Below are 121896 nucleotides of genomic sequence, written 5' to 3'. Positions count from 1 at the left end.
CTGACTAGTTGTCTTTGGCATTTAATTCTGATTGTCATATGAATTAATCACAGCTCTAACACACACTGATACTGAATGTGTGCTGACGCTAGAGGACGTGTCTCCTCAGCGCGGCAGGCAGGCAGGCGGGCGGGCGGGCCGTGGGGCGAGGGGAGGACGCCTGTACTTAGAGGGCTTCTGTGCTGCTGCATGTCAGTTTCTTCATGAAACAAAAACAAACCACCGTAAGAAAACTGAGTTTTTTAATATATTTTTTTTTCTCAGTGGCAGAATCACATAGCTGTTTTGATATGGATTTCTGGTAGGTCTAAAATACTGCTTTTTTTGGAGCTGTAAAAATCCCATTACACAAACACACAGAACAGACACAATAAACAGAATCACATGAATTCATCAGATGGTTATTCTAAACGTATTCTTTGCCTTGTTTTCTTATAAGTTTGAAGGATCAAATTGGAATTTTTACTCTCAGCAAATGACTCTGATCTGGGAGGATAAAACCTAGGAAAAGGTAAAGTCAGTATCTGGGTTCACTGGCAATGCCATGTCCACACGTTTGTGGAAGCGTGCATGTTGACAGGTGTTCTGTATTAGATGAAATGTTTATAATTTCCCCAAACTGAAGAAAATCTTCATATTTTAAAAATACTTCATATTTAAAACCATTGTTCTTCAATGTTCTCTTCCCTTGAGGCATAGGTTGCTTCAAGAATGGGGTCAAAAGCTTTAAGTGAACAATTTGTTATTCATCTGAAATATCCAGACAGAAAATTGGCAAATTGGGTATATGGTTTAAAAAATGAAATTTTACACTATCTATAAAACTGAATTGAAACATGCACAGAATTTCCTTTTTTACTGCCAAACTGTCAAGTGGTCAAAACCTTAAACTGCTTTTCAATCTGAAAGACTAAGAGCTTTAGGGAAAAAGCCACTCCCAACATAACAAAGTATTATTGTAACAGAAGCAAAAAGCAGGTTAACAGAGGGCATTAAAGAAAAAAAAAAACCAAGAACATTTAAAACAGTAATCACCCGTTAAAACTAGAGTTATATTCCAATCTTAAAAGAAAGTATAGCAACCTGAGGGGATGACAACATTCAAAACTACAGTTCCAACAGATGCGATTTTATGATGTTAACATCATTTACAAAGCACTGTGAATGAACACGCTCAGTGGTGTACTCCAGTGAATTCAAAACCATACATGATCCTGTGAAGAGTATTTCACTGAGGACAGTCCTAAGGTGTCTTAAATCTATACTAAAGGTTTGGATAGAGAAAGCAGGTATACATTTTGTTTCTTATAAAGAGATTCACAATACAACATGTGCACTCACAATTATACTAGTCACAGTTTTTAATTTTACAGAATAAAGTTTACAGCATGTAAACTTATAATATATTGATCTTCTTTAAAACCATTTTTAAAGAAGGGCCAATCTGTCATTTTTTAGAAATCAAAAACCAGCAGAAAAATGTAACTGATAAATGCAGTCTTTAAAATATTTTATGGCTAATTATATGCTAATTTTCAAAATACAACAGAATTTTTGGTCCATGAGGCCCTTAAAAAACCAAAAGGTAGGTAAGGATTCCCATTTATCAGTACAAAGTTCATGAAAAAATTCCAATATTTATTAAAACATCTTTTTACAGAATGCTTTTTTTGGATGGTTAAACACAAGAAATTATCTCTACTAAATAATGGGTGTGACCAGGCAGAAAACATAAGTGAATTGAGATGCTTTTAATATGTGACTATCTGAGAAATCTTCTTAAGGTCATCAATAGTGGATTTTCTTTGAATGCGAACTGAAATGTAAGTATGATTTCTTAATGTATATCAGTATTTGCTGCTTAATATGCCTGTTTTTCTCCCTGTAGGGTAGGAATCAGCAAACTATGGCCCCTGGGCCAAATCTGGCCTGCAGCCCCTTTCTGTGAGAGTTTTACTGACATACAGCCACACCCATTCATGTCTGTATTTTCTGTGGCTGCTTCTTTCACTTTAAGGGATGAGGGGAATGGTTTACAGAGACCATATGATTCTCAAAGCCTGGATTATTTACTATCCTATCCTTTACAGAAAGAGTTCTCAGCCCTTGCCCTGCAGGGTTTCCCAGACCAACATAAAGTAATGCATTTACCTCTCTACTGTTATTGACATTCTGCTTTCTCGGTGTATAACAAGGAAGCTCAGCATACTAGCTGAATTTCTGTGCTTAACATATTTGGAACACAACTGATCTCTCCGGCCATAATCTGTTTGATTTTAGGTCACTCAGAAATTCTCCAGGAGCTGGGTGATAATAAAATGCATGAGCCACATCTAAAAGAATGGCCAGGAAACTGTACATCCTATTTATCTTGAATAAGGAAGCCGAGTAGCAACAAGAATAATGAAAAGCAAATATCCCTTAGGGTAATTGCCATTAAGTCAGGGGAAAAACAGCTCGAAAGTTTTCAAAACACACACAGACATATCCAGAGCCATCCATCCTCCCATCTATTACAACAACTACAACATAAAGTATATTTGTTTTATAAATATATTACTGTCTATATACATATAGACACATCCATAAAAGACATGTTAAATAATTATCTGTATAAGCAATACTACTTTAAGTTTTTTGTGTGTTTTAAAATTACACATTCTATTAAATTATTAAAATAATTCTTTAAAAATATCAGGAATAAAGCCAGTAAAGAGTTGCTTTCCATTCAAATGGTTCTAAATCTTATCATTGGTCATCCAGACTCCAGACTTGGTCGTCCACAACTCAAAGAAACAGTTCAATTAAGTAAAAGTTAGCCATCAAAAGCGTAACATTTTTCCATTTTTAATACTTCTTGACAAATGTGTATGCGTGTATGTATATATATATATATAACACTCTTTTTAGTTATATTACATATTCTCATAAATGAATTTTCATAAAAACACAAAGTTCAAGTTTCTACCAGTATCAAATATTTTATACTGGTGTGCATTTCTTTCAAATGTTTAGGTCAATGACACACTCTATCAGGATACAGGGATCATATAAAGAGACTGAAAACTTAGGTATCGCATGCAAGAAAGGAGGAAATACTAAGGGCCAGAATTTGGCCAGTTGAGTACAACTCCCTCTGTACTAAGACACAGAGACAACAAACCGGCTAGTTACTGTGTAAAGTCCAGTCAACTGTCAATTACTCAGGGCAGAATGTTCCAGTCTGAATCCCTCTTCTTCTGTCAGCCGACCACCCCTGGCAGTTTCACTACTTACTAACACACCTCTCTCCGGTTATTTGTTAGTGAGTCTGAAGATATGATTAAAGTGAAAGCTTTGGCTAAAATGAAGTTCTGAGATGAGCTCTGAATTTAATTTAATGATGGATCCTTTTACTTATTGCTTTAGATAATTAAGAAATTGCTGTATCTAAAGTCAGCCAAATTGCTGTATCTCATTCTTAAGCTCCGAAAGCAACATCAGTGCTTCCAAAAAAGGGAGAGGAGTACAGATTGCCTCGACATAAGAAAACTGCTACTTCTTAACTTGCAGTCAATTACACTGAAGGATTTCAGTGTGGCTGCTCAGAGCTATTCACGTCAGGATATGCAGCGGCAAGCTCCACTGTTTTGCCATAGTCTAAAATCCAGGAAGCAATGACAGATGGTTAGCTACAGACATTAGGAGGTCAAATTAAAGGGTGTTCTACACATTTCACCTAAGAGCTCATTTAAAGAAAAGTAATAAAGTTTGGCAAAATCTTCAAACAATTCAAATGCAAAAACTTAAGAAAATGGAAGAAAACCTACATGTATAATTTAAAAATGATTTCATACTTAAAAAAAAAAAAAGGCAAGCTTAGAAGAAGACTGAAATGAAAGGTACTCCACGTTTGTAACCCTACTTTTGGCACTGGGTTAGCGTCTACATTAAACTTGTTTACAGAGAGTGACCGAGAAAATCAGGAGAACGATTTCACAAGTGAGCAGGTCGCTCAGAGGACGCTGCAGCAGGCGTGTGCGGCAGCGCCCATATCCTTTGCAGGCGCAGCGAGGGGCACCTCACCTCGCAGGCGGCAGCAGCGACTTGAACCCCACTTTCCTGAATTAGGTTTGCTGAACACGGTTCAGATTATTGGATATGTCAATATGCACAATGCCTTTTAGAAGCATTTACTGTAACCCAAATCCTACTTCATGCGACACACAGTGTCACACGAGTAGTGAAAATGTTGTACTAGTCAAAGGTGCTTGGACGTTATTTTCAGGCAGCATTTTACCTTTATTTTAAGTTCACGCTAGATAAGTTTTAGGAGAAAGAAAATGCCAATAAATTCATTTTATATATTTTAATATATAAAACTATAAGACAGACACTTTTATTTACCTAAATTGTTACTTTTATTTTCTACCCTATTCTAGACTTCAATTTTACTTTAAAAATTTGTATTTAAATAAGGGATAAAATGTTGCCCAAAAGTCTAATCAGAGTTACACATTTGTGTTTTAACTAGATCTACAAATCAAAATAGTTCTTATAGTTAAAAAGATACAATTTGTATCAACAGTAAAAGGTACTTTCTGGTTTTTCAGGGCTTTACTTCAAACTGTAGCACGTAGAATAATCAGGATAACCATGGCATCTAGGCAGACTCCAGAAACAGCTCAGAATGAGTCTGTTAAACTAAGCAAAATTCGAAAACTGGAGGCAACAGTGAAGTCCTCATGTCAGTCACACAACTATCTGCCACGGATTGCAACATCTCTCTCCTAACCAACAACAGAAACGAATCCACACTCAGCAAAACCCATGACTTTGAAACCAGAAATATCCCTTACTAATACAAGAACAGACTTCAGTCTGTATCTAAACTACACTATTTGTGGCAAGAATCTGGCCTTAATAATATGACAGGCCCCCCCAAAAAATTACCTTCAGGAAAATGGAAAATATACAGTATCTTACAAAACTTTTAAGTTACCATTTACAGCTCCTCCATCACCATTTCTATAGTGCAGTATCAACAAATGTTGCATATCCTCAACACATAAAACCACCTCAGGCCAGCCTTGATAAATAGCAGGACAGCTAAAGAGTATGTTAAATATAAAAGTTGCATTGAGAATAATTAGATTCATTAAAAACAGGCAAGTACTGCAAAAGGGTTATTTTATCCAGTATTGTTGTGCCCCCAAACAAAAAGACAAACAAACACATTAAAAAATACAGGTTAATGGAAGTCTAGGAATTCAATTCCATTTCTACTGTCTAGAAGCACATCATAGCTGGATAACAAAGCTCTATACTGTAACAGTTAACGGCTTTTGCCTTTTTTATATAAAAAAATGGAAACAATTTTTTCCATTGATTGCATCTGCTTTCCTTTAAGTCAACCATATTAAATTAACTAATTACTTAACACAAAAAATCCAAACGAAAATAAAACAATGAAAAGTGCCATATTGTAAATCATTCTAATACATACTGTTACCCATTTCAACATAAACTTGTAACTTACATTTTGTTTAAAATATAAAGTCAGTGCTGTAGTATATCTTTGTTTCTATAAATAATGATTATAGCACAAAGAAGCCCACTTTCCCCAAATAAAAATAACTTAAAAAGCTGTAAAAGATTCCAATTAAGCTTGGCTTGAAAAAATAGTTTGCTAGGTCTAGTCAAATGTTCAACATTCTGAAGGTATTGTTAATTGCTTGCAGTTGATAGACAAACACCAAGTTAATAAAACATGAAACAAAGATAAAAAGTGCTGCATATAAACCCCTGATGCACCAAAGATTAATATCAAAGATCACAGATACATCTAATAAACTGGAAAAATTTCCAGCCAAGGATATATAGCTTTAAAAAGGAAATGTTTAAAAAAAAAAAAAAAGGTTTGAATGTAAAGCAATCCCGTGATACTTCCACTATGTGGGGCTATACATACAGATTCCATGATACAGTATTTCACATAAATGGATACTATATAACCTCCTTGCTGAGAAGGAGATTACATGTGCTATTGTAGCAAACCTCCCTCAGCGTTTAAGCTGAACAAAAAAAAACTACTAAACACCACAAAGATGCATCATCTTTCAATAGCCCAGCTGTGATTTCTCCACTAGAATGGCTGCAGCCAGCTGCTGGGCGTCTGTCATGTGAGGGTTCCTCTTCATGACAAGTCTCACCAGGTCGGGCGGGAAGATGTTGCACAGGTTGACGAAGATCTTTTCTCGGCTGTCCTGGTACCTGGGGGGGTCCGGCGGCGGCGCGCCGCAGTACGGGACGCGCCAGGTGGGCTCGGGCTGCTCGGGGAGGCTCTGGAAGGTGAACTGCTCGTAGCACGGCTGCGTGGGGTTATCGGGCAGGGAGTATGTCTGCCGGTAGCCGTACGCATCCAGCCCGTAGCCCTGCCGGTCCCAGCCGCCCAGGCCTTCCTGGCGGGCGTGGGGCTTCCGCGGCCTGGACGGAGAGCCGTCGTAGAGCCGCGAGTCGGAGATGCTGTCTATCCTTGTGGCCACCAGGGAGCGCCCGAGGTGCGGCGCCTTGGCGTGCGCCGAGCCGGGCGGGGACGGGTAGTCGCCGGGACAGCTGGACCGCGCGCCCACGGCCGGGTGCTGCAGGCGCACGGCCAGGTGCGGGAGCGGAGGCTTGTGATGGTACTTTGGTTCTTCGTGACTGTAACTCTGCACTCTGGTTAAGGGGTCGTGGAAACTCTGCAGGAAGGGCTGGGAGTTAAGGCGGCCGTGAGGGTGCATGTGCGGACACTTGAGGTTCTCTTCCAGCTGCGGGTCGGGGGAGCTGACGTAGGGGCGGTCGTTGTACCCCACGTACGAGTCACTGCTCCCGCAGCTCAGGCTCCCTTCGCTGCTGCAGTCAGAGGCGACAGAGCTGATCCTGTAATCTGTGTCTAAGGAGAAACGCCTTTCAGGGCTCCGTGGGCCTGAGATGCTCAGATTTGAATATGCATTCAACATGGAGTAATATCCAATGTCGACGGGCGAGTCACATTTTGGATACTGTTCATAAGGCATTGGCGTTCCATGATTTTTGGTTGCCATCATCATCGGAGGATATTGCCCCTGTGGTCTTTGATCCTGAGGTGGGAAGTGAACTCCAGATGGTAGGCCATTGCTTAAAGATGTAGTGCTTTGGGGTTTGGCGGTAGAAGTAGCCGGTATACTAACTAAGGAAGGTACAGACCTGGTTTCCAGTTTGTTTTTGGTGGGAAGCTTTTCCTCTAGGTCCTGGTAGACTTGAGTCCTTATGCTTGGGTCTGATTGCCTCTTTGGAGCACCTCGCTTGACATCAGAAGTGCTGTCGGCCTTAGTGCTGCAGGGGACGCTGTTGCTTTTCACCAGTCCTCCTTCATTCGCAGTTTTGACTGCTGTGTTTCTGGACATGGCACGCAGCTCATCAGCCACTGACCGCTGAGGCTGACTGCCCCTTTCCGGATGATAATATTTGCACTTGTGTCCATAGGTACACTTCTTTCCTATGAAGAGTAAAATCAATTAGGCAAAGGAACATTCCGCCAGATCCTGAACACTCACTGTGGCACTTTTAAGAAAGAAGCAAGTGCAGGAATGGGAGCTGTGCTCAAGACCACTCTGCTCCCTGCTTCTGAGAAATGCCACCTTTCAGTCTTCCCACGTCAGTGCGATCAAGAGCAATAAGAAAGTCAGCTGACTGAGTAATAATTCCTTCCATGTCCTCAACTCCTACCCGCCTCTCCTCTTCCAGTACAACTCTGCAGTCAGGTAGGACATTCTGTTCTGCAGAGCAAAATGTGCTGCTGTGATGTGATAAAGCCACTCTAATCTAACGTGCAGCTAGATGGAAGAACTCCAAGTTTTTATCTACCTGAAAACTAACTTCATGTAGAATTAATCTGAGTTTTTAGAACAGTGCTTTAATTCAGGGAAAATGCATATACACTGAACCCAACTAGGTAAAAAGAATTATTATTTTTTAAGTTTAATTACTTTCAAAAGAACCGCATACTATATGCCATCCAAAATTTTAAATGTTTATTTTAATAACAAACGTTTAATATTGTGCTCTAAAGTGAAAAAAAATGAAAGTGTAGTCACTCAGTTTGTCCGACTCTTTGTGACCCCATAGACTGTAGCCCACTAGGCTCCTTTGTCCATGGCATTCTCCAGGCAAGAATACTGGAGTGGGTGGCCATTCCTTTCTCTGGGAGATCTTCCTGATCCAGGGATTGAACCCGGGTCTCCTGCATTGCAGGCAGATACTTTACCATTTGCGCTATGAAAGGCATTTATTAGATACGATAAAGAAAGTTACCATACGGACAAGGCTGCTTTTTGTGTTCAGGAACAATAGGTTTCTTCCTTAGAAAATTATCCAGGCTTGGGCCATGTCTGCCAAGAGGGTCATCTGGAGGCATGAACCTGTCATGGACATAATACAAAATTATATCTAAAGTAAAAGTTGACAATTTAGTTCTAAAGACAGAGTGTAAAGAATATTCACCCTAAGGTATTTATTTTGAGATTTTAATCCAAGTATTTTGATTCAACATTTATAGGATAAAAAAAATCAGTACAAAAAGTTTTCTTAATGAAAACAAAATTAAAATGTTTCAAGCTGAACTTGCATTTGTTTTAATTCAAACAAGTTTTGGGCCTAGCATGTTCTAATTAAGTCTTCCTTTTCTCATGGGATTTTGTAAGGACTTAAGAAAACGATCACAATGGCATTTTAGGACAGGCTTTAAGAACATTAATCTTGTGAAGCAATATGAGGCAGGTGGGAGTCAGGAGAAGCAGCTGAAGGACAGAAGGGAGAGGTAGGAGAGAGTATTGCGGAGACTGAAACGACCCAGACCCCTAGCATGCATCAGATGCCCTGCACACATTGCTGCATCTCATCCCAGCAATAATCCCTTGACGAATTAGTTCCATTTCACAGGTGAGTACACTTTTCTAACTTAGGCTTACTTGAACTAAGTATTTTTATCTCAGTTCACATGTTATGACCAGGATTCAATTTTTCCAACTCCACATCATTCTCTTCCCACTATAACAAGGTTACTTCTTAGCTGAGATAGAAAAGATCTTAAGGAAATAAACTTATTATTTTAGATTGACTGTCCAATGGAAGCAAGAATTCATGGCATGAATATTGTTAAGAGGTTATGACTGAGGAGTTCTATTACTAGTTATGTTACTGAACATGAACTAAACCACGTTTACCTGTAAAATGTGAATAATGTGTCAGCTCCTAAGGGAGTGTAAACATGCCTGAGTAATACCATTGAGCAACTATGATGTTTACTATTATTATACGCACAATATGGTAATATTAAAAGGTTAAAAATTGAAGACAAACTCACTCAATCCCACAGTCTTAATTATTTTCCATTATGTGTTGCATTTTAGTTATTTTTCTCTATGCACACAGCACTTTACAAGCACAAATGCAATTTTATACTTTGCTTTTTAACAAATATTTTCCCATGTTTCTGAATAGCTGAATAATATTCCACTAGGAGATGTACCGCAATGTAACTGATTTCTGTATTGTACCTTTAGCTGTCTTTGAATTTTTGCAATTATAAATGCACAGAACTGAACATTTTTGATCTTCCTTTTTCCCTCATTATATATTCCAAGAAATGAGACTACTGCTTTGAGAGGGTATTTTTAAGACTTCTGCTAAACCATACCCAAATTTATCAGTTTCATTATGTCTTTAATAGCATTGTAAAGTGAAGTGAAGAGGCTCAGTCATGTCCAACTCTTTGTGACCCTATGGACTGTAGCCTACCAGGCTCCTTCGTCCATGAGATTTTCCAGGCAAGAATACTGGAGTGGGTTGCCATTTCCTTCTCCAGTGATAATGGCATAAGGCATATACAAAAATATGTTTTTTAATTTTGTGAACTAAATGAGTGAAAAATATACTCTTTGTAGATTTAATTTTCAGTTTTGATTATCAACAGGTGAGCTTTTCCCACATATTGGTAAATACAGTTAACCTGACATCTTTGTGCATGTCACATGTCCATTATCAATTTAATCATGAATAGTCTTACATTGCTACAATATTTAAAAAAAATCATATATTTAAATAAGCTCTCAATGCTCTAAAGTAGATTTTGAAAGGCAGTGTTCTGGTGGTCAGTGTGTTCCGCATTTGCATCCTCCGAAGGTGGCCAGCCTCCGCATGTCAGTCACTCAGGGCAGCGTGCATCTCACACAGGGCCTCCTGAGGCAGGACTCTGCCATTTTCTGACTCCCACTGAGGATGAGTGGGGACATCAATGGTTGGAAGAAACTGTCTTGTGTCTGGTCAGTGGCCAAAAGACAAGTCTGTAGCCTGCTGCCAGAGATACTCAGATTTGCAGGGAAGCAGAGTTACTGTAAGTGGTTTTACTTACTTGTCATTGACAAATGAGTACATTAATAATCGCTCATCTATGAATTTTTTCCATTCTGGTTTCTCATTTGCCAAATCCCTGTAGTTATCATTGGACACAATTATACCATCCGACTCAAAGGCCAGTTTCACGATGAACCTGTCATCATAGCACACCACTCGCCTCCCCTGCACTCGCCGCGAAGGTGTGAACACCAGGATTTTTTCCTTCTCTAATTTACGTAGGATTTCTTGATCTGCAAGAATAATCAGAGTAGGATTTTTAGTAATAAATACATACAAAACACATCTCACAACTTTCATACAAAGTCAGTTTTTATAACATGAATGGGATGCATGCACCCATTTAATTAGGGATTATGATTTATAGTTTGTAGATGCAGCAAATTTGTAGCTCCCAGTAAGTTTTCCTTCGGGATTTTCAATTAAAAAAAGGTTTAAAAAAACCAAAACAAGCCAAAAAAAGTGAGCCTGAAAAACATGAAAAGTTTAAAACTTAAAGAAAAGCATAAAACTGAGACATGACTGAGCAAAGTCTGATTTTCATCACATAAAGCTTTTCTTTGATAGCTGGAGCCACCAGCTCTACACAGTGAACTAGCTTCTCACACCTCCCTAGCACGACACTGTCCTAACAAAGCAGCTGTGGTGGCTTTACGTCTGAGCAACAGATTCTTTCCCCCATGTTTTTATTGTGGTGCTGTTTTTCTAACTAGTGGATGTGATGATGGTGGCGGAGTTTGAGAAGTAAAGACGTCGAGGTAGCAAAGGGAAGGGTCTTCAGATGCAAAAGTTTCAAAGAGCAAGGAGGCAGTGAAGTCACAAGTGCTGTCCTGGACGAGGCCGTTCTGTGCTCTGTGTCTTTCCTGTTGAGACAGGTACTAACAAAGACCAGCCGTCTGGTGGGGCTGGACTGAGTAAGAAATTAGAAGCGATTACGTGGGGAAAACAGCCATTGATTAAAAATGGACAGGCAGGGGAATGCTCATTTTTTTTGGTTAGCACATTCTTTCAGCACTTTCTAACTCTACTGACTGGTTAGTGTTTTGGGTTTTTGTGTTTTTGTTTTTTTAAAGGTAGCAGAGCTCATATTTTGATTAATGATAAAACTGTCTCCTCACCATGCCTTCTTCCTACTTTAGCTCTTTCAATCCCGGACTTCCTACCATGGTAAGTGCTAGCACAAAGTGCTGGGTATGAGCTGACAGATATCATAATATTTTTTTAAAAAGGCTCACTTCTCCTCAGTGCTTACTAACTGGAGTTAGTGATTTCTGAAAGATTTCTCTTCTCAGTGGATAATCACTACATGCCTACTCTGTGGTATGTGCTGCACTAAGTGTCAATGACGTCCAAAATGAAGCACATTCCCTCCTCAAGGAGGCCTCTGTTACTGGGTTGGGCAAGCATGTAGACTGCGCAAGCCGGGTTTGTAATTGCCACAATGGAAGTATGAGCAGAGTACAGGGGACGGAGAGGTGACATGGGTCAACTTGGCATGTAGATTTCATGATGTCCCAGACAAAATGAGTTCAGGACCAGAACTTTGGTTTAGAAAAGTGGCAGAGAAGTAGAAGTATGAGTGTTCAGAGTTCGGAACTCATGATACATCTCAGGTTCTGCCACTCTCTCTGTCCAGCAACTGTAGTCTTACTGAGCCTGCTTCTTTATGTTCTCAAACGCTGTTTATAGGCTGTGAGGAATCAATGAGTTAGCAGGTGTGAAAGCACCTCGCACAGTGTTTAGCAAGCTCTCACTAAACACTGTGTCCTTCAACTAATCAGTTCAGTTCAGTTCAGTCGCTCAGTAGTATCCGACTCTGCGACCCCATGAATTGCAGCACTCCAGGCCTCCCAGTCCATCACCAACTCTTGGAGTTTACTCAGACTCATGTCTATTGAGTCAGTGATGTCATCCAGCCATCTCATCCTCTGTCGTCCCCTTCTCCTCCTGCCCCCAATCCCTCCCAGCATCAGAGTCTTTTCCAATGAGTCAACTCTTCGCATGAGGTGGCCAAAGTACTGGAGTTTCAGCTTTAGCCTCATTCCTTCCAAAGAACACCCAGGACTGATCTTCAGAATGGACTGGTTGGATTTCCTTGCAGTCCAAGGGACTCTCAAGAGTCTTCTCCAACACCACAGTTCAAAAGCATCAATTCTTCGGCGCTCAGCTTTCTTCATAGTCCAACTCGCACATCCATACATGACCACTGGAAAAACCATAGCCTTGACTACATGGACCTTTGTTGGTAAAGTAATGTCTTTGCTTTTGAATATGCTGTCTAGGTTGGTCATAACTTTCCTTCCAAGGAGTAAGCGTCTTTTAATTTCATGGCTGCAATCACCATCTGCAGTGATTTTGGGCACTGTTTCCACTGTTTCCCCATCTATTTGCCTGAAGTGATGGGACCGGATGCCATGATCTTAGTTTTCTGAATGTTGAGCTTTAAACCAACTTTTTCACTCTCCTGTTTCACTTTCATTAAGAGGCTCTTTAGTTGTTCTTCACTTTCTGCCGGAGGGGTGGTGTCATCTGACTATCTGAAGTTATTGATGTTTCTCCCGGCAATCTTGATTCTAGCTTGTGCTTCTTCCAGCCCAGAGTTTCTCATAATGTACTCTGCATATAAGTTAAATAAGCAGGGTGACAATATACAGCTTTGATGTACTCCTTTTCCTATTTGGAACCAGTCTGTTGTTCCATGTCCAGTTCTAACTGTTGCTTCCTGACCTGCACATAGGTTTCTCAAGAGGCAGGTCAGGTGGTCTGTATTCCCATCTCTTTCAGAATTTTCCAGTTTCTTGTGATCCACACAGTCAAAGGCTTTGGCATAGTCAATAAAGCAGAAATAGATGTTTTTCTGGAACTCTCTTGCTTTTTTGATGATCCAGCAGATGTTGGCAATTTGATCTCTGGTTCTTTTGCTTTCTAAATATTCAGCTTGAACATCTGGAAGTTCAGGGTTCACGTATTACTGAAGCCTGGCTGGAGAATTTTAAGCATTACTAGTGTGTGAGATGAGTGCAACTGTGCAATAGTTTGAGCATTCTTTGGCATTGCCTTTCTTTGGGACTAGAATGAAAATTGACCTTTTCCAGTCCTGTGGCCACTACCGAGTTTTCCAAATTTGCTGGCATATTGAGTGCAGCACCTTCACAGCATCATCTTTTAGGATTTGAAATAGCTCAACTGGAATTCTATCACCTCCTCTAGCTTTGTTCATAGTTATGCTTCCCAAGGCCCTCTTGACTTCACATTCCCGGATGTCTGGCTCTAGGTGAGTGATCATACCATCGTGATGATCTGGGTCGTGAAGATCTTTTTTGTACAGTTCTTCTGTGTATTCCTGCCACCTCTTCTTAATATCTTCTGCTTCTGTTAGGTCCCTCCATTTCTGCCCTTTATTGAGTCCATCTTTACATGAAATGTTCCCTTGATATCTCTAATTTTCTTGAGAGATCTCTAGTCTTTCCATTCTGTTCTTTTCCTCTATTTCTTAGCACTAATCACTGAGGAAGGCTTTCTTATCTCTCCTTGCTGTTCTTTGGAACTCTGCATTCAGGTGGGTGTATCTTTCTTTTTCTCCTTTGCTTTTTGCTTCTCTTCTTTTCACAGCTATTTGTAAGGCCTCCTCAGACAGCCATTTTGCTTTTCTGCATTTCTTTTTCTTGCGGATGGTCTTGCTCCCTGTCTCCTATACAACGTCATGAATCTCCATCCATAGTTCATCAGGTAGTCTTGTCTATCAGATCTAGTCCTTAATAGATGCATGTAATTTTTGATCTCTTTTGAAAATCATAGAAAACCAAAACAAGATAAAAAGCCCAGTCTCAGCCACAGGATTTGCCATATTATAGTTATTGTGTGTGCCCTCTACAAATATTTTGAGATGCCCCTTGACGTCTCATTTATCAGTGTACCCATCATCAGGACTCAGATAAGAATACTCAATAAATGACTGTGAAAGGAATATGGAAGCTAGTTAAAGATGTGTATTCTGAGGTCTTCCAGTTTATTCACTGTCCAGTTTATGCACTGTTCATGCATAATCCATGGCCCTTTATCTGTGGGACTGTTTACTCATGTACGATATGCCTGGATCCTGGAAGTGACTGGAAGAGTAAGATGGTAGCCTAAAAGTCATCACCATCTTGCTTAATTTGAATTTCTTTACCAGCTAAGATTAAAAGGACACTAATTAGGAAGATAATTAGTGATAATTAATTAGGATAAATAGTCCTAACTTAAATAAATATGAATTCAGTCTAGCTGGTAAATTAATTGAATCTCTAGTTCCTAGCACAGTACTTGATAACAGTCTTGTGCTCATTTGTTTAATATTTGTTCAATCAGTGGAAGCCCAGCTAAAGAGCAAGCTTCAATCTATATCTGAAAACTTTACAATATTTCTTGCTGTTGTTTCAGCCAGTAAGTCCTGTCCAGTTCTTTGTGACCACAGGGACTGCAGCATGCCAGGCTTCCCTCTCCTTCACTTCCTCCCAGAATTTGCTCAAAATCATGTCCATTGAGTCAGTGATACCATTCAACTATCTCATCCTTTGTCTCCCGCCCCCCCACCCCACTTCTCCCACTGCCCTCAATCTTTCCCACCATCAGGGTCTTTTCCAATGAGTTGGCTCTTTGCAACAGGGGGCCAAAGTATTGGAGCTGCAGCATCAGTCATTCCAATGCATAATCAGGGTTGATTTCCTTTAGGATTGACTAATTTGATCTCCTTTCTGTCTAAGGGACTCTCAGTCGTCTTCTCTAGCACCACAATTTGAAAGCATCAATTTTCAGCGCTCAGCCTTCTTTATGGTCTAACTTTCACATCTGTACATGACTACTGGAAAAACTATAGCTTTGACTATATGGACCTTTGTTGGCAAAGTGATGTCTCTGCTTTTTAATATGCTGTCCAGGTTTGTCATAGCTTTTCTTCCAAGGAGCAAGCATCTTTTAATGTCATGGCTGCAGTTACCATCTGCAGTGATTTTGGAGCCCAAGAAAATAAAGTCTGTCACTGTTTCCACTTTTTCCCCATCTTTTTGCCATGAAGTGATAGGACTGGATGCCATGATCTTCGTTTTTTGAATACTGAGTTTTAAGCCAGCTTTTTCACTCTCCTCTTTCACCTTCATCAAGAGGCTCTTCAGTTCCTCTTTGCTTTCTGCCATTAGAGTGGTATCATGTGCACATCTGAAGTTGTTGATATTTCCCCTAGAAATCTTTATTCCAACTTGTGAGTCATCCAACCTGGCATGAATATTTCTTATCAAGTTTCTTATTTTGGTATAGTGAAAAAAGACTGGACTATTCAACTTACCAGTTATTACCTTGTTGACAGTTTTAGTCAAGAGAATTATTACCTGGAGGAGAAAACACCTAACAGCCTCTGACAATAGTGGTACACATTTCACAAAGTAAACTGCATACTGATGAGTTTCAGAGAACTGATGTGCTAGTATCTTAAAGATTAAACTCAGCCACATCTCACACTGAGCATTACCATTTTCCTTTCTTTTGGATCTCATATTCCTTTCACATGCAAGAAGCTTTCATTTACATGTTTAAATATTGCTTTTTCTTTTTCAGTTTATCTTCCCCCTGATTATTAATGCATTATAGTTTCCTGTCAAAAATTGGGAAAGAAAAAGTACTAAGAAGCAGGGAGAAAATAAGACTTCATAAGACATGACCCAGAGGCAATTACTGTTAATATTTTGGTATATTTCCTTCTAACCATTTTCTATATATTTTTTCCTTCTATATGTGTGTATTATGTATGTACATATATGTGCACACACCCATAAAATAACAAAACCTGCCTTAAATTAAAAGAGCATTCCCTGAGATCATTAAAAATTCTGCCTAAATATTCTAATACTACATATTCTATCATATAGATATATTTTTATTTACTAAGCCATTTTTCTAATTAAGGTATGGTTTATTTCCTTTTTTTTTCTATTATATGTAATATTGCACTGGATGTCTTTGTGGTCAAAAATTCCCCCCTGTACCTTTGTTTATTTTCTGGGGCATTATTCCTAGAAGGGGGACTAGTAGATTCAAGTATTAACGTTTTAAGACCAAACTTTTCCAGAAAGGTTGTAACATCTATGTTTCCATAGCAGTGTACAAGTAACTCCCTCCAGGCACTGAGTATTATCAAGTTTTTAATCTCTGCTAATTTGATGGGTTAAAAAAAAACGTCATTTAAATTTGCATTTCTTTATTTACTAATGAGGTTGAACATTTTTCCCCCTCTTATTTGGCATTTGCATTCTTCCAAATATACTGTTTTTAATCAATGTGTACTGTTTTTATCAATGTGTAAGAGTTCTTTTTATGTTATGGATGTGGATTCTTTATTTGTTGTATTTTTCTTGCTTATTTTCAAGAAAATTTCCTGAAATACAGAAGTTTGACCCAATTAAATCTCTCTTTCCCATCATAATTTCTTCTAAAACTTTTAAATTTAGGAAGGTCTTACCCAGCCATTCAAAGACTATTTATAATCTCTGATGGAGATTTTTGACAATTAATTCTTCAACCATCTGCAATTTATTGTTATATGGTTTAAGATAAGGATCTGAATATGCATATTTTTTCCAGAGAGTTATCCAGTGTCTTGGTACTGCTGACTGAATTATCCCCAACCTTCCCACTTTACAGTTTACATAGGCTAGGGTCTGATTCCATGACTCTGGGCTCCATCATAACTTGTCTTCAGGTTCTTATTCTAATTTAATAATTATAGAGAAAAATAAAGTCTTAAACTTCCCTTGGAGTACGTGGTGGGTGGTCACTCCATTGGTTTCTTATTTGAACAGTGCAGCTTCCTTCACACGGGTTCCTCAGTTTTGTTAATGTTAGGTGTAGAAAGGGGCAGGAGGGGTTGATGAACCACTGACCTGAGCAAAATGTTGAGTAGCAATAATTAACAGTTACAGGGGACACCTCTGCCTGAAACTCATACATTTAAAAATTATAAGATAATGCAAAACATGGATATTTTATTGGGATTGAATCATTTCCTCTACTTGACACCAGACAGCATGACCCTAGGGGTTTTTTTGCTCTGTAGTCACGGCTGTTATTCAGTCGCTAAGTTGTGACCCCGTGGACTGCAGCATGCCGGACTTCCCTATCCTTCACTATTTCCTGGAGTTCAAACTCGTGTCCATTGAGTCGGTGATGCCATCCAACCATCTCATCCTCTGTTGTCTCCGTCTCTTCCGGCCTTCAATCTTTCCCAGCATCAGGGTCTTTTGATTATTGCCTAGTTTCATACAGCAGATGAGAAAACTGGAGCCCAGAAGGGTCAGTGTGCTGCTCAAAGTGCCAGGAATTTGAATCTAGGCCTCCTGACTCCTAACATGTCTCTAAAGGTCAGAATTTTTACAAAATTTGAAATAAAAAGTTGCAAAGTAAGAAAAAAAATGGCTTAACTAGCAAGAATTACTGTTTAGTTAACATAACCAGATAGTTTTTAAACTAGAAAATAATGTCCCACCAGGGACTGAGTAAACTGTGGCAGACACATGGATTATCCACTGAGACGCTGGCTCAGGTGTGCGCGGAAGTTCACGGGCTCACCTGTAATAAGCGCATCGGGCCGGGACTGCTCTTTCCTCCAAGCAGGAACAAAGACGGTGACATCCTTGTGGCCTCTTTCCAAAAACCAATCCACTGCTAATTTTATTCCTCGGCAGGAAAAGACTTCTTTGTTTCCATGGCTGAAATGTTATTTTAGAACACTTAAAACACAACGAAACCTAAATTTGACTTCATTAATTCAAATTTGTAAACAGACATGATAACATAATTAAAACAGTTAAAAGAAATTCAAGTTTAAGATGGAGTTTTATGGCTCAGAGAAACAATGAAAAAACTAAGGAATGGAAAATTGTAAGGAACAAAAAGAAAATTAGGATAATTGTGTGGAGAATAAAGAAAAGTGAGTTTTCAAATGAGAAGTTGTAAAGGTAAACTAGTTAGAAAGAGAAGGCTCTTTTTGATAGGAGAGGGAAAGCTGGGCCTGAGCACAGTGAGAATAATTTCAGTCAATGTAAAAAAAGAAATCACATAGAAAAAAAAAATCTGTAAAAACAGTGGAAACAGAATACTTAATAAGAGTTTCTAAAAACTTTTCCTTCTCAAGAGTTCTAATGCATATATTTCAATCCAATGATTAAGCAATGCACAAAATTTATTAGGTGACTAACGTAAAACACATTCACACCTGCACTCAAATGAAAAATCCAATGCTTAATCTCATACAAGAAACACTTTCTATGTCCTTCAGTGAAAAGACACCTGGTTTCTTTTTAACAATATTGTGTTGGACAAGGATTAATGACAAAAGGGCATTCAAAATTGGATTAGCAGTTTTAGTATCTAAAAGAAAATGCCCAACTAACAGTGTGGTCATTCAATAAATATTTATCTTAGCACTGGGCTCTGCTTGTGCACTTTAACCTAATAATTCAAAGTAAGACTATTCTAATGTTTTAAAAGAAACAGTCTCCTGCTTTCACTGAAATAATTACATTCTTATTATAGTTTCAGCCCTGAAGGCTCCATTCTTATCTAAGGGGCAGAAATTCTTTAATTCTTGGGCTAAGGAGGGCTGAATGGAATAAGGTAAGTAAATGCTCTGTTAACCTTTAACACAAATCAAACATTAGGTATATAAATATATTGTTCTGGTGGTTCTCTGGGAAGCACTAAAACTGTCTAAATACGGTTAATCATATTTGAAGGACAAAACAGAAATAGACTAACTTGCTTTGTAGGTGCTGGAGGCTATAATGCAAACCACAGGAACTCTTTGTGTTCCATAGACCTGTCCTAATGGTTTGGACCAGATTAGAGGTGAAATCAGATGCACTGAAAGTTTCAGAGGAAGGGATAAAGGAAGGAGTCTGAAGTACATTTGCTAGGAAAAAGGGATACCTGATGGCTTCTACAAAAACGCCCCAGCAAATGGTACAGAGTGATGTTAAATTTCCTAGAAAATACTGAAATGTAAGCAGTCTTCTGAAAACTATAAAAAATGATGGCATTTTCTTGTGAGGATCTACATACTAATTATTCCTCAATACAAACTCAACTTGCTGAGAGCCAAGGATAAATACACTTTGCATTAATGCTTTGAGATTTGAGTGTATTGTGCTTTGCTAGTCACTGTGACATTTGGTGTGCTGAGACTTGAGCGTTTCACTGCCTCTGGCTCTAAAGAGAGGACCATAAGCATTTTGTGTCAGGTGACTTCAGCTGGTAAAGGCAACCATCAGTTGCACTGTAGAAAGATTCCCTCTTGTAAGTAAATAACTTTCATAAAATGTGTATAAATAGCAAACCACTTACAAACACAGAACATAGATTTTATAGATTCTAACCCAGGTATTATACTGTATGCAACACTTACCACAAAGATTGTACCCATTATCCGCTCCCTCCCCTGCGCCCACAGCCCTGCCTCCTATCCTGCAAACCCTCACAGGGGGAGCCAAGCAAGAGGATGAGTTCCATTGCCACACTATGAACTGCAATAGGACGGATCCATTGTTGCTGGATCTTGCTTCTAATGATCCAATGCTGTAAAGAGCAATATTGCATAGGAACCTGGAATGTCAGGTCCATGAATCAAGGCAAATTGGAAGTGGTCAAAGAGGAGATGACAAGGGTGAACGTCGACATTCTAGGAATCAGAGAACTAAAATGGACTGGAATGGGTGAATTTAACTCAGATGACCATTATATCTTCTACTGCGGGCAGGAATCCCTCAGAAAAAATAGAGTAGCCATCATGGTCAACAAGAGTCCGAAATGCAGTACTTGGATACAATCTCTAAAACGACAGAATGATCTCTGTTCATCTCCAAGGCAAACCATTCAATATCACAGTTATCCAAGTCTATGCCCCAACCAGTAATGCTGAGGAAACTGAAGTTGAACAGTTTTATGAAGACCTACAAGACCTTTTAGAACTAACACCCAAAAAGATGTCCTTTTCATTATAGGAGACTGGAATGCAAAAGTAGGAAGTCAAGAAACACCTGGAGTAACAGGAAAATTTGGCCTTGGAATGCAGAATGAAGCAGGGCAAAGACTAATAGAGATTTGCCAAGAAAATGCACTGGTCATAGCAAACACCCTCTTCCAACAACTCAAGAGAAGACTCTACACATGGACATCACCAGATGGTCAACACCGAAATCAGATTGATTATATTCTTTGCAGCCAAAGAGGGAGAAGCTCTATACAGTCAACAAAAACAAGACCGGGAGCTGACTGTGGCTCAGATCATGAACTCCTTATTACCAAATTCAGACTTAAATTGAAGGAAGTAGGGAAAACCGCTAGACCATTCAGGTATGACCTAAATCAAATCCCTTATGGTTATACAGTGGAAGTGAGAAATAGATTTAAGGGCCTAGATCTGATAGATAGAGTGCCTGATGAACTATGGAATGAGGTTCGTGACATTGTACAGGAGACAGCGATCAAGACCATCCCCATGGAAAAGAAATGCAAAAAAGCAAAATGGCTGTCTGGGGAGGCCTTACAAATAGCTGTGAAAAGAAGAGAGGTGAAAAGCAAAGGAGAAAAGGAAAGATATAAGCATCTGAACGTAGAGTTCCAAAGAATAGCAGGAAGAGATAAGAAAGCCTTCTTCAGCGATCAATGCAAAGAAATAGAGGGAAAGAACAGAATGGGAAAGACTAGAGATCTCTTCCAGAAAATTAGAGATACCAAGGAAACATTTCATGCAAACATGGGCTCGATAAAGGACACAAATGGTATAGACCTAACAGAAGCAGAAGATATTAAGAAGAGGTGGCAAGAATACACGGAAGAACTGTACAAAAAAGATCTTCACGACCAAGATAATCATGATGATGAGATCACTAATCTAGAGCCAGACATCTTGGAAAGTGAAGTCAAGTGGGCCTTAGAAAGCATCACTATGAACAAAGCTAGTGGAGGTGATGGAATTCCAGTTGAGCTGTTTCAAATCCTGAAAGATGATACTGTGAAAGTGCTGCACTCAATATGCCAGCAAATTTGGAAAACTCAACAGGGGCCACAGGACTGGAAAAGGTCAGTTTTCATTCCAATCCCAAAGAAAGGCAATGCCAAAGAATGCTCAAACTACTGCACAATTGCACTCATCTCACACGCTAGTAAAGTAATGCTCAAAATTCTCCAAGCCAGGCTTCAGCAATACGTGAACTGTGAACTCCCTGATATTCAAGCTGGTTTTAGAAAAGGCAGAGGAACCAGAGATCAAATTGCCAAAATCCACTGGATCATGGAAAAGCAAGAGTTCCAGAAAAACATCTATTTCTGTTTTATTGACTATGCCAAAGCCTTTGACTGTGTGGATCACAAGAAACTATGGAAAATTCTGAAAGAGATGGGAATACCAAACCACCTAACCTGCCTCTTGAGAAACCTGTATGCAGGTCAGGAAGCAACAGTTAGAACTGGACATGGAACAACAGACTGGTTCCAAATAGGAAAAGGAGTACGTCAAGGCTATATATTGTCTCCCTGCTTATTTAACTTCTATGCAGAGTACATCATGAGAAACGCTGGACTGGAAGAAACACAAGCTGGAATCAAGATTGCCGGGAGAAATATCAATAACCTCAGATGTGCAGATGACACCACCCTTATGGCAGAAAGTGAAGAGGAGTTATAAAGCCTCTTGATGAAAGTGAAAGAGGAGAGCGAAAATGTTGGTTTAAAGCTCAACATTCAGAAAACAAAGATCATGGCATCCAGTCCCATCACTTCATGGGAAATAGATGGGAAACAGTAGAAACAGTGTCAGACTGTATTTTTTGGGGCTCCTAAATCACTGCAGATGGTGACTGCAGCCAGGAAATTAAAAGACGCTTACTCCTTGGAAGAAAAGTTATGACCAACCTAGATAGTATATTCAAAAGCAGAGACATTACTTTGCCGACTAAGGTCCATCTAGTCAAGGCTATGGTTTTTCCTATGGTCATGTGTGGATGTGAGAGTTGGACTGTGAAGAAGGCTGAGCACCGAAGAATTGATGCTTTTGAACTGTGGTGTTGGAGAAGACTCTTGAGAGTCCCTTGGACTGCAAGGAGATCCAACCAGTCCATTCTGAAGGAGATCAACCCTGGGATTTCTTTGGAAGGAATGATGCTAAAGCTGAAACTCCAGTACTTTGGCCACCTCATGCAAAGAGCTGACTCATTGGAAAAGACTGTGATGCTGGGAGGGATTGGGGGCAGGAGGAGAAGGGGACGACAGAGGATGAAATGGCTGGATGGCATCACAGACTCGATGGACGTGTGTCTGTGTGAACTCCGGGAGATGGTGATGGACAGGGAGGCCTGGCGTGCTGCGGTTCATGGGGTCCAAAGTCGGACACGACTGAGCGACTGAACTGACACTGTTGCTGGACCCACTTCTCTCCCTGATTTTGTTATTTGATAACAAACAGCTCCCTAACATTTGTTTAAGAAACTAGTTGCAGCTAAACACATCCTTAACTGCTATGTTATTCACACCATAAACCAACAGGAAACTGGCAAAACTCTATTAATATCAGAAAAAATATATTTAAGGCAAAACATTACTAGGAATAAAAAGGTTACTACATAAGAGTAAAAAAGGAGCAATTCACAAGGAAGCTGTAATAATTGTGAACTCAGTCTCCATACGAGTAATGAAAAAGATCATGGGATGACGTGAAGAAATAAATTCACAGTCATACTACGAGACAGGTAAAGCAGAATACATTTAGTAAGAATCCAGACAAGTGAATAACTAATTACAAGCTTGACCTACTAGACAAATGCAAAACCTTGCACAGAGTTAAAGAGAAAATCTTTTCAAGAACACACGAAGAGTTATAAAAGTGGCTGTGGACTAGGCCACAGAATAGATTTCAACAGACATCATGTATCTATCATACAATGTTCTTTGACAATGTTATTAAAGATTAATATTGCTATATACCATAAACCAATTTAAAATTTTAATTTAAAAAATGACCCTATTTGTAACAGTAACAAAAACCAAACAAATATAAAGAAGATATTATAAGAGCTTTATAGAGAAAATGAAAATTGAAAACCTGTATTAAAGAGCATAAGAGAAGACCTAGATGAAAGGAACACTATCCCATTTTCATGGATGGTAAGACTCAATGTATGAAGATAGTAATTCTCAAATTAATGTTAGTACACTGGAATCCCAATATCAAAGGGTTTTTTTGTGAAACTTGAGAAGTTGATCCTGAAGTTCATTTGAAAAAACAAGAGGCCAAGGATAGTTAAGTAATCCTGAAGAACGAAAAAGGAGGAACTTCCCTACTAGCTATCAGTATTTTTGCATAAAACTACAGAAACCCAATCAGTGTTATATTAGCAATGATTAAAAAACAGAAAATCAACAACAGAAAAGTGAACCTAAGATCGATCTCTCTCTCACACACATATATCAGTTCAGCTCAGTGCAGTCGCTCACTCGTGTCCGACTCTTTGTGACCCCATGAATCGCAGCACGCCAGGCCTCCCTGTCCATCACCAACTCCCGGAGTTCACTCAGACTCATGTCCATCGAGTCGGTGATGCCATCCAGCCATCTCATCCTCGGTCGTCCCCTTCTCCTCCTGCCCCCAATCCCTCGCAGCGTCACAGTCTTTTCCAATGAGTCAGCTCTCCGCATCAGGTGGCAAAAATATTGGAGTTTCAGTTATACATGTGACATTACAGATAGATGAAGAAAAATATGGATCATTTAACACATGGTACTAGGGCAATCAATTATTTGTGTGGAAAAAATAAAATTATAATTTTACCTAATACCACACATAAAAATAAATTGTATATTGATCAAAAATTTAAATATGAAAATACTATAAAACTTTTAGAAGAAATTACAGGAGACATTCATATCAAGATAGAGAAATTCTTTTTACTACCAAGGAAAAGAATGATACATTTGAGCACATAAAACTTCTTTGTGAAAAGGATTCCATAAACAAAATTAAAATGCCACAGTCTGGGAGAAGGTATTTGCATAGGACTGATAAAAACACTAGTACTCAGAATACATAAAGTACTCCTGTACATTGAGAAGGGTAATCCTCCCCTATTATTTTTTTAAGGCAATAGATATAAACAGTGAATTCACAAGAGAGGAAACCCAAATGACCAACAAACAAATGAAAAAAGCTCAACAGTGAAGAAATGCAAATTAAAGCCAAAGTGAGACACCACTTCACACCCATCATATGGGAAGAAATAAAGTCTGCAAACACCAGATGTTGCCACGGATGTGTGACAGAAGTAACTCATACATTACAGGTGGGAGTACAAATTGGTATGCCTATTCAGGAGGGCAATTTGGGAATACGTTATTATCAAGTTGAAAGCCATGTTTTCTCTCAAACACAGTAATTGTAACATCCAGTCGTACCTTGAAATCGGATTGAAAGCACTCAGCAGTTGGCCAGCCTGAGATCTCACATGGGAGCAGGCTAACGTCTTCTTTCTCTTTTATGGTTGGGGTGGGGAAACGGACAGGCACCCGGGGACATGTAGGGTTGGTCCTGGGTATCCAATATTTCCCCAGCCAGTCCTTTCCTGAACAGGCCAAAGAAATGAATGCTAACTAGGAAACCCCTGGAATGGCTGCTGTTGTCTTGGAAGTCCCTGCCAGCTGCCAAGGCCCAGAACCAGCCCTAGTAACAGGAAAATGAGCAGCTACTGGGTGATTCCAAACTGCAGATGAGACTTCCACAGACTGGGAGAGGCTGGGGGAGACTGAACTGGACCTAACTTCATGAGGTGTGTTGAAGGATGTGCTGGTTATAATATAAGGAGCAGCTGAAGGAGGCTCTGATAAAGAATTGTAAAAACAGAGGGATCTTGATTTAAAAAATTATGAAAAACAGGATGTCAGAGTGGACACAGTGTAGCTACCAGTACAAATTAACTGTTGAGTGTTGGGTGTTTACTAAAAAAGTAGGATGACGTTTACAAACTGTAGTTTTGCTACTGCTAAGTCGCTTCAGTTGTGTCCGACTCTGTGAGACCCCATAGACAGCAGCCCACCAGGCCCCGCGGTCCCTGGGATCTTCCAGGCAAGAATACTGGAGTGGGTTGCCATTTCCTTCTCCAATGCATGAAAGTGAAAAGTGAAAGGGAAGTCGCTCAGTCATGCTCGACTCTTAGCGACCCCATGGACTGCAGCCCACCAGGCTCCTCCGTCCATGGGATTTTCCAGGCAAGAGTACTGGAGTGGGGTGCTATCACCTTCTCCAGTAGTTATAATGCCATATAAATAGAGAAGAAAATTCATTACGGTTCTGTAGTCACTTACAGGCTATATGTGTATGCATTTGGGGTTTTTTACTTAGTAGTAAAAATAGCTAATTCTATATTTATGAACTGGCATGATCCTATGGGCCTCCGTTTGTTATTTCAACAATTTGGCAACAGGATGGTATACCGCAAGAGAGTCCTGTTGGTGACTCAGAAGATTTGTGGCCACTTTTGATTAGGAAAGAGACCCTGGATGTTTGCTACAAAGTATCCTTTCGACTACTTTGCTCAGTGGGATTGGTTTCCCAGGGAAAATGCCAAAGTCATTGCTAATTCTAAGTTCCTGGTGAGCAAAATGGGTAATACAGCTTGAAGGTTGTGTGTGATTAAACCTGGCCTTTAATGCAGAAAAATATAAGGAGCCTGCCAGTAGGTCTCTTTCTTAAAGGGCTTATTTTACTCTGTCACGTTTGGAATAGGCATGTTTATAAAATCTTGCTTTGCAGTGGCCAGAGGAAGGCTCATTTGAAGCAGACAAATTAGTATATTTATACCGAATTTTAGAAAAACCCTACTTAAAATAGAAGGATTATTAGTGTCTCTGGATCTCAGGAAATAAATGAAAAATGAACTGGACAGCCAGTAAGAATGAATTTAAAAACGGAAAGAAGAGATTATGAAATGGAAAGCACCTATCTCTTTCTCCAGGTTCTCAACCCTTCTCTGCGGCTGCTCCCTTCCACCCACCCTCAGTCTTCCTTGCTCATCTGAGACCTGGGAGGAGGAGATGATGGCTTCCTGGACAGATGGTTCCCAAGGGCTTTAGGATTTGGGGATAACTTACTTGAATATTCTGGTATGGATTCCACCTCCAAGACTCCCCCTACATTCAACATGCAAAACTTAGCTAGGGAGGCAGAAATGATCAAGAGAATGTAACAAGGAGTCTGAGAATGTGGATAAGAAACTGTCCTAGAATTAAGGCATCAGGTTGGCAAATGGTTGCCCTGAAAACTTGGAAGGAAGGGGAAACAAAAGGAGTCAGGCTGCAAAACAGCAGCATGAGCCTGAAACTACAGGGCTATACGCGCCAACTTTTGTCTCTAAATGCTGTTCATCTGTTGGGAAGAGATCTCCTGGATAAACACAAGGCTATCACATTCTGTACTCCAAGTAGAAGATTTTTGAAAAGCCTGGGAGATGGTTAGTATGTGCTTATTGATACTGAGAGTAAATATGTGCTAGGGGTGTGCCAGCCAGGCTATGGGCCCAAATTTTGAATGAGAGGTTTTCTAGTACATGGGCAACTAATATTCCACATGGAAAACGAACTGCTCATTTATTAGTCATTGCAACTTCCCCAGCAGATTTCTGTAATTCATTATAGAGCTTATTCCAGACAATAAGATAAAATTAATTTGTAGACCAGGCTGTGAAAAGTGCTGCTACGAAGGACTGGGACTTGGCTAATTGAAGCCTCATTGCGTGTATCCAGGGACTCCCACTCAGAGTGTCAGACGTATGTAGCTACTAGTGAACTAGAAACTGGAAACCATGGGGAGCTGAAATGAACACAAATTATCCTGACAAACATATTCTTTATATGATTTCCACTATCATAACTTTTCATTATTTTGTAGGTTCACTTTATCTCATATCTAATGGGATTATCTTTAAGTTATTCACATATACTACGGTAACAAATCTGAAAGGCCCATCAATTCTACTTTTCCGTCTTCAACAGAAGGGCAATTTCATAAACACTCAAACTAATATGGTATTTGTTATATCATAAAAATATCATATATACTTTCCACTAGAGAACTGAAGTACACTTGCTTATTATGTGCCATTAAATTAGTCACCTGTGATGGTTAATAGATAAAGATATATTTTGTGACACAGAGAAAAATTCAGGGAACCACACATTTTAATGTAGCTTGCCTCAATACAGGACCTAGAAGAGAGGGGAAATGGGTGAACCATTCCATCTGGTGTATTTAGGAAACATGGTCTCCTGTATTACACTGATAAGTTATATATACACATATCATTACTAGGTTAACCACAGGATAAGGAAGGGTAATTTTAGAATTATAACTGTTATCTTCCCATGGCAGACATGAGGAGCAATCGAAAAACATGGAGAAACCTAACAAGGGAATGAAACCGACTATTAGCAGGGACAGCTTCTTTATAATTCTTTTCATGGCATTAAAAAAGAAAAATAAGCAACCTTTTTCCAATTATCTGTTATTTCTTCAAATTTGATTTTGCTTTAGTTTGAGTACTTGGTTTGAATTAACTTACTACTTATAAGCTTCCCAGGTGGCGCTAGTGGTAAAGAATCTGCCTGCCAATGCAGGAGATGGTAAGAAACATGGTTTACATCTCTGGGTTGGGAAGATCCCCTGGAGGAGGAAATGGCAACCCACTCCAGTATTCTTGCCAGGAGAATCCCATGGATAGAGGAGCATAGCTGGCTACAGTCCATAGGGCTGCAAAGAGTCAGACATGACTCAGCGTCTAAGCACACACACAAAACTTGTTCCTTATAATGCTTGTAAAGAATCTTGGAAATCATAGGTGGTTTTTATTTTCTTATTTTCTAAAATTTATGTAATAAGTGTATCCCTTATACACTTGCATATGATCAAAGGACTTTTTTGTAAAAGTCACTGTTTTGAGCACATTTCTTTGACAAATACTGATGGTTTTGTAATGATTTATTTTCTTAGATTCCTTCTGCACTACAGTTCTTAGGATCCTTCTGGAAATAGTGTGACTATTGCATTTTGCAGCATCAACGATAGTAAATGGTCTTAAATTCTTAACAACAAATGGATTTCTCTAAAGAGACCAAAATGGTGACTTATCAGTTTTTCTTATGCCCCCTAAAAAGTGGCTCTGCTTCAGCAGATACTTGCCGGTTTTTTATTTATCCATGACTTCTCACCCTACCCCACTCCCAGATACCTCCTAACATCAGCTGTCCTGTTTCATCACTTCTCCGGCGTTCAGTGTGCAGTGAGCAAGTTTTGTGTCAGAAATCCCTTGTCATAACAAATAGATTTAACAAACTCAGCTTACGTAAAGCTACCTGTGTTCTCTTCATATATCTGTAAAAAGATGTCCCTAATTGATTATGTAGTGTAAGAATAGTTGAAGATAGACCAGAAAGACTATCTGTGAATTAATTATCCTGCCTATGTAGAAGAACAGTGATCACTGAAGAAAACTAATTAGTTGTTATTAGCCAGTTTAACTTATTCAAAGCCTCTGTTATTTTATTGCGTACTAAACTAGTGAATTAGTTGGAGAAGGCAATGGCACCCCGCTCCAGTACTCTTGCCTGGAAAATCCCATGGACGGAGGAGCCTGGTAGGCTGCAGTCCATGGGGTTGCGAAGAGTCGGACACAACTGAGCGACTTCACTTCACTTTATGATCAAAGGAAACCCATTCTTAAAAGGTTTTCCTTAACTCATCTAAAATCTAACTGTAAAAATCATACCTAGAAGGGCATGTTTAGTACTACTGCTAATAGTAAATTGAAAGTATTAGAGAAGAAAGTGCTAGTCGCTCAGTCGTGTCTGACTTTGCGATCCCATGGACTGTAGCACACCAGGCTCCTCTGTCCATGGGATTTTCCATACAAGAACAATGGAGTGGGTTGCCATTTCCTCCTCCAGGGGATCTTCCTGACCCAGGGATTGAACCTGGGTCCCCTGAATTGCAAGCAGATTCTTTACCATCTGAGCCACCAGGAAAGCAATAGTAAATTAGGACTACTAATTACCAGGATAGTATTAGTACTCCTAATACTATGACTAACTAGCATTACTATTAAATAGAGATGGCTTTTCACGAATAGCTCAACTCAGTGAAAATAGCAAAGTTTGGAATTAGACATGAATTTAAGTATTTTCTTTAGTACATTTCTGTGTGACCTTGGCAAGTTACTTATTCGGAACCTCACTTTTCTCATATTTAAAATGGAGGTAATCCCACCTACATTACAGGATTGTGAGAACTGAAGAAGTGAAGTGAAGTGACTCAGTCATGTCCGACTCTTTACAACCCCATGGACTGTAGCCTACCAGGCTCCTCCCTCCATGGGATTCTCCAGGCAAGAGTACTAGAGTGGGTTGCCATTTCCTTCGCCAGGGGATCTTCCTGATCCAGGGATCGAACCTGGGTCTCCCACATTCCAGGCAGATGCTTTAACCTCTGAGCCACCAGGGAAGCTCGTGAAAGCTAAACAAGGTAACATCCACAGAGCACTGCCTGCACACAGAAGGTTTCAACAAATACTAGTTTTTCCCTTTCTCATATCCTTTTGGTCCTAATTTTTAGAAAATGGTAAAAAAGCCTGCTTTGGAATGAAAATGAAACCAGTAAATTTGTACTAGCTTTAATCTCACTGCTGAAAGTAAATTGTGATTTTTTTTTTTAGATCAATGTGTTTGATATGTGGAGATCACTAAGTGAGTCACGTAGTCGTGTCCGACTCTTTGCAACCCCATGGACTACATAGTCCATGGAATTCTCCAGGCCAGAATACTGGAGTGGGTAGCCTTTCCCTTCTCCAGGGGATCTTCCCAACTCAGGGATCAAACCCAGGTCTCCTGCATTGCAGGCGGATTCTTTACCAGTTGAGCCACAAGGGAAACAAACAAAAATGAGATCAAGCTAATCAGGGGACTGAAAAAAAAATTTTTTTCAAAAAAAACCTAAAAGATAATCCATCAGTTTTTTATAAGCTTCTATATATCATCTTTTTTAATTTAAATCAAAACCTTGACCTATAAGTTTGCTATACTCTCCACTGGAATATTCAAATATGATCATAAAACTTTCGTGACTTTAATGGGTCATTATGAGCTAGTGAATGAAGTCACTCAGTTGTGTCAACCCCATGGACTGTAGCCCACCAGGCTCCTCCATCCATGGAATTTTCTAGGTAAGCGTACTGGAGTGGGTTGCCATTTCCTTCTCCAGGGGATCTTCTCAACCCAGGGATCAAACCCAAGTCTCCCACATTGCGGGCAGATGCTTTACCATCTGAATCACCAGGGAATCAGCTACATATAATGATAAGGATACAAGTTTGTCAGTGAAGTACTTACAGTGAAAAATATAAGTAAAATGTATCCTTTTAAACTAGAAAACCATATTTGAATCTTTAGTACTGAAAGTCCTAAGTCCTTCAAGTTTAGATATAGTTAGCTTAATTATATTAATATAATAATAATAAATATTTATTGAATACTAAATTATTAACATACTTAGGTGCTCTTCAAATATTTGATGACTTTAATTTTTCAATTTTTTGGCCTTATTGCACATAAATCATGTTGAATATGTGAAAATAGATTTTAATTTTAAGCAACCCTTTCAAATACTAATGCATTATCAGTGTTAAGTGATCGTTAAGAAGAAGTTCTCCAACATTTACCCCATTTCCCTTAAATAGGGAGAAAGGAGTGCAGCTGGATATCATCTTCAAAATGCAAACAAGAGAATATTTTCCTTCCTATCACTGTAGTCTAATTAAATTTCATATCGTATTTAAATATGTATAATTGCATATGCTGACTCATGGGCATCTAGAACTTTTTATATTCAACGCTCATAAGGAGCAATATATGCCGATTTTGTCACTCTTAAAGCTACTCAACTTTTATTCTCTGATCTCTCTCCCACTACATCAAGATCACTCTGAACCTAAACCTAGTGGTCAGGAGACAATACACCCAGAAAATGCTCCCTTGTTGCAGATAACTTGATCAAGTTTATCAAGTTGTGTCCTAAATAGAAATCCCAGTGTGGCTCAGAGGCCTCTCTCTGTAGGGAGCAATGAACGGAATTTTTAATTCCCACTTCTACCTTTGTTCGTTTTAAATAGTGGGCTTCCTTTCAAGATTTGCAGGATTGTACTGCTTTAAAGGAAAATAAAAGTCTGAAAAATCACTGATTTAGGACAATGAAAATTTCAACACCAAAATTACAATGGAAGTCTTAACATGAAATAGTTTACTCTTACCTTCCAGTTGATACAGACAGAGTGGTGTGGCCAAAGTTTTGAGAATGGAAAAGGATTAGGAAAAAGGGAAGTAGAAAGATTTCTTCACTTTATAAGGTCCACAATTTGAAGCCAGAATTAATAATAGGAAGCATATCTAGCTAATCTAGTTCCAAGTGGATCATTAGTCTAAAGATGCTGAAGAGAACGTGTCTGGTAAGTAGATGCAGAAATCTAAAACCTGAATCACTTTTTCCTATTATAATTGGGTGACTTTTCCCGTTTCTTATAATCACTAGTTAGGTGACTTATAATTATCAATAACTTTATTCATATGTAATGGGATTATTAACATTGCTATTTCCTAGGTTAAGGTTTAAATAAGCACATATGAGATAACAGGAAAGTTTACTGACCATTTACTGACCATCTATTAAAATTCATGACTGATGACATGTAGAAGACACACTTAGGATTATAAAGAGATGCAGTGGAATAGAACTAGTATCTGTCTTTGTTAGACTCCACCCTGATATAATCAAACAACAGAAAAAACTAGTTCTGATTCTCTGATTCTTTTTGTAGTATCTAGGATTTTCTCTAAAACAATAAGAGAAACAGGACACTGCCAACTAACCTTAGGTAGAACCTTCGACGCTGACAGTCATCTAGAGGGCAATTAAGCTGTCCTTTAATTGATGTTAAGCCCTTACTAAGTTGGGACTTAGAAAACATTTCACTGAGAAGTCCAATAGAAGTATGATGTGAACCACATATATAATTTAAAATCACCTTTTAAAAAGTAAAAAGTAAAAGTAAAAGACTTTTGGACTCTGTAGGAGAGGGAGAAGGTGGGAATGATTTGGGAGAATGGCATTGAAACACGTATAATATCATGTAATAAACAAATCGCCAGTCTAGGTTTGATGCAGGATACAGGACGCTTGGGGCGGGTGCACTAGGATGACCCAGAGAGATTGTATGGGGTGGGGGAGGTGGGAGGGGGGTTTAGGATTGGGAACTTGTGTACACCGGTGGCAGATACATGTTGATGCATGGCAAAACCAATACAGTATTGTAAACCAAAATTAAAAAAAAAAAAAAGTAAAAAGTAGGTGAAATTAATTTTAGTAATATATTTCATTTAACTCAATGTATCAAAAAATATCATTTTTATACATATTCAGCATGAAAATTGTTGATATATTTCATATATTTTTGTAGTAGGTTTTCAAAATCTGGTATGTATTTACAGACTATCTCAATTTGGATTAGGCGCATTTCAAAAGCTCAACATGCAGCCAGTAGTCACCATACTGGACTATGCAGGTCCACTGCACTTAATTTTGAGACATTTTGTTGAGAACCAAAATCAACTTTGATTGAACCCTGGCAATTTGCAGTCTCACATCTGTAATCTAAACCAAAAACTTGGATTAGGTGTCCAGGAGGATTTAGTATATTCCTGTATACTAAAATGGTAAACAGGGCTATAATAAAATGGTAAACAGGCAACAGGATGGCAAACCCACCCAACAACTGAAGGCAAATTTTGGAGCCTAGACAAGATAGACTTCAATATTCAAATTCACACTGAAAAGAGTTCTCAAGCCTATATAACTTTCACAAGTCAGATTAGATACATAAAAGCCTTTGTGCCATTTGAAAGATTAATCTATATAAATAAATCCTATTTATAAACATTGCTAAATTTTACTTATATTTTATAAATATGTAGGCTTAGTCCACTATTCTTGATATAAAGAAAAGTTAACACAACTTGGACATGTTTCTGTTCATATTCTGACTCTGTATCTGTCTAGACTTTAAGAAAATGACTTCAATGACTCACCTGGAGTGCTTTTCTACACGCCAGGTAAGGTTCAGATATATGCCACACCAGCTGGTTTCTAAGCAAGTCTTTTTGATGGGTAGGGATCAAGCAGATGGTTGTTTTATGTCTGTATTCTCTGCCATTAGATTGGTATACAAAAGCAATATTCTTAGTTCTTTTGCCAGAAGTTGTCCACAATTTAACTTCTGCATATACTTTCAAATATAAATAGGTGTCTTTATCTGCAGTCTTAGTGCTCAAATCCTTCTCTTAATTTCTCTATAGAGTGAACTTTCTTAAAGGTAAATATAAACATAGAGGCAATACAGGAAGGGATCCTATCGGTCAAAAATGGCCCACCTAAGATTTTTAGCAAAGAAAATATCTTCCTAATATTCATTATAGGGGACTGGAATGCAAAAGTAGGAAGTCAAGAAACACCTGGAGTAACAGGCAAATTTGGCCTTGGAATGCGGAATGAAGCAGGGCAAAGACTAATAGAGATTTGCCAAGAAAATGCACTTGTCGTAGCAAACACCCTCTTCCAAAAACACAAGAGAAGACTCTACACATGGACATCACCAGATGGTCAACACCAAAATGAGATTGATTATATTCTTTGCAGCCAAAGATGGAGAAGCTCTATACAGTCAGCAAAAACAAGACTGGGAGCTGACGGTGGCTCAGATCATGAACTCCTTATTACCAAATTCAGACTTAAATTGAAGGAAGTAGGGAAAACCGCTAGACCATTCAGGTATGACCTAAATCAAATCCCTTCTGATTATACAGTGGAAGTGAGAAATAGATTTAAGGGCCTAGATCTGATAGATAGAGTGCCTGATGAACTATGGAATGAGGTTCGTGACATTCTACAGGAGACAGGGATCAAGACCATCCCCATGGAAAAGAAATACAAAAAAGCAAAATGGCTGTCTGGGGAGGCCTTACAAATAGCTGTGAAAAGAAGAGACGTGAAAAGGAAAGATATAAGCATCTGAATGTAGAGTTCCAAAGAATAGCAGGAAGAGATAAGAAAACCTTCTTCAGCGATCAATGCAAAGACATAAAGGAAAACAACAGAATGGGAAAGACTAGAGATCTCTTCCAAAAAATTAGAGATACCAAGGTAACATTTCATGCAAAGATGGGCTCGATAAAGGACAGAAATAATCTGGACCTAACAGAAGCAGAAGATATTAAGAAGAGGTGGCAAGAATACACGGAAGAACTGTACAAAAAAGATCCTCACAACACAGATAATCATGATGATGTGATCATTAATCTAGAGCCAGACATCTTGGAAAGTGAAGTCAAGTGGGCCTTAGAAAGCATCACTATGAACAAAGCTAGTGGAGGTGATGGAATTCCAGTTGAGCTGTTTCAAATCCTGAAAGATGATACTGTGAAAGTGCTGCACTCAATATGCCAGCAAATTTGGAAAACTCAGCAGGGGCCATAGGACTGGAAAAGGTCAGTTTTCATTCCAATCCCAAAGAAAGGCAATGCCAAAGAATGCTCAAACTACCGCACAATTGCACTCATCTCACACGCTAGTAAAGTAATGCTCAAAATTCTCCAAGCCAGGCTTCAGCAATATGTGAGCTATGAACTCCCTGATGTTCAAGCTGGTTTTAGAAAAGGCAGAGGAACCAGAGATCAAATTGCCAACATCTGCTGGATCATGGAAAAAGCAAGAGAGTTCCAGAAAAACATCTATTTCTGCTTTATTGACTATGCCAAAGCCTTTGACTGTGTGGATCACAAGAAACTGTGGAAAATTCTGAAAGAGATGGGAATACCAGACCACCTAACCTGCCTCTTGAGAAACCTGTATGCAGGTCAGGAAGCAACAGTTAGAACTGGACATGGAACAACAGACTGGTTCCAAATAGGAAAAGGAGTACGTCAAGGCTGTATATTGTCACCCTGCTTATTTAACTTCTATGCAGAGTACATCATGAGGAACGCTGGACTGGAAGAAACACAAGCTGGAATCAGGATTGCTGGGAGAAATATCAATAACCTCAGATATGCAGATACCACCCTTATGGCAGAAAGTGAAGAGGAGCTAAAAAGCCTCTTGATGGAAGTGAAAGAGGAGAGTGAAAATGTTGGCTTAAAGCTCAACATTCAGAAAACGAAGATCATGGCATATGGTCCCATCACTTCATGGGAAATAGATGGGAAACAGTAGAAACAGTGTCAGACTTTATTTTGGGGGGCTCCAAAATCACTGCAGATGGTGACTGCAGCCATGAAATTAAAAGACGCTTACTCCTTGGAAGAAAAGTTATGACCAACCTAGATAGTATATTCAAAAGCAGAGACATTGCCGACTAAGGTCCATCTAGTCAAGGCTATGGTTTTTCCTGTGGTCATGTATGGATGTGAGAGTTGGACTGTGAAGAAGGCTGAGCACCAAAGAATTGATGCTTTTGAACTGTGGTGTTGGAGAAGACTCTTGAGAGTCCCTTGGACTGCAAAGAGATCCAACCAGTTCATTCTGAAGGAGATCAACCCTGGGATTTCTTTGGAAGGAATGATGCTAAAGCTGAAGCTCCAGTACTTTGGCCACCTCATGCGAAGAGTTGACTCATTGGAAAAGACTCTGATGTTGGGAGGGATTGGGGCAGGAGGAGAAGGGGACGACAGAGGATGAAATGGCTAGTTGACATCATGGACTCAATGGACGCGACTCTGAGTGAACTCCAAGAGATGGTGATGGACAGGGAGGCCTGGTGTGCTGCGATTCATGGGGTCGCAAAGAGTCGGACATGACTGAGCGACTGAACTGAACTGAACTGAACTGAATATTCTACACAAATATGCAGCAATAAGGCCTACCCACCAGTTTGGAGATTCACACTGAAACCAAAAGGCTGGATTTACTGACGAAGAGAGAGGAATTGCAATAATAGGGGAGTAGTGGTAAGGAGGAGTTTCAACAGTTTGTTCATATCAAATAGAGAAGGCTGCTGCGCCTAGCTTCTATTCCATGAAACAGGAGAATTTGTGCTGCACACGGCATAGAGGAAGTAATGAGGCTCTGGGTTTTTTTTTTTTTTGTTCATCACTCTTATTTCATATATTTGGTAGAAGCTAAAGGAGAATATGGAGATATAATTTTAATGATGTCCAGTGACTAGGTTATGAAAGGGTACTGAAGAAATAAAAAACTTTTAGGAATCTAAGAGCACTAACATCCAACTTACACTCCCTTCCCTGATGGTTCACAACATGGTAGTGTTAATGGCAGGAAACGTCATCTGAACCTAAAACCACAGGCAAATAAAAACACTGGACTCATTTAAGGAAAAACTAAACTATCGGATACATGTGGATAAAGAATAATTCTGTACTCCACTGCTGAACTACTGCAGGTTTAACAGAATCAGAATTTGAAGAATGGTAAAGCTACATGGAGGAAATAAAAATCACAGTATCATTTAGAATTTCATTTTAGAAATGATAAATATTGCTTATGCTTTATTTCTGTGTCTATATGTGGAGTATACAGTTCACTCATTGGAAAAGACTCTGATGCTGGGAAAGATTGAAGGCAGGAGAAGGGGACGACAGAGGATGAGACAGTTTGATGGAACCGACATGAGTTTGAGTAAACTCCAGGAGTTGGTGATGGACAGGGAGGCCTGGCGTGCTGCAGTCCATGGGGTCGCAAAGAGTTGGCCACGACTGAGCAACTGAACTGAACTGATACACTTCATGGTACACCTTTATCAAAGTATCTGCCCTACTATGGAAAGAAGCCTATTTGCTCAATGACCAATTGGCAAAATTATTGTAAAGTTTTTGTTTTTTTTTTTAACTTTTTGAAAAATTAACTGCATCTTTTTGTCAGTAATTGCTAGTTAGTCCAGCTTCACTAAATATTAATTTCATTCTATTTTATATTTCAGAAATCAAGTACTTTGGCACAAAAGTTTAGGGCTTTTGCTAAATTTATTACTCTATTTTTGAATATTTGTCAATTTTGGGTGAATTGCTTATTTAAGAAACTTATCCAGAACTTCTATCAGTGTGGCACATTTTTAAGAGGATATTAATAAGCTGAAAGAAGTATGCTTCCTGCAAAGCAACACAGGATCCCTCTAATTTTGGGAACTATGCTGTATATTATAGTTACAGGGCTTATCCTTGGGCAATTTTGGGTTCACCCAGATCTAAGAGCCCAAGTCTCCTTTATGAAACAAATAGAAATCATTGAAAACAACTGATGATCTAAATATGAAGAATTAAAATATACCTATAGGTTCACAAGAACAAGATGAACTGATAAATTGCTATGGGTTAAACGCTGAATTAACACATAATTCAACACAATTCTGTGGTGTCGGAGAAGACTCTTCAGAGTCCCTTGGACTGCAAGGAGATTCAACTAGTCAACCCTAAAGGAAATCAATCCTGAATATTCATTGGAAGGACTGATGCTGAAGCTGAAGCTCCAACACTTTGGCCACCTGATGTGAAGAACTGACTCACTGGAAAAGACCCTGATGCTGGGAAAGATTGAAGGCGGGAGGAGAAGGGGACGACAGAGGATCAGATGGTTGGATGGCATCACTGAGACTTGAGGGACTGAGTTTGAGCAGGCTCCGGGAGTTGGTGATGGACAGGGAGGCCTGGCATGCTGCACTCCATGGGGTCACAAAGAGTCAGATATGACTGAGCGACTGAACTGAACTGAAACGTTGAATAAAAAAACTGAAACAACTAAGTTTTCATTACATTAGTTACTATATTCTGGATTAAAATGTAGAATCTAGCTTTTTAATGCAATAATAATTGTAATTTACTGAGCACCTATTACATGCCAGGCCCTCAGTACTGATCATCTTTAATTCTAATAACAAGCCTGCAAGATAACAGTTTCCCCCTTTTTAGAATCCTGAAAACTGAGACTGGACAGTTTAAACAAGTTCCGCAGAATCACAAACATAGTGTGTAGAGAACTAACTTTTTTAACAGCCCATTTTGGTAATTTTAATCAAGTGCCTTTCTTTCCTTTTAATTTACATCTAAAGAGTCATTTATATCAGTTCTATTACTAGCATTTAAATGAAATTAAAATATATTCATCTTATGTATGGAATATACCTGCTTGAGAAATCAGAAAGGAAATAAAATAATACTCTATTCTTAACTTACCCTCACATTTACCTTTTATAATTTACTATGTGTATAAATTTATTATATAACAGGTGTGCTAAAGTACCATGAGTAGGATGTTAGGTTAAAAAGTAAAAGCATGTCTGTTATATTTTATACAACAGGAAATGGGTAAAATCTCTCTGCATTTTTGTTAAAATTAAGATTTTGAATCTGAAGTAGATATGCATTTCTAAATGACTTTTTTACTTTATGTAGATCTCATAAGTGGCAGAATGTAAACGTTTACTGTAAATTTCCGTAAGTTCTGGCACTTTCAAAGTTATGGGCATGGTACAACATTTCACTGTGACTTACAGTATAATCCTGCTATAATAAAAATTTGCTGTCAAGTTGTTCTCTCCTGAAATGCCTGAAGCATCTCAGTTTACGTGACAGAATAAAATATATGATGGAGGTGAGAACTGAATCTGCACTATTCCATCTTTATAGTAAAAGGAACAGAATGGGGCCCAAATAAGATGGGGGTACAAGTGTGTTTTCAATAATCATGTTGAAGGCCATGGCACCCCACTCCAGTACTCTTGCCTGGGTGGGCTGCAGTCCATGGGGTCACTAAGAGTCGGACACGACTGAGCGACTTCATTTTCACTTTTCCCTTTCATGCACTGGAGAAGGCAATGGCAACCCACTCCAGTGTTCTTGCCTGGAGAATCCCAGGGACAGGGGAGCCTGGTGGGCTGCCGCCTATGGGGTCGCATGGAGTTGGACACGACTGAAGCGACTTAGCAGCAGCAGCAGCAGCACAAGTGTGTTTTCAATAATTATATATAATAGATTGTTTGAAATGCCTCCATTATGCCATTGATTTCTGCATCTCATCATCTGGGATACAAAAAGTTTAGAGTTTTATGCAGATTTTCAGTTATCAAAGTACTTTTTAATTGCCGCGGGGAACTAGACTTCAATCATGTGAGTTGATTCAGCTGTGACATCATTTATCTAAAGGACATCCACTTAAAAGAATTCACGTCTATGGGTTTTGATGCTGTTCCTCCCCTCTAGGTTGCTCTTCTGACAACCCCAGAACGCCTTTGCCTCCAATGCCAAATTCTCCACTTCTGTCTTTCCTGTCTCCTCCTTCAGAGAACTCTGCTTCAAAAATTGAACTCTCATATTATTGCTATTGTGAAGACTTTCTCCCAAGCCCCTCAGCTGATATAGCTTCATTTTATGTAAAACTAAAAAGTCCTTTCCCAACTCCTCTTCCTTCCCTTCCTCTGTCAACTTTCTAGAATAACAGCTTAGCTCTGTTCCTTCATTTCTTGACATATTGTAACTGGGGTTTTGTTTTTTTTTTTTAACTATTGTCTATTAATTTTTTTTTTCAACTCTACCAGTTAGTCTTTCTTTTCTTTTTTTCTTTTGGCTGTGTTAGGTCTTCCTTGCTGCACAAGGGCTTTCTCTAGTTGCCGTGAGTTGTGGCTACTTTCTTGTTACCATGCATAGCCTTCTCATTGTGGTAGCTTCTCTTGTTGCAGCTCAAGGGCTCTAGGGCGTGGATTTCAGTAGTTGCAGCTCACAGACTCTGTGTAACTGGGTTTCTATCTTTAATACCATATGGCTCTTGAAGACAATGACTCCCTGGCTGTCATGTCCTTGATCTTTTTTCAGATCTACCCACAGGATATTCTCTCCTTAAAGCCTCTTCCTTGATGGCATCTGTGTGTCTCTTGGTTTTACTAGCACTACTAAGACTGGTATTTTCTAAACTACTCTTTCCCTGGATCATCAGTTTTTTCCATCTCCCAACCTATTGCTATCCATACTTTTCATGATGAATGGTTCTCAACACTGACTATGCATCAGAAATACCTGGGCACTTTAAACATACTGTAGAGTTATTTGAGCTCTATCATACACTCTGAGTGAAAGTTGAGCCCTGGAATATGTATTTTGTTAAAAACCCCTCTGCTGCTTTGGCTGCATATGGCTATGGCGGCAGGTGTTTCTCTAGGCTGCCTTCCTTCATTACTCACTTGTTTGGCAATTCCATGGTGTTTCGGCTTTACACAGTATCACTCTGTTAAGGTACTTGTTCAACAGTTCTGGATTGTTTGTAAGAAAAACAATCATTTCATGGCCAAGTGTGGGAAAGATTAAACAACAGGGAGATTATTTTGCTGAAGGACTTCTCAAAGTTGTATGTACACTTCATACTTATGATACTTAAGGCCCTTTTTACTCCATTAGAAAGTGTTGTTTGCATCCAACTTGATTGCCTGCCTCCTATAATCCACTATAAATATCATGGCCAGATTATCAGTTTAAGGCATAGCTCTACTCTTGACATTTCCCTCCTCAAAAATTGTCAGTTACCTGTGGCTCAGAGCAAAGTTTAAATTCTCTAGCTTGGTATTTGAGGTTTTGGAAAATCTGACTTGAACATTTTTAACTTGCTTTTTACCTTTCACTAGATGATGAAAAATGTATAGACTCTGAAGTCAGACATATTTGGATGTGAATTACGTTTTACCCTGGGCAAGTTTGCTTATAAATGAAAGATCACCTTTCCCTTTCCATCAAGAGGAAGCAGTATTATTTTGAGGATTACAAGTTAGTCCTTCTCATACCCTATGCAGAAATTCTTGCTAACACCTAGAAAACAGTGGTTCTCAAATTTTAGTAGGCACCATTATCAATGGGGCTATTTGTTAGAAAAGGAGATGGCTGGGCTATACCTTGATCTAGACTTGGTAGGTCTATGCATGTACTTGGCAGTTTCTAGAACTACACTGTTTAATATGTAGACACACGCTACAAATTAAGCATCTGTAGTATGGTCAAGTCTGAACTGAGATGTGCTATAAGTGTAAGATACCCCATTTTAATACTTAATATGAAAGAAATAATGTCAAAATATCTCTAACAAGTTTTTTATTGGACATACATTGAAATAATAATATTTTGTCTCTATTAGCCTAGCTAAAATGTTTTTATATTAATTTTACTTGTTTAATTTTTGATTGTGCCATTGAACAGCACTGCTCTAGAATGCACACAAATTATCCCCAATGATTCTTTGGTAGTTATTCTCAGATCACTTTGAGGAACAATACATGAAATGTTAAGCTTTCTGAAAGAAGAACCGATACCTTTATATATCTTTATATCCCCATAGTATTCTGAACATTGTGGGCAGTTAACTACATACAAAATTGAATTTAGACTCACTTTACATTTTAAGCCATCAAAATCCTAAAAAATTATTTTTGAATTACATTTCTTAAGTGGAACAATAATAACAACAACAACAAAAACCCAAACACCTGAAATTATGGCTTTGTTCCCAAATTTAAAAAAAATCTTCTCAAAGAACTAGGATTTTATCCTATGGTTATTTGACTTTGTAGAGAAATAGGCCACTTATCCCTCTAGGTTCCAAAACTGTTCAATATGATCATACTCAAGTTCTTCAATTAAAACGGATATTTAACTTTATACTGGGATATGTGCTAATTTTTATACCATAGTAAAGTTAGCCAGATGAGTGGGTGGAAACATATCTGGGGAAAAGGAGGTCTTTTATTTAGGGACAAATGAGGTGAGAATGGCTGACCACTCTGGAAGTAAGAGCGAGAACTAAGAAAGAGACAATTAGAAATACTGAAGCTAACGCTGGGATGAAGAACAACTCTGACATTAAGAGAAATGGTCACAAAATCAGAAATATGTTTTGAACGTTGTTCAGTAATAATGAGTGAAGATTTTCCACTTACCTCATTGCCACATTGCTGCCATCGATAACGACTGGTCTCAGATTCTCCCCATCATCTGCAATAATCTCTTGCATTGGAGATTCAGACCTCTGAGATTCCAGGGAAGATGTTTCCCGCATTATAATATTAAGTGTACTAACTGTTTGTTCAGCCTCACTTTTATTTCCAAGTTTGACAAGTTCTCCCAGAATATCATTGATTAAAGCATCAGTACCAAGTTTGTTTAGCACAAGTTGAACCTGTTCTTCAGAATAACCTAACTTCAGTGCAAACTCCAGTTTTGTTTGGTATTCTCGCACCACATCAGGGGGTTTTTTCATTTCCTTGGATGGCTGGGACTCTTCAGGTTTAAAGTCTTGCAAAATTTCACTGCATTTGAGTATGTGAGGCTCTAAACAGGGAGACCTACATAGCTGTCTGTGAGTCTTGGTTAATAAGCATGGCTCTACTGAAATGCTACTCAATTGTTCTGACTCATTATCAGAATTTGTGCTTTCTTCAGAGTCACCAGAGCTCGCATTCTCTTCAGACACCTCTTTTTCTTCCTTGCCAGAATTAACTTTATCCATTGTTGGTTTTTCTACCATTGACCAAGGTACAGATGTACTTAAATGTGGGTCAGTGCTCTCCACATAAAGGTGGCCTGGGTCATGCCCCAGATGATCCTTCAAGCCCATGAAGCTGTTATGTGTACTTGACTCCACTTTGCTGTTTTTTCTGTATTCTTGAATGCAAAGCACCCCGTATTCCTAGAGAAAAATATAGAATATTTAGAATTTCATATTTACTGGTTCATTTCTGGTTCAATAAAGAAGCTGGGAGTTATCAAACTACTGAATATCAACTTTGTTTTGTCTACGTCGTCTCATTACTCATAACACCCTTCCAAGATATATCATGTCTTTTTCAGACAATGAAGTTAGGAATTAGAAAGGTTAAGTATTCCCTCCAAGGCAGCAAAGTAAATAAGTGGAGGAACTGGATTTTTTTTACCCAGTTTTGTCTGGTTTCCAAACCCATGGTTTCCCCATAGCATCATGCTGCTTCTTAATCTACATGGAAGATTTTCCCAGAGTTAGAAAGCCTTGTTTCTATAGTGACACACAGAATATTATTTTTTTAAAAAAGCATGTTTTTGATGTGCTATGACAGGTTATATGCATTTTCTCTAAAATAATTCATAAAAACATGCAAAAATTCTTTTAAAGAGAAAGTCATGTGAAAAGGAAAACATTAACTTACTATAATTTAAAAGCTGTTAATCTGGATTAATCTAAAGACTTTCAAAAATAACTTAGGTACTGTAATAAAAGAAAATAGATTCTACAAGAGCCAACAAGGAATGAAATAATTACAAAGTGAATTATATTCCACTTTAGAAGTGAATATTTTTGCCCTAATAGTCTTTATTTTGTGAATCCTGAACACAGTAACAGAATACAACTCTCAACACCGTGCTACCCTTATTAAGTGCCAAAGACTAGTCTCTTTCATCCCAGGGGGAAAAGCTCTCATTCTAGCACAATTATAGAAAGTATAGGAATATATTTCATTAGCAGCAGATAATTAGGTACATTGAATAAGTGAATAAAATTTATTCAAAATAAAATTGAATAAATGTTATCTTAATTTCTTGAATTTGATGGCAGAAAATACTTCTGTATCACATTAGGTAATTACCTAACTGCTATCTGCATTTGGTTAAAGTCATCTTTTCTTCTACTTTCCTCATGCAGGAATGCTTTTACATTTAAAATGCTTTTGTCATTTTTCTAGTTTCTTTAGAGTCTATTGAGATTAATCATTATTTCTCTACCAGGAACAGGTTAGCAAAATAAAATTATTTTCTCTTGTGCTTCATTGTAGGGACTATATGCACATCAGTAGTTTACTTATTAAGGCAATTTCAGTGTTCTATCCATGATTAACATTAGTAAGCCAGTGGCAGCTGAATTGGAAACTGTCATAAAACACCTATTTATATAACCTAAAAAAGAAAATTGGAAAAACATTTTATTCTACAGTTCCTCAACATCTTATTTACAGTAGAAAGAAGCTATTATATAAATGCTAAGAGAAAATGCTAAGTGATTTTCTAAGAAGCTGCACATTTGAATGCATTTGATGAACTTATTACAGAGTGAAGTATTTCTACATTATGAAATAAATTATATTAACTATGGTAAATACTAGAGAAGAGACCATGGAATCTTTAGCTTGATAACAGTACACTTAAAATCCCGCCAGTGTAGAACTCCTACACATTTCCACAGGAGTTTCTTCAGGTTTTATCCCTTGAGAAGACAGATAACTTTAACATCATTGTTCTAATATGGCATTCATTAGTTTTTAAAGAAACATCACCCTCTCTTTGCTTCTGATTGCACAAATGATAAAAAAAGAAATTTTCCTTGGGAGACCTCTATATACATCTGCTCTATTATGAAGCTGTATCCATTTCAATTTTTTTCTATTAATATGGATGTGCATGAGCCCAATTATTAGAATTAAAGGAAGGGATTTTGAAAGCAAATCTTTATACTCAGTGATTTATTAACTACTGTAATATACTGACACCATAATGCAAGCAACAAATCACAACAGCATTCTAATAAAGGGATACAGTTAAAAAGAAAAATCTGTATTGTGGCCTTGGTAGAGCTTCTACCAAAAGTATCTTAAACAAGGAAAACCTATTGGAAGCTGGGCTGCCTGGCAACCAGAGCTGGTTGCTAAGCGGCACTCTTTTAACGTGCCATCATGAATGCTAGCACAGTGAAAGAATAATTTGGTATGAACAAAAGCCTATAAAAGAGACTGGGACTTAAGTGCGTCTGGTTTACCCTCTGAGAACAATGCAGCTGCCAAACCAATCTGGAAGCTCCGACATCATTGTTCTGTAAACCTCACAATCTGCTCTGACTGCAGGAAGTGTATTTAATGGGCAACATTTTTGATCTCCCCTAAAAAGTTTGGTTTTTGCATAAGTGCTGTTGTGAGATAATTCTTCAAGATAATGATTCACCGACCAAATCCCTGAATTGAACTAGGAAATATTATTTTAATATTGAGCTGTAATATTTTTCATTTGGACTGTTTTAAACAAAATGAACACTTTATGAAAAATACAGCCAGTGGGGAACATTAGAATGAAATATTATGTTTAAAGAATTTTCACATTTGTCAAAGAAGTAAAACCAGATATAAAGTTTTTAAACTGAAAATTAAACAGCCTAAAAACATATTTAAATCTTTTCTGTTATCACTTTCAGTCTCATATTAAAAGTGTTGGTAACACTATGTAAATCTGCTCTGCGTAATTTTATTATAGGACTACAATGATTAGATAAGGATAAAATGGTATTATCAGTTGTTTCCTTTTTATAATATTAAGCTAGATAAAATTCATTTGTACTGAGTGAATACCACACCTTTAGGCTGTGACAATTCATATAATTTATATGTACTATGAAACTAAAATGTTTCCAAGTAGACTAACATGATTTTTAATATTAGGTATAAGCGTAAGCTTGATTTACACTACTTCAAAAAATTTATACCTAATTTTGTTAGGCAAAATAACTTTTCTTTTAAAATATTCTGGTTGAACTCTTTTTTCACACTGACAGGCCTTTCTTCATCGTCCAGATTTCACTGGTTACCTCAAAGAAAGTTATCCAATGTCATCTTGTACTAAGCAAGCAGTTAAATAATTTTTAGTTCCTATAAATCAACAGACTAAATACGAAATAGTACATATAATGACAAGTTTAATTATCAGACCTGTAAGATGCATATATTTTCTCCATTACATAATATAAATTTGAAATAACTTATTTTTACTGACCCAAATGGTAAAGATTTAGTTTTTAAAACTTGAATCTCTAAAATGCTTTCTTATTCACTTGTAATTAGTAAAAGATTGCCCTGAATGAATATGGCACTAAGAAAAATTGGCAATATTTTGAAATCCAGTCAAGAAAAAATTAAATGCTATTCTTAAAATTTTAAAGCCAACAAAAATAGTTTCATAGACTGCAGTATTACTTAATGTAATGTGCAAAACTTCACAAGGCATTTTTATTATAAGACATCTTAGAACAAAGAATGGTATATGATCTAAATTTTTCTTCAGTGCCTTGAAAATGATCAATATAATTTTGAAAATATTTAGCAAAGACTCCAAAAACATCACAAAATTTACTATTACATGCAAGAAAGAAAACATTTTTCTCCTTAATTTTTAAATTTAAGTTTTGCCATTTGAAATGCAAATGCATATAAATCATCTTTAATCATCTATTAACAAGAGTAAGTTTCCTCATTTCATGAAGCAGCAGCCTAGACAGTCTCATACACAAAGTAGGTCAGTGTTTATATTCCCACAGTTATCAAAAACCTCCAAGAATACAGTTCACTTTCAGGCTCTATATCAGAGACCCGATATAAGCGCCCTTTATATACTATATTCATGAACACAAAATGTACTAGGGAAACACTTAATGGTCTAAAAACAGACTTCTGCACTTACAGAGCTTTAGATTTCCTTCAAATATTGTATTGGAAATGAACAATTTTTCTTGCTGAAGGCCTAGTAAGTTAAAAAATAAAATAATATTATATGTTGAAAAAGAACTAAAATGCCATGCTAATTTTGTTGATGATAAAGTATAAACAATTGTTTTAATTGCCAAAAAGAAGTTTTATACTAGCTGAAAGCAGATTTATTATACAATGGCTATTTACTAAAAATCTGCTGCATACACAAAGATTCCCCCATTTAGTGAGCTTTTCTTTAAAGTTCTCATTAGATAACTGTGATATTCCTTTATCTCAAATCCAGTAAAAAAATTTTTTTATATTCTAAAGAGCATCATATTAATCAGGAATATTAGACCATAAACTTGTTAAATCAAATTGTTTGTAACATCGAGTTACAATGCCATAAAGTGGGTCCTGATTGTTATCCAAATGGTAATAGTAGGAGAACAATGAAAATAAAATAATGAATATGTAATAAATACCTACTGCTGTAGTCTCTGTGTATTTAATCACCATTGTATTTCAGTGAGTGCTGTTGTCTGCATCCCTCTAGCTAACAAAAGAAGGATGTCCCTTTGAGCAGATTGGTTAATGCTCTGGGGCAACAGATGTCTACTGGAACTGCAGGAGACCAGCAACTGGTGGCCTGCCCATCTTCTGAAAACTTTCAATAGACTTACGCATATGCTCACACAATAGGGCATGTGGTAGAAATGAAAACCTCTTTTTAACCCTTTATGCTCTTTCTTTTCCTCCCAACTGATAGATGAAAGTCTTTGTCTCCTCCCTTCCCCATTACAGATCTCTTGAAAGCAATAGTTCTCTAAGTGACATCTTCAATCTCATATCTAAAACTAATGCAAGCCAAAAAAAAAAAAAAAAAAAAGTGGGAAGAAACTCATGAAACTATATATGAGTACTGAAACTGCTGACAAAGCAAATGAATGCTTAATCATCATAATTACAACAAGATGAAACATCAAATAGCAATCCACCTCCCCAAGCTAGATTTTTAAGACAATTGAAAAATCTATCAAATCTTACTATCATTTTGCAGCATCTAGGTCTGACAGTGACACCTTAAGGAAACCAGGAATGCGACAAGAAGATAAAATCTAAAGTCACTGTTTATCAAAATATCATAACATTTTAACTTATCTTTAAGCACAAATGGTTACTTACATGCCTACTGTCTTGCAAATGTTTATGAAACTGTAAGTAATCTTTTATATAACTGCAGAGTATAAAAATGTAAAAACTCTGCTTCACAGACACGTTTTACAGAAAGAATCACATTTTCTGGCATTTTGGCACTATGTAACAATTTGTAGCCTCTCAAATGTGTGCATTCTATCCTTAACAGAGTTCAAAATAATATTCTGAATATTTAGCAAAGTTTAACTTCCAAGGCATTAAGTAGCACATATACTCACGTTCACAGGAAAATACAAAGACATTGGTTTCTGTAGCAGCTTCAGGAGTAACTCCTTAACACAATTTTAGCTGCAGACTTCCAGGCAGGCAAGAAGAACAATGAATGAGTGAACAGATGGAATGGCAATGTCTTTGCTTAACCTATTACTGAGTGGAGTAACAGCCAATCACAGGCCAGAAAGCTCACAATTAGTCGGCCAGGCAGATGCAAGCCAACCTCAGCACCCTGCGTCAGGTTCGCAGGTTTCTAAGATAAGCAAGTTGATGTCATTCTTGGGTCTGCCCGGGGCAGCCTGTGTATTAACGAGGGGGTGTGCAGCAACAATAGGCCATACAAAGCTGACTAGTAGGCAGCTGCTCTTTGAGAGCAGAGTCATTAGGGAGCAGGCTGCCAACAAGAAACACCTGGCTTGGGCAGACTTCAGCTTTTCCTCCTTGTTTTTAAACAAAACAAAGAAACCAATTATATTTTAAAGTAGTAAAAGTTGCATGTTTCCTAAAAGTTTAGGCTATCTTCTAGTCTTTTAGTTTTTTGTTTCTGAGAAAAAAAGAAAATGAGGTGTGTCAAAGTAGTAATTAACTACTGCAGTAACCCCTTTGCTTTAATAAATGATTTACAGGGGAAATGAGACAGAGGTTAGAGTAGAACTACTTCCCTAGAAATACTAGGAAATATAAAATATTTGTAAGTGTTGGTTGATTTGTTGCAAGACAATAAAACAGAGATGATGAAAGTTAGATTGCAAAAGAAAAAGGTTTAAGAGCTTATAAACAGAACTGACTTTTAAAAGTTCATTAGAAGTACAGTGTAGTAAGATAAAGCAACTTTGTGCGAAGTGAGTCATCTAAAGTGAATTTAGACAAAACTATTTAATTTCAATCTAAAACCACCAAAATGACCCACTTTATGTCAAATAGTGTAAAATTATTTTATTATTGAAACTAATCATGTAATTAAAGAAAGATCTTTCGTTATGTTTTAATATACAACATGATGTTATGTGTTGTGTTTGTATTCCATAAAATTTGTAAGATGTACAAATTTCAGTTCAGGAACAAGTAACAAAGAAGTTATTTACAAAGAAGAAACACTGAAATATTTTAAAAGGGCAACAAGTATACAAAAATCATCCCTGTCAGTGAGGAAGCTTGTTATCCTGATTTATTTCAAAGATTGCCAGACTATTTATAATGTTATGGACTATCTGCTTTTGAGAGCTGTATAAATTATATCTTGAGTGGTCTCTGACTATGAAAATTCAACCAAAATTTAAACACCATGAGGTGTTGTGAGAATATTTCCCTACTAAACAATATCTAGAGCTGTTCTACTACTTGCTTATGTGATGTAGAACACACACACACACACACATCCTCTTTTATTCCAGTGCAAATTAGAAGAGTGAAGGCAAAAAGCTCCTCTTAAAATACAATTTTCGGATATAAGCTTATTTAAGCTGAGGTTAGGCTTTCCATTACATAATCAAGCACTCTACAGGTATAAAATTTGGCTAAGGCACCCCAAACAATCTCAATTAATCTAAATCAATCTCTCTTCTCACATACAAATATAGACACTACTCACAGGACCATGTGACAAAACTTAGAAAACAGTTAATATTGGTTGGGACTCTTGGGCGTGTCTTTATTGTGCTCAGTCAAATTTAAGTCAGATAGATGCTTTCTGTTTACAAAATAAGAGGAAAATATACGGTTAAAATTTTTCAGTTACCTCACTGAAAACATTCCGTATGCCTACTAAAAGCCTAAAAATTATTGGTATTTCCAGAAATAAAACTAACATATGAAGTATGGTGTTTGTAGATCATTGTTTGTCTACAGATATTTTTCCTCAAAAAGAACTTAATATTCCACGGAAGTATGTCATTCCAAAAATGCTGGAAAATTTTAAAATTTGTGGAAATATTTTTAAACTAAATGTAATGATGAGATTCTAAGTATCAAACTGATTTCTAAAGGAAGAATTATTTTTTTCTACCAAGGATTACAGCAATGTTTTTGCAACAGTTACACCCATGGCCTAATTTCATACAGCCACTAGAGATCAATATAAAGCATTTCTAATATTACAGTTTATTGAAAATTATAAAGTAAATTTCATAGAGTTCAAATTTTATGCATATGAACATCACAGGAATCAAAAAAGTTAGAATTTTATCTTTTTTTTTTGGTGGTGTGCTGGTACTTAAAAAAAAATCTCATGAGTAAAAAGTAAGAAAGATAAATCAAGGCCACTAGTATAGTTAATAAACAGACTTTTGGTAAAACTGAATCTGATTAAATAAGATCAAGATAAAAAATATATATTCATGCAAAGTTGTTAACTAAAACCAAATAAAACATAAGCTACATGTACTGACTAGAGATAGTGAGGTCAATATTTATGAGTTTACATTGAACCCTTTTCCCTTTTGTATATAAAAAAGACACTCTTTAGTATGAACAGACAGTCCCTCTTTCCTTTGGACTTTCTTTCTTCTCTTTTCCCCCATTGCTACTATAGTTACTACTTTATAGCTTTAATGCAGGAGGAGGAGGAATCTTCTCACTAATTCCTGCCACTGTGAACACAAAGAATGAGAGAAAAGTACCCACAGGCTCAGCAGGAAGCCTGATCCCTAGGACTGGATTAAGCTTTTTTGCAAACAGCAAATAAAGGCAGTGATCTGAAAAAGCTAATCAGATCCTGCTGTGGTATTTAGACTATGTTGGTTGCTAGTATTGGATAACTTGATAAGCACATTAAAACATCTGTAGGTGAAAAGAGGCCCTCCCCCGCCTTTTTGAGTCCAATGGTCCTGGTCCACGCCCAGTTGCAGAGAAAATGCAAACAGCTGTATTAGGCTGTCTGGATCACTGCAATAACTGACTGAGCACAGGGCGCAGTGTGTGACTGTGGCTTCAGCAGTGATACTAAAGTCTGTCAGTGTCAAAGGCTTCCCTAACATTTGAGAATCCAACTGTTTGCTGAGGTATGAGTGTGAAACACGTGGGCTGTCATGCTGGTGTTGGCATCAATTCTCTTTGTCAGGGGAGATCCAACCTGGCTTCCTGGAACCTTTCTCTCAGTATGCATTAGTTCTCCTTCAATCTACAATCTCTTCTGATCCTCACAACACCACCATTGAAATAAGATTATTAATTCAAATCTTCCCAATTGTCCCCAGAAGTGTGAAAGATTAAATTTAACAAAAAACTCTTATTAATTTGATTAAACAACAACAACCAGCTAACCAAAAAGCTAACTTATGCACCCAGTGTAAAAGAATGGAGCAAAATCAATCAGGCACTACTCTCTAACCTATGAGAGTTATTATATGTGTAGTAAGTCAGATGGGCATGAGAGACCCTTACTATATTTCATTTCCTTAGGCTTAGGTTACTTTTGTTTCTTAATTTATCTCCTTCCTACAATACTCCCTAAGTACATCCTTGCCAAAGTAATTTCCACTGACACCACTCTTAGGTTTAAAAAACAAATCTCAGCAGGAGATCACATCTCTTGTCCTCCGTATTGTTCTCAAGATTCCCCTTACAGTGGGGGCTGCTCTAAGCTCTGTCATCTTATTTCCCACTTCAATTAAGGTGAAGTCACAGATGCTGAAACAACGGTCCCTTCACGCATGTTCTCTTGCACAGCCTCACCTACCCAGATCATATTTGTAGTTCTAATTCCAGCTCAAGGCTTACTTTTCCATAAAATCCTGGACCAGTCCAGTTTTTACTTAATTTCCATAACATGAATAGTCTGTACCGCATAACATAGCATTTACTTATGAACCAGGCTGTAAGCTCCTTGAGGGCAGATCCATTTAATCTTCCATAATCCATACAGAAAAAAAAAAAATCTAAATGGTACCCAGCAGTGTGTTGCTATCTAGAAGACATCTGACTGAAAAATAGGACCAGTAAAGAAATGGGCTCCTGCAAATTTGAATGCAGGCATTCACATGAACAAAATGCTCCCTGCCAGCTTTTATTTCTCCTGGTGAACAGGGTGAGCTTATCAAAGAGCCCGTGGTGACCTGCAATGTTTCTACAGCCCTGCCTCTGCCATGGGGGCTGCTTTCAATATTCAGGGCAGCTGTGCAACTGAGTAATAACCTCAGGCCTGGCAACCATGAGAGGCCTCTTCATGGTCTCCTCCTCTGGCTCCAACTTCCTGACTAGAGAGGCATCCCTTGGAGTTACCCTCTGGCCTCCTCCTCCTCACCTGGGGAAGGGGTCTGTGTAAGCCAAGCGCCCCTCCCTCTGCACATTTCTCTTGGGGTCCACCCTGGGGCAGACAGCACAGAGCTGCTTTGCTCTGCAGTGCTGCCTGAGACTAAGTGATAAAATCTTTCTAATTTGGGGGTTCAGTGTTACTAAGCCCTTTATGCTGTGCTCTTAAGTCATGCTCTGCATTACCTTCATCAACAAGAATTGCTGTTTTTATGTCCATCTGCCTGGCTCCTTTGTCTGTTTCTCAGTTGGTTCAGAACTAAGGCAGGAAAAAACAATATTCAATAATGTTTTGTTATAAAGAGCTACTAAGGAAAAAAAAAAGGTGATTAAAAACTCACATAAATTAACTCTGAACAGACCACTTTAAAAATACTGTAAAGGGATAAAGTTGAAAAAATTAAAAAAACCAATTCTGTAACAAAGAAAGACAACGCTTCCCCAAGTCAAAATTCTTAGGGTTTCACTATAAGAAAACTTCAGTGCCGTATCACTAAGAGAAGATAACTCTTGATTCTCTTTATGGTTCAGAGACCAATAGTAAATCCACAAAGTAGTATTTCTTCTCAGTGATCTAAAAACAAAGAAACTTTTCTATAGTCACTTTAAGTGACAATATGACCCATATCCTAAGACTTCAAATATTTCCTAATGACTAGCTTTCCATTTAGTTTTTGTTTTTGTTTTTTTTTTTTTTTGCTGTGCAGCCTGACTTGTGGGATTGAAGTTCCCGGACCAGAGCTCAAACCTGGGCCCACAGCAGTGACAGCACCATGTCCTAACCACTGGATGGCCAGGCAATTCTCTCCCCTAAGGCCCTGCAAGCTCCATTTCACATTTCTAAAAAATTCGAATAAACAAGCAAGTTTTTTAAAAAGGTAACCTTCAATTCCTATAAAACTTGCAAATACTCAAGGAATGAGCGATTTTAGTAGAGCTCAGGGAATATAAATGAACCCAAATGATGTACTAGGTTGCTAAAGCAGCTATGTGGGGAGTAGGAGAGAGAAAATTCATGAGGGAAAAGGGACCTGTATGATTTAAAAGAAGTATGAAGCACATGATACCATCCATGTTAACAGAACACACAGTTGCATTAAGCACCACTGAAAATGAGGAAAAGCTGACCCAAACTGTACAATTTTATATGAAATATATGCAAGACATATTCTCTGCATTATAACACAACCGGATGGTATATGTGGCACCTTATCTCTGACAGTAATGATAATAATATTTACAACATCCCTCTCAAAGCCTAGTCTCTCCTTCTGACCCCACAGCACGGTACCTCCCACTTCCCACCCACACATGCTCACTGATGCACATTCATTTCAGCTCAGAGTATATATACAAGCTGAGGTTGGCACAGGTCTTTTCTTTTTTAGGTGTTAAATAACTATTTAGCAAGCTAATTCAAAACTGCTTGACCAAAAGTTTAAAAGTGAAATTGACAGACTCAGACCATAAGGAATAACCGTATCAGACAGAATTATAAGAGGCCGCTATCATTAGGGGTCTCTGTTCTTGCTAATGATCTAGAAGATAGTATAATAGGACATTAAATATAAAGGAACTCAGGAAAAAATAAAACATAGCTTACGGCAAATAATATAAAAGGACTTGCAAACCAACTATGACCCAATTAAAATTCTTTGTTAATTTAAGTTTGATCTAAATATAAATTCTTACTAATAATCAAGACAGTTGTTTCTTATACACCAATTCCTATAAGAAGAGAAATGAAATGCTTGAGTTAGTACTTCCAGTGGAACTAATGGTTTTAGATAATTGTCCTAGTGTGAGAGAAACTGGAAAACTCTTGAGAAGCTAACAAAATTAATGGTTGTATTAGAAAATGCTAAGACTAGCACAGAAGTTCACAACACAATTTTTTCTTTATGGAGTTCTATTCATATCAGAGGATGATATAGTAATTTACAATTAAATTTAGAATTCTGAGCATTTAGGACAAGATTCCTTCTAAATGCAAATCACCAAATACTGTAAGTTAAATCTAGACTATGAATCATCCTAAACAGCTGCCAAAACAATTCAACCATAAACTCTTAACAAACCAAAGATTCTTGTATTTTGTTATCTGCTGTATCTCCAGCATTAGTGCCTACAGGTGCTTAATAAATATGTGCTAAATTACAGCATTTCAATAACTGGGCCAAGAATCTCTTTACCAGATTTGTTCTTTACCTCCTTTCACATAACCTGCACTCCAGCCAAACACGAGGATTTAAAGCAGTAGTTCTTTCAATTTGGTTGCACACTGGAATCATCTGGGGAGATTTAAAATATACTGGCATACGAGTTTCATCCCGAGAGATGTTTATTTTTTTTTGGTCTGGGTAAAGTATGGCCATAGGCCAGATGATTCTAATATACAGCCAAGTTGAAGAACTTAAAGATTCTTTTTCCTAAAATACCTTTCTCCATAGCTTCACAGGTTAAAATCTCACCTATTAGTATTGAAGGTTCCCAACTCTGCCTTGAAACCTTTCCCAGAACACTGTTAAACTCATTTTTGGATTATCTGAGTATTGCACAGGGCCTGGCATACGGTTGGGACTTGATAAATGTCTGAGTGTCTGGGGGCATGGCACACAGTAGAAACACAGTAAATATTACTGGAAGAATGATGTATAGTTTGGTCTTCGTTATTTGCAGATTCTGTTCTTGCAAACTCGCCTATTCACTGACATCTATTTACCCCAAATCAATCTTTGCAGTGCTTTACAGTCATTCCACAGCCATGTGCATGTGCAGAGAGGCGAAAAATCTGAGTTGCCAGAAGCACACATTCCAGCTGAGGCTGAACAAATCCCTCATGTTGAAACAAGTGTCCTAAGAAGGACTGGTTAGCTCTATGATTTTCACATTTTTTTGCTTTCTGTTGGTGAATTTGCTGTTCAAATGGGCCTCAAGTCTAGTGCTTAAGCGCTAAGTGCAAGAAAGATGTGATGTGTCTTGTGAAGAAATATGCGTGTTAGGTAAGCTTTGTTCAGGTACGAGTTACAGAGCTGTTTACGGTTTCAAGTTCAATGTTGATGAATTGACAGTGTATACTTAATAAAGTGTCTCTCAACAGTACCACCAGAGAAGGCAATGGCACGCCACTCCAGTACTCTTGCCTGGAAAATCCCATGGATGGAGGAGCCTGGTGGGCTGCAGTCCATGGGGTCGCAAAGAGTCGGACACGACTGAGCGATTTCACTTTCACGCATTGGAGAAGGAAATGGCAACCCACTCCAGTGTTCTTGCCTGGATAATCCAAGGGACAGGGGAACCTGGTGGGCTGCCGTCTATGGGGTCACACAGAGTTGGACATGACTGAAGCAACTTAGCAGCAGCAGCAAACAGTACCACAGTACTGTTTAGCTTCCCTGGTGGCCCAGACAGTAAAGCATCTGCCTTCAATGCAGGAGACCCGGGTTCAATCCCTGGGTCAGGAAGATCCCCTGGAGAAGGAAATGGCACTCTAGTACTCTTGCCTGGAAAATCCCATGGATGGAGGAGCCTGGCAAGCTACAGTCCATGGGTTGCAAAGAGTCGAACATGACTGAGGGACTTCGCTTTCACTTTTTCAAACAGTACCACATATACAATAAGGTTATGGATTGACTGGTCCATGAAAAATGTTCTAACAGGAGGCTTGCAGGAACCTAATCTTATATTTCCTCAGGAGCAGTGGTTCAATATTTGTAGTAACTTCATAGAACATAACTACAGTTGACTCTGGAACAACACTGGGTTTGAAATGCATGCATCCACAAGACTATGTGATTCTGGGATGGCTGATCCAGGGGTGCGGAACCCTGGATCCTGAGGGCCAACTGAAGTTATAGAAGACTTTCTGACTACAGAGGGTGGGTAGTGTCCCTACTGCCTGTGATGTTCAAGAGCAAACTGTTCAAGGGAAAACAAGATTGACTGTAATTTCACTCTCTCCTCAGAATTTAGTGACCGAACCTGTAATTTTTAATGCCAGTTTCATTCGGCAAATGGGTACCTGTTAGGTGCCAGGTCCTGGGGATACAGCAGGAACAAAGCCAGTCCCTTCTCTCACCAAGTTCACAGAGGGAGAGGATGCAAATGATAAACACATGTCAGGTGACAACAGATACTACAGAGAGACTTTTAATCAGGGAAGGCTTCTCTGATAAGGTGGTATCTGTGCAGATACCGAAATGAAGTGGAAGGAAGGTGTAACAGGAGGAGGCAGGGCTAAGTACAAAGCTCTGAGATGAGCGTGTGTTCACAGGACAGCAAGGTGGCCTGTGTGACTGGTGGGAGGTGAGCAAGGGGAGGAGTCAGAAAGTGAGGTGAGAAAGGTGAGGTCCAGGGAAGCCACATCATGAAGAGCCTTCCGGGGAAATTTGAATCTCACCGTTTGAACCATTTGAATCACAGGAGAATCTTTTGCATGTATGTGCTTTGACACTTAAGAACTGTTTTGACAAGTTTCAACCAAAAAGCTAATGGGAGTTTGATGGAGAGTGTGTTACAGTAATACTTGCTTTAAGAGCACGAAAGATTATATTGCTTAATCAGGAATAATTTATTGAAATTTCCTCTCTCAATATAGTTCCCTAGATTTCTCTGTAGGGGGCTTATAAATCTATTTTTAAACTTGTCTTAAAATATTTTGCTTTTGTGTTTGCTATGAATGGTGGTTTTTTCCTTCCCTCATATTTTCTAACTAGTTATTGTTGGTGTCCAAAAAAATAATTATTTTATTCTCATATATGAAACTTCAGTGAATGAGGTATCTCAGGGAACTCAGTATTTCTATTAGTGCTTCACTGAGGCTCTTGGGTTTTCCAGGCATATAAAATAATGTAAAATCATCAGATTGCCTCTTTCTTACCAATTTTTATATCTGTTGCACTATACTTTTGTCTAATTACATTGTAATGTTAACAGTGATTATCGTGTGTTGTTCCTGATATTAACGGGACTGTCTTTAGTGTGTTACTATCAAGCATTAGACTTAGCACACAGCACATTACACTGATGGCTGGTTAGGTTGTACATACACATACATACAAAACATACTTTTATATCATGTTGGGCAAATTTACCTCTTCATGCTTCAGCTGTAAATAAATAGTTGTTTTGAGATATATGAGTTAACATATACAAAACACTTAACACTGGAACAGTGCCAGGCACAAAGTAAGCACTCAGTAAGTGTTCAGTTGAGTTCAGTTCAGTTGCTCAGTCATGTCCGACTCTTTGCGACCCCATGAGTCACAGCACGCCAGGCCTCCCTGTCCATCACCAACTCCCGGAGTTCACTTAGCCTCATGTCCATCGAGTCGCTGATGCCATCTAGCCATCTCATCCTCTGTACCTATATGTAATTATATGTATATAGAGCTATACATTTACATACCACACAATATGTGGCCTTTAGAAAGTTCCTTATAGAAATATGCTTTCCTTCTACATGAAAGATTTAGGAAAAAAAATTTAAAATGTGGATTGAATTAATATGATATATTAAGATGATTATGGGGAAACAGTGGAAACAGTGTCAGACTTTATTTTGGGGAGCTCCAAAATCACTGCAGATGGTGACTGCAGCCATGAAATTAAAAGACGCTTACTCCTTGGAAGGAAAGTCATGACCAACCTAGATAGCATATTGAAAAGCAGAGACATCACTTTGCCAACAAAGGTCCATCTTAGTCAAGGCTATGGTTTTCCCAGTAGTCATGTATGGATATGAGAGTTGGACTGTGAAGAAAGCTGAGTGCCGAATAATTGATGCTTTTGAACTGTAGTGTTGGAGAAGACTCTTGAGCGTCCCTTGGACTGCAAGGAGATCCAACCAGTCCATTCTAAAGGAGATCAGTCCTGGGTGTTCTTTGGAAGGAATGATGCTAAAGCTGAAACTCCAGTACTTTGGCCACCTCATGCGAAGAGCTGACTCATTGGAAAAGACTCTGATCCTGGGAGGGATTGGGGGCAGGAGGAAAAGGGGATGACCGAGGATGAGATGGCTGGATGGCATCACTGATTTGATGAATGTGAGTTTGACTGAACTCATGGAATTGGTGGACAGGGAGGCCTGGCATGCTGCAATTCATGGGGTTGCAAAGAGTGGGACACGAATGAGCAACTGAACTGAACTGAAGATGATCATAATCATCTTTGAGTTACTAATACTGTGAACTAAATTAACAGATTTACCAATATCAAAACATTTTGGAGGATTATAGTATATATGCTGATACTTCCCTATGAATTTTTACATCAATAATCATAAGACTAGCTTGTTAGTTTTTTTTTTTTAATTTACTTGCTTTGCCACATTTGGGTACCACAATTTTGCTGATGTTAGAAAAGGGATATGGTGTTCTACCCAAACTTCTTCTCAGTGACAAAGTAATTGCCCCACGTACCAAAGGGAACTAAACTAGACTGGGCCATGTGTTCCTATATATGCACCACTGTTTCTAATATCTAATTTACTGGTATTCTGAAACCTGTACTGGACCCCTTACTATAAGTTCTAGGACAGAGCTTATTCCGGCATGGTGTTCACAGCAAACAGGATGAGCAAGAAAGAGATCTCATAATGTAATGGCCATAAGAACTGACACCGTAACACACCCTCTCTCAGAAAATATCCAAATATCCTGGACAAATGACACAACTGCTCCGGGTCTCAGTTTCCTCAACCATAAAATGGGGATAAAAACACCATCAAGAGCACAGAGTTGTAATAAACATATAACTTAACAGTGCGTGCGTGCGTGCGTGCATACGTGCTAAGTCACTTCAGTCATGTCCAACTCTGTGCATGGCTCAACCAGGCTCCTCTGTCCATGGGATTCTCCAGGCAAGAATGACAACAACTGGAATGGGTTGCCATGCCCTTCCCCAGGGTATCTTCCTGATCCAGGGATCGAAAAAAAGTGCTTGGCACATAGTAAATATTAATTCTTCTCTTAGAAGTTTATCCTGAAAGTGAAACTTCAGTACAAAAGATAGAAAACCTGATTTTCATTATTTTATGTCTTCATTAATATAATTCTAAAAGTCTGCCTTTGTTCATGATCTCACAATATGAACTTTGTTAAATTAATAAAATAATTTAGAACAATGTTTCTCAGAGGGAAAGGGGAATAACATTTAGTTTGGAAAAGCCAAAAACTTTTTTGGAAAAAAGTTGATCTTTTTTAGAAGAAAAGCAATTCAAGACTTAAGTGTCATGGAATACTTTGGCTAATAAGGATAATTAGAAGACAACAGTATCAATAAATAGGAATTTATATATGGTGACACATCATAAGTAGACTTATCTTGGTGATTATTTTGAGAAGTATAGCAATACCAAATCACAATGATGTGTAACAGGAACTAACATTGTGTTGTAGGTCAATTATACTTCAATGCAAACAAAAAAAATAGGAAAAGACAGATCTGATTCATGGTTACTAGGGTCAGGGGTAGGGGAAGGCAGTCAAAAGGTACAAACTTCCAGTTATAAGATAAAAAAGTACTAGGGATGCAATGTACAACGTGATAAATATAAATAACACTGCTGTACATTATATATAAAAGTTTAGAGTAAATCCTAAGAGTTCTCATCACAAGGAAGAATACTTTTTCTATTTCTTTAAGTTTGTATCTATATGAGATGATAGATGTTTACTAAACTTGTTGTAATAATCATCTCATGATGTATGTAAGTCAAATCTCTGCTGTAAACCTTAAATGTATACAGTGCTATAGCAATTATATCTTGATAAAACTGGAAGAAAAAAATATTCCAAAGCAAGAAGGTAACGGTAAAAAGCTTACTAAGGAATATGAGTATAAAAATGGCTGGGGGACCTCCTTGGTGGTCCAGTGGTAAAGAATCCACCTGCCAGTGCAGGGAACATGGGTTCAATCCCTGGTCTGGGAAGATTCCACATGCCTTGGGGCAACTAAACCCATGCACCAGAACTACTGAAGCCCACACACCTGGAGCCCATGCTCTGCAACAAGAGAAGCCACTGCCATGAGAAGCTCACTCATTGCAACTAGAGAGTAGCTCCCATTCACCGCAACTAGAGAAAGCCCGTGTACAGCAACAAAGACCCTGTACAGCCAAAAATCAATAATAAAAAATTTTTAAATGGCTGGGATGAGGGAAAACAAGGCAGAAATAAAGAGGTCTATATCCTGTTTAAAAAAAAAAAAAGACTGGCAATCAGTAATTTACAAGAAATACATTGATTTTGATGGTGGGTATAAGTGAAGGGACATGGAAGAAAATGGAAGTAAAATTAGAACAAAGTATAATAACACCTAAAAGGAAACAAAGGTTTTCTTATAGAAAATGAGAAAACATTTCTTTCAGTTTAGCAATATAGATGGTGGATTATGGAAAATTATTTTATAATAAATGGTTGTAGACAATGATCAGCCATTGCCTCCACCTCTCTCATAATTTCATTAACATTTAATAAAGTAATAAATTAGTATACTTTTCAGAATTAGCTTTCTCTTAAGATCTGTAAGTTACTGTAAAAAATTAAAGCCATAATAATTTTCTCCCTTAAATAATTGTTATTTAGCAAATCTTTTATGAAAAAAATGCTATGACTTAGGAATCTATTTTGATAGTATTATCATTAGATATGAAGTAACTTAGTTCTTATGGCATTTTTGCAGATTAGCTAGGTGACCAAATTCTATTTTTAAATGTGTACAACTAATACTTTTTATAATACTCTGGTGAAAGGCAGAACAATAGCAGCCTGGTTCATGCTCACCTAATCAAACAAAATCAACCAGGTTAACTCAGTATTCAGTGAATTCATATTGTCACTTAAGAAATGTTTACATTTATTTAAATGCCTACTATGAGAGATACTGAGTGAAGATGAGAGAGGGTACAAACATGAATAAAGCTGCTACACTAAGGAATATAAATACACTAAAGAAACCAAATAGATGAATACCTATACAATATAGGGCAAGTCAAAATTAATGCTATTAATAGTGATATATCATGGAGTTGCTGTTGTTTAGTTGCTAAGTCATGTCTGACTCTTTTGCGACCCATACACTGAAGCTCACCAGGCTCCTCCATCCATGGGATTTTCCAGGCAAGAACAGTGGAGTGGGTTGCCATTTCCTTCTCTAGGGTATCTTCCCAACCCAGGGATTGAACCTGCATCTCCTGCACTGGCAGGAGGATTCGTTACCACTGAGGGACCAAGGAAGCCTGATATCATGGAATACAAGAGACAAAGACATTGGCTCAGATTTGAGAAAGTTCTGAGAGGTGGATGTACAAGCTAAGCACAAGATGACAATGATGACACATTCCTATATATACAATTGTGTATGTGTCTCTGGTAGGGCAGCATGTGGGAATGGAGTAAGGAACGGAAAGAATGATTTTTCCCTACAGAATACAGGATCAAACGCCCAGAGACATGAAAGATGAAAAAATATACAGAATAAATGTGAGATTAACACTGCTGTAGAAGAGGCTAGAAAGTCAAGATGTAGCTAGTCCATGCAAAGTCTTGATTGCCATACTAATGTCTTAACTTTGTTACCTGGAAATTACTGAAGGTTTTTGAAAAAGGGAATGGTGTAGTTCTACCCACATTTTAGAAAGGTAATTCAATCAACTATACACTAATATAAGAATGGGGAACCACTGAAAGTTTCTGAGAATGTGAATGACGTGTTTCTGACTACATTTTAGGATAGTAATTCCAGCTGTAATTAGTTTTGAGGGACAAGAAACTCAAAGCAGATAAGTTAGGAAGGTATTATGAGATATTTTCTAAGATGAGCCAATGGGATCAGTAAGGATTTGATATTAAAGACAAAACGGGAGAGAGTAACAAAAAATAACTGATGGCATGAAATGATACAAATACACTGGAGAATGACTGGGGACATTGGGTAAAGGTGATGAGTGGCCACTGAGGGAGCTATTTTGGAGATATGAAGACAGATGGGGTTAAGGGGCAGCTGCTCCTAACCAAGTTTTTACATCATAGATCCTTTATCAGTCTAATGAAGACTATACACCACTTTTCAAAGCAATGTTTTTAAGTGGGTAAAATAAAAACAGATTGCATTATAAAAAATCAATTATATTAAAAGTCATCAAAATATGTAAAAATGTGATACAGTAAAATATATGCCTTTTACTAATACATTAAAATAATAAGATGTAACAGATCTAATAACTCTCATGATTCAAAAATAGTTAAAAGTGATAGTTAAGAATATTTATTTCAACTGTAACACAATAGGGAAACATTTGATTTCTATGGCTGATAGGGAAACATTTGCTGTTATTAAAACTGGACTTGTTGCTTACATTGATAATTGAAACAGTAAATTTCAATTAGAGGATATGAATATAAATACTATTTTTTTTCCCATTCAAATCAGAGAATGCCCAGTTTCTATCAATGGACGCCTCAGGGAACCACAGGCTAAAAACTCCCAGTTAAGGAGTTAAGTGTGATCTGAAGAAGAGATGACAGCATCTTATTCTTTTAAAAAGTTCGGCAGGAAAACAGTAAGATATAGAAAGATATTTTGGTGGGGAGAGAGATATAAGTTTTTTTTTCTTTTAAGAACTTTAAACCAGGAGAATGGATTCAATGGGGCAGGAGAGAAAAAAGGCATGCCCACTTATGTATGAATTAAAGACTAGTAATAAATAAAAGGACAATAACTTAAGAGGAAAAAAAAGAAATAGCAGTGAATTGGGGAAACAGGTAGTACTAGTGGTAAAGAATCTGCTGACCAATACGGAAGATGCAATAGACACAGGTTCAATCCCCGGGTTGGGAAGATCCCCTGGAGGAGGAAATGGCAACTCACTCCAGTGTTCTTGCATGAAAATCCCACGGTCAGAGGAGCCTGACAGGCTATGGGATCGCAAAGAGTCGGACACGACTGAGCAAGTGAGCACATACACGCATACGAGAAAACAGAGTTGGTTTAGTGAGGCAAAGCTTGGCTCTCCTTTACCCTGTAATTCTCGTCAAAGTTAATCAGACTACCACTCTCAACCCTGCAGTCCTTTCCCAGCCTCCGCAAGCCCCAGAGGGCCAGGACCGACTGGGAAAGAAGAGTGCAAGGTGAGGACCGGCACCACCAGGGCACCAGCAGTGTTCAGGGGCAGGAGGTGCGTTCTAGTTGCTCTTCTGCCTCCCCTTTTAATGCATCTTCAATCTTCTTTCTCAGCCTTCAAGATACCTAGAGACTTAATGCTGCTGCCATTTGGCAGTCTAAATACTCCCATCCTAGTTGCTCTATCCAGTCTCCCCACAAAAACCAAAACCTGAAAAGAAAGATCAGTGACGGTAGAGTGATGCTTATATGATTACAGAAATTATTAAGCATCTAAGTGTGGAAGATTCTTGAGGAAGGGGTACAATGGATACTCTAAGGACAGCTTGTTAAACAAAGTGACTAACTATTTAGATAAAAAGACTGATGAAAGATTGTTAAATATAAAAGCTTAGCACAGTCTCTGGACCTGCTTCCTTGTCGGTGCATCTTTCCTCCTCTGTGCCTGAGTATGTCGTGTGCATCGTGTGTGCACATGCATGGGGAGAAGGGGGTGCAGGGAGCACAGAACCCGTTCACCACATTTCTCACTCTTGGAAGAGATTCTTAAGCCATTGGGTTTGGTAAGCATAGGGCTACCTTATTAGGAAGCAAAGATTTAGCAATTAAACTATCAGTCTCTAGATTCAGTACTTTTTCTTTTTTTGGCCATGCTACACACATGCAAGATCCGAGTTCCCAGACCAGGGATCAAACCCATACCCCCTATAGTGGAAGTACAGATTCTCAACCATTGGACTGCCAGGGAAGTCCCTAGACCTAGTATTTCTGAAATAAATAACTGATTACTTTATCTTCTAATTCTGATTATTTTATCTTCTAATTCTGATTATTTTTTAAGAGCTAACACAAAAAACTGCAGAAGAGGCTAAGTACACATTGACAGGAAAATTATTTCAGGATTTTGATCAAATATAAATCCATGTTGAACTGAATTAGCATATACTAGGTGCTTATCATCAAGTAAGTACTCAGTCTATTAAAATGCACATAAAACTTAAGTACTCATTTGCTATCAATGTGGGAAATAAACATTTATAATCTACCTGTTATTTTGAGGAATGCTTAGGCCCAAGACTCAGCACCTGGTAGCGCTCTTGCCAAATTCACATTCTGCTTTCTGGCTGTCACTCAGGAATTCCAAAGTGCTTTTTCTACCTTCCAGATCTTCACTCAGGTGCTATCCCAGCATGTGATGGTCTAGAAGCCAAGCTGCAGCTGCCAACCTGCCATGTGCTTCCCAGCCACCTAGGCCAGTAGTAAAATTTTCTGCATCAACCAGATTCACAAAATTAATTTTGTGAAGGTTTTTTTCTTACAAGCCAGCTCCTGATGTTTTCTTCAGAGTCACACTTATAGTAACTATATTCTGAACCAACTCTCTTAGTACAGAAAATCTTTTTAATTTGTGGATCAGGATTGACTTCAAACATTATATGCCTCTGATTCCCTATAGCTGTTCTTATTCAAAGGGAGAGATTAAAGACCTTAGGACCTCTAAAGAGGTCTCTTTAATGCAATCAAAAGGCCTGAAAGAACACTGAAAAATAAAAAAGTTAATGGGAAATTAAAGGGCAGCAATTTAAGGCATTTTGTTTTTCTTACTTACAGAGATTAACTAGAATTGTCTCCACCGTCCATTTTAAAGAATGTGGAGTACTTTCTATAATTCTGCAATTTCTCTTGGCCAATTTATTTATCCCATCCAGAAATAGGTCAGGAAGTCTTTTTTCCAAAGCTTTACAATTTGGGGGGTAAGACTGGGGAGTATCTGGAAGGTATGCCCTGAAATACTTTAAACTAGGAAAGGGCATAGAAAAACAGAGCTGCTGGTTCAACTTCCAACCTCAGGAAAACCTAGAACACACACAGAAGGGAGCACATGAGGATCAAGAGGTGCAGAGATCTGCAGGCAGATATGCCCCGTTTATGGAACACAAATATTTTTAAAATAAACTGGGAACTTAGCTTATTTTGAAAGTTACACCATCCTATCCTTACACAAAGCCCTGACAATCCAAAGCATTAGATTTACTTAGTTTATCCATAGGCCTTAAATGATAAAAACCATAAAAACTCAGAAACAGAAGGGAAGGTGGCAGGGCACAACCTTTAAAAGAATGGCATAGCCGGAGGACACAACATAAACTGATTATAATCAATGGATCAAGATGGCAGACGATTCAACTTGACTAGACCTTAATCCTCAGTATACACTCATTGTAACACACCAGCAAGCTAAATAACACACCCAGAGGTGCCATGACAATTCCAAGGCCGACCATCAAAAACCAAAACGTGGGCAACGGCCCAATCCTGGAAATCTCAGCCCCTTCCCCATAATGGTTGTCATAATCCTCCCACTCGTTAGCCTATGAAATTACCCAGCCCATAAAGCAAACCACACCACATTTCAAAGTTGCACTCGCCCTCTGTGAAGGTCCACACTCTGTGGAATGTGTCTCTCTCTGAATAAAGCCACTTCTTATCTGTTACTTTGTCTCTCACTGAATTCTTTCTGCAATGAGACATCAAGAAACTGAGCTTCATTAGGTCCTAAAACCAGGTCTGAGATCTCAGGTGGGAGAGTGTGGACTTTGGCTGGGTTAGAGTCCCAGCTACATGGGTTAGAGTCCCAGGCAGGATTTTGGCTGGCTTCAGGTCCCAAACTGGGTTTTGCTAGGTTCAAGTCCTGGCATATGTGTTCAAGTTCCAATCTTAGGTAAATGGTTTCATATAAATTAAATCTCTCTTCCAGATAACCTGGTTGCTAAAGAAAAATAAAATTTTGGACATTAAAAATGGATGACAATAGGATTATAACCTGTGAGATGAGGTCAAACAGATACTCAATGAAAAAATTAATGGTGTAAATGTATTTAAAAGAAAGAAACCAATTAAACATTTAAATTACAAATTAAAATGATCAAAGAAATCAAAAATAAAGGCAGACAAAGCAATTAAAGGTTTTAAATGCGAATAACCATGGAAGAAATAAAAACTTTAAGATTTATACCCTCCATTCCATTTCTCATAAAGAATACTAAACCTATAGGTTCTATGGGTATGTTCTAGCAAACTCTTCTGTTAGTGAGATTTTCTAGGGTACCTAAGAATATGAAAAACATCCCAACCGGTTTATGAGAATAGCATAATTATGTTGACAAACCTAACAAAGATGGACAAAACTAACCAAATATATGTGTAATCTTACTTATACTTTATCCAAAAGTCCTAAATATAAGAAAGATAGGTTATATAGTATATTCAAATTATAATAATACACATTAACCAGTAGATTTTATTCTATGATAATAGATTTTTCTAATATTGAACATTGTTAATTCAATTCATTTAATCATAAGTAATGATTAAAGACTTGTATTGGATAGATGTGGAAGATGAAAGAGACATGAAGAACCAAGAACCTTGAGATTTTTGGTTTGAGCAGCTGAGAAGTAGGTATTAACTCTCATGTAAGTGGGGAAGACTTGGAAAGAAACAGATTTGGAAGGACAAAAATTCTGTTTTAGATAATTTTGTTTCAGATACTAATTGCTATCCAAGTAGAGCTGTCCCAAGATAGCTGGGTAACAGAGAGAAGTCGGGATTGGAGATAAATATTTAGTAGTCATTAGCATGTAGATGGAGAAGGCAATGGCAGCCCACTCCAGTACTCTTGCCTGGAAAATCCCATGGACGGAGGAGCCTGGTGGGCTGTCATCTATGGGGTCGCACAGAGTCAGATACGACTGAAGTGACTTAGCAGCAGCAGCAGCAGCATGTAGATGGTATTTAAAAATATAGTATTGGATGGATGAAAAACTGTAGAAAAAAGAAGAGTGTTCAGGATCCAAATTTTAGTAATCTAACAATAGAAAGATACTAGATACTAGCTAGATTTGTGAATACCATATTTTCATATAGCATATGTTGCTATACTAATTATTTTTGAAATCAAGCTAAATTAGGACCTTGATACAAAATTATTTAATATAAACCTTATTATATCACAAGGTTGGTTTCCTGCTGGCCTCTGAATACTTCAGTTTCAGTAGCAGTGTCATTTTTGTGATCTGTAAATGATCTGAATCTTTTTTGAGGGGCAGTCGTTTTTAAAGTGTTCTGCAAACTGCCTCAGAGCCTGAGTAATGAGGGCACTGGGACTCTGACTCTAAGACTTTATTTGAAGAAAGGGTTTTATTCCAAGAGACAAATCTGTTTCATTTACTCTAAATCATATTTTATAAATATCATGTAGTAGTGGACAATGGTGAAAAGTAGAGTGGGTCTCAAAGTCTGAGATAAGGATGGAATCATTAAGTGGGCTGAAAGCAGTAAAATTCAGCCTTAGTGACATTTAAGCCTTACTTAAAATGACTGACTGCATGCTTAACTGAAAAAGAAAATAACATGAGTCAAATGCTGAAAATACATTTTGAAGATATGCCTAAAAGATACTCAGAAATTTAGTAATTTAAGGGAATCTTCCCATAATATATAAATCTATTTTCAAGTTTCTTATGTTTAACTTTTATAGATATTTACAGGAATATATGTATGTAAGCAGGGGATACCTATGTCAGGAAACAATAGCCACTAGCATTTAAAATATGAAATAACAGAAAAAGACCCATTAAAATCAGAAATAAGCTCAAATACCTATTATTAATCCGTACTGTTCTATGATCTCAACCAATGCAACAAGACAAGAAAAAAAAGCTGAAGTTTTTTAAAAATTGGTATTATTTTGGGGTCACTAAGATCCTGAAAATCAAGAGACTCAACTGAAAAAGTACTGGAAGTCAGTCCTACAATATAACTAACAGTACATAAAAGTTCAATAGGGGATTCCCACGTGGCTGGGTAGTAAAGAATCCACCTGCCAATGCAAGAGAGGCAGATTTGATCCCTGAGTCGGGCAGATCTCCGGAGAAGGAAATGGCAACACACTTCACTGTTCTTGCCTGGAAAATCCCATGAACAGAGAAGCCTCGTGGGCTACAGTCCATGGGGTCACAGAGTCAGACATGACTGAGTACAGGGTAACTAGGTTATTTAAGATTGAATAACTTTCCTTTATACCACCCACTACAAGGTATAATATATAGGCATATCAAGTATAAAATATAGTAAGGCAAAATCTCATTCATAATAATGATTGCTAACGTCTCTCAGGGGCTTAAACATTATTGGTTAATATCCACAACCATGATATTATATGATATTACCATGGTAATAGGTACTATCATCACAATTTCACACAAAAAACTGAGGCTTAGGAAAATGTAAGAAATTTGCCCAAGAATACACAAATGTCAGAACAGGAATTCAAATTCAGTCTTTCTGACTCTATTGAACGAGTTGCTTAGCACCATTATGTCATTCTTATCTATCAAATTAACAAAGACAGGTTGTGCAGGGAAAGAGTGATGGATACTGAGAGCAACACGCATGGATTTCTAAAAAGAATATAAATTGGTGCAAATTTTCCAGAGGGCAATTTGCATGATCACATCTAGGAATTTGTATAAAATACATTCATAAGTGTGTACAAAGATCTACATACATGGACATGTATCATTGTTCATTATAACAATAAAAAAATGGTCATACTCTAAATACTTAATATAAGCTTGATTAAATTACAGTCATACTTGAACATGCTGAATGCCACTTGGCATTCAAAATAATCACAATATTCATATACAAAAATAATCTTTAAAGGATATTTAATGATACAGGAAAACATGGTATACTGAATGAACAGTAAGAAACAGAACTACATATGCATACAAATTTTTTAAAGCATGTGTTTATAGTTACTAGGAGAGTTAAAGAAAATTACCAAAACTTTAAGTTATCTCTAGGGGAGAATTATGGATCACTTTTTTTTTAACTTTTTCTCTATTTAAAAAATGTGATAAAATAAATGGGTTAAAATATTTAACTCATGTGAGAAGTTGCTATCTGACTCAGGGAGCTCAACCCAGTGCTCTGTGACAACCAAGAGGGGTGAGAGGGGGTGAGACAGGGGAGGGAGGTTCAAGAGGGAGAGGACATATGTATACCTGTGGTTGATTCCTATTGATGTATGGCAAAAACCAGCACAATATTGTAAAGCAAATATCTTGCAATAAAAAAAAAAAGAAAAAAAATACTGAACTTTAACTCAAAATTTAGTTTTAAAAGATAAAATGAAGTGGTCAAAATAATAGAAATGCCCTTTAGAAAACATCTCTATTTGAAACCATTTTTTTTCTATGCATAATACTGCTAATTTTCACACACTTTATGACTTAAAAATTTTATGTTACTTAAGGCACTTTTCTATCTTAGCAAAAATAGAAATACCTACTTTATCAAAATAGATAATTTATTAAACATTTCCAGCATTTTAGATCTATACTAATCATTTAAAATGATAGCAAAATTCCAAAAAGTATCTAATACATAAAATCGCCAACTCAGTGGGAGCAATTCAAGGAAAATGATGACTTAAAGATAAAAAACATTTAAGTCGACAGTGAGGAGGCAGCCTTAATTACATGGGAAACCTGCTCCCTGTAAGTACACAAAACAATAAATTATAAAATAAAAGCCAAGATTTAAAAATGACCAAAGTTACAGAATAAGGATAAAATTAAGCCCACATAAATTTGAATAGGAAATCAGTAGAGATGACTAAGAACAAAGAACAGAAACTAACTTTAGCTTCACCCTAAAAGACAGGAGGTAACAAATTTCAGAGTCCTTTGAAAAATCTAGGGCTTCCCCGATAGCTCAGTTGGTAAAGAATCTGCCTGCAATGCAGGCGATCCTGGTTCAATTCCTGGGTCAGGAAGATTCCCCTAGAGAAAGGATAGGTGACCCACTCCAGTATTCTTGCATTTCCCTTGTGGCTCAGTTGGTAAAGAATCTGCCCACAATGCAGGAGACCTGGGTTCGATCCCTAGGTTAAGAAGATCCCCTGGAGAAGGGAAAGGCTACCCACTCCAGTATTTTGGCCTAGAGAATTCCAGGGTCCCAAAGAGTTGGGCATGACTGAGTGACTTTCACTTTGAAAAATCCAAAATGTAAACTGACATATTAAAAGCAGTAAATTTGATATTACAAATATTTTTTAATCTGGTAATCTCAATTACTCAGAACACAAGAGTCAGTGAATAAGTAGACAGAAAAACAAAACAAAATCTCTGTCTAATCAACTCAGTGAATACTGCTAAATCATTTTATAATAACATTAAGTGCCTTCTAGGTTCTGGGCACTTTTACACTCATTAGCTTGAATTAGTAAAAACAACTTGCAAAGTCCTGAACAAGAAATCAAAGAGAAACTGAGTTCTATCTAGGGTCAGAGCCAGTACAGGACAGAGCTGGGATTTAAACCCAGATCTAACTGATGCTGGCTTCCCCAGTGGCTCAGCGGTCAAGAATCTGCCTGCAATGCAGGAGCTGCAGGAAGACAGTGGGTTTGATCCCTGGGTGGGGAAGATCCTCTGGAAGAGGGCATGGCCACCCATTCCAGTATTCTTGCCTGGAGACTCCCATGGACAGAGGAGCCTGGCGGGCACAGTCTATAGGGTTTCAGAGTTGAACTCGGCCGAAGCCAGTTAGCATGCACGCACTAGCTAACATCAGAGGGCCCAACTGCTCTCTTTCAAAGTAAAGTCTCTCAGTTCTCCAACCTAGGCAGTCTGAGAGTCCTACAGGCCTTTAATTGTTGCCTAAAATACTTTTATTTTAGCCATAATATTAGCTGTTGTCATTCAGCTTCACAGTCCATAGCAGTTATCTGCTTCAAATTAGAGGAAGTGACAACATCAACAAGGAAAGAAGACCAAAAATCACTGCTATAAATCAATAGAAATCATTGAATTCTGCTGTCCTCATCATCATTAATAATAATAATAAAGCTAAACAAGCATTGCTGTTTAGTTAGGATAAATCAGAAATCTTGATAACTTCTGTTCCATCACCTGGAAGATAGGCAAAACAACAGTATAAACTTTATACAATTGATGTAAAACTAAATTAGATAATATAAGTAAAGTGCTTAATACTATACCTGGCATAAATTAGTGCCCAATAAATATTGGCTATTATTATGTTTTACAGTAAGTGAACTTAAAGGGTATGTGACTTGAAGGTAGAAAAATATAATTCATGGGTATAAATTTTTCTATTTAAAAGTTAAAATGTTTTGCTCTTGGAAGATCTTAAGACTAACTTTTAGAAATTCACTTTTATAATAACCTTCCCCAACTAAGTGGGGTAGATAAGGCTCATTATATTTTTATAGGGTAAATGTATATGGACACTCAAGAAATGACATTATACATTTTAAGTTAATTTTAAAATGTTGGGTATACCAATTGCGTTATTTGCTCTGCACTGATTATTACGATCATCTCTTAACCATTTCCCGGTTTTTGTTCGTCCTACCACATCTCAGCAGATCCATTTAAAGAGCATACTCTATGGCCTTAAACATTCATGAAGTATCTATGAGGTGCCAAACACTGCAGAAGACTTGGGATAAAACAACAGCCCAGAGTCCTGGCCCTTGAGGAGCCTAAAGACTCCAAACAAGATAAAGAAGATCCTAGACACAGTATAAGGTACAGCTATAAACATTTTGTATGACTGTTCATCCTGACGACAAATCTAGGTTTTAGCTAGTATTTTTTTGTTGTTTTATAGATGGAGATCACAGGCACAGAAAGCAAAAAAGGAATAAAAATGAAACAGCTAACTATCACCAAATATGCAAGTGCTATAGACTGATTCACAGTATTTTGAAAACACAGGAGAGTAAATAAATCATTTTGCCTAAAGATGGGGGATTAGAAAATGCTTGTGTTTTCAATTTAAAACCCAAGTAAAAATTCTGTAACATATAAATACAGCAATAAAAAAAATAGGGGAGTGTTTTTCAGGCGGTTTTACTTTTCTCTGCTTTTTTCTTAATCAACCTGCTCTACTTTAATATCTTAAAATATAAGTAGAACAAAAACCAGCTTAAAATTGTGCTAATGCTCATCTAGCAAACTGTCAAAATTTTAAAGTTAATAGTGCATTCATACATGGAATAAAATCAGCTCTCTCTTTGCTGATGAGTGTACGTATCAATCAGCTTTTCTGGAAAACTTTTTCATCATCAAAGACCTTAAAGTTTATTCTCTTTGATCACTACTTCTACAAATTCATCCTAAGAACACAGATGCAGAAAAAAATTTTACTATGATGTTCAACTCAAGTATGATATTAAAATATTGTGTGTGCTCAGTTACTCAGTAGTATCCGACTCTTTGCAGCCCTATGAATTGTAGCCTGTAGACGGGCTCCTCTGTCCATGGAATTTTCCAGGCAAGAATACTGGAGTGGGTTGCCATTTCCTACTCCAGGGAATTGTCCCGAACCAGGGATTGAACCTGAGTCTCTTGTGTCTCCTGGACTGGCATGTGGATTCTTTACCACTGTGCTACCTGGGACGCCATTAAAATATTAGGGAGTAACAAATACTGAAATAGGAGAATGATTACATAAAATATGTTCTTAGGAAGAAAATGTTTGAAATATTTTTAAGCTCATGAGAAAATCCTTAGTGCATGTTAAATGGGGATGGAAAGATGGAGCACTAAGCTCTATAAACAGTGTTAATTCCAATTATACAAGAAAAAGATACACCTTTTTAGAACCAAACCTCTGAGATGCCATTATATAGTTTAAATCTCACAATAAGATATATTTATTAACATGTATTAAGTTAAAGAGACCTTAATATTTGGTTCTCAGCCAACTTGAACCAAATATTCCAACTGGTTGGAACACTTGCTCTGCTGTTATTAACTGTGAGACCTCTAGTAAGTTATTTAAACACAAGTTAGTTTGGTTTCCTCATCAGAAAAGTAAAAAAAAGTACTGAAATACTTCTTCATAGGAGTCCAGTAGGTATTAGATGCATTAATGTATGTACAGCACTTAGAACAGTACTTGGCACAGTGTCACCTACTATTATCAATCTTAACCTACAATGGTGTAAAGCAAGTGAGCTCTAAGCTGAGGCCTGAGTAATGCGCTGTGAACCAGGCAAAAGGTGAGAGGGACTAGAGGAAGAATATTCCAGGCAAGCAGGAAGACCCTGGGATTTTTATTCCCTATCCACCTTTAGAGATCAGTTAATTTATCTTAAAGGCAGAATGCTTTGAATGTTCAGACATCTGCTTATGGGTTTTACTTGATGCTAGTTAACTGGGCATAAGAATTATCATGCATCTTTACATTTTCAAACTATATTTATCAACATACAAACACACAATGACACACATTTTAAAGGACAAACTAAAAAACAGTATCACAGGAAGGCAGAACTGCCTGGTAGTTAAGGGATGACTTTCAAAGTCAGACTCAGGGGTTCAAACTCCCTTCTGCAATTTACTAGACAGATATGTGATGTTGGGCAAGTTATTTAAACTTTCAGTCTCAGTTTCCTCATCTGCAAAATGAAAATAATAAAAACAAAGGATAAGCATGACATTGGCATATCTGTGCACAATTGTTGTTCAGTCACCCAGTCATGTCCTACTTTTCAGTAGCTATTATTATGTTAGCTATAAAAACCAAAGCAAAGTTAGAGAACTGATATCTCATCACAGACCTGAAAATTATCTTTATACCATCAGATCCAAAATACAGTTGCTCAGTCGTGATATCCACTGAACACCTGGGGTCCAATTTGGCAGATATAATCCATGAAAACATAGCTTGAGAAGCCAGTAACATAAAATAGGATACTATTAGTCCAGTAATTAAAACAAAAATGTAGTAAAAGGAAATGACTAATAAAAACTTCCATCAGCATACAAACATTCCAAGTTTCTGTTTCCTATCTTTTAATATTTTCCATTATAATAAATAATTTCATTAGACTTTCATTTTTAAGAGCAGGTTAAAAAAGTGGCCTCTTTTTTGTTGTTTTGTTTAAAAGTTCATTTTACTTTACATATAGTGTTTAAGTACTTGTGTAATGCTGGAGGTAGAAATGTAACTTACTTTGAAAGTAAAATGCATTCTTAAACTAAATAAAATACTCAAACATTTGAAATTATAGATACACAGTCAGTTACTAGACCATTCTGATTTTTAGGGTACCTTCAAGTAGACAGATTAAGGTAATTTAAAATCAGAATGCCAAACTGGAAAACAGGTGGACAGAGAGGCAAGTCTGAAATAATCTTCCTGGGGTTGCCAACAATAAGACAATTTTACAAATACTTGGTGAAACTATCCTTATATTCAAACAACAGCTAACACCAAAATTGAGAAACTGCCACTAAATGTGATTAAGTAAATGAAAGTCATACCCTCATACCCTAAATATACTGACTTTAAAAAATATATAACACATTATATTCCTTGTGGTTTTAATAAAGTCCAAAACTTGTATGAGTCTTTTCACTGTTTTCCGTTTATAGTATGCATTAGAAAAACTAAATGAGGAAATAAGAGAACTGACGAACTTTCTCAAATTTCTAAACATACCGAGCCCCAAGTATCTCTGCAACTATTCTATGCTTAAAAAAAAACAATAATAAACCGAAATCAATAAGCCTCTCATGGGCATGGGGGTATTCCAACACAATCTTGCAACCAATAGGAAAACTTTCCCTAAATCTGGATTAGTATTCCATCCCTTTATCTATCACAAACCAGAATTGTTAACGGTTACCCAAACGGCAAGATACCCAGTTACAGTAATCAGTCCTTGGAAGCTTTAGGCTGTTTTTAAGGACCTCAAGGGGCTAAGGACAAGACAGTTAAGGGAAGAAAAGCAGGATTCATTTCTCCAAGTTATATCTGTAACACCTCTTTGTAAGGAGTTTAACGTGGGAACCGGTCCAGCTGAATGAGCTCAGGGCGAAAACGAGAATTCGTCTGGAGATTGAGGGGTTAGGGGTGCAGGCGGGATGGGAGGACAGAGGGGATTTCGCCACGGCCCGCCTGGGGGCGGCAGTTTAGCTGGACCGACGGATAATAAAAATCGAATGGCTGGGGCTGGATCTGAGCGGTCGGATGCCGCCTCACCCCACGGGCGCTCCGGGTCCGAGCTGCCGGAGACGGGCTGTGGGTCCGTGCCCATCCGGGGCGCCCGGGCCCGCTTCCATGATCGGCCGGGAGTGGACCAGAGCCCTAGGCCTCGGGGCCAGGGAGACCAGCCTCATCTCGCCCCCCATCCCCGGTGGGGCCGGCTCTGCCCCGGGGGGGAGGATGCGCCGGGCTTTCCACTCGACCCCGCCCGAGCCCCGGGAACGGCCGGGGCGCAGGGACTCGACCTCCCGGCACCAGGGCCTCCCTGGGCCTGGAGCTGAGCCGGCACGGCCGCCCCGGGTCCCGGCCCCTCCGCCCAACGCTCGGGCGCGGCCTCCCGGCCCGCAGCCCTCCCGTCGCCCGGGTCCCCCAGGAGGGCCACGGTCGGCGCGGTCCGCCCCTCCACCCCCTTCCCGAGGGACAAACCTGGGGGCCACTACCCGGCAGGGCCGACCCGGCGAGGGAGAGGCGCGCGGCGGCGGCGGGGCCCGCAGCGACGGCAGCCACCTCGGCCCTGCCGGCTCGGCGCCTAGCCCGCCCGCGGCCCCTGCGCCCCTTCCCCTGGCCCCACGCGCACCCCACCCGCCACGCGCGCGCGCCCCGCTCTGTTGCTCAACCTACTTGCAGCCTCTCCTCATCGGCCATCACCACATGCCCGGGAAGCCGGGGCCGCCCCAGGACCCGCTGGCGGGCGGCCGCCTCTCCTTCAGCCTCAGGCCGCCGCTAGGGCGCCGGGCGAGCGGGAGGCTCCCCCATTGCCGCCCGCCCGCCCGCCGGCCACCCGCCGGGGCCCCGGCTCGGCCCGCCGCCCGCGCCGCCGCTCCGCGAGGAGGGCGAGCCAGTCTTTCCAGCGGCCGGTTCGCCCCTCGCCCGCCCGCCCGCCCGCAGCCGCAGCCGCAGCCGCTGCGCCGCCGCTTCCTCCTCCCCTTTCCTCTTTTCCCTTCTCCTTCGCTTCGTCGGGAGCCGAGCTTGGCAAACCAGCACCTGCTGCTGGAGATCACCGAGAACTGAAACAGGAAACCCCGAGCCCAGGGGAAAACCCGGGAGGCGTGGAGAGGGGTGAGGGGAGCTGCTGGAACCTGTCGGGCTCCACCGGGCCACTGCGGCCGCCCGAGGTTCCCGCGCCGCCTCGCCTCGCGCCCAGCCCGGGGGTCCCGACCTCCCAGTCCCGCTCCCCGCTGCCCGGGCCGGGCAGGCGCCCCTCGGCTCGGTTACGCCTCCTCCACCCGGCAATAGCACGGATCATTCCCTGGGCGGCCAAGGGAATCGCTGTCTTCCTTTTCCCGTGCTTGTTTGCTTATTATCAGTATTCCGTAATGAGGGGGAAAAGAACCCACACCCGGCATTAGCAAGACCAATAAGGGAATCTATTAATAAACAAATGAAGCTGTTGGGATTTCACCCAGGGGAAGGACTTCTTCCAGTAAGGAAACTGGCCCTGTTGGAAGTGGCAACATGTCAAAATGGAGGCGAAAGCCAGGTTGAATCCAGATCTCTTTCCAGAGGTTGGGAGGAGACAGCACCGAGGTGGGAGTTGCGAGTGTGAAAGCCCTGAGCGCATCAGGCCTTTCTACTTCTGCGGAATGTCCAACATCCAGCACAGCCTCGGCCAGCGTTTCAGCAATGTTCAAATCGTCTCACTCACCTGCCTGTGGAATTGTCTCCTGATGCCTCACTCCTAGCCTTGGGCAGGATGCATGTACTTTTAGATGGAGAGGGAATTGTCTCCCTGGATTGTGCCCCTCCCAGGGGTCACAGACCAGGCAGCTGCTTTAAGTGCCTTATCTCATTTAAGTGTCACCACAGCCACCTGAACTAGGTGTTAATCCCCTTTTTCCTACAGAAGACAGATTAGAATAACTTCCTGAAATGACCTTCCTTGCATAGGAGGGATCCAAGTCCGTCTTCATTGAAAGCGCATATTTGTTTCAGGGGACCTTGAATCACACTTTTGATCACACTATTCACCTTTTAACAAAATTATTTCTTGCTTCTCTGAATTGTTTTCAGTAGGGGCATGCTTGCTTTAACCCTGGGTTCTGCTGAATCTGATTGGGCTGCTTAATGGTAGTGGTATCTGTGATGCTTACTGGGGTTCACAATTTCCAGTTTCTGTACTAAAAAAAAACCTGTTTTTATGGCACAGGTGAGCAGTACAGATGCCTCCACCTCTTTGGCCAGCATCTGTTACTCTTTAGCTATGGATGATACGGGGGTCCCAACTGAGAGTGTCCTGCTGGCTGGTGTTCATGGCACAATGACACTGCAAGATGAAAGGCGAGCATCTCAGAGTCTGCTTTCCGATACAGTAGGCCAAGTCTTGGGGCCTAGTAACTGAAATAGTGGACCAGTAGGCCTCTTTGGGGGCATATGTGAATTCTGTGGTCTACATTTTTAGTACTGCCTTAGGAAGTTTGGCAACCTGCTCTCTGCAGCCAGGTCAGTTTGAATCGGCAGTGAGGGAGGGATGCTCGGGAAAGCATTCCGTGTTCCCTAAGCCAAACCCTCAGAAGTCTCTTGAACAGTATTAGGGAGTGGCAGGGACTTAGAAAGAGGCTGGCTTGCTGACAGTAGTAAGTGATGGCATCTGTGACATGATTTTAGTGATGCCAGGAAGTTCCCCTACTCCACAATAATACCACCCACATAGTCTATCTTATCTCAATTGACTTAACTGAATTCCGCTCAATATTGATTTAGCATGATTGTGTACTATATTAGGTACTTTGGAGTGAGAGAGAGGAAGAAGTATTAAAATAGACAACATTTAGTGAATGTTTACTATGTTCCAGGCACTATTCTGAGCACTTTGCATATATTCTTTCACATAGCACCCACAAAGCCCCTATGAGGGAATAACTATCACTGTTTCCATTTCACAAATGAGAAAACTGAGACCAAGGTTAAGGTCAGTAAATAACAGTACAAAGATTAAAACACAGGCAGTTTACAGTTCAGGACTCATTATGTGAATGATACAGTACCTTACTATGTAGTTGGGAGATAAAAACATGAAAGTTAAAAGAAGACAAAAGGATTTTTAAGTTTTAAATATGTGTCATGGGTAATAAAGGCAATGAAAGTTCAGAAGACAGAGGAATCACTTTAGACTGGAATGGATGAAAAGATAGGGTTTCAAAAGGGGGAGATTTAAACTGGATAATGAAGATGGATAGTACTTTGATAAGCAGAGAGGATAAGGAAGGGCATATGAGTGAAACAGCGTAAGCAAAAATAGAATGCCAGGGAAATCTGAAAAATAGGGATTAAAAAAAGCTGGAAAGGAAAAGTAGGACCAAATTACACAGAGATTTACAAATGAGAGAGGGAGAGAGAGAGAGATGGGGAGAGAGACAGAGAGAGAGTTTGAGCTCATGTTGCCTTTATACACAGAGGAATCTGTGAAGGGTTTTGAAGAGAAGGTAACATGGAGAACATTTCTAATTTAGTAAAATCAATATTGTATTGGTTACTGGATGGTTTGGAAAGGGGAAGGATTGACGCAGGGAAACCAGTTTGAAGGTCAGAATGGGAGAACAGACGGGAATGAAGAAATCGTGAGGAACCAGTTAGTGAGACATTGTGACTGACAAAAATCACTGAGACTTTGTAAATGATTAGATACACTTAATGGAGACTAACCTAAGAAAAAGGAGAAGTACAAAATGACCTAGGAGTATGAATATGAAACCTGTAATATCTCTGACTGGAAAAAAGGGAAGTCTGGGGAGAGAGGAACTACTGTTTTGAGCAAATGTTTAGAGGAGTTTGGTTTTAGGCATGCGTTTGTGGTAATAGTGGGGATATACTTGGGGAAATGTTTCATAGCTTTATCTAGAAAAGGCAAAAAGTTGGGTTAGTGAGGCTTCTATTTGCTACTGAGAGGATAAGTATGAACATTTTATATGGTCACAATTATAACAATAACCAACCACGGTGTTCATCTTAAGTAAACCAGAGTTCAAAGAATATTTCAATCCTTCTGTGGCTCTGAGATAAATAAACTTTAGGGAATTGCTCTTTTCTTTACTCCAAGTTCTATTTACTTGAAAGGAAAAAAAGATATATAGGAAAGAAATTTCGTGGCTTCAGAGATTGTCAGATTGATGAAAGAAAACTTAAGAGATCATTAAACCTGACCACAATTTTCAGTTTGCAAATGGTGAAACTGAGGATCAAATTTTGAATGTCTGATATTAAAACTTCAAAAAGAGGCATTAGGCAAATATGGCACATTTGCTAATTATCAATGTTTGATAGCGCATTTGTATTTTATAAAAGCAGCCTGGACCTTGAATTGTGAGTTTGAATTGTTGAGAGGCTATGGATCCATAATAGGTGAAGACTTGGGATAGCCTCATTAATTAAAAGCAAATACTTTGGAAAGAACAGGTTGGAGGCAGAAGGTGGGAGGAAGAATGGTTGCAACAGCAGAACTTCTTTAAAATGTAGCTCCCAGGTAGACTATCTCACACGGAGATTCATATTTGAACCTAAAAAGACCGAGTTTCAGGAACCCATCACACCTTACTTGGCTGCCTCATCATCCAGATGCCCAGTCACCTTGTCTAAGACCTCTAGGAGCTTCAGAAGTGATGGCCCATAGGTCACCTTCAGGTTCAGAACTGGTACACACCCCTGAAAACTACTTCCAGTTCTATCTGGAGCTTTACTAGCGGTGCCCTTAGGAATATTCTCATCCCCTGCTACACGTGGGGATGAGAATTATTTTCTTTGTTCTCACATCTCCTGCTTTATCAGTTATGCCAAAATACTTACCTTAGTTGAGATGATGTCCCTAGACCATTGGATGCATCTTCTCCAGCGTTTTGTCCAGCACTTGATTTCCTCTGATTGAAGAGCTTCATATATCCAGATGACTACTGTGAATTTTCATTCACAGGTTCTTTTATGTCTTTCAGAGAAGTTCTGGTTAATTCCAACAACCCATGATATGTAACGCTTCCTTAGTATTATTACTCTAAACGGCCACTTCCTAAGCACATAATCTGTGTAAGATGGACACAGAAGGATAAAACAGTTCTTTTCTTTGTACTACAGAGACTGGTTAGAGTTGCTTTTTAATACTGAGTTCTTAGGGAAAGGAAACTAGAGGGTATGAGATATGGGCCGTTGGCCAATCCCACGACTTCTTTCTTTTGATGAGTTACCACGGGGTTCAATATCAGCAGCATGACTCTTGTTTTCAGCATGTGGGAAGTCAGACAGCAAGATTTTCAGTATGCTGTGTCATACAGTTGTGTGATTATTCTACCTGAGCTGGACAGTGTAGTTGCGCTCATTTCACCATATTTGACCAACATAGGAATTTTGAAAAAACAAACACTTAAGAAATACTCCTAAGGTGACATTTTGCCATCTTGACAAGGACCACATCTGTCATTGCAGTTCATCCTGCCCAAAAGTTTTAAAATTGCTAGTTCCAACATGGATTTTCAAATGTACCAAAAACATCCTCATCACCTCTGCAAGCATCTGGTGTTTTAGAAGGAAACAGGCATGTAGAATTACAAATGTACAAAAGCGAAAGAGTTGGAAACAGAATTATGGAATTTCCAGGTTAGAGGAAATTTAAAAGGCTAAATCACAAGACTACTGATTGCAGCATTCCTTGCAAAGTCAAAAAATTAGGATCAACTTAAATGTACATTAATAGGAAACTATTCAAATAAGTTGTAATGTTGCCATATATTAAGGTGCCATTCACCTATGAGAGAGAGTGTATGTGTATGGAATAAACTTCAAGACCCTTTGTATATTGGAACAGTAAGGTAAAAACCAGTGTATATAGAATGCTATCATTTGTGTGAGAGAGAAAGAATATCTCTGTGTTTGCTTATATATGCATATAACATCTCTGGGAGGAAACATAAGAAACTAGTAGGTATTATCTTGGACAAGGAAACTGGATGATTTGGAAGAAAGGGAGGAAGAGAGACTAACTTTTTACTTTATACCCAACAATGGCTTTTGAATTTTGAATTGGGTACTTGAATTAACTATCTGAAAAAAAATTTTAAGTTTGCATTTATTGGTGATGTGTACTACCCCAGGGAAGATCCCCTGGAGGAGGGCATGGCAACCCACTTCAGTATTCTTTCCTGGAGAATCTCATGGACAGAGGAGCCTGGTGGGCTACAGCCCATAGCGTCTCACAGAGTTGGACATGACTGAAGCAACTTAGCACACACATTACTATTCACGTCATTCTATTTGATTCTATAAATAAACAGATATTATTTTTTTCAAATAGTTGAAAAGGAAGAGAAAAAGAGGAAGTTGAGGGAGTCCTGTGAGTTGCACATGTGGAGTCTGGGGCTTCCCAGGCGAGGGAAAGATTCTTATGATCATGTGGAAGGGGAGATCCCATAATTGCTAAAAGATTCCCAGACAATGTTAATAACACTGATCTTTTTTTAAAAAACAATGTAGTTGTCAAAAGCTCCAAACTCAGATTCTGTTAAGATTTCTGATAGAAATTGAATAACTAAGGGAAGTTCTCATCAACAGATGCAGGAAAAATTCCTATAATAAGCTATAGGTATTATAAATCAACAGTAGGCCTGGGCAGATGAAGCACATTTTGGTTTGTTTGTTTTTTTTCCCATGACACTCATCATCATTGTATTTGCCTATTCATTTTACTATGTATCTCCACATCAGAATGTAAGCTCCACCAAAGCAGGAACTCTGTCTGTTCTGTTAGCTTCAGTGTCTTCAGTTTTCCTGTGCCTGGTGTGTAGAAGGCACTTGGCTTGGTTCTAGACTGGTGGAACTGGGGACCATACACTCAGTGACTCTCTAGCTAGTGACTACTTATTTAGGCCTTAATCTCTTAGAAAGCAGTAAAGACATAGCCAGGGGAACCAAATTTTGGGGCTTCAGTATTTGAAAGAGTGGGGCTTCCCTGGTGACTCAGCAGTAAAGAATTTGCCTGCCAATGCAGGGAGACGTGGATTCAATCCCTGGGTAGGAAAGATCCCTACCCACTAGGGAGTAGGGAGTGGCAACAGTCTCCAGTATCCTTGCCTGGAGGATACCATGATAGAAGAGCCTGTCAGGCTGCAGTCCATGGTGTTGCAAAAGAGCTGGATACAACTTAGAGATTAACAACAACAACATCTGAAAGAGTGGGCAAAGCAGAATTCAAATCTCAGAGCAATTGGGAAATTATAAAAATACTTAAGCACGGAAGAACAAGGCAAGGAACCAACTACTGAAGTAGTGGAACAAGATAGGGGCTTGGCTTGAAAAAAGGAGAGAGAAAAGCAACATAACCAACCAGCAAACAAATGAAAATGAAGAAATTTCCTTAAACAAACAAATAGCACAACAATAAAAGAGAAGAGATGGCTACATAATTAAGGGCTGCAGATGACAGAAAGAACAGGACGATACACAGAATAGTTTGCTGCCGAGTCACTGTACCACTGGAGAGCTGGGTGGCTGAAGTGGGAGTCACCTTGATTTAGAGTCTACACTGGCTTCAGAGTCTAGGATGGGGTTCAGTTCAGTTCAGTTCAGTCGCTCAGTCGTGTCTGACTCTTTGTGACCCCATGAATCACAGCACGCCAGGCCTCCCTGTCCATCACCAACTCCCGGAGCCTACTCAAACTCATGTCCATTGAGTCGGTGATGCCATCCAGCCATCTCGTCCTCTGTCGTCCCCTTCTCTTCCTGCCCCCAATCCCTCCCAGCATCAGGGTCTTTTCCAATGAGTTAGCTCTTTGCAGCCAAAGTATTGGAGTTTCAGCTTTAGCATCAGTCCTTCCAATGAACACCCAGGACTGATCTCCTTTAGAATGGACTGGTTGGATCTCCTTGTAGTCCAAAGGACTCTGAAGAGTCTTCCCCAACACCACAGTTCAAAAGCATCAATTCTTCAGTGCTCAGCTTTCTTCACAGTCCAACTCTCACATCCATACATGACTACTGGAAAAACCATAGCCTTGACTAAACGGACCTTTGTTGGCAAAGTAATGTCTCTGCTGTCTAATATGCTATCTAGGTTGGTGAGTGAGCCTATGCTGGGGTCTGAGAGATACAGAGACAGTTACCCTAGGTGCCAACAAAGGTCTGCATAGTCAAAGGTATGTTTTTTCCAGTAGTCATGTACAGATGTGAGAGTTGGACCATAAAGAAGGCTGAGTGCTGAAAAATTGATGCTTTTGAACTGTGGTGTTGGAGGAAACTCTTAAGAGTCCCTTGGACAGCAAGGAGATCAAACCAGTCAATCTTAAAGGAAATCAACCCTAAATATTCATTGGAAGGACTGATGCTGAAGCTGAAACTCCAGTGCTTTGGCTGTCTGATGTGAAAAGCCGACTCACTGGAAAACAGCTGATGCTGGGAAACATTGAGGGCAGCAGGAGAAGGGGGATGACAGAGGATAAGATGGTTGGATGGCATTATCAACTCAGTGGACATGAGTTTGAGCAAACTCCAGGAAAGAATGAAGGCTAGGGAAGCCTGGCATGGTCCACGGTGTCATAAAGAGTCAGACACGACTGAATAACTGAACAACTACAGCAACAAGGAGGTTCCAGGTACACCCGACAAACAGAGTAGAAATCAATGAGACATTTACAGTGTCCACTCTTTTTGTTTGAATGTAGACATTCCAGGGGATAAATACCCGCTGGAGCCAGAGCATCCAGGAGCCAGAGCATCCAGGAGCCAGAAATGAGGAGTCCAGTCAGGTGGCTCGAGTCTTCTCATAAGCAAGTGCCACGGGCAGAGGCAAGAGATTCTCTAGGCTGAAGAGATAAATAGATTGGAGCTTATTGTTCAGTTGATAAGTCGTGTCTGACTCTTTGTGACTCCACGGACTGCAGCATGCCAGGCATCCCTGTCCTTCACCATCTCCCAGAGTTTGCTCAAACTCACGTCCATTGAGTCGATGATGCCATCCAACCATCTCATCCTCTGTCCTCTTCACCCTTCTCCTCCTGCCCTCAATCTATCCCAGCATCAGAGTCTTTTCTAATGAGTCAACTCTTCACATCAGGTGGCCAAATTACTAGAGCTTCAGCTTCAGCATCAGTCCTTCCAATGAATATTCAGGGTTGATTTTCTTTAGGATGGACTGGTTTGATCTCCTTCTCTCCAAGGGGCTCTCAAGAGTCTTCTCGAGCACCACAGTTCAAAAGCAACAATTTTTTGGTGCTCAACCTTCTTTATGGCCCACCTCTCACATCTGTACATGACAGGAGAAATATCAACAACCTCAGATATGCAGATGATACTACCCTTATAGCAAAAAGCAAAGAGGAACTAAAGATTGGAGCTATCTGATGGCTTTTAATGGTTTTGGATACAATACAGCCATTATCTGTTTCTGTGTTCCTTTCCTTCAAACACTTACCTAATTTGAAACAAAGTCAGTATTCCCCCCGAAATGTTTCTCTAGCTCTTCAGTTATCACATGACTTCCTCTGTTTTTTTTTTGTTTTTTTTTTTTTTTAGTTTTGTACAGAGACCCCTGGTTTACTGAGAAGGTTAAGGCCTTCTGGGTCATTTTTACAAGCATCTATTTTAAAAAAGTGAGCATTTTCTGTCTTTGGCAGTTCTTACTTTTTAATTGCAATCTTGCTTAGAGAAATTCAGGAACTTGTCACTTTATTTTTTTAATTTGTACTTATATATTTTTTTCTCTCAGTAAATATTTTAATGAGAATTGAGGTCTGTAATATACATAGCAGTAACCTCCCTGGCCTAAGACTTTTGCTCTAGCCCAAGTCTGGGGCTAACTACATTTAACTCACATTTGAAGAGAAGGCCATTTTGAATGTCATTCATCCATATCCATTTTCACAGAAGATACCAATCTGGGGCCAGAGTCTCAATGTTAATACTTCCTTTCAGGGAAAAGTTCACATGGCAACACAAACACAGGAGCAATTTTGAAATATCTTATTGCTCTTTGATCAGGAGGGCCTTGGGATACCAATGGTTCTGTAAACACAACTTTGTCAAAATATGGTAGAACACAGAGAAAGAGAAAAGAAGAGTGGAAAGGCTGGCAGGGCTTGGCTCGTATATAATTCAATCCTTAGATTTGAAGCCTCTTGAGCTGCTTGTAACTGTAAGAGGCAGCTAAATGCTCGACAAGCTTTGGCAAGGACAACTTGTTTACTAGAAGACCCTATCCTGATGAAATGGATTACTGCTTTCTGTGTTTACTTTGCTAAAACGTATGCTTGCAAGAATGTTTTAGAGTGTTGGTAGGACTGGATCTAAACAATTGTTTTTATTGTCTTGGTGGTCAGTTCTTTATGTACAGAAGAAGGAGCTGGCATTTTTCGTGACTTTTTTTTTTTTTTTTTTAATATATGTAGCTGACCAGTAGTGAAATTGAGACTCAAATACTTCAGCTATATGGATCTTGAACAAGGGTGAATGGAGGTGGATTTCACTGGTTTTAATATCTAGTACCTTATAGTATCATTTTAAATTATAAAGAAAGTACATTTTTACGGTAGAAAGTTTTTGTTGTTTTATTGTTAGCTAGTCACTAAGTTGTGTCCAACTCTTTTGCAACCCCAGGGACTGTAGCCCTCCAGGCTCCTCTGTCCATGGGATAACGCAGGCAAGAATACTGGAGTGAGTTGCCATTTCCTCCTCCAGGGGATCTTCCTGACCAGGGATTGAACACGCATCTCCTGCATTGGCAGGTGGATTCTTTACCACTGAGCCACCAAAAGTTTTTAAAGACATATAAAAACATAAGGTTTCAAAGACACAAATCATCTTTCATCCCACCACCCAGATATAACCAACCACCATTTATAACTTTTTCTTCTGTTACATATCTATATTCCACTGCCTCTCCTGATTTATTTTTTGAGTTGAAGTTGGAATCATAAAAGACATAATCCATAACTTTTAAAAAAAACAAGTATTTTCTCAGAAAGGTAAGACATACAATGGAAAAAAAATGTAGAGAAAACACTAATTTAAACATGATTAAGTGCCAACCTTGCCTATGTTAGGGGCTCATTCAGTCAGCTGTGATCACCAGGATGCAGATCTCAAATAATCCTGTCTGCCTAGCATTCATTCATTCAACAAATGCTTATTGGGCATTTACTGTATGCTGAGCACTGTGTGGTTGCACCCTACTTCCTAAAGCAGACTTAGAGAACCCCCAAGATGAAGGCAGTTGCTGACTCCTTCAGTCTCCTCTGTTCACTGCCAACCCCTTGTCTTCTTCCGCCCGCCCCTGTTCCCACTCGCTCCATGGGATAACACAGCCCTGACATTCGGAAAACACTCAGTATATGTTAGCTCTCGTTACAGGCACAGTCTCTGCCCTTGAGAGCTGTATGGTCAAACGAGGGAGCTAAATGTCTAGCAAATATGTTAATAAGTTGGAGAAAACAATTTGAACAATAGATAAATCTTCACTATAGTAGGATCTAAAACTATGGTTTAAACTGCTTCTCTCATTCTTGTCTCTTTCTGCAAAGTTGCTGTTGTTTAGTCACAAAGTTGTATCTGACTCTTTTGCAACCTCGCCTGTAGCCCACCAGGCTCTTCTGTCCATGGGATTTCCCAGGCAAGAATACTGGAGTGAGTTGCCATTTCCTCCTCCAGAGGATCTTCCCAACCCATGGATCAAACCCACATCTCCTCCATCTCCTGGGTTGGCAAATAGATTCTTTACCACTGAGCCCCCAAGGAAGCCCTAGTACTTTCCGTAAAGAACTTGCCACTTAATACAGTGACACTCTCTGAAAAAGAAAATATTAAAAAGAGGAGCATGTCTTTTATGGAAAAAATTATTGATAAAATTCAGTTTTGGACACATTGACTTTGTCTTCTGGGAGGGCTTCTGGAATGTCCAGTTAGAGATGACAAGCGGGCTGAACAAATGCCTGCATAATTCACCCTGTGGCTTTAGCATCATCCTGGATTCTCCCCTTCCCTCACTTCCACATCGAATCTGGAAGCCAGCCCTTGTTGGTTCCACTTTCAAAATATATCTGTTAATCTGCCCTCTTTTCTCCTCTCCCATCACCCTGATCCAAACCACCACCATCTCTCTGTGTCTTGCTTTTTTCATCTGTAAAATGTAAATACTGATAGTGCTTACCTTATGGGATTGTTATGAGTCTCAAATAAGATAATTTCTGTAAAGCACTCGGAATGCTGAAGGACAAACCGAAAAGTGGAGAGGATCAAAGCTGTGTGAGGCCACAGAACCTAGAAGAAAAGTAATTATCAGAGGTTCAAAGATTGGGAGCTTCCAACATGTGATGTTCCATTAGGGCATGTTTACATGAGAGTGCTGGAAAGAAAATTGAACAAGATTGTTCCATTTCATGTGCTAATTAGAATAATGTGTACAACAATTACCTATAATAAGGTTGAGTCAATTAGGTCTGTTGAGTCAAAACTTTTTGTATCAGGCCACTTCATAGACGGCTGGCCAGTCTGTGAATTTGCTTCCTTTTGGTCAGCTGCCCAGCCGTGCTCAATTAGTGGAGCCAAGAGAGGGTGTGATCAAACCACCGTGGTAGGGGCTGCCTGTCAGCAGGGACTCAAGAGGGAATAGTTTCCCTTAAAAGTGGCTCTGGATTCTGGGTGTGGCAGGTACCATGAATGACACTTACAGCTGAGAGTGCAGTTATACAGAGGAAAAGTAGGTGGTTTGAAGCCTGGTTTTTGAGTCTCAGCGATTCAGTTCCACTTTGAACCAGCTCTGTCTGGTTCATTGTGCCTGTAATTAGAGCTAACGTATACTGAATGTTTTCAACTAACTTTGAGCAAGTTAGTAAGTTTCTCTAATGCCCAACTGCTCTTTCGTCAAGTGGGTATGCTCATAATTTCATAGATGCTTGCTTTGGAGAGCTCTATGTGAACTTCACCAGCAGGTCCCAAATAACCTTTTTGCTTAGGAAGAGGGATAGTTTTAATTAGTTAGTTACTGAAAATTTTGTTAAGATACTACGTAAAGTAGCACTACTCTTTGGGAATAGACCAAAGATACCATTCCCACAAACGATTTTCTCATCTTTCAAAGGTATAGGGAAAAGACATTCCTAAATGCTAATGAGAGCTAATACGGTAACACCAGCAAGCACAACTGACTTTTATCTCCTAAGAAGTAGGATGAAATGGGGTAGAAGAGCTAATTAAGGTTCCTCTTCAAAGAAGCAGAATATTGTACTGAAGGAGCTCTGACAAAATAGTGTAAAGAGAATGGATAAAATGAAGGAAAGTCCCATGGAACAAAAGGTTGACCTAGGATTTCAAAGCTGTTCTCAGTGACTGTGAATGGGAATTACTTCCAGTCAGACACACTGAGGGGGTCATTTGAGGTGGAGAAAGAGCAGTTTGGAAGCCATAATGCGGTGTGAAAACTATAGGACAGGAAAGAGAACACTTCAATGCTAATTCACATCACATGTTAGCGCACAGCCATTGCCACCTGAAAAGTACATACTGGAATTCAAAGTGAGAACTCCCGACCAAGAGCAAATGTTTGTGCAATGACTGCCAGCTGCCTTGTGGTGCTTAGGTTTCGATGTTTCCTTCTCTTTTAACCTAGAAGAAAACTGCCACCTACCTCAAGCTACCATGTATAGCTGGAGTAATGAGTTCAATATTTAAAAATAAATAAAATAATCAGGATTCTGGTCTTACACAATAAAATTTATTTTTAAATGTTTGGTATTCGATATCATAATTCAAGAATTGGACCCTAGAGAAGGCTGAGTGCCAAAGAGTTGATGCTTTTGAACTGTGGTACTGGAGAAGACTCTTGAGAGTCCCCCGGACTGCAAGGAGATCAAACCAGTCAATCTAAAAGGAAATCAACCCTGAATATTCACTGAAAGAACTGATGCTGAAGCTGAGACTCCAATATTGTGGTCACATGATGCAAAGAACTGACTCATTGGAAAAGACCCTAATGCTGGAAAAGATTGAAGGCAGGAGGAGAAGGGGACAACAGAGGGTGAGATGATTGGATGGCATCACTGACTCAACGGACATGGACTTGAGCGAACTCCAGGAGATACTGAAGGACAGGGAACCTGGCATACTACAGTCCTTGAAGTTGCAAAGAGTTGGGCATGACTGAGTGACTAAACAGCAACAATTTGATATCATCTCTAGAAGGGCTTGAAAACCAAGCTTGTAGGTGATAGAACCAGGCATCACGTCCACCATCACACTGCAGAAGTTTCCCAGTAAGATATCACTGTCTCTGTTCACAGGTTCAAACACTTGCCCTAATGCTGGCACTGCAGGCGGTCCAGAGTCATGATTCTCTGGAAAATGAATGCAGCTTCTGTCCCTGCTATTATTACTCTTCTAATTATTGTTTGTCTTGTCAGAATGGACTCTGAGCTTCCTCCTTCTTTGGTCCAGATTCAAAATTGGAGGTGGCTGCATCCAGTCAGAGGAGTCTAGATCACGTGCCAGCAGCCTAGTTGTAAGGGAGGCTGGGCAAGTATCTGGAGCTTCTGTAGTGGGAGGTGGGTTCTGTCCGGTAAGGTTTCTCATGAATAACAAAGAGGTTTAAATGCTGGGGAGCCAAAAACATTAAAAGTGTATGTAAGGTTTGTCTTCTAAGAATTCTTGATTTTGGTTACAACCTCTTGATTTAGATAGTACAAGATATTTTAGCATACCATGCTCAGACTTCTAGACATTTCCTTTTAGCCTTTAGTTCTTGTTGGCAATTCCTGAAAAATGCCAAAGAAAGTGAAGGCAAGACTAATTCATTAGACCCTTTTACCAAAGTAATTTTTTCCACTGTGAAATATTATCTAAACTTTTGCTTAGTTCAAAATTTTGAACATTTACTAGCATTAAAAATTAGGATGTGTTATGTTTACACAAAAATAGTTATGAATATATTGAATAATCACCCATAAAAATAATGAATAGGTTAAAAGAAAAGTTATGGATTAATAAGACACTTTCTTACTTAAGCTATTCCATGATTTGGTAGCATTATATGTTGGAAATCATCATCATCACTAGGGAAGGAGTATCACACTTTATATATTATAAAATATATAAATATTTTATATATTTTAAGATTTATTTTAGATTTCTGTCCAGACCTCTGACAGTGTATACATACAGAAAGGAGACTCAGTCTCCTTTTGTCACCAGTGGAATATTTTCTGTATTGTCACCAGACTGTAAATAACAAGCTTTCTCATCAAAGCTATTTAACATTCATTTCACAATTGATTAGCAATGCCAGTCATGAGGCAGATGCATACCACATGTAAATATTTCTAATATCTATGGTCCCTGTACATCTTTCCCCAACTCCTAATGTAGCTAATTTAGAAGTTGTGAAATTTATAAGCCAGATGGGAATCAGACCATCCTCAGAAGCCTGAGAGATTTTGTCCATATGTTTTTGGCTGTTCCATAGAGAGATCACATTTTCCCAAGTGATGCTGAAGGGATGAGTGGCTTGTCGTTGGTGCTTACTCAGTTCTTTGTCTTTCCTGTGAGTCATTGTTGTTTTCTAGCTAGAAGCTGTGGCCAGCCTCCCTTTCAGTGTGCTGTTTTCATTCATTTGGAAACTAAAGAGCTGTGCTTTGCATCACGTCCTCACTGTCAGCAAAGCCAGCTCTGCTGGATTAAAATGCAGTGATGCATTAGCAGTTAGTGCAAAGGGCTGCAGGCTGCCTATTTGAGCCAAGCAGCCATGCTGAGCACATGGAAGGCCCTGTCCAGAAGGGGTCAGGGCTGGATGCCTAGGGTTCGTAGCATGTCAAGGCTGGTCATGGCAAGAAAACTGCTTTTATTTTGTGACTGGCAAGTACAAAATACAGCATGTAGGGGAAATGTGGGCTAGTAGAACTCACTGTAAAGTGGTCACATGATATTTAGCCCTAAGCATCTGATATGGGATGGACACCTTGTAAGGGGTAAAGTAGTTTATACATATAAAGTACTTAGAACAAAGTGTAGTTAAACTTTTGACTACACTTTAATAGCTTATAAGTGTTATTTCATTTAATCTTTATGATAATTCTATTCAAATGAGAAAACTAGATTCAGAGATGTTAAGTAACTTTTCCAAAGTCACATAGCTAATTAATGATTTGGAGACAGAATTAAAATCCAGTCTGCCTGACATCCAGAACTCTTAACCGTTACCAGTTAACTCAAACTCAACATCTAGAGTTATATTCTGTTGGTAATAGGAGGGGGAAAGTGCTATATGTCACATGGAAAGGAAAATGTGAATTAAAGATAACTGCCCCAGTGGGCTGCTCAGACAAAGGAATGGACTCTTGCTAAACAGATTGGAAGTTCCAGAATGAGGTCCCTCAGAGCCAAAGCTAGAAGCTGCTTTAATCTCTGGGGAAGGATTCTGTTGACTTTTTTGTTCTTCAGTGTATTTACACTTCCTCCAAATTACTTGACTGTATAAATAAACCCACAGGTGTAGGGAAACTGTGCATGATAACTGAGTCAGGAAACAAAGAATTAAAAAGTCAAGCTATGCTAACCCTTGGGGTAATGGTGATAATCATAATATCCCAGAGAATGTTTTATTTAATGAACGAACTTGGAGACTGTCTCAGAATGTTTTGTATGTAGAGCAAAGGTTACAGGCAAAAAGAATTAAAAATCTTTCTGACTATAGTAAAATAATTTTTGCATGTATAATTTTAACAGGTGTTTTGAAAAAATCATGAATCCTTCCAAGAAGAGACACATGGTTGTTTAAAACAGAAAGACATTGCTGTGATTTCTAGGAGGCACGGAGACTCCAGACGCTACTGGCCCAGGCATCTGATGTTTTTCACAACACATTTGCATATATCATCATCTAAAGATTGAATATTTAATGGACATGAGTTTGAGCAAGCTCTGAGAGATGGTGAAGGACAGGGAAGCCTGGTATGCTGCAGTCCATGGGGTCGCAAAGAGTTGGACATAACTTAGTGACTGAATGACAGCAACAACAAGGAGTAATGTTGCAAGACAGCTAGGGATGCCCAAGACCCTAGGGTATTGCTCTCCAAAGTACCCTAGAACCTGTCATTAATAGTTAGAGAAGGGTGCCTCTGGACCAGGAGTGCCCCTAGGCAGCTGGTTGTTCAACTGTTAACTTAGTGGATAAACTTCGCAAAGACCCTGTGCTCTGAATTTCAGCCAGGTTTCATTTCTCTAACTCCAAAATTTGCGTAATTGCTTCTTAAATTTTTCTGTGACATTTTGTATTACTCCACTGTGATTCCCACAGGACTTGATCACGTAAACTGCTTTACTTGTCTGTCTCTTTCCTAGAGTCTTGGGACTGCTTTATATTTACTAAGAAAGTTTCGCAGCCCAGCACATTGCTTGGCACATGGTAGACACTAGATAGATGACTTTGTTGAGTAACTGATGTTAAGCCATAAAACAGCAGGAAATTTTAAAGAGGGCATGGGAGAAGGATGCTCTATTTGCAGGTAGTACAGTAGAAGTTAATTAAAAGCCCTTCCTTTGAATTACATTAAATTGCAAAGAATTTTATATATATTTAAAAACCCACTTGGGCTTCCCTGATGGCTCAGTGGTAAAGAATTCACCTGCCAGTGCGGGAGATGAAGGTTTGATCTTTGGATTGGGAAGATCCCCTGGAGAAGGAAATGGCAACCCACTCCAGGATTCTTGCCTGGGAAGTCCCATGAACAGAGGAGCCTGGCGGGCTATAGTCCATGAGTTCACAAAAGAGTCGGGCAAGACTTAGCAACTAAACAATGACAAAAACCCCACTTATTGTGCATTTACTTTATTCCAGGTCCTGTGATGAATGAGACAAGATTCCTGCTCTTAAGAAGCTGCCAGTCTCATTGGGTAGAATGAAACTGAAATAAATAATTACAACCCAGTATGATATGATCAATGGTTACTATATGTCAGAACCTAAGTACTTTTAATTCTTTATATTCTTTAATTCTAACAACCGTATAAGAGAGATACTATTATTGTCCCCCTTTGCAGATCAGGAAACGGAAGCTCTTTAGGTTAAATAAATCATACAAGATCACATAGTTGCTAGGTGGTAGAGCCAGGAGAAAAACTCAGATTGATTTGAATTCAGAGACTAAGCTAGAAACCAATGTCCTGTAACTCTCCAGCACAGAAGAGGGAGTGATTACTTTGGGAAAGGAGAAGAGAAAGGGAAGAGGGAGGTCAGCAGGCATCAGTGAGGAGGTGTTCCTTAAGCGATGATCTGAATGACAGGGAGCAGTACGTCAGATGCACAAGTTGGCAAAAGGAGTGACAGCGAACATTTGCAACGATTTGAGAACTGAAAGATGTCATGTGTTCACGGGAACTGTGGGCGTTTGGTGCAAGGAACAGAGTAGGCAGAAGAATTAGACAAGGGTCATGTCATGGGAATTAGAATATCCTCATGTCAGTAGCCTTTGGTAGAATCTGCACCTATATTAAACTACATCTCACTAGAGGGCTGTTTTGAGCTTGGGGTCAGGGGCTGTACAGGGGTAGAATGAAAATTTGTATTACCCTGCTGCTCAGGTCCATAATGAGCGTGGGTCTGGTACTGTCTACAGAGTCCTCTGGTTCAGAGAGACCAATACAGGGGCTCAGAGAATTGCAAAGAGCCTGGAATTTTTGACCGAGAAATTGCGAGTTTGTAAAAGAGCCAAAAATAACAATATGAGTTGATTCCTAGCTTAGACTGTAAACTCCATGACTGCTTCCTTTTTTTTTTTTAATTAGAGGATAATTGCTCTACAATTTTGTGTTGGTTTCTGCCATACAACAGCGTGAATCAGCCGTAAGTATATCTATATCCCCTCCCTCTGGAACCTTCCTCCCAGCTCCCACTGTTTCTGTCTTAATCACAATCTCCAAGACTTGGCACATAGAGGGCTCTCAATGCACCACAATACATTTTGTTGAATGAATGAATAAAACAGTAAAACTGAGAATTTGCCACTAAAAAAGGCTTAAGCCTAAAGAAAAGAGAGGAAAAGCAAGAATAAGTGGAGAAGGTAGCTTGTAAACTCAGGAGATAGCAAGTAAGTGCTGGAGTGGCTGTAACACCTGCTAATGGCTAGCAGAGCTGCTGCTGTGAACTGGGCTCGGAAGACCTGGAGAAATCAGCTACTGGGCTGAAATTTTGACTTCCCTTGCTTAAAAGGAGGAATCATATACTTTTTCTCTCAGAGTAGCTAAGACCTTCCTAGGCTTGTTATTTTGTTCTTTTTACCTTAAATGTTACACATGAAATTTTTTGTTAGGCATGGTCATCAATTTTATAGGAAATCAAATAGAAGATTTAACGTGACTATTTCTTGCAGGTTTTGTTGATAAGCATCTCATCTGACAGTTTGATTTGATTTGATGCAGTAACATAGCACCTAGAGGAACAGAAGGACCGCACTTCCTGAAAGACAATTGCTAAATCACACCACTCTCAGAGAGGCTCTTGATCGGAGCCGAGTAGGAGGCAGATGATGCTGAGGGCACCTTCTCTGTCTGGTGCCCGATATTTCCAGGGGTTTCTGCGGCTGGTGGAGATTGATATGTGCTTTGAAAATAAAAACAATAGAGGTCATATTGCCACCCTATTATTAATATATAAGCTCTTCCAGTGCACTCTGGAATAATCATTTCTACCTACACATGGAAATGGATCAGAAAATCAAAAACATCTGAGACATGTAGGATGGAAGAATAAACTTATTTCTCCCCATCCAACTTTTCAGAATTAAAAAAAAATAAAATTCAATTATATATTATGTAGTTTAAATATAATTGTATGTGATATATATATTACATATTATATAATTTCAAAACATATTTTATGTTTTATTTATAATTCATCAAAAATATATACAATCAGCTATGTATGATGAAAATAGACCTCAGGGTTCTATTTATTCTCTCTCTGATATTCTATGACATTTATTCACACAAAAATATCTTCTTTTTCCTTCAGTAATATAAAGAACAACAACAATAGCAAAATTATGAATATCTTGTATAACTCAGTTAATAATAGCAATTCTATAGTGTCATCTTTTCCTGGCTGATGTCCTGCCTGCTATGTTTCCTCAAAACATCACTTTCAGACTTACATCACTGGGGGTAAATTTTCCTTACCTCCTAGCTTGTACAATATTGGTTGGTTAATATTTTTTTATCGGTAACTCATATATTTGAAAATGTTACCAAAGAAAATTTTACTTTTTTTTTAACCTGGCAAAGCCATCAGCTCCTATCTTTTAAAATTTCTTTCATTTCCTTCCCTTCACAACCTCTTCTATTTCAGAATTCCTGGAGAATGTGCAGGAATCACCAGGGTCCCAGAGAAACTTTCACAAAATATTGTTCAAACTAGAGAATACATGTTTCTTTTTCTTCTCATCCACCTTAAGGAATCAGTGATATTACCAAAGTCTGGTAGAGCTACATTTTTTAAAAAGAATTGTTTTGCATCTACTTTAACATTTGTTAATTAATTTATCCCTTCACTCAACAATAATTATGGGTCAGATATGATGCAAGGAACTAGAGGTTAAAAAATAATTAGTGAGAAGACAAATATTAAAAACAAATGATTACAGTAATAAAGAGATTAGTAAAAAGCACTGTAGGATGTACAATAATGATATGATGAACTCTGCTCAGAGAAGTGAAGGAGAGTTTTCTGACTATATATTTAAAGACTGAGTTAGAATTAACTTGGTAAACAATCCAGACAAAAGCATTCTAGAAAGAGGGGATAGGCGAGGTAAGGAAATCATGGTACATTGAGGAAAATGCAAATATATCATACTAGTTAAGAAGAGAAGTGGTTGGGGAGGGGCTGTGAGTAAGGAAGCAGAAGGTGTTTGGGGCAACATCACAAATGCCCGTGTCCACCACGTTTGCCATGAGGAGTTCCGACTTTCTCTTGAAGTCAGGCTGCAGGAACCATTGCAAAATTTTAAGCAGGGGTGAATTTTAATTTTAGAGAGATGAATCTGGCTTCAGTTTAGAGGATAGATAAAGTGATTAAAACTAGAAAATTTCCAGTTGCATTTGGCATAGGCGCTGAAAGACTGTTGTGGGGAGGGTTAGAGGTATCTCTTACCCAAGTGCTAGGTGGAGAGTGGTATGAGGTGAACACCAGGATTCTGTTTGAGAGAGATATTGGGGTTGAGTTTAGTAGAATTGTCCAAAGGAAACCATTAAGGTTTGAGTCAGAAACCCAGAAGAGTGAAGAGTGAAGGATAACAGATTGGAATATCTGGAGAAGGAGGTGGCCTGAGAAAATTCCAAAGATGGAAGCTGGGACTCTCAGGTAGTGGAATTTTTATATTTTCACACATATGTATGGGCAGAGTGGGTTCATTGAATGTAGTCAGGATGAGACACTTGTTAGAACTCAGTTGTGACTGTCCAATCAAGAAACACTGAAGAACAGCAAAGTTGATAAAAAGGAAGAGATGGATTTGAAGGCTTTTCAGTTGCTTTCTTGGGATATTTTCTAAGATAAATTAACAGCAAAATGTATCTCTAGGTAATGAATCAGATTTATTTATGGTAAGTGGTTACTTTATGTTAAACTTTAGAGTTAATTTTGGAGCCTATCAAAGACAATACGCTTTAGTTTTTTCATAATTAATACCAAGACTCTCTTTCTGGCAATAGATTCAAGAACCAGTTGTTTACGAATCCATCCCCTATTCATAATAAAACCTTATTAATAGCATGTAGTGAGATACTTGTCTTCTTATTACGTATGGGAGGGGATAGACTCCAGGCTATCTAAAGCAATTTTAAGCTGTGAATGTAAAAATTAAAAAGAACTGCGGCCAAAACACAAACCACTGGAGGTTATCATCTGACTTCTCAGGAGGTCACTTGTGCCTACCCTCGTTTTGCGTGAACAGAAATAGCCAGAGTCTATATTAAGTTCATGCAGCTTGGCTCAGAGGCAAGCTGCCTGAAGGAAAGGGCAATTGAGAGTTGCAAGCAGTAGCAATGGAGGTGCCTGCTCTTATCTGTGACACAACTCTTTCATCCCCTCCTTCTCCTAATCCCCAGTGACCTCACCTTTTGGCCCTCTCACCCTCTTTTCCAGCCAATGGGGCTCTGTTCTCCTTTTTATAGGTTGCCACTCTATCTACCTACCCATGCAACCCTTGGAAACGTAGCTAAACTCAACTAGTATCCTCCTTTCCAGGCTGCCTAACTTTAATCCCTACAATCCCACCCTGGCCTAAGGGAGGAAGCACTAAATGTCTACCCACCCCTCTTTAGGGATGAATCTTCAAGTTTCCTGTTTCTGTAGCAGGAGGTTACTAAGCATCCCCTTGGCTTCTCTTGTGGCTCAGCTGGTAAAAATCCACCTGCAATGAGGAAGACCTGGGTTCAATCCCTGGGTTGGGAAGATCCCCTGGAGAAAGGAATGGCTACCCACTCCAGTATTCTTGCCTGGAGAATCTCACGGACAGAGGAGCCTGGCAGGCTACAGTCCATAGGGTTGCACAGAGTTGGACACAACTGAAGCATCTTAGCATGCACACACAGTGAAAAACTGTCGATAAATACATCTTTACAAACTAAGCATAGGTCCTCCCATCTTGATATTTAACACTTTTTAATAAAATATTTTCAAAATTTTGAAATATTTATTTCTTGAGTGGTTACATGTTAGCTTAACTCTTTTCAGCTGCAAAAAAAGGCAAGTTCTAGTGACTCCAGGCTTACTTAAGGAGCCAGCAGCACCTCTGCTGTAGTGTTTGGCTCACTTGTTTGTTAATTCCTTTGTCTCAACTCTCCTCATGTTGGGTATTTTTCAGTTTTAACTTCCTCAATGAGAGGACATGGGGCATGGTTGATTATGGTGTTTCTGGGGCAGTTCATCAATCACTTGCCCTTTTGTATAGCTAACCAAGCCAGGTTCATTCTTGCTGCCCAACAGTCCTCAGCAAACACCTGCAGCAGGCGGATGGGGTTGTCAATCTATCAGTAGGATATAGGTAGGGCAACTTAAACGGGATTTAGGAGTTTTTTCAGTTAAAAAAGATTTCTATGGAAACAGGATCATCCTTCCCATTTTGGTTTAATAAACTCTTATTCTTTTTAATAGTCTGATGGTGTATATAAATAGGTATGAGAACCACTACCATATTAATGTCAGTGCTAAGAAGAGGAGGCATTTTCCTCCTTTATGTCATTCATTTGCCTTCTTTATTTAAAGATTTTTTATTGTCTTTTCCACAGTTAAATGTCTTTATTTTTATATAAAATTTAAATTGATCATTTTATGTACAATTTAAGTATATTATATAAAATATGCTTGTTAATTAGTATAAATCACAATGAACTGTGGAAAATTCTGAAAGCGATGGGAATACCAGACCACCTGACCTGCCTCTTGAGAAATCTGTATGCAGGTCAGGAAGCAACAGTTAGAACTGGAGATGAAACAACAGACTGGTTCCAAATAGGAAAAGGAGTACGTCAAGGCTGTATATTGTCACCCTGCTTATTTAACTTCTATGCAGAGTACATCATAAGAAACGCTGGGCTGGATGAAGCACAAGCTGAAATCAAGGTTGCTGGGAGAAATATCAATAACCTCAGACATGAAGATGACACCACCCTTATGGTAGAAAGTGAAGAAGAACTAAAGAGCCTCTTGATGAAAGGGCAAGAGGAGAGTGAAAAAGTTGGCTTAAAGCTCAACATTCCGAAAACCAAGATCATGGCATCCGGTCCCATCACTTCATGGCAAATAGATGAGGAAATAGTGGCTGGCTTTATTTTCTGGGCTCCAAAATCATTGTAGATGGTGACTCCAGCCATGAAATTAAAAGACCGTTACTCCTTGGAAGAAAAGTTATGACCAACCTAGACAGCATATTCAAAAGCAGAGACATTACTTTGCCAACAAAGGTCCGTCTAGTCAAGGCTATGGTTTTTCCAGTAGTCATGTATGGGTGTGAGAGTTGGGCTATAAAGAAAGCTGAGCGCTGAAGAACTGAAGCTTTTGAACTGTGGTGTTGGAGAAGACTATTGAGAATCTCTTGGACTGCAAGGAGATCCAACCAGTCCATCCTAAAGGAAATCAGTCCTAAATATTCATTGGAAGGACTGATGCTGAAGCTGAAACTCCAATACTTTGGCCACCTGATGTGAAGAACTGATTCATTTGAAAAGACCCTGATGCTGGGAAAGACTGAAGGAAGAAGGAGAAGGGGACGACAGAGGATGAGATGGTTGGATGGCATGACCGGCTCAATGGACATGAGTTTGAGTAAACTCTGGGAGTCGGTGACGGACAAGGAGGCCTGGTGTGCTGTGGTTCATGGGATCTCAAAGAGTCAGACTGAACTGATAGTAAAGTGTGGGCTTCCACAGTGGCTCAGCAGTAAAGAATCCACCTGTCAATGCAGGAAACTTGGGTTTGATCCCTAATTTGGGAAGATGGGAGGAAATGGCAACCCACTCCAGCATTCCTGCCTGGGAAATCCCATGGACAGAGGAACCTGGAGGGCTACAGTCCATGGGTTCGCAGAAGAGTCAGACGCAACTTAGCGACTAAATGATAGTGAAGTACGAGAGATGGAATATGCAGACAATGGCTAGACCACATACACGAATAGAATTCTGACTCACAACCTGCAGCAACCTGCAAGGAAAGCAACCCCCTTACCTTGAGCCCAGGAAGCCAGTCCACTGTAAATCAATCTTGCAGGAGGTTAGCTTGCTATCTCTAGTGATAATCCAGGAAGGTAAACAATGACTTCTATAACAATCACTCCAAAATGACCAGAATGTGATTAATAACTAACAGCTTCCCTGATCTTTGTCCCTGCTTCCAACTGAGGGCCAACAGGAGAAAGCCAAATGTGTACCCCTAACCAATCCCACAGGATACCCCAGTCCTAGCTGGCCCAGCCATGGCAACCCCATGCCAACAGCCTCCAGTCAGGGCACACCTGAAACCTTCTCTTTTTGCTAATAGAACATTTCCTACTCCTCTGTCTGCTTTTAAGTATCTCTGAGCCAAACCCAAGTGATGCAGTTCACTTTTGCTATAGCAAGCTTTGAATAAATTGGCTTTGCTTTTCTCATTTGGTTGGTCTTTGTTTATGTCCACAGATATAATATATAAATAAATTTATATAAAATAAGAGAAGCACACACTCTTCTTAAAAAATTCAAGCAATGCACACAATATGTTAAAATAATGCAATTAAGCCAAGAGATTAAGAAATTAAAAAGTTAAAAATGAAAACGAAAAATGCAAAACAGACAAAAATTCTAAGTCTAAGCTCTCCACATGAGGACAAATCTTCAAAGCTTCCAGAATGAGGCCGCTTATTTCCAAGATAAGTCCTCAGATTGCTGATGGCCCCAAGCAGGGACCTGTGGCCTCTGCCTGCCCCTTGCACTGCTGGTTCCCACCATGCCCACAGGTCCTCTTGGTTAAATGCTCTGTGTGCTGTGGGACAACTGGGTCCCTGCCCTAGGAAATAGCTGTACGTGGCCCAGCTTGGTGTACCAACAAGCAGCCTTGGTTGCTGGACAATGTTGCCAAGGTTTCAGCTGGAGGACAGTCTCCCAAGATAGCAAGAAAGTGCGTAATACTTTCAAACGTTCTGGGTTAAAAAACAAATTTGATAGACAGATATATTTGGGTTTGTACTTCACCTTAATTGTGTGCATGCTGCACCACGAGGTTGTCTTATCTAGCTGGTAAAATCCAGTAGTAGTGGCACTGAGTGTACTCTAAGCATGTTTCTTGGTAGTGGTCCTATGGGCTGAGGAGAGAAGGGTAAACAAATTCCTGGGAATTTCAGGTTCCCCACCTCTGGTTGCTGCTGCTGCTGCTGCTAAGTCGCTTCGGTTGTGTCCGACTCTGTGCGACCCCATGGGCAGCAGCCCACCAGGCTCCTCTGTCCACGAGATTCTCCAGGCAAGACTACTGGAGTGGGTTGCCATTTCCTTCTCCAATCCCCACTTCTGGGGGGAGGTACAATACGGAAATCAGTTAGAAAGGCAGTTGGTGGTTAAAATTCAGTGCAGAGTGTGAGACAGATCCTCAGTCCTGCTCCTTAACCAGTGTTTCTCACTTGCTCAACCCTGGACACACGTTTCCCACTTCAGTGTTTTACTCTTCATGCAGTGACCTAAGTTTAAATGGCCTCCAGTAATAAAGAGGTGTTTGCATGCTCAGTCACTCAGTCGTGTCTGACTCTTTGCAACCCCATAGACTGTAGCCTGCCAGGCTCCTCTGACCATGGAATTTTCCAGGCAACAATATTGGAGTGGGTTGCCATTTCCTACTCCAGGGGATCTTCCTGACCCAGGGATCAAATTTGTGTCTCTTGCCTCTCCTGGATTGGCAGGCAGATTCTTTACCACTGCACCACCTGGGAAGCCCTAAAGAGATGTTTACCCGATTCAGATCTCAATAGAATTTACAGAATTGATTTACAGTTTTCATTGCTTCGTGTAATTGTGCCAAATCATGTCACTTGGTTTGTACACGTTGTTGTACTCAGATGGCTTTACATATGCTCTGTGTGTAAAAATATTTTCTGATCTTTTTTTTTTTCTGAAACTACATCTATAGCCAAAATTTTAGTATGATGTGTATTATCTTTTGATTTTGGGGGGATTATTTGAAAATGCATTCATGTATGGGTGATTCTTTTCTCCCCAAATTTGTAATACTGCCTACTCCATCTTCATTCTCTGTTGATGGTCTTGCTTCCTACTTCAGTGAAAGATCGAGAGAAATGTGAAACAAATAACACACTCCCCCATCACATTTACCCACTTACATTCATCTATGCCCCATAAACTCTGCCTTCCCATGACTATTGATGGAACCTCTATGTTGTCCATTCCTCCACTTGCATACCAGACCCCCGCTCTCTTGCCCACTCAAGTACATTTCCCAGCAGTTATCCTTTCTTGTCCTTGGAGCATCGTTTCTTGTCTTTTCACTAGAACAACACCCATCGGCTTACAAAACCCTGCAGGTATCACAGCGTGTCCCTGCCACACTACATACAGCCTGTTCTTAGCTCAGCAGCCAGAGTAATCCTGCTGAAACCTGAGTCACACTACATTATTCCTCTGTTAGAAATCATCTGATGGCTTCCTTTCTCACAGGAAAGGGAAATATCTATAAAGTGGCCAACAAGGCTCAACACAATTCCCTCTGTCCCAGCCTCATCTCATTTTTTTCTTTATTTGCTTTACTTCAATCAAATTAAGCTCGTTGCTGTTTCTTGAATAAGCAAAGAGTGTTCCCAACTCTTTACATTTGCTTTTTTCTTCCTAGAATACTTTTCCCTGGACATCGGGCTCCCTATCCTCCTATAAGACTTTGCTCCAGTATCACTTTCTCAGTGAGTTCTGTCTTGACCACCTTATTGCACATTCTATCCACATTCCATCTCCTTTCCTGTTTCAGTACCTGTAAACCCCTGGGATTTATTACTTTCCAATATGTCAGTATTTGTTCTTTTCTGGTTTTCATCTATTGGTATGTAAACTTCATGGAGGCAGGAATGTATATCCACTGATAAACTCCATGAGAGAACACTGTTGGCTTGTCCATTGCTCTGCCTCAAGGGTCTAGAAAACTGGCTCACAATAATTTTTATTATCTTATTATTTTTTTATTTTTAAAAGATTATGTATTTTTGGCTGTGTTGGGTCTTTTGTTGGTTGGCGCTGGCTTTCTCTAGTTGCGGTGAGTGGGGACTACTCTCTAGCTGCAATGCAAGGGCTCCTCATTGCCATAGCTCCTCTCGTGTGGAGCACGGGCTCCAGGCACCTGGGTTTCAGTAACTGGGGTGCACGGGCTTAGTTGCTCAGAGGCCTGTGAGATCTTCCTGGACTAGGGATCCAACGCATGTCTCCTGCATTAGCAGGCAGATTCTTAACCACCGGACCAAACCTGGGAAGCCCTACAAAAAATTTTAAATAGCTAGTTGTTGAATGAATGGATAAATGAAACAAAGAAACTAAGAAAAACTGTGCAGTGCTGACTCATGGCACTGAGCTACCCATCCGTCCACACCACTGAGCTGGCTCTTGGCAAGTTATTTGCTTTTACCTGCTTTAGGCTCAGAAAAGATCCTCGATAAAACATAATCAGTTGATGGTCTTCAGCCTCATCTAATTCCTCAGATATTTCCAAGAGAGGGGTGAGCTTGGGGATGGGGAAGGGCAGTGAGGAAACTGGAATTATAACCACAAGGCTAGAAATTCTGCCCTGACTTTCATCTATTGGGCTGAGTTTACTTACTCATTCAAGAAATATTCCTAAAATTTCATCTATGTGGTGGGTACTAGAGATACAATTCATTCTTTCATCCTTTCAGTTAACAATGCTGAATGATGTCCCCTGTTCCTGCGGCTCCAAGTTGTCTTTGCTGTTCAGTCGCTTCAGTCGTGTCTGACTCTGTGTGACCCCATAGACGGCAGCCCACCAGGCTTCGCCGTCCCTGGGATTCTCCAGGCAAGAACACTGGAGTGGGTTGCCACTTCCTTCTCTAATGCATGAAAGTGAAAAGTGAAAAGTGAAGTCGCTCAGTTGTATCCGACTCTTCCAGACCCCATGGACTGCAGCCTACCAGGCTCCTCTGTCCATGGGATTTTCCAGGCAAGAGTGCTGGAGTGGGGTGCCATTGCCTTCTCCAAAGTTGTCTTTGCTTAGTGCTAAATGTCCAGATGCAGACAACAGAGACTTGCCCTCAGGGAATGGTGAGGAAATGTCCTACAACCCCCTCCTGGAGGAAGAAGGCAACTGGGAGGGGCTCATTTAATTCAAGATTGGTATCTACTGGATAGTTTGAACCAAAAGGAACAAGCAAAGCCCCAAACTGTCCTGGATTTTAAGCCTTCTTTAAGTGAGAATGTTACTTGACCCTCTTTTGGTAATAGAAGATTCAGATTCAACTGAAGGTAGATTTTGTTCCTTGTCCTTGGTTGCCAGTATCACATTTGACCTAAAAAGCTGGGGTTTGTTTGATAGTCTCCCACTACTTTAAGAATCTTTGTCTTTAGCTTTTGTTATGTTTCTGGTCATGAGATTTATGTTTACAACCAGAACTAGATTATGAACAAGATTCTTAAACATCTAGCAACGAATCCCTCACAGAGTGCTTTGTAAAAAGATACCCAGGAACTATTTCTTCCATTCATTGTCTGTTTTGCATACCAAGGAGAGAGTCTGCCTTTTCCTTCCTCAAGGCACCATCGCTATTTTTTTCATATGGTGCATATATTTCTAAAAAAAAAAATTTCCCTGTTTATTAGACACCCATACCAAAAAGGTGACAAAAATCAATCACAGTATAGGATATAGATTCTCTCTCTACTGTCTTGAATGAAGTGCATTGGATGAGGATTCAATTAAATCCTCATTTAATTGAATGAGGATTGGAGATATGGGTTATTCTTTTCAAAAGCCTGGTTGTGAACGAAGATAGAGGGTGGAAGCCAGAGAAGCATACGGAGTTAAGGGTGGACTTTTAAAATAGGATGAGAGTAACTTTACTGTGCTTGTATGGCCTGAGGGGCTCAAATGAGAGGAGGAGGTTCAGAACACACAGAAGAGAAATGAAATAATTGCATAAAGATCAAAAAAATGAATTAGTGGGCTGAGGTGGGTGGAGGATGTTAGGGGAGTGATAGGGGAAGTGGGCTTCAAGAGAGCAGGGCAGGCTTAGAACAGCCCCTAAAGCCACGGGTCAGGGCCTCCAGTCACAGGCCCTGAGAATACTGCTGAAATCCTGGCCAAGGCCCTCACAAGCTCAGGAGCATGAGGATAGCAGTGTTACTTCCCGGGGACTGGAATTGTAAAGGCCTGACCCAATGCCTGGCACACAGAGATACTGAGGGGCATTAGAAATTGTTATTACTAGTAAGTCCATGGGTCACTTTGGGAGAAAATATAGCTTAAAAAAATATTTGTTCTAAAATCATTTCAGACTTTAAAGATATGCAAAATAGTGCGAAAATTCCTGTTTGCCTTTCACCCATAGTTACCTGGATTTTTACATCATACCTCATGTGCTTTATTATTTATTTTATAGTTCTCTCTGTAAGTGTGTATATAATTTTTTATCATATGTTTTAGAATAAGTTGAGATATATTGATTCCTTTACCTCTAAATACTTCAGTTTGTATTTCTTAAAAACAAGAGCATGCTCTTATATAACTATAGAGCAATTTTTAAAATCAGAAAATTAACATCAATCTAGTATTATCATCTAACCTACAGACCTTATTCAAATTGACTTTGGTAAAAATTTTAAAAGTGGGTTATTATACCTGTCATCTTTCAACAGACTAGGAGAGATTCTTTTCTTAACTAAGATGATATATTCTCTGTAAATCAGTGCAGTGATCATTCAGAAAGCAAGGTTTAAAGAAACAAATGAAACTGTTAACAACTCTATGTTCAATTAAGAAAAAAGATGGGTTGATTTAAAATTGTTTGTAGTGGTTACAGGAAAAGGCTCAGTCTATTCGAGTAAGATTGCTAATAGGGTTTTCGGTAACGTGAAAGAAAGAAAAAGATGTCTGGGTCATTGTTTTTACAGTAACACACCAATGAACTCAAGATTATTTTAGAAAATAACCAATGGAGGTTTAGAAATAGTGACTATCACATTTCTCAATGCTTTGCAAAATGTGGAATTTTCATTTCTAGCACATAAAAATGTCAAGATGTGTTCAAAGAGGAACACGTTGTTCTGGAACCACTGTCACACTCGATAGGCAGGGTCCCAGGGTCAGGGAGAAGGCTAGAGGTCCTGTCTCTCCAAAGCTGAAAAAGTTATACAACTCCTGGACTAACAGCAGGAAGGACAACATGATGAATAAGCAGCTATTTTATGTGAGAAGTGACTGAGGTAGCCCTCCTCTTGCTCAGCTTCTCGTAAATCCTCAGGGTCTTGGCTGATGCTGCTCATTTAACTCAGTCCGGGAGGGGGAGTATACATATTCTAGTTTCTCTTTTCTCTTCTTATCCATTTGTTTCAATTACAAAGGCAATACACAAAATATTCTTATTCTATTAAACTGGGTCTTATGAAGTTTGGACTTCCCTGGTGGCTCAGATGGTAAAGCGGCTGCCTATAATGTGGGAGACCCGGGTTCGATCCCTGGGTTGGGAAGATCCCCTGGAGAAGGAAATGGCAACCCACTCCAGTACTCTTGCCTGGAAAATCCTATGGATGGAGGAGCTTGTTAGGCTCCCGTCCACAGGGTTGCAAAGAGTCAGACACGCCTGAGCGACATCACTTCATTTATGAAGTTTATTTTTTGTAGGTCAAAATTTCAAATAGCTCAATCTAATAAAAGAGGTATAACTTAATAAAATATTCAAACAATAGAAAATACACAGAATAAAATTTAAGAAACTGTCTATTCTTACTTTTTACAATTCTCTTTCCAACAGTAACCTCTATAACTTCTGGAAGTGTACCCTTCAAGTCTTTTTCTGAATATTTACATGATATAGATATATATAATTTAAAATGCATAAGTGGGTTTGTTATATATGCATTGCGTTACAAATTGCACTACGCATGTGAAATTTTTGCATGTGAGAAAATCCAGATTGCCTCATCCTAGTAATAGTTATACATTCCGTATGACTGGTTCATGGTTTATTTAACCTCAGTATTTGCTATTAATTTCTTTTTTAACATGTAGCTATATTTTTAAATGTCTTGAATGATACTAAGTGGAGATCCTAATGCATATTTTTAAATAAAATTTTTATACATTGAGTTTCTAAAAATGAAATAGATGAATCAGAGGCATCTGCATCTAAAATTTCATTAAGTACTGCCAAATTCACTTCCCAAAAGAGTTTGCCAGTTTATCTACTAGCAGTAACTATTTTCCTATATCCTTGCTTATACTAGGTATTATAAATCTTTTAAATTCTAATTAATCTGATAGGGGAAATAAAATATTATCTTTAAAAATATTATATTGAAATGTATTTCCTTGATTACTAGTGAGGCCAGACACTTTTTGATAGATTTTTATTGGCCATTTGTATTTCTTCTACCGATTATCTTTTACAACCTTTGATTTAAATGTGGACTGAATATTGCTTCCCTGGTAACTCAGCTGGTAGCTCCTGTAATGTAGGAGACCCTGGTTCGATTCCTGGGTCCAAAGATCCCCTGGAGAAGGGGTAGAATATCCATTCCAGTATTCTTGGGCTTCCCTGGTGGCTCATATGGTAAAGTGTGGATTGAATATTGATTCTCTATTTGTTTTATGTTCTACTGTTTCTTACTGGTATTGTCTTTTAACTTTATGGTAAATCTCATCACTAAGAAATTTTTACTTTTATTTAATTAACTCCACCAATGTTTCCCATTTTGAATTCTGGAGCTTTACAATTCAAGAGGAGAAGGAAATGACAACCTGCTCCAGTATTTGTGCCTGGAAAATTCCATGGATGGAAGAGCCTGGTAGGCTACAGTCCATGGGGTCGCAAAGAGTTGGACACGACTGAGCGACTTCACTTTCTTTCTTTCTATAGTTCCTTTTGGAGAAGGAAATGGCAACCCACTCTAGCGTTCTTGCTTGGAGAATCCCATGGATGGAGGGGCCTGGTGGGCTACAATCTATGGGGTTGCAAAGAGTCAGACACGACTAAGCAACTAACACACACACGCACACACACACACACAGAGTTCAAGAAAGCCTTATCAATTTTAAGATTTCAAGATTATTTTTTGTTTTTTATTATAATTTTTATATATTTTTCCTCTAGTTCTCTATTACATTTGCCATTATTGTTTTGTATACATGTAAGTTGAAGTAAAAGTCTGGTTTTATTTTTTCCAAACAGATATATATTCTAATATTATTTGTTGAATGAGTATATTTCCTAGCTGACTGTGATGTCACCTTTATGGAATATACTGAAGTCCTATTTACTTACAAGCATGTTTCTGGACTTTGTATTCTGTTTCATTTATCTCTATTTCTACATCCATGTCATATTAATCTAATTACTATAGCTTCAAAATATTTTAAAGAACATCTGGGAGAGTGCTTTCCTCATAATATTTTTTAAAAAATTCTTTGCTATTAACTCATATTTTCTTTGTCTTATGAAACTTAGCATCAGCTAAGAATTCATAATATTCTTGTTGAAGTTTTATCCAGAATTAAATTGAACATAGATTAATTGAGGAGAGGAATTGATTGGAAAGAGATATGAAGGAATTTTCTGAGGTCACTGTCTTAGACCTTACTTTGTGGTGGTGAAATGGGTAAATTCAATTGTCAAAATTCAATGAAATGAACACAGAATTTGTACATCTTAAGATTAGTGCGTGTACTTCACAAAGCAATTTTTTAACATGACACCTGATGGGAAGAGCTGACTCAGTGGAAAAGATCCTGATGCTAGGAAAGATTGAGGGCAAGAGAAGGGGGCGACAGAGGATGACATGGTTGGATGGCATCACCGACTCAGTGGACAGGAGTGTGGCAAATTCTGGGAGACAGTGAAGGACAGGGAAGCCTAGCATGCTGGAGTCCATGGAGCTGCAAAGAGTAGTACAAGACTTAGTGACTGAATAGAATAGAATACAGGAATGGGCTGTCATTTCATACTCCAGTGGAACTTCCTGATCCAGGGATTGAATCCCCATGTTGAGTCTCTTGCATTAACAGGCAGATTCTTTATCACCAACTCACCTGGGAAGCAATAGATCTGATACCATCTCTGTTAAAATGTACACCAGATTTTTATAGAAATGAACAATGTCATTCTAATATTTATAGCTAAATGCAAAGGAACTTAAATAGCCAAATTGTAAAATTATTCCTTATTTTAAAATTTACTATAAGGCTACAATAATCAAGATAGTGTGGTATGAGTGTAAGAATAGACAAATAAATTGAAAGAACAGTATAGAAAGTTCAGAGATAGATCCTTCTATCTGCACTCAATTGATTTTTGACCAAGGCACAAAGTCAATTCAATGGGTTAAAAACGACTTTTTAACAAATGCTTCTGGAACAATAGAATATTTTTATGGGAAAAACTGAATCTTGATTTCATCTCACTTTGTGTGCACAAATTAATACAAAAATTCTTGAGAAAACATAGGAAAATATCTTTGTGACCTTAAGAGTAAGCCAATGTTTCTTGAAAAGGACAGAAAAAGCATTAATAAAATATAAATAAATAGGGTTTCATCAAAATTTAAAATTTTTATTCTCCCAAAGACAGCAATACAAAAAATAGGTAAGCCATAGATGAGGGGGAAATGCATCAATATATGATAGAATATATTTGTATACAAAATATAAAAAAAACCCTTAAATCAATTAAAAATTAAAAGAGGTTAAAGATTTAAGCAATAACTTAATGAAAGAAAATAAGGATGAAGAATAAGTCCGTGAAAAAGTGCCCAGTGTCATCAGGGATATGCTAAACCTCAGTGGGATGGCATCTCATCCATATTAGGATGGATTAATAAAACACTGACTACATCAAATATTGGATAGGATCAGGAGCAACCAGAACCTTCATACATTGTTGGTGGACATATAAAGTGGTACAACCACTTTGGAGAATACTTCAGCAGTTAGGTATAAAGGTAATCAGATGTTTACCTATGAACTAGTAATTCCATTCCTAGGTATTTACCAAAGGGAAGTAAAACATATTTTCACCAAATAAATAAATAACCCCTTTTTAAGAATACTTAAGCAAACTCTGTTTATAGTAGCCAAATACTGGAAATCATCTTGAATGTCCATTTACAAAAGACTGGATAATCAAATTATGGTTTATTTATACAATGGAATATTACCCAGAAATAAAAAGGAACAGCCACCATCACAATCAACAATGTGTGTAAGTCTCACAGATACGATATGATATTGAATGACAAAACCCAGACAGAACAGAATATATACAGGTTGTTTCCATTTAAATGGAGTCCAGAAAGAGGCAAAGCTAATCAATAGTGATACAGTCAGAAAGCAATTGCCCCTGAGGAGAGGAATTGACTGGAAAGGGGTATGAGGGAATCTTCTGAGGCTACAGTCTTAGATTTTACTTTGTTAGTCACACTCAATCATGTCCTACTCTTTGTGACCCCATGGACTGTAGCCCGCCAGGCTTCTCTCTCCATGGAATTCTCTAGGCATGAATACTAGAGTGTTTAGTGGTGTTGGAGAAGACTCTTGAGAGTCCCTTGGACTGCAGGGAGATCCAATCTGTCCATCCTAAAGGAGATCAGTCCTGGGTGTTCATTTGAAGGACTGATGTTGAAGCTGAAACTCCAATACTTTGGCCACCTGATGTGAAGAGCTGACTCATTGGAAAAGACCTTGATGCTGGGAAAGATTGAGGGCGGGAGAAGAAGGGGACAACAGAGGATGAGATGGCTGGATGGCATCACTGACTTGATGGACATGGGTTTGGGTGGACTCCGGGAGTTGGTGATAGACAGGGAGGCCTGGCGTGCTGCGGTCTATGGGGTCTCAAAGAGTCAGACACGACTGAGCGAATGAACTGAACTGAACAGAGCCATTCCCTTCCCCAGAGGATCTTTCCAATCCAGGGATCGAACCTTTGTCTCCTGCAGTTCCTTGCAGGCAGGTTTTTACTTTGGGTTGTGCTTAAATGGGTAAACGCAATTGTCAAAACTCTGTGAACTGAACACAAGATTTGTGCATCTTAAATTAGTGTGTGTACATGATAAAGAAAGTTCTACATAGACTTGCCAATGCACTTTATTATCTTTTTTTTTTTAATAACAGCCATCCTAGTGGGTATGAAGTGGTATTTCATTGTGACTTTGACTTCAATTCCCTGAAGACTAGAAATGCCAAACATCTTTTCATGAAGTTATTGCCATTTGTATAACGTTTGGAGAAAAGTCTATTCAAGTCTTTTGCCCATTTAAAAATCAGATTTATTTTCATTTTTATTGTTTAGTTGTAGAAGTTTTTTTTTTGTATATTTTGGATATCAATCCTTTATTAGATGTGATTTATAAATATTATTCTACCATTCTAGACTAAGAATTGCCTTCTCACACTGTCAATAATGTCTTTTGATGCATGCAAACTTTTAATTTTGATAAAGTTCAATCTTTTTCTTTTGTTTCCAGTGCTTTTGGTACCACATACATGAAGTAATCTCCAATGTTCTTTACCTATGTTTTCTTCTAAGAATTTTAAACTTTGGATGATTCTCTTTGTTAGTATGAAATGTCTTGTTACATTGGGTCAGTGCATTTTACCTTGGATTCCAATTTATTTGCTTCCAAACCAATGGAGAAAGAATGAGTGGGTAAAGTATGGTACGGAAACTGTAGCAACCACAAAGGAGCAGGAAGGTGTTGGGGCTGGCCAGAGTGGAGATGCTGAAGAAATAAAGGAACAGAGGACAGGCTGAAGTCAGGAAGAATTACCAAGCTCTCTTTGTTTTTTTTTTTTTTTCTGTTCTTAAAATTATTTTATTTTGGAGTATAGTTGATTAACAATGTTGTGCTAATTTTATGTGTACAGCAAGGTGATCCAGTTATACATATACATTTATCTATTCTTTTTTAAATTCTTTTTCCATTTAGGTTGTTAGAGAATACTGAACAAAGTTTCCTGTGCAATACAGTAGGTCCTTGTTGGTTATCTATTTTAAATAGTGTGTGCATGTCAAACCCAAACTCCCAATTTATCACTGTCCACCACCTTTCCCCTTTGGTAACCCTTCCCCTTTGATTTCTAACACTGTGAGTCTGTTTCTGTTTCATAAATAAATACATTTGTATCATTTTTGTTTAGATTCCACATATAAGCAACATTATATGATATTTTCCACTTAGCATGATAATCTTCAGGTCCATCCATGTTGCTACAAATGGCATTATTTCATTCTTTCAATGGCTGAGTATTATCCCATTGTGGATATGTACCACATCTTTATCCATTCATCTGTTGATGATGTAAGCAACGCTGCAGTGAAACTTGGGGTGCATGTATCCCTTCTATCTCCTTTCTCATGGACCTTCCTCTCACTGCACCCCCAACCCACCCCTCTAGGTCAACACAGAACATGGAGCTGAGCTTTCTGTGCTTTACAACAGCTTCCTGTTAGTTACCTATTTCACACATGGTGGTGTATATATGTCAATCCCAGTCTCCCAATTCATCCCACCATCCCCTTCCCTCTTTCTGCCTGTGTCCACATGTCTGTTCTACTCCTACCTTGGGAATAGGTTCATCTGTACCATTTTCTAGGTTCCATATATATACATCAACATGTGATATTTGTTTTTCTTCATGACTTACTTCACTCTGTTTGACAGACTCTAGGTCTATCCATGTCTCTACAAATGGACTTTTTCATTCCTTTTCAAGACTGAGTAGTGTCCCACATCTTCTTTATCCATTCTTCTGTTGATGAATATTTAGATTGTTTACACATCCTGGCTATTGTAAATAGTGCTGCAATGAACACTGGGGTACATGTGTCCTTCTGAATTATAATTTTCTCAGGTATTTGCCCTGTAGTGGGATTGCCGGGTCATACAGTAACTCTATGTTTAGATTTTTAAGGAATTTCCACTACTGTTCTTGAAAGTGGCTGTTTACAATTTACATTCAATTTACATTCTCACCAACAGTACAAGAGTTTCCTTTTCTCCACAGCCTCTTCAGCATTTATTGTTTGCAGATATTTTGATGATGGCTATTCTGACCAATCTGAAGTGATACCTCACTGAAGTTTCGATTTGCATTTCTCTAATAAGTAGTGATGTTGAGCATCTTTTCATGTGCTTCTTGAGCACTTGTATATCTTCTTTGGAAAGATGTCTGTTTACGTCTTCCACACATTTTTAGATTGGATTGCTTGTTTGCTTGATATTGAGCCACTTGAGCTGTTTGTGTATTTTGGAGAGTGATCCTTGTCTGTTGCTTCATTTGCAAATATTGTTTCCCATTTTAGGGATCAGGGAACTAAAAGGGACTGGAATGGGTGAATTTAACTCAGATGACCGTTATATCTACTACTATAGGCAAGAATCCTTTAGAAGAAATGGAGTAGCCTTCATAGTCAACAAAAGAGTCTGAAATGCAGTACTTGAATGCAATCTCAAAAGTGACAGAATGATCTCAATTTGTTTCCAAGGCAAATCATTCAATATCAGAGTAAACCAAGTCTACGCCCCAACTAGCAATGCTGAAGAAGATGAAGTTGAACGATTCTATGAAGACCCACAAGACCTTCTAGAACTAACACCCCCAAAAGATGTCCTTTTCATTATAGGGGACTGGAATGCAAAAGCAGAAAGTCAAGAGATACTTGGAGTAAGAGGCAAGTTTGGGTTTGGAGCACAAGACAAAGCAGGGCAAAGACTAACAGAGTTTTGCCAAGAGAACGCACTGGTCATAGCAAACACCTTCTTCCAACAACACAAGAGAAGACTCTACACATGGACATCACCAGATAGTCAATACCAAAATCAGATTGATTCTATTCTTTGTAGCCAAAGATGGAGAAGCTCTATACAGTCAGCAAAACCAAGTATGGGAGCTTGTGGCTCAGACTATGAACTTCTTATTGCCAAATTCAGACTTAAATTGAAGAAAGTAGGGAAAACCAGTGGACCATTCAGGTATGACCTAAATCAAATTCCTTATGATTATACAGTGTAAGTGACAGAGTCAGGGGTTAGATCTGATAGACAGAGTACCTGAAGAACTATGGATAGAGGTTCATGACATTGTACAGGAGGCAATGATCAAGACCACTCCCAAGAAAAAAGAAATGCAAAAGGCAAAATGGCTGTCTGAGGTGGTCTTACAGAGAGCTGAGAAAAGAAGAGAAGCTAAAGGCAGAGGAGAAAAGGAAAAATGTACCCGTATGAATGCAGAGTTCCAAAGAACAGCAAGGAGAGATAAGAAAGCCTGCCTCAGTGATCAATGCAAAGAAATAGAGGAAAATGATAGAATAGGAAAGACTAGAGATCTCTTCAAGAAAATTAGAGATACCAAGGGAACAGTTCATGCAAAAATGGGCACAATAAAGGACAGAAGTGGTATGGACCTAATAGAAACAGAAGATATCAAGAAGAGGTGGCAAGAAAACAGAACTATACCGAAAAGATCTTCATGGCCCAAATAATCACGATGGTATGATCACTCACCTAGAGCCAGACATCCTGGAATGCAAAGTCAGGTGGGCCTTAGCACCACTATTCACAAAGTTGATGGAGGTGATGGATTCCAGTTGCGCTATTTCAAATCCTAAAAGATGATGCTGTGAAAGTGCTTCACTCAACATGCCAGCAAATTTGAAAAACTCAGCAGGGGCCACAGGACTGGAAAAGATCAGCTTTCACTCCAATGCCAAAGAAAGGCAAAGCTAAAGTGTGTTCAAACTACCGCACAATTGTACACATCTCAATCCAGTACTCTTGCCTGGAAAATCCCATGGACAGAGGAGCCTGGTAGGCTGCAGTCCACAGGGTCGTGAAGAGTTGGACACGACTGAGCGACTTCACTTTGACTTTTCACTTTCATGCATTGGAGAAGGAAATGGCAACCCACTCCAGTATTCTTGCTTAGAGAATCCCAGGGATGGGGGAGCCTGGTGGGCTCCCATCTATGGGGTCGCACAGAGTTGGACACGACTGAAGCAACTTAGCAGCAGCAGCAGCAGCAGCACATGCTAGGAAAGTAATGCTCAAAATTCTCCAAGCCAGGCTTCAACAATATGTGAACTGTGAACTTCCAGATGTTCAAGCTGAATATTTAGAAGGCAGAGGAACCAGAGATCAAATTGCCAACATCCACTGGATCATTAAAAAAGCAAGAGAGTTCCAGAAAAACATCTACTTCTGTTTTATTGACTACACCAAAGCCTTTGACTCTGTAGATCACAAGAAACTGTGGAAAATTCATAAAAGAGATGGGAATATCAGACCACCTTACCTGCTTCCTGAGAAATCTGTATGCAGGTCAGGAAGCAACAGTTAGAACTGGACTTGGAACAACAGACTGGTTCCAAATCAGCAAAGGAGTCAGTCAAGGCTGTTTATTGTCACCCTGCTTATTTAACTTATATGTAGAGTATATCATGAGAAAGGCTGGGCTGGAGGAAGCACAAGCTGGAATCAAGATTGCTGGGAGAAATATCAATAACCTCAGATATGCAGATGACACCAACCTTATGGTAGAAAGTGAAGAAGAACTAAAGAGCCTCTTGATGAAAGTGAAAGAAGAGAGTGAAAAAGCTGGCTTAAACTCAACATTCAGAAAGCTAGGACCATGGTATCCAGTTCCATCACTTCATGGCAAATAGATGGGGAAACAGTGGAAACAGTGGCTGACTTTATTTTTTGGGGCTCCAAAATCACTGCAGATGTTGACTGCAACCATGAAATTAAAAGATGCTTGCTCCTTGGAAGAAAAGCTATGACCAGCCTAGACAGCTTATTAAAAAGCAGAGACATTACTTTGCTAACAAAAGTCCATCTAGCCAAAGCTATAGTTTTTCCAGTAGTCATGTGTGGATGTAAGAGTTGGACTATAAAGAAAGCTGAGCACCAAAAAATTGATGCCTTTGAACTGTGGTGTTGGAGAAGACTCTTGAGAGTCCCTTGGACTGCAGGGAGATCCAACCAGTCCATTCTAAAGGAAATCAGTCCTGAATATTCATTGGAAGGACTGATGCTGAAACTGAAACTCCAAAACTTTGGCCACCTGATGCGAAGAACTGACTCATTTGAAACGACCTTGAGGCTAGGAAAGATTGAAGGTGGAAAGAGAAGGGGATGACAGAGGATGAGATGGTTGGATGGCATCACTGACTTGATGGAAATGAGTTTGAGTACGTTTGGGGAGTTGGTGATGGTCAGGGAAGCTTGGCATGCTGCAGTCCATGGGGTTGCATAGAGTCAGCCACGACTGACCAACTGAACTGAATTGATATGAACTGAGTGGTTTCCTTTGTGGTACAAAGAATTTTAAGTTTAAGTAGGTCTCATTTGTTTATTTTTGCTTCTATTTTCATTGTTATAGAAGGTGGCTCAAAAAAGATCTTGCTGTAGCTTATGTCAGAGAGTGTATTTTAATATGTTTTCCTCTGAGTTTTATAGTGTCTAGTCTTACATGTAGATTTAATCCATTTTGAGTTTATTTTGTGTATGGTGTTAGGGAATGTTCTAATTTCATTCTTTTACATGTAACTGTCCAGATTTCCCCTAACCACTTATCGAAAAGCTGGTCTTTTCTCCAGTGCATATTCTTGCTTCCTTTGTCATAGGTGATCATAGGTTTGTGGATTTATGTCTGAGTTTTCTATCCTGTACCCTTGGTCTATATCTGTTTTTGTGCCAATCCCATACTACCTTGATTATCGTAGCTTTACAGTACAGTTTGAAGTCAGGGAGCTGATTCCTCCAGCTCCATTTTTCTTTCTCAAGATTACTCTGGCCATTCAGAGTCTTTTGTGTTTCTATTAAATTGCGAAATTTTTTGTTCTAATTCTGAGAAGAATACTATCGGTAATTTGATAGGAATTACACTGAATTTGTAGATTGCTTCTAGTAGTATAGTCATTTTCACAATATTGATTCTTCCAATCCAATAACATGGTATATTTCTCCATCTTTTTGTGTCATCTTTGATTTCTTTCATCAGTATCTTATAGTTTTCTGAGTATATAGTTTCCTTTTGCCTCCTTAAGTAAGTTTATTCCTAGACATTTTATTCTTTCTGTTGCAATGGTAAATGGGATTGTTTTCTTCATTTCTCTTTCTGTTCTTTCACTGTTAGTGTATAGGAATGCAAGAGATTTCTGTGTATTAATTTTGTACCCTGCAACTTAAAATCATTATGAGCTTTAGTAGTTTTTCTGTTGGCATCTTTAGTGTTGTCTATGTACACTCCAGTATTCTTGCCTGGAGAATCCCATGGATGGAGAAGCCTAGTAGTTTACAGTCTACAGGGTCGCAAAGAGTCAGACACGACTGAGCGACTTCACCTTCACCTATGTACAATGTTATGTTGTCTGCAAACAGTGACAATTTTACTTCTTTTCCACTTTGGATTCCTTTTATTTCTTTTTCTTCTCTACTATGGTTAGGACTTCTGTGACTATGTTGAATAATAGTGGCTAAAATGGACATTCCTTGTGTTCTTTCTGATCTTAGAGCAAATGCTTTCAGCTTTTAAGTCTTGAGTATAATGTTAGCTGTATGTTTGTCATATATGGCCTTTATTATGTTGAGATAGAGGCCTTCTATACTCACTTTCTGGAGAGTTTTTTTGTCATAAATGGGTATTGAACTTTTTCAAAAGCTTTTCCTGCAAATATTGAGATGATCATATGGTTTTTATCCTTCAATTTGTTGATGTGGTGTATCACATTGATTGATCTGTGTATATTGAAAAATCCTTCCATCTGGGGGTTAATCCCACTGGATCATGTTGGATGATCCTTTTAATGTATTATTGGATTTGCTTTGCTAATATTTATTGAGAGTTTTTGTACCTATGTTCAAAATATTTGTACCTATGTCCCTTGGACAGCAAGGAGATCAAACCAGTAAATCCTAAAGGAAATCAATCCTGAATATCCATTGGAAGGACTGATACTGAAGCTGAAGCTCCAATACTTTGGCCACCTGACTTCAAAGAACTGACTCATTGCAAAAAACCTTGATGCTGGAAAAGATAGAAGGCAGGAGAAGGGGACGACAGAGAATGGGATGGTTGGATGACATCACTGACTCGATGGACATGAGTTTGAGCAAAATATGGGAGTTGGTAATGTACAGGGAGGCCTGGAGTGCTGTGGTCCATGGGGTCACAAAAAGTTGGACATGACTGAGTGACTGAACTGATTTTCATCAGTGATATTGGCTTGTAATTTTTTTGTGTGTGATATCTTTGTTTGGTTTTGATATCAGAGTGATAGTGGCTTCATAGATTGGATTTAGGAGTGTTCCTTCCCCTGCAGTTTTTTTTTTTTTTTTGAATAGTTTCAGAAGGATAGATGTTAACTCTTCTCTAAATGTTTGATAAATTCATCTACGAAGACAATGATCCTGGACTTTTGCTTGCTGGGGATTCTTAAAGCACAATTTCAACTTTAGTACTTATGATTTGTCTGTTCATATTTTCTTTTCTTCCTGGTTCAGTCTTCACAGATTTTTAAGAATCTAAGAATCTTTCTAAGAATTTGTCCATTTCTTCTAGGTTTCTATTTTAGAGGCATGTAGTTGCTTGTAATAGTCTCTTATGACCTTTGTATTTTTATGGTGTCAGTTCTAACTTCTCCTTTTTTATTTTATTGATTTGAACTGTCTTCCTTTTTTTCTTGATGAGTTTGGCTAAAGGTTTACCACTTTTGTTTATCTTTACAAAGTACCAGCTTTTAGTTTCCTTAATTTTTTCTATTGCTTTCTTTATTTCTATTTCTTTTACTTATTGCTTTATTCATTTCTATTTCTTTTATTTCTACTCCTTTATTATTTATTTCCTTCTACTAACTTTGGGTTTTGTTTGTTTTTCTTTCTCTAGTTGCTGTAGGTGTAAGGTTAGATTATTAAGATTTTTCTTGTTTCTTGAGGTAAGATATTATTGCTATAAACTCCCCTCCTAGAACTTCTTTTGGTCTAATGTATCATTTAAGGTCTGTGTTTCTTTACTGATTTTCTGTCTGGATGATTTGTCCATGGGCGTAATCGGGGTGTTAAAACACACTTCTTGTGTTACTGTTGATTTCTCTATTTATGGATGTTAGCATTTGAGATGCTCCTATGTTGGGTGTGAATATATTCACAATTGTTATATCTTCTTCTTGGATTTAATCCTTGTTTTGTATACAGTCAGCCAGTCTATGTTTTCTTGGTTGGAGCATTCATGTTTAAGATAATTTTCCATATGTGTGTTCTTATTGCCATTTTAATTGTTGTGAATTGGCTTTTGTAGGTCTTTTTACTTCCATTCCTCTTTTGTTCTCTTGTGATTTGCTGATGAACTTACGTGTTGTGTTTAGATTCTTTTTTCTTGTTTATTGTGTATCTCTTGTAGATTTTCTGTTTGTGCTTACCAAGCGGTTTGTGACGTAGCTGTTCTTTTAATTTCAAATACATTTCCAATATCCTGCATTTGTACTTTCCTCTTCTCGGGATTGCTGGTTTTGATGGCATATTTTTGTGTGGGTGATTTCCTGCCTTTACTCTATGTTTGCTCTCACTGGTGAGCTTTCCCTTTCATAATTTTCTTGATTTTAGTTGTGGCCTTTTCTTTTCTGCCTCAAGAAATTCCTTTAGGATTTGTTGTAAAGCTGGTTTGGTGGTGCTGAATTCTCTTAGCTTTTGTCTGTCTGTAAAAGTTGATTTCTCTGTCAGATCTGAATGAGAGCCTTACTGGACAGAGTTTTCTTGGTTGTAGGTTTCTTCTTTCTTTGGATGTAAGATATCTTTTCTGGCAGGTTCCATTATTCTTTTGTTGATGAATGCCCAGCAGTTAGCTGTGATTTTGGTATTTTCATAAGAAGAGGTGAGTTCACAGCCTTCTACTCTACCATCTTGTCTCTGCCCTAAGATTTCTTTTCTTTAGCTTTTTCTTAAAAAAAAAATTTTTTTTTAATTGAAGGATAATTGGTTAACAATGTTGTGTTAGTTTCTGCCATACATCAACATGAAAAGACTTCTTCCTGAAAACAAGCATCCTTTCCCTCAAAGATTCTAGAATCCTACATTTTAACTAATGTCTTGGGACTCAATTAAATCACAGACTGAACTGCTTTGGGAACAAGGACTTTATTGGCTAAGGCCGTGACTTTGTCCTCCTTGGCTCAAGAGTCTCTGGAGTTCAACTCAAAGTTCAACTCTTTGCTACACTGTCAGGAAATGTGAGGTTCTACACATACCATGACATATGAATGGAAGGATAACGTTCTTTACAATAATGGGGACATGGGAAAGATAGGTTTAAATGTTTGAGATATTTACATGTTGTATTAATATTGGAGGCAAAATGTCATCTTAGGCAGGAAATTAAATGAATCAAGAGGGGTATAACCTCTAAGACCAAAATTTAATAATAGAAGCACTGACTATAAGCTGAGCATCTCAATCTCTTTACAAATTAATACCCATTTGTTCTTTCATTCTATGCTCTCTTAAGAAATACTGTTGACATGTTCACTATTTTCTATTATGCCTACTATTGTCTACGCTGTGAAAATCTATAAAAACATTCACTTCCTTTTCCTCTATTTTTGACTTCAGATTCCCAATCACAAGACTGACATTTATGTCCTAGAATTAGGTAGCTTTTGGCAGGGTCCATGAAACATGATCTGGGTTAGAATCCAAGACAGAGAGTCACCTGGGACAATAAGGTAAAATCCAGGAGAGTTTAGGTCAATGCAAGACACCGGTTATTAGGGACATTTTAAAAAGATGAGGCATTTAATTTTAAAGCAAATTTTATATTCAGCATAACCAAACTCTTTTTCTCTGTATATCTTTGCTGCTAAGTCACTTCAGTCGTGTCCGACTCTGTGCGACCCCATAGACGGCAGCCCACCAGGCTCCCCCGTCCCTGGGATTCTCCAGGCAAGAACACTGTATATCTTTAGGAGATGGATATTCTCTGCAGGATAATGTCCATTTTATCAGAACTAAAATTTTGATGTGGTAAATGAAAGAGACAGAATATTTCTCTTACATTAATAATAGTCAGTCTTTCTCTTTTTTAAAAGACCTTTTTTTTTTAGAACAGTTTCAGGTTCACAACAAAATTTAGCAGAAAGTGCAGAGAGTTCCCATTTACTCCCTCCACCCACATACAAACCGCCTTCCCCATTATCAACATCTCTCACTGGCATGGTACATTTGTTGCAATTGGTGAACCTACACTGACACAGCATAATCGCCCAATATCCATAGTTTATATTAG

At 38.8% G+C, this 121896-nt stretch overlaps 1 protein-coding gene across 12 annotated transcripts; it reads right to left on the bottom strand.

The window, feature by feature from the left end:
• Positions 1-225: 225 nt before the first annotated feature.
• ZC3H12C (zinc finger CCCH-type containing 12C) lies at positions 226-80986 on the bottom strand. Of its 12 annotated transcripts, none has more exons than XM_042232902.2 (8): positions 76551-76801; positions 52905-52977; positions 47032-47091; positions 42501-43249; positions 18013-18152; positions 10412-10646; positions 8314-8420; positions 226-7498 (listed from the first exon to the last, which is right to left on the bottom strand). In XM_042232902.2, exons 4-8 carry the CDS (start codon positions 43175-43177, stop codon positions 6099-6101), a joined length of 2559 nt encoding a protein of 852 aa, XP_042088836.1. In that variant the 5' UTR covers positions 43178-43249; positions 47032-47091; positions 52905-52977; positions 76551-76801; the 3' UTR covers positions 226-6098. The 12 variants fall into 12 exon arrangements, with proteins under 12 accessions (XP_042088836.1, XP_042088837.1, XP_060255253.1 ...); XM_042232903.2 differs by lacking the exon at positions 76551-76801 and adding an exon at positions 64886-66315; XM_060399270.1 differs by lacking the exons at positions 47032-47091; positions 52905-52977; positions 76551-76801 and adding exons at positions 67523-67664; positions 80709-80986.
• Positions 80987-121896: the final 40910 nt, after the last annotated feature.

The sequence above is a fragment of the Ovis aries genome, chromosome 15 (genome assembly GCF_016772045.2).
Source record: "Ovis aries strain OAR_USU_Benz2616 breed Rambouillet chromosome 15, ARS-UI_Ramb_v3.0, whole genome shotgun sequence".
Lineage (NCBI taxonomy): Eukaryota > Metazoa > Chordata > Mammalia > Artiodactyla > Bovidae > Ovis > Ovis aries.
Note: the sequence above shows the minus strand (reverse complement) of the source record. Positions and strands in the feature narration are given on the sequence as shown.

Excerpts from the sequence above, each read along its gene's own strand:
- ZC3H12C (XM_060399269.1), bottom strand. The coding sequence starts at position 74,603 with ATGTTTTCATGGATTATATCTGCCAAATTGGACCCCAGGTGTTCAGTG. Across the intron at positions 8,421-10,411 it reads TACTCATTTGTCAATGACAA|GTTCATGCCTCCAGATGACC; the intron begins GTAAGTAAAACC and ends TGTCCATGACAG. Across the intron at positions 7,499-8,313 it reads AAAGCAGCCTTGTCCGTATG|GAAAGAAGTGTACCTATGGA; the intron begins GTAACTTTCTTT and ends TACTCTTCATAG.